The 107,396-nt window shown below is 39.0% G+C and overlaps 3 protein-coding genes across 3 annotated transcripts; 2 read left to right on the forward strand and 1 right to left on the reverse strand.

Moving 5' to 3' along the window:
* The first annotated feature begins 5,357 nt into the window (after positions 1 to 5,357).
* On the forward strand, positions 5,358 to 13,902 carry naa20 (N-alpha-acetyltransferase 20, NatB catalytic subunit). The gene is made up of 6 exons (XM_041805770.1): positions 5,358 to 5,481; positions 9,546 to 9,570; positions 9,778 to 9,868; positions 11,491 to 11,626; positions 11,925 to 12,070; positions 13,542 to 13,902. The coding sequence occupies exons 1-6, from the start codon at positions 5,429 to 5,431 to the stop codon at positions 13,625 to 13,627; spliced, it is 537 nt and encodes a 178-aa protein (XP_041661704.1). The 5' UTR covers positions 5,358 to 5,428; the 3' UTR covers positions 13,628 to 13,902.
* crnkl1 (crooked neck pre-mRNA splicing factor 1) lies at positions 13,824 to 34,605 on the reverse strand. Its single transcript, XM_041805769.1, has 14 exons — positions 34,425 to 34,605; positions 30,863 to 31,015; positions 29,412 to 29,503; positions 29,167 to 29,325; positions 27,485 to 27,651; positions 25,844 to 26,022; positions 24,209 to 24,379; positions 23,927 to 24,118; positions 20,792 to 20,851; positions 20,575 to 20,655; positions 17,691 to 17,930; positions 17,204 to 17,305; positions 15,897 to 16,145; positions 13,824 to 14,351 (listed from the first exon to the last, which is right to left on the reverse strand). The coding sequence occupies exons 1-14, from the start codon at positions 34,470 to 34,472 to the stop codon at positions 13,968 to 13,970; spliced, it is 2,277 nt and encodes a 758-aa protein (XP_041661703.1). The 5' UTR covers positions 34,473 to 34,605; the 3' UTR covers positions 13,824 to 13,967.
* A 682-nt stretch (positions 34,606 to 35,287) lies between these two features.
* On the forward strand, positions 35,288 to 97,783 carry cfap61 (cilia and flagella associated protein 61). The gene is made up of 24 exons (XM_041804948.1): positions 35,288 to 35,430; positions 35,612 to 35,762; positions 37,061 to 37,137; positions 37,447 to 37,514; positions 38,868 to 38,988; positions 45,719 to 45,845; positions 49,093 to 49,221; positions 49,253 to 49,284; positions 52,483 to 52,522; positions 55,164 to 55,300; positions 55,904 to 56,030; positions 58,047 to 58,124; positions 59,626 to 59,832; positions 61,227 to 61,355; positions 64,450 to 64,577; positions 76,825 to 76,917; positions 79,517 to 79,685; positions 79,933 to 80,083; positions 85,384 to 85,676; positions 86,347 to 86,674; positions 92,161 to 92,243; positions 92,370 to 92,581; positions 97,450 to 97,537; positions 97,622 to 97,783. The coding sequence occupies exons 1-24, from the start codon at positions 35,288 to 35,290 to the stop codon at positions 97,781 to 97,783; spliced, it is 3,273 nt and encodes a 1,090-aa protein (XP_041660882.1).
* The last annotated feature ends 9,613 nt before the right edge of the window (positions 97,784 to 107,396 follow it).

Raw genomic sequence — 107,396 nt, forward strand, 5'->3', positions numbered from 1 at the left:
ATCTGGTTGTGTTCAAAGGTTTCAGTTTACACCTCAAAGAAAAGCCTCTGTCCTGCTGTGGAATCAGAAAATCAGCGTTTAATCTGGTTTCATTTAGGAGGGAAGCTCGTGTCCAGCTGCTGACGGTAACAGAGGACACACCAACATTTCTTTGGTCCTACGAAATCACAGAGATCCTCCACCAACAACAGAAACGCCACATGTGGATGAAGGTAACAGTGAATGACAGAATCAGAGCGGTATCACACTCAGCAACCAAAAAAGTCGGGACAGAGCCACCACTGTGTAGCATCCCCTCTTCTTCTAACAACAGTCTGAGGGAGGAGACCAGCTGACTGGAGAGGAATGTTGTCCCATTCTGATGTAGGATTCTAGCTGCTCAACAGTCCTGGGTCTTCTTCCTTTTCTTCTCCAAATGTTTTCTGTTGGTGAAAGGTCTGGACTGCAGGCAGACCCGTTCAGGACCCAGACTGTTCTCCTGTGAAGCCAGGCTGTTGTGATGGATGTGGTCTGTGGTTTAGCATGGTCTTCCTGACAGGGACGTTGTCTGGATGGGAGCATATGTAGCTCTAAAAGCTCTCTCTACTTTTCAGCATTGATCGTTCCTTTCCAGATGTTAGAGCTGCCCCCGCCATTTTAGTCACTCTTCACTGTTTTTTCCACACGTTTTTGACTATTTTTGACCTTTTTTTGCCACCTGAAACTCATTTTTTTGTCACTTCTCGCCCATTTTTGCTACTTCCTGACTATTTTTTCACTTTTTCACCCCTTTTCAACCAGTGTTGCCACCTTAAACTTATTTTTATTGCTACTTCAAGCCATTTTTGCCATTTTCCACCCATGTGAGCTATTTTTTGACAATTAATACCCATTTTTTTCCCTGTTTTTGCAACCCCATACCATCAGAGATGCAGGCTTTAGACCTGAGCCAGGAGAACAAGCTGGATGCTCTCTCTCCTCTTTAGTCCACAGGACACGGTGTCTGTGCTTTCCTCTGACCACAGAACAGTTTTCCATGTTTCCTCAGTCTATGTTAAATGAGCTTTGGTCCAGAGAAGATGGCGGTGTTTCTGGATCCTGTTCACATATGGCTTCTTCTCTCCATGATCCAGCTTTAACTGCCATTGGTGGATGGAACGGCCAACTGTGACAGACGATGATTTCTGGAATGTTCCTGAGCCCTTGCAGTGATTTCACTACAGACTCATGCCTGTTTTCTCCAGATTCTCTGAATCTGTTGATGATATTATGGACTGTAGATGGAGGGAGATTCAAAGTCTTCACTATTTTACATTGAGGAACATTTTTATGAAATTGTTCCACTTTTAGACTTGGTTTTTCACAGATTGGTGAACTTCTGCCCATCTTTACTCCTGAGAGACTCTGCCTCTCTAAAATGCTCCTTTTATACCCAGTCCTGTTACTAACCTGTTACTGATTAGCCTGATTAGCTGTAAAATTCTCCTCAAGCTGTTTTACATTAACCCTTGTGCCTTCCTCAAATTTACCACCCTCTGGACACCTTCGAGGCAAAAATGTACACGTACAGAAGAACTGCCATTAAATCAGCACATGTAAATATTTTTTTTCTACTTTTTTTCATAAATCTCTTTAACAACTTTAGAGTTGCTCAAAACCACCAAACATTCAATAATTTTCAGAAATGTAACCCTTTAAATGCCAGTTTGATTATTTGAAATATTAAAAAAAAAAAAAAAAAACAACTAAAAGTGGATTATTTTCCATATAATAAATATAAAAAGATGGGGCTTTGGGGGTGATTAGAGTCTTGGATGGGTCAAAGATTAGCAACAAAACTGATTTTATTGCACAGCACCAAAGCCCCATCTTTCTACTATTAATTTTATGGAAAATAATTCACGTTTTGTGTTTTTGTAGTAAAAAAAATAAAATATTTCAAATGATCAAACTGGCATTTAAAGGGTTAAAATCCTGAAAATGATTGAATGTTTGGTAGTTTTGAGCAGATCTAAAGTTGTTTAAGAGATTTATGAAAAAAAGAAAAAAAAATATTGTTGTATGCTGATTTAATAGCAGTTTTTTAAACATGTACATTTTTGCCTTGAAGGTGTCCAGAGTAAATTCACTGAGAGAGTCTGAATGACATTTAAGAGTAAGACATGTTGGATTTCAAAAATTTAACTAGAAAGAAAAGTTCCTGTAAAAATTCATGCCACAAGCTGTAAAACTGACAAAATGATCACAAATTTAAAAAAAAAAAAAAAGTTGAGAAAAATGGCCAAAAATGCCTGAGGAGGGCACAAGGGTTAATACCACTTACTTTTCCAGCCTTTTGTTGCCCTGTCCCTACTTTTTTGAGATGTGTTGCTGCCATCAAATTCTAAATGAGCTCATATTTTCAAGAAATAGTAAAATCTCTCCATTTCACATGTGATATGTTTTGCATGTTTAGAAGATTTGACAATTGTTGAATTCTGTCTTTAGCTAAATTTTACCCAGCGCCCCGACTTTTTTGGAAAAGGGTCTGCAAACATAAACATGCAGTATAATATTCTTACTGTAAATGGCCGTGGTTCAACCTCTGCTGTGTCATTTCGGCCTGGTTATGTCACAGTTTGGCCTTTCTTGTGTTTTCAGAAACAAACACATCATTGTCCCAGCCACAGTCACTCTGTGGGAAACACTGATGGATGGAAACTTTACCGGCTTACAACCACATGGAGGCTGTTTAAGTCTGAAATTTCATGGCTATTTCTCAGAGAATTACCAACTGGGTTAAATTCACTAACATGTTCCTTCGGTTTGAGGCAGAAATCCCAGCTGCAGATACCACATCCCAGAGGAATCTGGGAAAAGACTACCACACTGACTTTTGAGTTTCAGTGAACCAGAACTCTTGAACCATTTATGCAGGAGGGGGGAGCACTGAAGCAGATTAGCTGAGTCTGTCTGAAGCAGAAGCAACGGTTCAGTCTGATATGGAGTTACATCCTCTAACATCCAGAAACATCCTCAACTTCCATAATGAACGCTTCTTGACTGTAAATCTGCTTAAAATGAGGTTTTAATGAGTTTCCACTGGGACTGGTGCTTTTGTCCAACATGAGCGCCCCCTGCTGGACGTGCACAATTTAAGAAGTGGTACACCACCACTGCACTGATGCTGATACTGCTGTGGTGTGAAAAAGTACAACATCCTTAATGATTTATCTATTTTTGTCACCTTTGTCACCTAAATGTTTCAGATCATCAAATGCAGCATTACTCAACCAAAGAGCCAAACTGTTGAAAAATGCCTTTACAAGAGCCACAAGAGGTGAAAAGTGGCAACAACTGATCAAAGTGGCAATAAAAATAAGTTAGAGGTGGCAAACAATGGTCAAACAGCGGCAAAGTAGGCATAAAATGGCAAAAAAAAAAAAAAAAAAAAAAAAAAAAAGGGTGAAAAGTGGCAAAAATAAGTTAGAGGTGGCAAATAATGGTGGCAAAAAAGTGGCAAAGTAGGCATAAAATGGCAGAAAGTGGGGAAAAAGAGAGAAAAAGTGGCAAAAATGAGTAAGAATTTACCAAAGAAAGATTTACAGGTGACAAAAAACAGCAAAAAAATGTGTGTAAGAGTGACAAAAATGGGCAAAAATATGGCAAAAAAAGGGGCAAAGAAGGCATCAAATGGCAAAAAGCGAGTGAAAAGTGGATAAAAGGGAGAAAAAGTGGCAAAATAGGGCAGAAAGTGGCAAAAATGGATGAGAAATTACCAAAAAATGAGTTACAGGTGTCAACAATGGCCAAAAACAGCAAAAAAACAAAACAAAACAAAACAAAACAAAACAAAACAAAACAAAAATAAGTGTAAGATTGACAAAAATGGGCAAAAATGTGGCAAAAAGGGGCATAAGGCAGCATGGCAAGAAGCTGAAAACAGTGGCATTTAACAGCAAAATGCGGCTTGAATGGGTAAAAAAGGCGAAAAAGGAAAAAAAATATAAATAGCAAAAAAAAAAAAAAAAAAAAAAAAAAAAACCAAATAACAGGCAAAAAAATGGTGGCAAAAAATGGGATAGAGGATGTAAAAATGGGCAAAAAGAAATGGCAAAAGTGGGCTTAAAGCAGTAATAATGGATTAAAACTGGTAAAAAATATTGAAAAAATTTCACAAAAAATTGCAATGGAAATATAAAGACAAAAAAATAAATGTTAAAAATTAAAGCCAACTGTATTTATGTGGGGATTCAAACTGATTAATGTGACTTGCAATGGATAATTTCTGAGGTCATAGTTTCCCTTTTTAAAGGATTTCTGGAGGAATACTATTTAAAATTTAGACATAAAAGAGCCACAAATCATCACTAAAGAGCCACAAATCATCACTAAAGAGCCACAAATCATCACAAAAGAGCCACAAATCATCACAAAAGAGCCACAAATCATCACAAAAGAGCCATACGCTGAGTATCATGGATCAAAAGTATTTTAATATCAGACAAAGATAACCAAAGGAAAATTCAGCTGTCACTTTTTACATGATGATTTTATTTACTTAGGGAGAAAAGCCTTCTAAACCTACCAAAAAAAAAAAAAAAAAAAAAAAAAAAAAAAAAAAAACTCATCTTGGAAAAACTACATTTGTATTTGTATATTTGTCTTTGACAAACATAATTGAAAAAAAAAAGAAATCAGTGCAAAGGACTGTTTGGAAACCTTACCTTCCTGACCTATTTATTGATATCAAATATTCATTAATATTTAAAGATTTTAACCCTTTGAATGCCAGTTTTCTGTCATGATGCTACCATGTTTTTGGTAAAAGAAAAAAAAAACTGAAAAATGAATTATTTTAAATATACTGTTCTTCATGCAGAGAACTTTTTTGTGTTGAATTATTACAGCCTGGGACATATCGATCAGCAGCAACACCGATTTTTATACTATTTATTACTAAAATGTGTTAATGCTATGAGCCCTTCCTCATTCTCATCATCCAAAGTGAAATCCGCAAATCAGAAAATCCTGCAAATAGGAGGTTTTGCGCTTTTCATGCCAAATATGGTAAAAAATGACGCCATCTGGTGGAGGGTATCTGATCAATTCCAAAGCAAGAGCTCAGACTGACACCCAGATATAGCCACATGCATGTGTTATGCTTGACACCTTTAGTGCAACTCTTGCTTGTAAACAGTTCATTTTAAAATAAATAGACGTTTGGAGGATTTAAAATAAAATAAACAGAAAAAAACATAACTTTAGAAAGCTAAATGATAAATAAATTATATTATAAAATATTTTAGACGTACTTTAGGAGCTGAACTGAAACTGGAAAGGTCAGATAAAAACACTTGGCTGAATTCATGTCTGCTTGTCTGACCTCCGCCCAGCAGAGGGCGCTGCTCTTTCACATCATACTGAAGTCGTTTCCTCTGTAGGTGAGAGGAGACAGCAGCAAGTCAAGATGACAACACTGCGACCATTTACCTGCGATGATTTGTTTAAGTTTAACAACATGTGAGTAAAATATTGTCTACTCTATTATATAACTCTTAGTAACGAGCAGTCCTGTTGAGTTTGTGTGTTAAATTTATATCCTCGTCCTGAAGTGCGCAGTAGCTTTAGCAGGCTAACCAGAGGAGCAGACGGCTCTGCCGGACGCCATGTTAAATATTTAGGAAATAGAGTAATGTCGTTGTTATCAGTGGAACGAGAAGTTATCATGCCTGTGTGATATTCATCTTGGATCACAGACGTCCACTGAACCATTCGGCATAAAGTAAACCAGTGAAAACGCTGTATAATCAGTCTTTTTGAGTTTGTTTGGTAACCACATCTGAACCCTGCTGGACCGTGCGGTAGCTTTAGCATGCTAACAGACGGAGTAGCAGCGCGGGCTGTACCAAACGTCCTGTGAAAATTTAAGAAGAGAAAGTAGAGGCATTTTTTAAAAGTAAAGAAACTATCACCATCCCTGAATGAGGCGTAAATGAATCGTTGGTGTCTTCTGAATAAATCGGCTTATGAAATAGAAATATCTGAGTTTTTTTCTTCGAAAAAGTAGACAGTTTTCAGCTGTTCCCCTTAAACCAGCCAGCCAGCGGGAATGAAATAACGCCATTGCTTTCAGTAAAGGAAAAGAAAATAATAAATAATACACCGTTTGGGTCGTTAAAATATAGATCAGGGGTCATCAAGTCCATCTGCACAAGAGCCAGATTTAGTCTCTACAGAAACTCTGGGGGTCGGACTGAAATACACAATAATTATATTATCGTTTTGGTCTAATTGAAATATTATTGCAGTAGTATTTGTGTTTTCCTTTAAACTACAGGACATTTTTAGTCATTACCAGTGAGATCTATCCCTATTATCTAGAATGCAGCTGGCCTGACAACAGGATTGGCCGGACCCCTGAAAATCCCAGAGAATGGGCCCTCCCTAATTGTCATATGGCACCAATATTAACCCATTTTGACACTATTAATCTCTTTTCGATACTTTCTGCCTCTTTAACCCAATTTTGCATGATTTAAACCCCTTTTTAAGCCACTTTTCCCACGTTTTATCCCCTTTGTGCCACTTTTCCTCTATTTTTGCCACTTTTTAACCTCTTTTATTACATTTTTTCAACAATTTTTGCAACTTTAAAAACACTTTTTCCCACTTTTAACCCATTGTTGATACTTTTTGCCCCTTTTTGCCTCATTAACCCAATTTTTGGAAGATTTTGACCCCCTTTAAACCACTTTTTCTGCATGTTTTATCCCCTTTATGTCAGTCTATCATCAATTTTTGCCACGTTTCTTCAATTTTTGCCACTTTTAACCCCTTTACTTTCTTGCACTATTTTTTGTCATTTCTAACCAATTTTTGATACCTTTTGCCCCCTTTTTCCCCCTTTACCTTTTTTGTTGACACATTTTAACCTCTTTTCACAACTTTTTTCTGCCAATTTTTGCAACACTTCTGCCAACCTTAACCATTTTTTAAATATGGACTAATTTTGACAGTAAATTTCTGTAAAAACAGATCAAATGGTTAGTCATTCTAAAACTGTTTTAATGTTAATTGTTTGTGGGATGGATTAAACAGTTTCAGACACTTAAAGCAAAAGGATACTCTTAAAATCTTCTTTACTCCTTTTCTGAATTGAATGATCTTTCGGGGGCCGGACAGGAAGATTTGGGGGGCCTGATGTGGCCCCCGGGCCGCCAGTTGATGATCAGTGATATAGTGGATAAGTAGGCATACACGTAATCAATCATTTCCTTAATTGTAGACAAAAGGATCCTGTGTTCACCAATTTTAGCTAAAACAGAGGCTAACAGTTGTGCCACTATCAAATTAGCTGATAAAACACTGGCTTACCCTGAGGGGTGCCCATTTAAAATGCTTTTTTATGTATAATCTTGGCTGTGTTCATGTATACGGTATCCATTGAGTGATTTTTTTATTTGATCTCACTCCCATTACAGCATAATACATGCATTTTATATATATGGTTGTCACTCTGAGCTTTTGCCTTGACATTAATCATTTTCACTACTTTTCACCAGGTGGCGTCATTTCTCAATATTTGGCATATGGAGAAAAAAAACATGCTCAACATGCAAATAATTGGCATTTAAAAGGTTAAGATCTTGAAAAATTAATGAATATTTGGTATCAGTAATTAGGCCAGTTATATGTGGGAAACATTAGTTCAGTGTAAGTAGAATAAGATGTTAAAGTAACTTGTAATTTTTATAGCTACCATATGGAAAGTGCATTTTTTTGTGTGACTCATATTTAAACAATCCCTAAGGCAGTGGTTCCCAACTTTTTCCAACTCAGGGCCCACTTTTAAGTCTCAAAAATTTTTGCGGCCCACCTCCAACCCCATAAATACGGAGGCCTGTGGCACCACATTATGTAAAAACACCGCATTATGTAACTTATGTAATACATTTTCAATTCATCATGTAACAACGCCACATTTTGAAGGCCCCAAGCAGTTAGGTTAGGCCAGGGTAGTAGGGTATACCCTGGTGCCCACCTTAAGTCCCAGTCCTTAGCCTCCTCCTTTATAGCATAAAGCTTCCCCTCCTCCACCCCAGCCTCCTCCTTTATAGCTTAAAGCTTCCCCTCCTCCACACCAGCCTCCTCATTTATAGCTTAAAGCTTCCCCTCCTCCACCCCAGCCTCCTCCATTATATAGCATAAAGCTTCACCTCCTCCACCCCAGCCTCCTCCTTTATAGCTTAAAGCTTCCCCTCCTCCACCCCAGCCTCCTCCTTTATAGACTAAAGCTTCACCTCCTCCACCCCAGCCTCCTCCTTTATAGACTAAAGCTTTCCCTCCTCCACCCCAGCCTTCTCCTTTAAAGCTTAAAGCTTTCCCTTCTCCACCCCAGCCTCCTCCTTTATAGACTAAAGCTTCCCCTCCTCCACCCCAGCCTCCTCCTTTATAGACTAAAGCTTCCCCTCCTCCACCCCAGCCTGCTCCTTTATAGACTAAAGCTTCACCTCCTCCACCCCAGCCTCCTCCTTTATAGACTAAAGCTTCCCCTCCTCCACCCCAGCCTCCTCCTTTATAGCATAAAGCTTCCCCTCCTCCACCTCAGCCTTCTCCTTTATAGCATAAAGCTTTACCTCCTCCACCCCAGCCTGCTCCTTTATAGACTAAAGCTTCACCTCCTCCACCCCAGCCTGCTCCTTTATAGACTAAAGCTTCACCTCCTCCACCCCAGCCTGCTCCTTTATAGACTAAAGCTTCACCTCCTCCACCCCAGCCTTCTCCTTTATAGACTAAAGCTTCACCTCCTCCACCCCAGCCTTCTCCTTTATAGCATAAAGCTTCACCTCCTCCACCCCAGCCTTCTCCTTTATAGACTAAAGCTTCACCTCCTTCACCCCGGCCTCCTCCTTTATAGACTAAAGCTTCACCTCCTCCACCCCAGCCTTCTCCTTTATAGCTTTAAGCTTGTTGCAGAGCCTTCTCCACAGAGTAAAACTGTAGCCTCTATCCATGTAGCAATGAATTGGTAAAATGTATGATGAATGTTCCTGACTGAATGTTGATTTAGAGCTTGAATTTGTGGAAAAATGTGAAAGTTGAGTAATCTAATAGTAATTGCATATTAGTCTACATCGCAATCGTAATATTGGGGGAAAAAATTGTAATTATATTAGTTTTGCAAATCGTTCAGCCCTATACCCTGCTGCTATTTTCAAATCAAAGAAGCTGCTAAATTTATTTATCCTGTGTCAGAAATCCCAGCCTAGTTCCTTTTTTATTTTCATTTTAACATCCTCCGTTTTAGATCAAGCTAGCAAGTGGAGCGCAAAGGATGATGGGTATGCAAGGGCTGATGATAACAGTAGTTCCCACTTCCCTTGGCTCTGCTTTACTAAAAAAAATGAAACTTTTTGTCCTGAAGCGCTATCGTTTCAAACCGTCACATGTCCACGATGGTATTGAGACGCTTCTGTCACCATGATACTGCAACGTTAACGTTACTGCTACATCTCTAACACTGTTAGACTGCAGGAGACACAACAGTTTAAGGCTGACCTTTGTTTTCTTTGATTTTCCAACAGCAACCTGGACCCACTGACAGAGACTGTATCCTTCATTTTTCAGTACATGTAGTTGAGTAGGGAGGCACCATGGTGGATTTTGTTCCCTGTCCAGTGGGGATTCAAACCTCGCTGTGAGGCACCAGGGCTAACCGCTGCACCACTGTGCAGCTCTGATTGTTCTGGGGTAAAATGATTTGTGTCTGTTTTTATTGTAACACAAGTCTGTAGTCTCTTTGACATTAACCTCCAGTATGGGATCCCGTTTTACCTGCAGTACCTGGCTCACTGGCCGGAGTATTTCATCGTTGCCGAGGCTCCTGGAGGTGAACTGATGGGCTACAGTGAGTTCCTTTTGATGATTCCACATTTGAGTTTTTCTTTTGAGTCTTTCTTGCCACTTGATGTGTGTGTGTGTGTGTAGACATACTTTTTATATACAGACTTTAATTTATTTATTTTTTACAGTTCAAACATTTATTTTAACAGAATTGTCCAGGGCTCAAAACAAAGCACTGAGGCAGTGAGCCTGCTGTTTTTAAGATTTTCCTCAGTTTTGTATTAAATGTAGAACTGCTTATTTCACGAGTGTCACACTCAAGGCCCGGGGGCCAAATCCGGCCCGTGGAACAATTATATCCGGCCCAAAAGATCATATCATACTTGTAGTCTAACTGGCCCACCAGTATGAGGTCTGCAGATTTCCTCCAGTATAATAATGAAAACTTCAACTTGAGAAGCTTTATGTTGGCTTTTTAATCCCATATTTTTAACTCTCAGAATCACAATTTAAAATTTTATGTCATATTTTGACTTTTAAACTTGTGATTTAAAATTTTCATCATATTTTTACAATTTAAAATAAGATGTTTAACTTTTTCTATCATATTTTGACCTTTTAAACTCCAATTTTAAATCTAAGTAATGTTTTTTAACTTTTAAAGTCATCATTTTGAATTCTAAACTCATGATTTCCAATTTTTTTCTCATATTTTGACATTGTAGATTTTTTTTTTCCCTTTTTTAATCATATTTTGACCTTTTAAACTCCCAATTTTAAATTTAAGTCATATTTTGACATTTTCAACTCCTTACTTTGGCTTTTTAATCCCATATTTTGACTTTTAAAACATGATTTTAATTTCTTTCTCATATTTTGACATTTTAAATGATTAATTTTTACTTTTTAAATCATATTTTGACATTTACATTTCCAATTTTGAATTTAAGTCATATTTTTAACTTTTTAAGTCATCATTTTGAATTTTAGCTCATATTTTGACATTTTCAGCTCCTAATTTTTGGCTTTTTAATTCCATATGTGAACTATTAGACTCACAATTTAAAGTATTACTTCATGTTTGACTTTTTAACTCATGATTTCAAATCTGATCTCATATTTTCACCTTTTAAACTTATGATTTCAACTTTCTCCTCATATATTTGCTCTTAAAAACATTATTTTTCTATTTTTAATACTGTGTTCTGATCTTTTGAACTAATAAATTGGATTTTTTATCTCAGATTTGAGCCTCTAAACTTATCATTTTAACTTCTGATTTATCATCAGTGCTGTTGTTTCTTTTTTATATTTTATTACTTGTGAAAATGAGGTTGACAGTTATGGTTAAACGTTGACCCTGTTAGGCCTTCAGGTTAGACCTGAATCCAGAATCTGGCCCCTGCTGTGACTGAGTTTGACACCCCTGACTTGTTTAAACAGTTGTCTGTAAAATATTTTTCAACTTTATGCTTCATTAGTGCCAAGAGAAATAATTTCTCTGCATTGTGGGACATGGTACATACATATTAAGGTCCAAAAGCAGAAGTACACACGTGCACTAGTGGAGATGTCAGGGTGAATGCTCAAAGACTCCTAGAGGTGCACTAGCCCCTCCTCCATCAATCACCCCCAATCCCAAACCCATACCAGGGCCCTCACCTGTGTCTTCTTCCTTTCTCGCAGTCATGGGGAAGGCGGAGGGATCTGTGGCACGGGAGGAGTGGCACGGTCACGTCACCGCTCTTTCTGTCGCCCCGGAGTTCAGACGACTCGGACTCGCTGCCAAACTGATGGAGATGCTGGAGGAGATCTCAGAGAGGTTTGTGTTCTGTGAAACACTGGAGGGAAAATCCTCCTGCTTTCAAAGTCTGAATGTAGTCAGAAGATAGTAACAAAAACATGAATGTTCATCCTTTGTAGGTGTTTAAATGTGGAAGAGAATTAAAGATGTTTAAAAAAACCATGAATGCGATAAAATGACATTTTTTTAAAGTTCTCTGCCCAGGTTTCAAAGACCCCGTTTATACGATGCAGTGATTTAGATCTGAGCATTTAGCTACAAAGAGGTGGTCTGTAATGCTTTGTCATGTTTGTGAGGGTGTTTTCTTGTGTTACAGGAAGGGCGGGTTCTTTGTGGATCTCTTCGTGCGAGTCTCAAACCAGGTGGCGGTGAACATGTACAAACGTTTGGGCTACAGCGTCTACAGGACGGTCATCGAGTATTACTCGGCAAGCAACGGGGAGCCTGATGAAGACGCTTATGGTGAGGGTTTAAACCCTGCAGTTTCTATAAGATCTATCATAAGATCATTTCCCTTCAAAATGGAAGAGTTAAACTGTGTTTGATGGATGTTTTAGCCATTTAATGGTTAAGGATATTTTCCAAGCATGACTGTCTTACAATTGTGAAAGTTTTTCAGCTCACTTTTTAGAACATTGAGCTTAGTTTTAGTAAATTAGCTCAGAGCTGTGATGCAGCTTAAAGTACAGATGGTTTAAATTTAGACAGACAACCATAAAGCACTTGAATGCAACACAATTATAAAAACAACCAAATCTGAGTTGCATTCAAAAACAAATTTGTACTTTGTAAAATTCAAGCATTGAAAATAAATAACAGTTATTTTGAGTTTGGTTGGTGTTGCAGGGGGTAGCTTCTCAGCAGAAGGTTCCTGGTTTGAATCCTGGTCAGACAGGGTCTTTCTGTCAGGGACAGCACAACTACACACCCCAACAACCAACCACTGCCAGAACACATGATTAGGTCAGGCATTTCGACAGGTAAAGGGCTCCCTGGTGGCGCTTGGGTTAGCGCTGCTGCCTTACAGCAAGAAGGTTCCTGGTTCACTTCAGGGATAGGGTCTTTCTGTGCAGAGTTTGCATGTTCTCCCTGGCTTCCTTTCACCTCGAAAGAAGACATGCATTAGGTGACTCTAAACTGGCCGTAGATGTGTGTGACAGTGCCTGATTGACTGGTGACCAGTGCACCTCTCACCCAATGACAGTTGGAATAGACTCCAGCCCCGTGCAACCACTGTTAATTTCGTCGACTAAAACTGCGACGAAAAATGTTTGTCGACAGCCTTTTTTTCCATGACAGAAACTAGACGAACAAAATTAGATCTGTGATGACTAAAACTGACTAAAACTAAGTTTAGATTCCATCAGGATGACTAAAACTAGACTAAAATGTAATGTAGTTTTCGTTAAACATTCCAAATCCATTATATTTCTCCACTGTGGGTAAATCTGTCAAAAACAATCCATCTGTATCTATTGTATCTTGCGGGCCGGATATAATGGTTCCACAGGCCGGATTTGGCCCTCGGGCCTTGAGTTTGACACCCGTGGTTTAATACCTTTTAATGAAGTAAACTTCGGAAGACCGTAAAAAAAGAGGTTGAGATAAGCTAGGGCTGTTAAAACATGCTCATACATGACACAAAGCACTTTGAGATTTGTTTCTAAATTTAAAGTGCGTTATAACTAAAATTTATTATTATTATTATTATAAAGCATGTAATTAATCCTGATTCAGCTAAACAGTGCACTAATAGTGGATTTTAGTTAATCAGGATTAATGCAATTAATCTCAGCAGCCCCAAGATAAACATTTTCTTCAGGATCCAGCACAGAAAGCTGCTGTGTTGCTTTATATTTACACCAGCAGAGGGTGCTGTTCCTGCAGAAATCTCTGTAAAAGTGGTCATTTATGTTTCTCTCTTTCTCTGTAGATATGAGGAAAGCTTTGTCCAGAGACACGGAGAAGAAGTCGATTGTACCGCTGCCTCATCCTGTCAGGCCTGAGGACATCGAATAACAGTAGACGGTGGCTCTCTGCATCCTGATAATCACATGTGAATCCTGTAATTCCTGCTCCTGTACATATTTAATGACCTCTACTCTTTGTGAATTAGTTAGAGAGCCACTGATTGTGCACACTTTAATTTCCTAAACCTTTAAAACCCTTTCAGTTTTATTTAGATTTAAAGAGAACATTTGCAGTAGAAACAAGACAACATTCAGCTTTTAATTGATGTTTGTACGATGTCACAGCCAAAGAAACATGGTCCTACAATAAAGACTCTCCATGGATGCTTTTGTGATTTTTGTTAAAAAAGAATCAGACGAGTAGAAAATTCAGTCCTGCTTTAAAGTCTTTAATCCGGTGTCCCATCGCCCTCATCCTTCTCCTCATCTTCGCTGCTCTTTTCTGTCTCTTTTGGCTCTTTTTGTCCGTCATCCTCACTGTCACTCTCGCTGCTGCTGCTGTTGTCGTCATCGTCTCGGTCGTCGTATGTCTTCTCCTGCTCCTCCGTGTTGTCGTCAGAGTCGCTGTCTGACTGATTTTGAGGAGCATCAGCGGGTTTGTCAAAGGACTGTGGTGTCATCTCTTCAGCTGCTGGAGATTTTTCTGGAGACCCCTCCTCCACCACCTGCTGCCTCTTCCACATCTTCGCCATGGCCAGCAGTTTGAGGTTGGGCTGGTTGGCGGCATCCTCGGGGAAGATGTAGTCGTAGTACTCCTCCCAGCCGGCGTCGGACTGAAGAGAAGCAGAAGGATGGATTGAGGTTAATAGTTCAAACACATATTATGTGTTTTTATATGTTTTATATATTATATGTGAAGCTGCAGGCAAGAAGAATGAATAAGGGCCAATTAGCCACAAGCTAAGAAGCTAGCGGTAATCTTTAACAGCTTTTCTCCCTCATGCTGTCATAAACGCGCTTCTGAAGGAAACAGAAGTAGACTATTTAGGGCAGGGGTCAAACTCAAGGCCTGGGGCCCATATCTGGCCCAAAAGAAAATATATTCTTATTATAACTGGCCCTAAAATATGAGGCCTGCAGATTACTTCCAGTATAAAAATGTAAATGTAGCCATGGTGATATCAAATATCCTTAAGTCATAAAAATGTGAAAAATATAAAAAGTAAAAATTATTAGATAAAGAGAAATGTGGGAAAAGAAATTAATTTGTGTTTTCCTTTCATATTTTCAATTTTTATAGCACAATTATGACTTTTATCTATTATTTAGATTTTGATCTTATGTTTTTACCCTTAACATTTATTATGTGGGCTTTTAGCTAATATTAAGGCTCTTTCAATGTATTATTTTTTTTTCTCATATTTTGACCTTTTACATTTATTATTTAGACTTTTAGCTAATACTAAGGCTTTTTAAATTTATTATTGATTTTTTATCATATTTTGACTTTTTTCATTTATTATTTAGACTTAACTAATATTTATGCTTTTTCACTTTATTATTTTGATTTTTTATCTCATATTTTGACCTTTTACATTTATTATTTAGACTTTAGCTAATACTAAGGCTTTATAAATTTATTATTGATTTTTTATCTCATATTTTGACCTTTTACATTTATTATTGGACTTTTATCTAATACTTAGGCGCTTTCAATTTATTATTATTATTTATCTCATAATTTGACTTTTGTCTAATATTTTGGCTTTTAATATTCATAATTTTGACTTTTCATCTCGTATTTTGACCTTTTAGTTCACAATTTTAACTTTCAAGTCATTTTGGCCTTTAAACATGATTGTGCTGTTTAAAAGCATTATCTTAACATCTAATTTTGTTTTTTGTCCTTTTGCACTAATAAGTTTGACTTTTTATCTCAGATTTTGAGCCTTTTAACTAATCACCTTGACTTTTTAAATCTCTAAATCTTTTATCGTCAGTGTTTATTTTCTGCCCATAATGTATTACCAGCGAACATGAGGTTGACAGTTTGGTTTAATGTGGACCCTGTTAGGCCCTCAGGTTAGACCTAAATCCAGAATTTGGCCTCCTCTGTGGAGGGGTGGGTGGGTTTGACACCTCTGATTTAGGGGATTCTGGTTGAAATAAAAGGACATCTCAATTCAGGCTGGTTTTGCTTGAAGCAAACCACTTACTCTAACGTTTCTTTTCTCCCAAGTGAGATCTAAGAGCCACATGCTGCCCAGGACAGCCGAGTGTCACAGCCATGCATGAACCAAGAATTGTTCCATTTAGAGGACTATATAAAGAACAAGTGCTGCGTTTCTAACTGTGGGGCAGAGATATCCGGTTCTTACCCCGTCCTCAGCCGTCAGCTTCCTCCTCTTCTTCACCTTCTCCGGCAGCAGCTTCCTCACCCTCTCCATGGTGCTGTCGCTGCCAAACTCCCTCTCAAAGTCCCTCCAGGACTCCAGCAGCATCAGGCGCTCCTCCTTCTCCTCACAGTTCCTCATGCTCTTGTTTGCCTCCTCATAGATCTGCCGGCACTTCTGTAGCCTGTCGGGGCTTTCAATCGACAGCTCGAACTTGGCGTAGCTGATCCAAACCTGAATTAAAGGGAGAGAGGAGTGGAAGTAGGAAAGGCTCAGTTATATCTCTGACAGTGAGGGTTTAGTTCAGTGTTACTCAACCCTGCTTAACCAAAGAGCCAAACTGTTAAAAAATAATATTGCAAGAGCCACAATCTAAGTGGTGAAAAGTGGCAAAAAAAGTTACAGGTGCCAAAAAAAGGTCAAAATGTAGCAAAAATGGGTGAAAATGGGGGGAAAAGGTGGAAAAATGATCAGAAAGTAACAAAAATGGGTGAGAAGTGACAAAAAACTGAGTTACAGGTGGCAAAATGGTCTAAAAGTGGTTAAAACATGGCAAAAAAAGGGTGAAAAGTGACTAAAATGGGCAAAAATCAGTCAAGATTGGCAAAAATGCGCAAAAAAATAGGAAACAAGTGGTATGTAATGCAAAAGGTAGTTAAATGGGCAAAATGTGGCAATAAAGGGCTAAAGTTGGCAAAAAAAGTAGCAAAAAGAAGAGGTACAAATTTGGGAAAAAAGGAAACAAGTGGAATTTAATGTTAAATATTTAATATTTGGACGAAAGTGGCAAAAGATGGTCAAAAAAGGGGCAAAAATGGGATAAAAGTGGCAAAAAATGGGGAAAAAAGTGTCAAAAAGAAGTTGCAAAAATTGAGAAAAAATAAGACAAAAGGGGTATTTAATGGAAAAAGGCAGCTTCTTTGAACAAGAAGTGGCAAAAAAAAGAAAAAAGTGGTAAAAATGGGGAAAATGTGCCAAAAAGAAGTTGCAAAATGGGAAAAAAAAGGTTTAATGGCTTAAATGGGTGGGGAGTGGCAGAAAGGCTGAAAATGGCAAAAGGTTTCCCCTTTTTAAGCTTTTCTGGGGAATAATATTTAAAATGAAGACATAAAAGAGCCACAGACAATCACAAAAGAGCCACATGTGGCTTCACATGTTGAGTATCACTGCTTTAGTTGATGGGGAAAAACTGGAGCTGATTTCTGTAATACCCAGGGTTTCCACTGGTTTAAATCTTTGCTGGTTTAAAGAATAAAATCAGATTTATTTACTGAGCTGTGTAAGAATCTCACCTTGACATGCTGGGTGCGCTGCAGCAGTCTTTTGTAAAGATTTCTGGTGTTGTCAAACTCCTCCTGCTCAATCTCAAAATCAATGTAGGACTTCCACAGAACCTGAAAACACAAAGACAAAGATATTTATCTGCTGTTTAAAGACTGCTGACTTCAGCCTTTAGTGAAACATGAATGAACATCAGTGAAGATAAAATAGGCAGATTATAATCTTGTTTTTTAAGAAAAACTCCTTTAGAGCACAAGAATTTAAAGGAGAAACCTTCACCTTCCAGATTTACTAATGCTGCAAGTATTGTTGAGTTTTAATGTCTGTTACCATGAACAGCACAATACTCTACCACTGGTTAAAAAAACTGCACCGCACAAAACTTTTTTATTATCACCAATCTTTTCAACAAACAAAGAACAGGTGGAGCTGAAACAAACAAAAATGACGCAAATGTCCTAGACGTCTTTGGTTGTGAATATAAAAAGTACTGCCTACCTCTGGCATGTCGAGTCGTGGTTGTCCGATGGCGAGCTCAAAGATGCCCCGAGCTCGTTCAATGTCTCCCAGGATCGTCTCCAGCTCTGCAAACTTGATCCAGGTGGTGCAGTTCTCCGGAGTGAACTCCAGGTATTTCTCGTAGAGCTTCCTGCAGCGGTCGAACTCTCTCAGCTGGAGCTCCAGCTCGATGTAGCCCTTAAAAAGTTTGTTTTTGGGGCATTTACCGATCGCTGTGCCCTGAGGAAGGAGCAGGAGAGAGGTGGAAATGAAAAACGACGGACTGAGTTCATCTACAGAGAGTGACATCTTTATACCCTCTGGTATTCAAGGTAACTTCTAATAGTTTGAATGTTTTGGAAGCTGATCTTTTATTGTTAATAAGGGTGGGACAAAAAAATCGATACACTGAAATATCGCGATACTTCCTGGCGTGATATTGTATCGATATTTTAAAATGCAGTATCGATATTTAATTTATTAGCTAATTATTCACTTTGTTGGTGCGGTAGTTTGTGGTGTAATTTCACCCCCTGACCGCTAGTTGGCGGCAGACATCGCTAGCTGTCAGTTGACTCTTGCCTCTTCTTTCTTGCGACATCGAGATCACACGAGACTTCCGGTCTGCGTGAGCCGGTTGCTTGTACCTACCCAGCAGAGCGATTTCTGCTGCATTCATAGTGGATGTGTGGGATTATTTTGGCTTCCAAAACATTAAAGACAGCACAAACTTAGACAGGAGTTAGACAGTCGTTTGCAAGATATGCCACGCCAGAGTAAAATACTGAGACAACACGACGAATCTACTAGTTAGGCGTCATCGCGTTAGCGCTACAGCTAACGGCTAATGTCAACAAACACGCCCGTTGAAGCTCCCGCTGGTCTCTACTCATGCAGCCATAATCACAGTCGTTTTATTTGTAAGGGCCTGTCCCGTGTAGCGTCGTTAAGAATGACGGCTTCGGTAACACAAGAAAGAAATACTGGCCTGTCACGTCATGCCCTCCGCAAGACACAGTCCATCAGCCTTAAAGCTGGACGTGACGATCAGCTCGTCTCCCATAATCTCCCTCCGCAAAAACATTATGTGATGACATAAAAAACTGATAAAATATGAAATATAAAGGATTGGAGTACATTCGCTCTTAAATAATTTATTCCCCTTTTCTTAAAAAAAATCATGGCAGCATTTTAATTCAGTGCAACAAATGGGGAAAATCCTCATCTTCAGATTGAACAAAGATAGGTAAAATGCGAGATGATGCAGGACTATATATTTTTTAAATAGCTTAATTCTACATTGTTAAATTCGATATTAACTTAAAATTACATAATAAGTTATACATATATTTACTACACACATATGTATAGACTTTATGCACCTCATATTCAGTATTTAGCTCAGTCTGTGTCAAATTCTGTGAAATTGATACTAAATTGTTGTGAATAAACAGAAATCCCGCACTTGACCATTTTATAACTATTTTGTATTCTCTAGATGTATGGTTATACACATGTGATGTGTATTTTTCCTGATATAGTCTGTGGGCATCATTACCATTCATCTTTTTCACTGGTGTTTAAAAAGCTGACTAAAGATTGCAAAAATCGGCAATATCGTAGAATCGCAATTTAAATCGAATCGGCACCTAAATAATCGTAAAAAATCGAATCAGGAGAAAAGTGAATCGTCCCAGCCCTAATTCTTAACTGGATTTTTTTCTGTGCATATTTTGAAACTGTCTTAAGATTTATTTGTTTAGAGCACGGGTGTCAAACTCAAGGCCCGGGGGCCAAATCAGGCGCATGGAACAATTATATCCGGCCCACAAGATCATATCATATTTGTATTCTAACTGACCCACCAGCATGAGGTCTGCAGATTTCCTCCAGTATAAAAATGTAAACTTTACCTCGTTTATTTAAAATATCCTTGTTAAGACATAAAAATCTGAATGAGTAAAGGGTAAGAAAGATTTTATAAAAAGTCAAGAATGTGGGAAAGAAATTTGTTTGTGTTTTATTTTGTGTTATATTTTCAATTTTGCGTCTCAAGATTACGACTCAAACTTATGATTTTGACTTTTCATTTCATACTTTGACCTTTTCACCTCATAATTTGGACTTTATGTCACGTTTTTATCTTTTAGATTCCCAATTTTAAATTTTAAGTCATATTTTGACCTTTTTAACTACTTACTTTGGCTTTTTAATCCCATATTTTGACTTTTAAAAACATGATTTCAATTTTTTTCTCATATTTTGACATTTTAAAATACAATTTCTACTTTGTATATCATACTTTGACCTTTTCCACTCCCAATTTTAAATTTAAGTCATTTTTTTTTACATTTTGAGTCATCATTTTGCATTCTAGCTCATATTTTGACATTTTCAGCTCCTAATTTTTGGCTTCTTAATCCCATATTTTCAACTATCAGACTCACAATTCAAAATTCTTAGTCATATTTTGACTTTTCAAACTCATGATTTCAACTTTCTCCTCATATATTTGCTCTTTAACAACATTTTTTTTCTATTTTTAATATTGTGTTCTGATCTTTTGTACTAATAAATTGGAATTTTTATCTCAGATTTGAGCCTTAAACTTATAATTTTAATTTTATTGAATTGCCAAATGATTTATCAGCAATGCTGTTTTTTTTTCATATCTTATCACTGGTGAAAATGAGGTTGACAGTTTATGGTTAAATGTTGACCCTGTTTGGTCAGGTTAGACCTGAATCCAGAATCTGGCCCCAGCTGTGATTGGGTTTGACACCCCTGGTTTAGAGCGTTCTGAGAATATTGACATAAATGCGACAGGCTCATCTCTGACTGTACTTCCTGTGGAGAACTTTTAATCTGTTGTCAGAACTCTCACCATGACTTTCCTGGCTCCCTGCAGGTTCTTCTGCCGGATCTCAAACTGAGCACAAAGCAGCCAAATCTTTGCAAATGTGAACTGAAATGGAAGCATCAGATTATTGCATTTAATAAAAAGACAATTTTTCAGTCTGATCAAGAATTCTCTTTAGGAAAAGCAACAATATTGTTGTCTTTATTATTACTGATGGGGCAAAATTTAAAAGTAGAATTACCTTTTTGTGTGGGATGAGCTCCAGACAGGCCTGGTACACCTGCCGTGTTCTTTCTGGATCCTGACAAAAACAAAAGTATTAAAGACCATTATTAGCAGATTTTACTATTTATTTCTTACTCATTTGTAACTAAGATGAAAACTTCAGTTTGTTGGAATTAAGTTGTTTGTTGGGAGGATATGACGCCCCAGACCACATGCAGGAAAATCTGTTTATCCCTAAAGGTTTATGCTGATGTTCTGTTTACACTGTGGTTTCTTTAAAGGAACAATATGTAGAATTTTGGCATTCCCAAAATTCCCAAAATGAATAAAAATAACTCCACCCATGTTATATCAGGGTATATAAAGAAAAGGCTTTTAGCTTTTAACCCATTTTGATTCTCTTTTTTTTTTGTACAAAATAGATTTACATTTTTAAGAAGGCTATATATTACACAAATGATTTTAAAAAGAGATTTGTTTCATTAATAGGACTCGTTACTTTTTCAGGATAAATATAAATAAGGATATCACAGCTTAACTTTACAATGGACCATGATTTTGCTGGGCCCAAGAAAGCTCTCCCATTTATCCCCCCTTATGGACAGCCTTGTCTGCACATGCCCATTCTCGAATGTTCCTGGCTGTTCAACCACCCGGCCTCTAGCACCTTTATTTTAGTGGGCTGAAAAGGTTGAGAACCCCTGGGTTAAAGTAAGAGCAAACGTCATATCTAGGGACAATATTTTGGTTAGTTTTGACGTAAATCTCTACTAGTTAAGGTCAACCTTTCGTCTCTGTGGTGCAACCGAACAATGGCACAGCTTAAGTTAGAACTGAACTAGATTCAACGTAGAGTTTAGCGTGGACTTTACACCATAACTCAAGATAGTGGTTCTCAACCTTTTCAGCCCACAAACCCCAAAATAAAGGTGTCAAAGACCAGGGACCTCCACTGTATCTGAAGGTGGCTGAACACAGGCATGAACATTAAAGAGCAGTCATGTGGAGACAAGGCCGTCCATAAGGAGGGATAAATGGAAGAGCTTTCTGGGGCCCAGTCAAACTGGGGGCCAGCAAAACCATGATCCATTGCAAAGCTAAGCTGTGGTATCCTATATTTTACCTGAATAATAACCACTGTTATCAGAGAAACAAATTTTAATTCATTTGTGTAGTAAGTAGCCCTCTTAAAAAAATGTAATTCCTGTTGTTAAGAAGCAAATTAAAACACTTCAAAAATAGCCAAAACTGGTTAATAATGGCAAAAAATGGTGGGAATGGTGGTGAAATTGGATTTAAAAGCAGCAGAAATTGGTTAGAAATGCTGAAAATTAGATAAAAGTGGCAAAAAATAACAAAAAAAAAATGGCAAAATGGGTTAAAGTGGCAAAAATAGGCAAATTATGGGTTAAAAATTGACATTTACTGGCAAAAAAGGGTTAAGTGATGCAGAAATAGTCAGAAACTAGAAAAAATTGGCTTTTCAAATTGTGAAGGGTAGTGGCAATAGTGGCAATAATGTGTCAACAGAGCCAACAATGGGCAGAGCTGCAAGATTTGGTTTATAAGTGGCAAGAACAGGCAGAAAAGCAGTGGTTGAAAGGGCTTAAAATTGACAGAAATGGGTCTTCAGTTGCAAAAATTGTTAAAATGAGCAAAATTGGTGGGGAAAGTGATAAAAATGGCTTATAATTAGGCAAAATTGGTGTTGTGGCAACAGGGTCATTCAAAAATGTTCTTAGTTTTTTTTTTTAAGGCACCTGGAAACCTCTCTCAGTGTCTCCCGACCCCCAGTGGGGTCCCGAGCCTAGCGTTGAGAACCTCTGACTTAAGACAGAGCTTACGTATTGCTGGTGCAACAGGCTACTGATCTTGGCCCGCTAGAGAACACTTTTCAGTTACTGGGGACAAAACTGGAGGCAGAAAGATCCAGAAATAAGCAGCAACTGAAGCAGCTGCAGTAACGGCCTTAAAAGCAACTCCAGGGCTTCAGACCTCAGGCTGTCATTCACTGTTGAGGACTTTAATCCAAGTATTCAAAACTATGGTTAAACTGTTAACTAGGCACTTTTGAGCTCCTGATAATGGAGCTACTCTGCATGAAATGCCTCTAATTCCTGAATGAAAGATGCCAAATTTTGTGGAACCTCTGCAATTAAAGCTGAAAATCTTCACTTTAGTCACATCTTGATTGTTTTCTGTCAGATCCGCTGTGGTGGTCAACATCTGTTGTTGTTATTTTGATCGAGAGCCCTCTGGTGGTGGAATTAACAGACACTGTGTTGACATTTCAGATTTGTTTTTTTAAACATCCCTGCTTTCTGCTCTACTAAAACCCTTTTTCCCCCTAATAATGACACATAATTGCTTTCTCCTTAGAGCAGTATTACTCAACCAAAGAGCCAAACTGCTGAAAAATACCTTTGAAAGAGCCACAATCTAAGTAGTGAAAAGTGGCAATAAAAATAAGTTAAAGCGGGAAAAATGTTCAAAAAACAGCAAAGAAGTGGCAAAACATTGATGAATAGGGACAAACTAGGCATAAAATTGAATAAAACTGGGTAAAAATGGGAGAAAAAATAGTTACAGGTGGAAAAAATGCTCAAAAAGCAGAAAAAATACTGCAAAAAATGAGTGAAAAGTGACTAAAATGGGCAAAAAAGTAGCAAGAGTGGAAAAAATGGGGTAATAAGTGGCATTCAATGGCATAAGGCAGCTTAAATAGGCAAGAAGTGGCCAAAAAGGGGGACAAAATTTGCATAGAAAAGAGGCAAAAAATGGTTAAAAAAAGGGCTAAAATAGGAAATTAGTGGCAAAAAAGAAGTGGCAAAATAGGCTTTCAAAGCAGAAAAGTGGAACAAAAGTAGCAAATAAAAGGAAAAACAAAGGGTGGGGATTTGCAAACAATTGCAATGGAAATACACAGACAAAAAAAATAAAGGTAAACAATTAAAGCTTTAACTTCACAAGACTGGAGCAGGACAGTTTCTGAGGTCAAAGTTTTCCCTTTTTTAATGTTTTCTGGGTGAAAAATATTTCAAATGAAGACATGGAAAGAGCCACAAATCATCACAAAAGAGCCGCGTGTTGAGTACCACTGCCTTAGATCCTTTCTCCTGAGATTCTTAAATAATAAAAGTAAGTGACCCACCTTGACCTCCAGCTCCTCATACAGGGCGTAGTTAATCCACAGGTAGATGTATCTCCTCCAGTGTCTCTTCTCTTGGATCGGGGGGATGTTGGCGATGGCTCGCTCATAAACCTCCCTCACCGTGTCAGCGTCAGCGTCATTCTCCACCAGGCGGAGGTAATCAAACCAAGCGTCGTAGTTGTGTGGGTTTGCCTGATGAAAAATCAAGAGAAACCTCAGTGGTGGGGGCATGGATGCATTTAAACGTCAAAGTTAGAAGAACGTTGGAAAAATAGTCCATACTTTGACTTCCTCCTCGTACTGGAACCTTCTTTTGCTGACGATGACGTCCTCGATTCCCCTCCGGTCTCCAAACTTCTTCTCAAACATGGTGTAGTACTTAAAGAGCTCCTGGGCTTGGTGTTTAGGGATTCTGTCCAATGCGTATTTATAGATCACCCGAACACGTTCAAACTGAGAAGAAAGGCACATTTCATTCAATCACAGTGAGTTCTAGTGAGCAGAAACCATTGCCTAAATCAGTGATTTTCAGACTTTTTTCACCCAAGGCACACCCACGGTTAAGCCAACATCTCAAGGCACACCACATTTAAATCAATACAAAATAGACTTTTTAAATAATGTTACAGTCAAGGTGGCCTATTAGGGGAGAGAGAGGGGGAGGCTTTCTGGGGCCCAGCAAACTGGGGGATCATGGAGATGGCAAAAGGTGGCAAAAATGGGTTAGACAAGATGAAAAAACATGGCAAAATTGGGCAAAAAGTGGCAAAACAAAGTCAGCAATGGGCGAAAAATGGCAAAAGTGGCCAAAAAATAGGTTAAAGTGGCAAAAACATGTTGAAAGTGTCAAAAAGGTGGCAAAAATTGGTTACAAGTGGGCAAAAAAGGTAACATGTTGTAAAGAAGTGGTAAAAATGGTTTAAAGTGATCAAAGGCTGAACAAGTGGCAACTGGACTGATTGCAAGCTCTTGAAAAGTGATAAAACTGGGCAAAAAAGTGGTCAAATAAAGGCAAAAGTGGGCAAAAATAGCAAAAAAAGGTGGCAAAGTGGGTTGTAAGTGTCAAACAGGTGGCAAAGTAGATCAGAAGTGGCAGAAAAGTGATAAAAACGGGTTAAATGTGCTTAAAGGTGGTAAAAAAAAAGGGATTAAATGTGATGGAAATAACAGGAAAAAATGACCAAACAATTGCAAAAATGGGTAAAAAAATGGCAAAACAAAGTCAGCAATGGGTAAAAATTGGCAAAAAAGTGGCCAAAAACATGAGAAAGTGGCAAAAACATGTTGAAAGTGTCAAAAAGGTGACAAAGTAGATCAGAAGTGGCAGAAAAGAGATAAAAACAGGTTAAAGATCCTAAAAAGTGGTAAAAGGGATTCAATATGATGGAAATAATAGCAAAAATGGCCAAACAATAGCAAAAGTGGGTGAGAAGTGGCAAAAAGTTCCAAAAAAGTAGCAAAAATGGGTCAAGAGTAGTAACAAGCGGCAAAAAAGCTAAAAAGCAGTAAAAGGGTTTACGTTAACGATTTGCAAAAATAGGTAGATAAAAACTGTCATCTTTGTTAGAAGTTGCATGAATTCATAATTTTTACACTAACTTCAACCCAATAATACCTTGCCATGCTTTTCAGCTCTAAATGAGGTAACTGTTAGCAAGGATGCTAGCATCAATGCTACCAATCCAACACTTATGTCCTGACATCATCAATAAACCAGGATGTGCATTCTCTGTTGTTTTTTTTTTTTTTTTTTTTTTTTTTTTTTTTTACTGCGATAAAGTTGTAGTAATAATGAATGGTTGTAAATTCCCACAGCATACCCAGACTTGCCTCAAGGGCCACACCATTTGAGAACCACTGTCCTGAACAACACAGAGTTCATTCGGGATTAAGACTCAGATGAAAGTCTGCACAAACCTCCTTTTGTGTCTCCTCGAACTTTGCAAAGGCCACAAAGAGATTTTCCTCCAGGTGATCCTCCCCAAAAAACTCCACGGCCCTCTCATAAACCTTCCTGCCATGAGCGATGTAGCCGTGCTTCTCTTCGAAACGAGCGTACTTGATCCAGTTCTTCACTTCGGGGTGAACCATGACGAGTACAGAGTAGTTAAGAAGTTTTACACGCATTAATAACAAGATTCAAAAAGGTCACATAAAAGGAGATAGATCAGCACAGGGGCAAAGAGATGGGCTTCTTCACTGGCATACTTTGGCTCACATTAACAACAAACAACAGTATATTATTTAGGACTAGAAATAATCTTTTACTGCAGTCTGAATAATCGGAGCCTGAATTTAACATCTACTCGTGCAACTCATTGGGTTAGGTGACCTCACAAAAACATTCCTCTAGACCAGTGTTACTCAACCCTGCTCAACCAAAGAGCCAAAATGTAAAAAAAAAAAAAAAAACTTTTGCAAGAGCCACAATCTAAGTGGTGAAAATGGGTAAAAGTAGTGAAATGGTCAAAAAGCAGGAAAGGAGTGGCAAAAAATGGGTGAAAGTTTGCAAAATGGGGAGAAAAAGTAGCAAAAATTTATTTTAAAAAAGTTACAGCTGGCAAAAATGGTCAAAAAACAGTAAAATGTGGCAAAAAATGAGTAACAAACATGGGCAAAAGTGGAAAAAATGGGGAAAAGTGGCATTCAACAGCAAAAGGCAGCTTAAATTTGCAAGAAGGGGCAAAAAGTTGAAAATATCAAAAAGAAGATCAGGGAAAAACTGGTGAAAAATGGCAAAAAATTAAAAACAAAAAAAGGAGTTACAGGTGGCAAAATCAGTCAAAAATGTGGCAAAAAATGAGTGAAGAGACTTAAATGGAAAAAAATGTGACAAATGGTCAAAAACTGGCAAAGAAGTTGCAAAAATGGGAGAAAATGGCAAAAATGGGTAGAAAAAATGGCAAAATTGATTAAAAAATTAGTTCCAGGTGGCAAAAATGGTCAAAATCGGTAAAAATGTGGCAAAAAAAGAGTGAAGAGGCAAAAAAAGGCAAAAATGAAAAAAAAAGTGGCATTCTCAGTAGATGGAAAAAAGTGGGAAAAAATTGCAAATAGCAAAAAGCAGGACAAAAAAGAAAAAAAACTGGTGAAAAGGGGCAAAAGAAGTGGTAAACTTGGGCTCCAAAGCTGTAAAAAAGATTGAAAGTAGCAGAAATTGCAAATAATCAAAAAAATACAGCTTGACAATTTAAGCCAACTGTATAAGCGTTGGAAACAAACTGATTAATGTGACCTGCATGTATAATTTCTGAAGTTAAAGTTTCCCTTTTTTAAGGTTTTCTGGGGGAAAAATTTTTCAAATAAAAGAGCCACAAATCATCGCAAAAGAGCCACATGTTGAGTATCACTGCTCTAGAGAGAGCCTTCTCTGTGAAGACCTCATCGCTGCTTTTTCCCTTTATTTAGGAGTAGACAGACACGTATTTTCTAGGGTCACCATGACACTGATGTGCCTTTATTAATCCTGCTTTCAGTGGACACTCTGTCCTGGTTATATATATATTTAAATAAATAATAATCAAAACGTGGTGCATTAAAACATCGACAAAAGGATATATCTCTCATAAATGGTGCGAGCTTTGTCCACTTCCTTGTAGCGCAGCTCAAAATTGATGTAGGAGTGCCAGGCCTGTTCTTCAGGTTCCCACTCCATCCAACGCTCAAACACCTGCCTGCAGCCCGCCGAGTTCCCCAGCATTTCCTCCATGTATGTGTACTTGTACCTTTAAAAGAATAACAATAATAATCAATAAAACTGGTGTTTTCACAGCCAATCAGACCAATCACAGACCAGAGAGTCTCCAAAGGCTTCATAGACACATATACAATCAAGCTTAATAAATTAGAATATCATCAAAAAGTTCATTTTTCCCACTAATTTAATTCAGAAAGTGAAGCTTCAATATATTCTAGACCAGTGATACTCAACATGTGGCTCTTTTGTGATGATTTGTGGCTCTTTTATGCCTTAATTTGAAATATTACTCCCCCAGAAAACCTTAGAAAAGGAAACCTTTGACCTCAGAAATTATTTTAGTCACTTTTCTCTCATTTTCTTGCCACGTTTGGATCCTTGTTGCCACATTTAACTCATTTTTATTGCTACTTCAAGCCCTTTTCAACATTTTTGCCCATTAAAACTACCTTCTGCCAATAAATATCAGTTGTTTCCTCCTTTTTGCCCTATTTTGCCACTCTTGACTGCTTTTTGCCCATTTTAGACACTTTTCTCTCATTTTTTCTGCCACATTTTTGCCACTTTTGGACCCTTTTTACCCCTATTCATGATTTTTTCACCACTTTTTGCCCATTTCAGCTACCTATTGCCATTAAATACCACTTGTTTTCTCTTTTTTGCCAAATTTTGCCACTCTTGACTGCTTTTTGCCCATTTTGGACCCTTGGTGCCACAGTTAACTTTTTTTTATTGCTACTTCAAGCCCTTTTCACCATTTGTTGCCCATTTAAGCTGACTTCTGCCAATAAATATCAGTCATTTCCTCCTTTTTTGCCAAATTTTGCCACTCTCGACTGCTTTTTGCCCATTTCAGTCACTTTTCTATATTTTTTTTGCCAACTTCTTTTTAGCCACTTCTATCCCATTTTGCTCTTTTTCACCATTTGTTGCCCATTTAAGCTACCTTTTGCTATGAAATACCACTGGTTTCCTCTTTTTTGTCCTTTTTTGCCACTCTTGACTGCTTTTGCCCATTTTAGTCATTTTTCTCTAATTTTTTTGCCACGTTTTTGCCACTTTTAGACCCTTTTTGCCCCTTCTCACAATTTTTTCGCCACTTTTTGCTCATTTAAACTACCTGTTGCTACTGAATACCACTTGTTTCCTATTTTTTGCCCTATTTTGCCACTCTTGACTGCTTTTTGCCTATTTAAGTTACTTTTCTTTTTTTCTTTGCCCCTTTTGGACTATTTTTGTCACCTTTAACTTATTTTTATTGCTACTTCAAGCCGTTTTCACCACTTAGATCGTGGCTCTTGCAAAGGTATTTTTCAACAATTTGGCTCTTTGGTTAAGCAGGGTTGAGTAACACTGTTCTAAATTCATCTCATACAAAGTGAAACATTACAGTTTTTTTGTTAATCTTGATGATTATAGCTCACAAAAATCTCTATGTTGAAACATAAGAATTTAAAAAACACCATAAAAAAGGATTCATAAATCAGAAAAGTTAAATCTTCCAAGCTGAGGAAACAATGCGGTATAGAACTACCCCTCGTACCAGAACTGGTTGACTCGTGGGAGGATGGTGATGGCTCTGTCCCAGATGTTGCGGGCGTGGTTGACCTGGCGGTTCTTCATCTCCATCTCGGCGTACTTCAGCCACAGCGTGACGTTCCTGTGCTCCACGTCTAACGCTCGCTCGTAAATGGAACGAGCTCTGCAATCAAAACGGGCAGTGATGAGTTAAAGACTAGAAATAGTGGTAGAAGATGCTGAAGATGCCACTTTGACTTCACGCATTACCTCTGGATCTCCTTTAAGCTTTCCTCCCATTGTGCGTACTTTATCCAGTTACTGATGACAGTGCGATTCTTTCTGATGTTGTCCTCAAACCCCTGAAACACAGGCAGAGAGCAGAGGGTTTTCTGTGAATTAACATTTACCCATGTTTAATAAAATCCACAACATGTCTATCCTGCAGTACAAGTTTGATGATAACCAAATCATTAGACCCCAGGTGCTCAGAGACCTTGTGGTCCCACTCAGAGTACCAGGCTCTGAAACACATGGAACGTCTCATGGAGACTGTAATGTCCCCTTTTGTAGGTCTTGTAGTCATGTATGATCTCATGCTTCCTTTCTTACTTTGGTATAGTGTGAGACGATGTATTTCATGTATTCTGAGTTTTTCCCTTTAATGTTGAGATTGTTGTGTGTGTATTCATTTCCCATCATAGTTCACACTTGGGACTCACTCACTTGCTCAACCGAAGAGCCAAATTGTTGAAAAATACCTTTGCAAGAGCCATGATCTAAGTGGTGAAAAGTTGCAAAAACATCTTGAAGAAGCAATAAAAATGAGTTAGAGGTGGTTAAAATGGTCAGAAAGCAGCAAAAATGGTTGAGGAGTGACAAAAAATGAGTTATAGGAGGCAAAAAAGGTCTAAAAGTGGCAAAAAGAAAGAACAAACATAAGTGAAAAGTGACTAAAATGGGCAAAAAGCAGTCAAGAGTGGCAAAAATTGGCAACAAAATTGGAAACTAGTGGTATGTGGGCAAAAAATGGGGAACAGAGGCAAAAATGGGGATAAATGTGACAAAAAGAAGTTGCAGAAATGGGGGGAAAGTAAACAAGTGGTGTGTAATGGTAAAAGTTAGATTAACTGGGCAAAAAGTGGCAAATAATTGTGAAAAAGGGCAAAAATGGGATAAAGGTGGCAAAACAAAGTGGCAAAAATTGGTAAAAAATTAGGAAAAAGTGGTATTTAATGGCAAAAAGCAGCTTAAATAGATGAAAAATAACAAAAATGGTGAGAAAAGGCAAAAATGGGATTAAAGTGGCAAAAAGAAGCCCAAACATGAGTGAAAAGTGACTAAAATGGGCAAAAGCAGTCAAAGGTGACAAAAAATGGCATAAAAATTGGAAACAAGTGGTATTTAATGTCACAAGGAAGCTTGAGTAGATGAAAAGTGATAAAAAATGGCAAAAAAAATGGTCCAAAAGTGGCAAAAAGAAGTTGCAAAAATGAGGAAAAAAGGAACCAAGTGGTATTTAATGGCAAAAGGTGGATTAAATGGGTGAAAAGTGGCGAAGAATGGTGAAAAAGGGCAAAAAAATTCCCTTTTCCTAAGGTTATCTGGGGGAATAATATTCAAAATTAAGACATAAAAGAGCCACACGTCGAGTATCACTGCTCTATACAATCAAACACTGAATGATGAAACAGTGTCACAAGTGGAGAGGGTGTACTTACCTTCCTCTTCCTGAGTTTGTAATCATTCAGCTCCTCCTCATCTGTGATTTTCTGTTTCGGTGGTGGTGGCAGGAGTTCAAGCTCCCTCTCCTTAGCCTCCCTCAGCAGCTGTTCAGCAGTGATCTGAACCTCTGCAGGAGCTTTATTCTTCACCTGGAATATCACAAGATGTTTCATAAGTACAGAGAAAACTGATGTACCTTTAGCATTAGGGGGGGGCAGCTTTATTGTCACTCCAGAGGAGGACAGAGTTTTTCTGTTTTAACAGAAAAAAATGACTTAAGATTTTTTTTAGTAAAATGTCTCAGATTAATGACAGATGTAAAATCCAAACAAAGGTCAAGTTTAGTGTGAAAGTGAACCAGAACCATACTCATCTCTAGACTGCTGTGCTTTTAAACTTTGCATTAACCCTCTGAGCTTTAAGCTATTTTAAGCATTGTGTCTGCGGTGCATAGTCAAGCTCTGAACATCCTTTTTTCTGGGACAATCTGGGCTTCAAGAATACATGTACTCCAGTAATTTCCCTGGAATTTTTGAAAAGCTATGAGACTAAAGAAACAAATGAAAAAAAGATATTAGACTCTACAGTTTCTATGTATTACACAGAGTAAACATGAATGACTAGGATTATTTTCAAAAACTTTTTCTCCCATTTCTTTGGGACCAAATAATTAAGAAATAATCATTCTGTGACAAAAAGTCTCCTTGTGCTTTTAGGATGTGAGCCATTATTCAAAGCAGTTCCTGTCTGCAGTGACAAAGAGGGACGAATCACAGTTTCTCTGTGTCTCTTTCTCTCCATTACAAGTCATTCAGGCTCTCTCCTCCAGTTTCTGGAGTTTGTGTTTTCACGTGCACTGTTCGCCAAGCATAACTTGACAACAGGGCAGGTTGTCACAGCCCAGGAGCAATGCATTGTGGGAAACAAACAGACAATATAGCCGATGGCATGAGGAACAAAACTATGATTTATGGTTCAAAAGTTATGTCACTTTGAATAGCACCTGTCTCTTCTTGTCAGATACAGCAATACTTGTCTCTTAAAAGAGTTTGTACTTATTCCTGTTATGGTCATAAATTTATGAAGTCTCTTTATTGTAAAGCTCTGGGCTGTTTTATGTTGCTGAATGTTGTACATTTATGAACTGTGTTTACTAAAAGACCTAAGAAGAGTCAATGGATGGAAATTAGAAATTGCTCTGCACTCGGTGCAGCACGATAGCTTCATGCTCTGTTATGAAACTATGCTAAACTGCATTGTCCCTATATAAACATAAAATAAACATAAATTCAATCGAAAATTAGAGTTAAATTAGTTGTCAGAAAATGTGGCTAAGTAGGAGTAAGAGATATGTTTTCAATATTTCATTAAATACGTGTTTCTCAGAAGGCAAAGGTCATCCTGGTAGACCCTCAGCACCCTTTGCATGCAGAGTTCAGACTTTTGCCATACAGTGCTATAAACTATGACTAAAAATGGTCGTTGAGTCTTTTTTCCATGACTAAACTAGACTAAGACTAGCCAGAGACAGATCTGCCCTGACTAAAACTGACAAAAAAGTATGTTTAGTTTTCATGAAGATGGCCAAAACTAGACTCAAATGTAATTGGGGGACATTAAAAATCCATGACATTTCTCCACTGTGGACAAATCTGTCAAAAAATGAGGCATCTGTATCTTTCCTGCCTCTTAGCAGTAGAAAGCAGGGACCCCAGGTTTGGCAGAGAGCACACGACTCGGTACCAGATTTAGGCAAGAAAATAGATTCTTCAACTAAAAATAAAGACTAAAATGTGAGAATTTTTTATGGACTAAAACATGATTAAAATGCTTTGGAGTTTTTCTCGACTAAAACTAGGCTATTGCTAGACTACTGCTAAGAGGAGTAGACACACAGGAGTAGAGAATAAACAATGAAAAATGCAACTGTTAATTCCCATGTCAACCATTATCTAATGAGAGACTATTGTACAGCTTTTTAAAGTCGTCTAAGTTGCATCTTTGAGAAATAAACCGAGATAAAATAAATATTAGGGATGCACTATATTGATTTTTTTGTCGATATCCTTTATGCCGATATTTATAGATTCATTTTAGCCGATACTTTTTTTATTTTTTATTTAACCTTTATTTAACCAGGCTAGCCCCATTGAGATCAAAGATCTCTTTTTCAAGGGGGACCTGACCAAAAATGGCAGCAATGCAGTTTCAAAATCAAACACACCCAAGCTCACACAGTTCATAACAAACAACAGGTACATTGATAATAAGACGTCAGCTAAAACAGCGGCACACAGACAGTTTGATTTCAAGGATTTTTACTAAAGATTTAAAAACATTCAGAGACACCAGGTTCTGCAGTTTCAATTCAGTCTGCAGATTGTTCCATGTAAAAGGAGCAGAAAACCTAAAAACTTTCTTTCCCAGACTCTGAGCAGAAGCATTCATGTACAATACATCACCATAGTCAAGAAGTGGTAAAAAAGTAGACTCAACAAGTCTCTTTTTGACCATAAAAGAGAAACAGGACTTGTTTCTGTGGTAAAAACCAAAACTTTCAGCTTTTTAGCAACATACTGAAAGTGCTCCTTAAAAGACAAGTTTTCATCAAGTAAAAACCCTTGATATTTAAAGGAAGAAACCAACTCAATTTCTTGACTGTCCTTTGTAACATACTGATACCAAAATTTAAATATGTTTGACATAACTAAAAATTTAGTTCTTAGAACATAATTTTGGGTTTGAGGATAAAAAAGAAACAAACTGTTTTTCTTAAAACACACTTTTAAGTTTGAAGAATGAGGATAAATACAGAGAAAGATCTCGACTTACATAGGTCTGTTGGTCCAGCCTAAAACTCCACTCATTTATTAGCAGATATGGCCAGATTTTATAGCTAATACATGTTGATATCTATGGCCAAGATATCGGATGCAAATATCAGCAGAAATGTTGATATCTGCCGATACAGATATTAGAGCTGAGCAATTAATAGCAAATTAGATTAAATCGCAATTTGACCTTCCAGCAATTTTCAAATCGCACACAGTGCAATACTTTTTAATCCTGAAATGTGTCAAAATACCAGTTTGATACCATTTTTTTTTTTTTTGCTGCAAAGACTTCACATTGTTCTACACATTGTGCATAAATACAAGTGTCTTTTTCGGAATCGTTTACTAAAATCCAACTTTTTCTGATCATGTATACGATTTTCTTCATCAAAATGAGAACAGCATTGAAAAAGTCATTACCCCTCCAGTATAGCAATTCAGCTCAAATTTGCTATTTGAGCCAAAATCCCAGTTAGATATCTTTTCAAATCTTTTATCCCTAGTTTAATTTATCTAATATTGTATTGGTAATAATGTATGATGATTTACTGCTTATGTTTGTTGAATAATACATAGGATAAGGAACCTAAAACAACTGACATCTGACCGTGCTTAGACTCAAATAAAGTCTGTCTGCAGAGGGACTCCCTGAGGAACTTTTAGCGCTATTTATTAGCATTAGCTAGCATGGTTAGCTCATAGCGCTTCTCTTCCTTCTTCTTACCTTCGCCACCTTCGGTATCCGCTGTTTGCCTGCCGCGGTGGACGCCATTTTGCCGACCGTTTCCTTTGACCCAACTTCTGATTCCCAAACTTATCCAAAACGTTCAGACAGAAACGGAACAACGAGAGTTACCGGAACGTTTCAGCGACAACCAGCACGAGCCACCATGACAGTACCCATAATGCACTGCGGGTTCGCATCAAACATGCATTCGCGTGACGTCGGTGTAATCAGAATAAATACAATCTCACCGGGAATATTCGCCGTCGGGATAACCAAAGTTGGATGATACTCGTATCCTGATAGATTTATTGTCATATTAAACACAGAAGCGAACGATCTGCCTGCAGGACGACCGAAACACACAAAAGAACGATGGCCGAGACCTTTCCTAAATATACAGTTTTACTTAAAATACGTTTTCAGAAATAACTTTTAGGTTTTTTTGACAATGGTGATGCGTTTACTGCATTTCTATTATGTGTAGAATCTATCTCCTAAATATCTATGTGAACTGTTACCACCATGCATGTAAACCCCCTGAAAGTATGGGAATTCCGAGTGTCTGATCAGCAAGTGAATGCAGCATAATGTACAGCACAGCGTTCTGTTGCCATGGTTACCATGTTAAACGGAAGACGGCCACGGTAACGCAGAAAACGAGTTTTTTTCGCAGTTTTAAGCTAAATTTGTGGAGTGAAAATAAGATTTTAATATTTAGTGGAGAGGAATCTTTGACAGGTGAGCTGCGATAGACGCTTTCTGTCAGATTTGTAACAAACAGACTCTAGCTTCAGACGTCGTTTTTGTCACTTATGTTCTTAAAAAGATGCCATGTCTCTGTTTGACTAAGTCGAGTAAATATGAGGACATTAACTTCAGCCAGTGGCCTTGAGGAAGCTGTGATTGTGAGGAGAACTGAATCAGCTGATGCTCAGGGGATCGACAGCCTCATCAGCCCCCAAACAGTGGAGATTTTTGGAAAAGTCAATATAATTCATCTCCTGTAAGTCAGAACATCTGTTTCCAACACCCTCCTTATAAAGAGCTAGTTTGAATGAGCGCTTGGATTCTTTGGTTCGTGATTGGCTGATTAGATATTTGCATTTATGACGGTCTAGTGAAGTGATCTGTGAGTGTGCATAATTTCATCCTAATATCATTCTCTGTGTTCTGCCTCCTTCCAGAGAGAAAGCCAATCTGGCTGTGACCCTGGCCAATGAGAATGAAGACATCGTGGCTCACGCTTCCTTCTTTGATCACCCTGTGGGGGGTCTGGTGGATCAGACTCTCTGGGAACAGTTCCTGCAGAAACACTTTAAGGCTGAAAAATGCTCGGTGAGTGGGATGAAGTCAGCTAAAATGGGACCGTTTTTGGAATACGGTATATTTCTACATCGAATGTGTTCTGCACAACATCTGATGATGCTTTCATACATGGGCACAGGCCTCTGGAATATTTATGTGCTGAAAAATAGAATTACCTTTTAACTATTAGAGCTAAACTGTCAGGATACCCACCCCCAAAGATCATGCTGAAAGGCCAAATAAAGTTCAGAGGAGATAGGGTTAAGGCAGGGGTGTCAAACTCAAGGCCTAAGGGCCAAATCTGGCCCATGGTATACTTACACCTGGCCCGCCAGGTCATATCATATTTTTATTATAACTGCCCACTGGTTTGAGGTCTACGGAAGAGTGTTGGGGCCACTGAAAAAAAAAATTGAGAAGAAATTTTTTTTTTTCACTTGTGAGAAAAAAGTCAGAATTCTGAGATTAAAGTCAGAATTCTGACTTTAATCTCAGAATTCTGACTTTTTTCTCACAAGTGAAAAAAAAAAAAATTCGTCTCAAATTTTTTTTTCAGTGGCCCTAATACTCTTCCGTAGAGGTCTGCAGATTTCCTCCAGTTTAAAAATGTAAACCCAACCCTGATGATTTAAAAAACACTATTTTCCAATTTCATATTTTGACTTTTTGAACTAATAAATTTACTTTTCTTTGATTGGCAAACTTTAAACTTATCTTTTTAACTTTTTAAATGTCATTTAAACATCATTTATCATCACTGCTAAGTTTTTTTTTCTTTTTCGTATTTTATTACCGGTGAAACAGGGTTGACAGTTTATGGCTCAAAAGGTGACCCTGTTAGGCCCTCAGGTTAGACCTGAATCCAGAATCCAGAATCCTGCTGGGATTGAGTTTGACACCCCTGGGTTCAGGGATTTCCTATCCATCCAGCCACACTGCCCCCTGCTGTCAGAATGATGCAACAACAGGGCTTTCCTCATCACAGCAGAAGAAGAAGTGAATGTTCCTGATTAAATGCGTCCCATCCTTGGCCCCTCTAGGACTCATGTATTCTCTCTGAGGTCTGTGACTCTGCCTCCACATGCCTGCTGTTCAGCCATACTTCCTGTTTTTAAATCAAACCTTTAAAACACTTCAGAGATGCTTTAATCCCCTCCTTTTCAATCAGTCTTTATGCTTTTCACCTTTTAGTTTTCCTGTTGTCTTTTTGTTTTCTAGCATTTCTGTTATTTTTATTTTGACTCTACACCACATTAGTGCACTTTTCATGTTTTAACGTCTGCTTTATGATTACATTTGGTTTGAAGTGGGTGAATTTTCCTCTGCAGCCTTGGAACACACTCTTCCTGCACCTTTTTGTGGCACGGACGGACTTTGAGACAGCAAGCTTAAAGGAAATAATGAGGTATGAAATATGTGTCCAGTTTTGGGGTTCAGTGGTTTTCACATGGTCGTAGATCTTTCAGCTGTTGGTCCATCATAAATCCCCTGAAAAAGAGAGAAAATCAGCGATTAAGAGTTAAAGCGGACAGGTTAGCTTTGTCCTGTTGTCTAAGTGTGATCACCTCTGTCTCCAAAAGTGAGAAAAACCTAAATGTTAAATTTACTTTTACTGACAAAAGCTTCGTCCTGGTTTTATAATTCTAACCGACCTCAGAGTGTGAGATTAATGCAGATTAATATCTGTGAAACGCTGTCCTGTTTCTCCTTACAGGGCCATCTTTGACGTGGTCTCAGAGCTGGATTTCGTCTGCCTGGTCAGCCCACACGTTGGTGATTTAGGTCCATGACTTCAGTCTTTACTAAGGTGGTGGTTCTCGACCTTGGGGTCAGGAGACACCGAGAGGTCTCCAGATTCACTAAAAAAAAACAAAGAATGGTTTTTAAATTACACTGTTGCCACTTTACACAGATTTTGTCAAATTTGAACCCATTTTCATCTTTTTTCCCTCCAATTTTAACACATTTTTACCTGTTAATCCCTATTTTTGCCATTTTTAACCCTTTCCACCACTTTCTTCTGCCTGTTTTGTCCACTTCTAAACTGTTTCTTGCCATTAAAGCCTAATGTCGCCCCATTATTGGCACTTTTTACCCCATTTTATCACTTTTTTACACCCATTTTACCACATTTCACTAATATGCCCATTTTTGCCAGTTTAACCAGTTTCTGCCTATTTTTTCTTTCCCAGGTAACACTTGTTTTCCAGTTTATATCAATTTTTCATCCCATTTTACCAAATTTCCACCCATTTTTGCCCATTTGAAGCACTTTCAGCCACGACTCCCTTTGAACACTTTATGTGCGTTTTTTTTTTTTTGTAATTTTAATATAATTTTTTCCACTTCTAACCCATTTCTTCTACTTTTAAAATCAAATTTCACCTCCTTTTTCACATTTTTTGCCATTATTAACCCATTTCAGCAAATTTTAACTCATTTTAATTATATATTTTTTAACAAAAACATATAAATATTTAACCCCTTAAAGCCTGAAACACAAATTATAGCCAGAAAATTATTTTTTTTTTAACTGAAATGTTCATTTAACTTTCTACTGAGATTTAAAAAATCAAAATTTCCATAAAATTTAACAAATATATTTTTAGTATCTCATTTCACTCATTAGGTGTTTTTGGTAACTGATAATCCACTTGAGGGCATTTTTGTCATTTACCAGATTGTATTCAGAAGTTTTTTTCGAGTAATTTACTGAGCATATTGATTAGATAGAGGTATCATAAAAGTCTGTATCAAATTTGTGACAACAGGCGTTAAGGGGTTAACAAAAAGATATGTGTTTCTTTGATAAAATGGGTTATTTTTCAGGTTAATTATAAAGTATAGATACCACAGCTTAACTTTACAATGGACCATGATTTAGCTGGCTCCCAGTCTGGCTGGGCCCCAGAAAGCTCTCCCATTTCCCCCCTTATGAGCGGCCTTGTCTGCACACGACTATTCTTGAATGTTCCTGGCTGTGTCAGACCACCTCCAGGTACTGGGGGGGTCCTGGTTTCTGGCACCTTTATTTTGGGGGTCCCGGGCTGAAAAGGTTGAGAACCACAGTATTAAGTTCTGATCCGTATAGAAAACATCACTAAAGACGCTGAATCCTGTGTTTGCTGTGTGCAGATCCAGCTCTGGATGAGGTGTTTGAGCCTCTGCAGCGTCTGACCAACCCCGGCCCTTGGTGCTCCGCCTTAATCTGTCGCAGGAAGGATCACTGCCCCAGAATGCAGATCCGCCCAACCAGGTAGATTCACATTATACTGCAGCAGCAGTTAGGTCCTCTTCATTCTCTGATAACAAGAATCTAAATTATTTAGCTGTTTCCTGATCAACGACCAGCTGGTTACTCATTGATAACTCCTAATAAATCACCTTATTCACCTGTTTTTATGCCTGTTTCTATGCCTGTTTTTATGCCTGTTTCTATGTCTGTTTCTATGTCTGTTTCTATGCCTGTTTCTATGTCTGTTTTATGCCTGTTTCTATGCCTGTTTTATACCTGTTTCTATGTCTGTTTCTATGCCTGTTTCTATGCCTGTTTTTATGCCTGTTTCTATGCCTGTTTCTATGCCTGTTTCTATGTCTGTTTCTATGTCTGTTTCTATGCCTGTTTCTATGCCTGTTTCTATGTCTGTTTCTATGTCTGTTTCTATGCCTGTTTTATGCCTGTTTCTATGTCTGTTTCTATGTCTGTTTCTATGCCTGTTTCTATGCCTGTTTCTATGCCTGTTTCTATGCCTGTTTTATGCTTGTTTCTATGCCTGTTTCTATGTCTGTTTCTATGTCTGTTTCTATGTCTGTTTCTATGCCTGTTTTATGCTTGTTTCTATGTCTGTTTCTATGCCTGTTTTTATGCCTGTTTCTATGCCTGTTTCTATGCCTGTTTCTATGTCTGTTTCTATGCCTGTTTTATGCTTGTTTCTATGTCTGTTTCTATGCCTGTTTTTATGCCTGTTTCTATGCCTGTTTTTATGCCTGTTTCTATGCCTGTTTCTATGTCTGTTTCTATGCCTGTTTCTATGCCTGTTTCTATGTCTGTTTCTATGCCTGTTTCTATGCCTGTTTCTATGTCTGTTCATATGCCTGTTTTTATGCCTGTTTCTATGCCTGTTTCTATGTCTGTTTCTATGCCTGTTTCTATGTCTGTTTCTATGCCTGTTTCTATGCCTGTTTCTATGTCTGTTTCTATGTCTGTTTCTATGCCTGTTTTATGCTTGTTTCTATGTCTGTTTCTATGCCTGTTTTTATGCCTGTTTCTATGCCTGTTTCTATGTCTGTTTCTATGCCTGTTTCTATGTCTGTTTCTATGTCTGTTTCTATGCCTGTTTTTATGCCTGTTTCTATGCCTGTTTCTATGTCTGTTTCTATGCCTGTTTCTATGCCTGTTTCTATGTCTGTTTCTATGTCTGTTTCTATGCCTGTTTTATGCTTGTTTCTATGTCTGTTTCTATGCCTGTTTTATGCCTGTTTCTATGCCTGTGTTTAAGCCTGTTTCAATGCCTCTATCTAAGGCTGATTCTATGCCTGTTTCTATGCCTGTTTCTATGTCTGTTAATATGCCTGTTTCTATGCCTGTTTCTATGTCTGTTCATATGCCTGTTTTTATGCCTGTTTCTATGCCTGTTTCTATGTCTGTTTCTATGCCTGTTTCTATGTCTGTTTCTATGCCTGTTTCTATGCCTGTTTCTATGTCTGTTTCTATGTCTGTTTCTATGCCTGTTTTATGCTTGTTTCTATGTCTGTTTCTATGCCTGTTTTTATGCCTGTTTCTATGCCTGTTTCTATGTCTGTTTCTATGCCTGTTTCTATGTCTGTTTCTATGCCTGTTTCTATGCCTGTTTCTATGTCTGTTTCTATGTCTGTTTCTATGCCTGTTTTATGCTTGTTTCTATGTCTGTTTCTATGTCTGTTTCTATGCCTGTTTCTATGTCTGTTTCTATGCCTGTTTTTATGCCTGTTTCTATGCCTGTTTCTATGTCTGTTTCTATGCCTGTTTCTATGTCTGTTTCTATGCCTGTTTTTATGCCTGTTTCTATGCCTGTTTCTATGCCTGTTTCTATGCCTGTTTCTATGTCTGTTTTTATGCCTGTTTCTATGCCTGTTTCTATGTCTGTTCATATGCCTGTTTTTATGCCTGTTTCTATGCCTGTTTCTATGTCTGTTCATATGCCTGTTTTTATGCCTGTTTCTATGCCTGTTTTTATGCCTGTTTCTATGCCTGTTTCTATGTCTGTTTCTATGCCTGTTTTTATGCCTGTTTCTATGCCTGTTTCTATGCCTGTTTCTATGTCTGTTACTATGCCTGTTTTTATGCCTGTTTTATGCCTGTTTCTATGTCTGTTTCTATGCCTGTTTTTATGCCTGTTTCTATGCCTGTTTCTATGTCTGTTTCTATGCCTGTTTCTATGCCTGTTTCTATGTCTGTTTCTATGTCTGTTTCTATGCCTGTTTTATGCTTGTTTCTATGTCTGTTTCTATGCCTGTTTTTATGCCTGTTTCTATGCCTGTTTTTATGCCTGTTTCTATGCCTGTTTCTATGTCTGTTTCTATGCCTGTTTCTATGCCTGTTTCTATGTCTGTTTCTATGCCTGTTTCTATGCCTGTTTCTATGTCTGTTCATATGCCTGTTTTTATGCCTGTTTCTATGCCTGTTTCTATGTCTGTTTCTATGCCTGTTTCTATGTCTGTTTCTATGCCTGTTTCTATGCCTGTTTCTATGTCTGTTTCTATGTCTGTTTCTATGCCTGTTTTATGCTTGTTTCTATGTCTGTTTCTATGCCTGTTTTTATGCCTGTTTCTATGCCTGTTTCTATGTCTGTTTCTATGCCTGTTTCTATGTCTGTTTCTATGTCTGTTTCTATGCCTGTTTTTATGCCTGTTTCTATGCCTGTTTCTATGTCTGTTTCTATGCCTGTTTCTATGCCTGTTTCTATGTCTGTTTCTATGTCTGTTTCTATGCCTGTTTTATGCTTGTTTCTATGTCTGTTTCTATGCCTGTTTTTATGCCTGTTTCTATGCCTGTTTTTATGCCTGTTTCTATGCCTGTTTCTATGTCTGTTTCTATGCCTGTTTCTATGCCTGTTTCTATGTCTGTTTCTATGCCTGTTTCTATGCCTGTTTCTATGTCTGTTCATATGCCTGTTTTTATGCCTGTTTCTATGCCTGTTTCTATGTCTGTTTCTATGCCTGTTTCTATGTCTGTTTCTATGCCTGTTTCTATGCCTGTTTCTATGTCTGTTTCTATGTCTGTTTCTATGCCTGTTTTATGCTTGTTTCTATGTCTGTTTCTATGCCTGTTTTTATGCCTGTTTCTATGCCTGTTTCTATGTCTGTTTCTATGCCTGTTTCTATGTCTGTTTCTATGCCTGTTTCTATGCCTGTTTCTATGTCTGTTTCTATGTCTGTTTCTATGCCTGTTTTATGCTTGTTTCTATGTCTGTTTCTATGCCTGTTTCTATGCCTGTTTCTATGCCTGTTTCTATGCCTGTTTCTATGTCTGTTTTTATGCCTGTTTCTATGCCTGTTTCTATGTCTGTTCATATGCCTGTTTTTATGCCTGTTTCTATGCCTGTTTTATGTCTGTTTTTATGCCTGTTTCTATGCCTGTTTCTATGTCTGTTCATATGCCTGTTTTTATGCCTGTTTCTATGCCTGTTTCTATGTCTGTTTCTATGCCTGTTTTTATGCCTGTTTCTATGCCTGTTTCTATGTCTGTTTCTATGCCTGTTTTTATGCCTGTTTCTATGCCTGTTTCTATGCCTGTTTCTATGCCTGTTTCTATGTCTGTTTCTATGCCTGTTTTTATGTCTGTTTCTATGCCTGTTTTTATGCCTGTTTCTATGCCTGTTTCTATGCCTGTTTCTATGTCTGTTTCTATGCCTGTTTCTATGCCTGTTTCTATGCCTGTTTCTATGTCTGTTTCTATGCCTGTTTCTATGTCTGTTTCTATGCCTGTTTTTATGTCTGTTTCTATGCCTGTTTTTATGCCTGTTTCTATGCCTGTTTCTATGTCTGTTTCTATGCCTGTTTCTATGCCTGTTTCTATGTCTGTTTCTATGCCTGTTTCTATGCCTGTTTTTATGCCTGTTTCTATGCCTGTTTCTATGTCTGTTTCTATGCCTGTTTTTATGCCTGTTTCTATGCCTGTTTCTATGCCTGTTTCTATGCCTGTTTCTAGGCCTGTTTTTATGTCTGTTTCTATGTCTGTTTCTATGCCTGTTTTATGCCTGTTTCTATGCCTGTTTCTATGCCTGTTTCTATGTCTGTTTCTATGTCTGTTTTTATGCCTGTTTCTATGCCTGTTTTTATGCCTGTTTCTATGCCTGTTTCTATGCCTGTTTTTATGCCTGTTTCTATGCCTGTTTCTATGCCTGTTTCTATGCCTGTTTCTATGTCTGTTTCTATGTCTGTTTTTATGCCTGTTTCTATGCCTGTTTTTATGCCTGTTTCTATGCCTGTTTCTATGCCTGTTTTTATGCCTGTTTCTATGCCTGTTTCTATGTCTGTTTCTATGCCTGTTTCTATGCCTGTTTCTATGCCTGTTTCTATGCCTGTTTCTATGTCTGTTTCTATGCCTGTTTCTATGCCTGTTTCTATGCCTGTTTCTATGTCTGTTTCTATGTCTGTTTTTATGCCTGTTTCTATGCCTGTTTTTATGCCTGTTTCTATGCCTGTTTCTATGCCTGTTTTTATGCCTGTTTCTATGCCTGTTTCTATGCCTGTTTCTATGCCTGTTTCTATGCCTGTTTCTATGTCTGTTTCTATGTCTGTTTTTATGCCTGTTTCTATGCCTGTTTTTATGCCTGTTTCTATGCCTGTTTCTATGCCTGTTTTTATGCCTGTTTCTATGCCTGTTTCTATGCCTGTTTCTATGTCTGTTTCTATGTCTGTTTCTATGCCTGTTTCTATGCCTGTTTCTATGCCTGTTTCTATGCCTGTTTCTATGCCTGTTTCTATGCCTGTTTCTATGCCTGTTTCTATGTCTGTTTCTATGTCTGTTTCTATGCCTGTTTTATGCCTGTTTCTATGCCTGTTTCTATGCCTGTTTCTATGTCTGTTTCTATGTCTGTTTTTATGCCTGTTTCTATGCCTGTTTTTATGCCTGTTTCTATGCCTGTTTCTATGCCTGTTTTTATGCCTGTTTCTATGCCTGTTTCTATGCCTGTTTCTATGCCTGTTTCTATGTCTGTTTCTATGTCTGTTTCTATGTCTGTTTTTATGCCTGTTTCTATGCCTGTTTCTATGTCTGTTTCTATGCCTGTTTCTATGCCTGTTTTTATGCCTGTTTCTATGCCTGTTTCTATGCCTGTTTCTATGTCTGTTTCTATGCCTGTTTCTATGCCTGTTTCTATGCCTGTTTCTATGCCTGTTTCTATGCCTGTTTCTATGCCTGTTTCTATGCCTGTTTCTATGTCTGTTTCTATGCCTGTTTCTATGCCTGTTTCTATGCCTGTTTCTATGTCTGTTTCTATGTCTGTTTTTATGCCTGTTTCTATGCCTGTTTTTATGCCTGTTTCTATGCCTGTTTCTATGCCTGTTTTTATGCCTGTTTCTATGCCTGTTTCTATGCCTGTTTCTATGCCTGTTTCTATGCCTGTTTCTATGTCTGTTTCTATGTCTGTTTTTATGCCTGTTTCTATGCCTGTTTCTATGTCTGTTTTTATGCCTGTTTCTATGTCTGTTTCTATGCCTGTTTCTATGTCTGTTTCTATGTCTGTTTCTATGCCTGTTTTATGCCTGTTTCTATGCCTGTTTCTATGCCTGTTTCTATGTCTGTTTCTATGTCTGTTTTTATGCCTGTTTCTATGCCTGTTTTTATGCCTGTTTCTATGCCTGTTTCTATGCCTGTTTCTATGCCTGTTTCTATGCCTGTTTCTATGTCTGTTTCTATGCCTGTTTCTATGCCTGTTTCTATGTCTGTTTCTATGTCTGTTTCTATGCCTGTTTCTATGTCTGTTTCTATGCCTGTTTTTGAGTTAGATATTTTATCTACAGTCCACTGACGCAGCGTAGTTCGAGTATGTTGTTTTAACGGAGCATTCGTTTCTCTTTTTGACCACTTGGGGGCAGACACAACAAGCTGACTAATGTAAAGTTGGACTTATCACCTCATTCATCCAGAAATGTTTATTCCACACCTGCAGACACTGAGAGACGCCTCTGAAACAGCTGACGGGGATGGAAAAATGCCTGTTCATGTTACTGTTAGGAAGGAACAACATAAAAGATTATCATTATTATTATTATCATTATTATTATTATTGTTATTATTATTATTATTATTATTATTATTATTATTATTATTATTATTATTATTATATATTATTATTATTATAGGTATTTAATGAGATAAATCACAGCTTTAGTCAAAATTATGGGATAAAAAATGAAATTAGGACACAAAAAGTCAAAGCTAAATCACAGTTGAAAAATGCAATCGTCATTATTTTCAGATAAAATGTTGTAATTTAAATAATCGTAATGACCTTCTACACCAGAATTAGACTTTTTATTGTGATTTTGCCTTTTTATCCCTGATCTCAACTCATTATCTACTATCTTAAAGATAAAATAATGTGGACTTCTCATTGATTTAAACTTTTTATCTCGTAATTTTTAACATTGTGTTTTATAAATTTGATAATTATGACTTTTTATTTATTTTTATCTCATATCTTTTTGACTTTTGTGTAGTTCTGATGTATAGTCACATAATTAGGACTTTTAAATCCCATAACTTTGACAGTTTATCTGATAATGTTGCCTTTTATATCTTATTTTTGATTTTTAATCTAAAAATTTCAGCTTTTTATCCCATAGTTTTTTACTTTCTGTGCCATAATTCTGACTTACTTTAGCTATGATATAATAGCTGTGCTGGAAAACCAAAACAATGCTTTTCTCTGTATCATAAATGATATATATTATCAGACTGTAAAATAGTCAACCTCTGCTCCTCTTCTGGTATTTTCCAGGGTCGAAGACCACGACGACCTCCTGCCTTTATTCTCAGAGCGGACCAAAGCTCGGTTTGAGCGTCCCTACTTCCTGTGTGAGCTGATAGAGGGACAGGATGAGGAGAATCCCACGGCTGTGTGTGAGGTTTGTTGAATCTTAAAGCTGGTTTTAAAGGATTCCTTTTAATAATAATAATGATCAATAATTAACAGAAGCACACAATCATCCTCTGGGCTGTTTCCACTAATGTCTGCTCCAGTATGGACACCATGTAAAAGCAGCTCTGCTGGTTCTCGGACTGACTGTCAGACCCCCTGCTGGGGTCCGTTCCCTCAGGACTCAGGGATGACAGACCCGCTCTCCTCCTCGCCAGTCGGCCTGACATGTGTTCATGGCAGCATATGGCAGATACGCGCTGATGCTCGGCCAAGACATGCTCTCACTGAACATATTGTGTCCAGACATCTGAAGCATTTTGGCCTTTTTGTCTGAATGTGTCGAGAACTCGGAGAACAAACCGTGGAACATCGCCCCAGAGGGCCGAGCTTTAGCCTCGTGAACCTTTAGCTGGTCGTGAATATTTTAGAGCAGAAGCAGCCTTTATATACCGTTATTTAGGCCTCTGGGAACCCAAATCAACATCATCAACACTGCCCTAAGTATGATCAAATGTACATACTATCAACCGTCTCATTGAACTCTAGTCCAGGGGTCATCAAGTTCATCTGCACAAGGGCCGGATTTAGTCTCAGCAGGACCTCTGGGGGCCGGACTTTCAAATGCACAAAAATTAAAGAAATGTTTGATATTATTTTAGTCTTTACCAGTGAGATCTATCCCTGTTATCCATAACACAGCAGGCCTGACAACAGAAAACCACAGGAATGGGCCCTCCCCAGCTGTCATTCAGCAACAATAATAACCAGTTTTGACACTTTTAACCTTTTTTTTCTTTTGCACCCTTTTGCCTCTTTAACACAGTTTTTGAAAGATTTTAACCCCCTGCATGTTTTATCCCCTTTGTGACACTCTTATCAATTTTTGCCACTTTTTAACCCCTTTCATTACATTTTTTCAACAATTTTTGCAACTTTTAAACCATTTTTCCCCATTTTTAACTCATTGTTTTTTTTTTTAAACATGTTTTATTGACTTTTTTTGAACATTTAAGAGGAAAAAAAAGAAAACCAAAAAAAAAAAAAAAAAAAAAAAATACATGACAGCAAGTACTGGAGTAAGCAGGGTAAAAACCAAGAGGGATCAGACAAACAGACAAAATAAAACGAGATGGTCAAAATATCCCAATAACAAGCATGATGTACCAGTACAGGAGGTTCCACACAGACATTTCTATATCACTGTGAATCCACAATGCAGGAAAGGTAATAGAGCACAATGAAATAAACTAACATTAAAATAAGATACACATTAGAGACTCTCAAGGATTCTGAGGAGCACATGAGGGGCGCCAGTTTACATCACAACATCCCTTCTTTATTAAGTCTGTTATGCAGTCTGGAAGATAGTCAAGAAAGGGCCCCAAAGCTTCGCAAAGACTTCTCATTTCCCTTCAACCTTGAACTTAAACGCTCCATCGGCAAAACTTTAAGAATTTCTCCACACCACTGACTGATAGTTGGAGGTCTGGGTTTAATCCACTTAACTCATGGTTGATACCTTTTGCCTCTTTAACACAATTTTTGAAAGATTTAACCTCCTTTAAACCACTTTTCCTGCATGTTTTATCCCCTTTGTGTCACTCTATTATCATTTTTTGTAACTTTTTAACCCCTTTTTATTACTTTTTCTAAAATGTTTTGCAACTTTTAAACCAGTTTTGGCCACTTTTAACCCATCGTTAATACTTTTGCCCCTTGTTACCTCTTTTAAACAATTTTTGAAAGATTTTAACCCAATTTAAGACACTTTTCCTGCATGTTTTATCCCCTTTTGTGACACTCTTTTATCCAAGTTTTGCCACTTTTCTTTTGTGGCACTTTTTAACCCCTTTTATTACATTTTTTCAACAATTTTTGCAACTTTTAAACCAATTTGTCCCACTTTTAACCCATTGTTGATACTTTTTGCTCATTGTTGTCTCTTTAACACAAATTTTGAAAGATTTAAACCCCCTTTAAACCACTTTTCCTGCATGTTTTATCCCCTTTGTGCCATCGTATTTCCAATTTTTCTACTTTTTAACCCCTTTACTTTACTTTCTTGCTCTACTTTTTTGTCATTTGTAACTAATTTTTGATACCTTTTGGGCCTTTTTTCCTCTTTTACCATTTTTTGCCATATTTAACCTCTTTTCACCACTTTATCTGGTCATTTTTGCAGCACTTCTGCCAACCTTAACCCTTTTTGAAATACTAATAATGACAGTAAATCTCTGAAAAAAAAAAAGATCAAATGTTTAGTCATTCTAAAACTGTTTCAATGTTATTGTTTGTGGGATAGATTTAACAGCTGCAGACATTTAAAGCTCTTACTCTTACTCTTAAAATCTTCTTTTCTGAATTTTAATGATCTTTCGGGGGCCAGACAGGAAGCTTTGGGGGGCCTGATGTGGCCCCCGGGCCTCCAGTTGATGATCAGTGCTGTAGTCCCTCTGTTAAATATGTCTTTTTTAACTATTATACTATTGTATATAAATTGTCGGGTTCTTTTCAGAGATTTATTACGATAAATACATCTCCAACCTTCATCTGATGCTGGCTGAGTTTACTTCCTGTAGCACAGAGATTCTCTGCTGCATGATCTGGTTAAAATGTGGCATTGCATTTATTCTGGACAATATTTCAATCTGTGAATCCACAGACGGCGTCATGAGTCTGCTTTCTTGGTTATCAGTAGAATGTCAGAGAATAATGAAAGTTCAGAGGGGTGTATTCCTCAACTCAAACACACACGCATATTAAATAGCATCAAAATACTAGACCTGAAGTTTTTGCAGCGCTGCTATGAAAAATAACTTTATGTTTTCCAAAAACAAATTTTTTTCTGTTTTTGTGCAGTAGTGGCACTATTGCAAGCCTAAAGGCATTTCTATAAATCCTACAGGTAAAATACCTGCAGACTTTTGTGTGATTGTGTAATTGTAAATCTGACATTCGCAGATGCAATTAGATTAATCCTGCAGCACGAAAAAAAGCCTCAGCACCAACCGCCCACCTCTCCAGTGACTAATAGCAAGCCAACTTCCTTATTAGCACATCGTGGCCTTTTACCACACTTTTCTCCAGATACACATCTGTGACCCACTAATAAAGTCACTGCGACCCACCTTTGGGTCCAGACCCAGTGGTTGAGAGCCACGGCTGTAGCAGGTTAAATATGCTGAGCTATGGAAACACGAGTCTGACTCTGTTTGAACGTATTTCCTCCTCAGAGAGACGGAGTCTCCGCTGGCTTCATCAGCTGCTCCTCACATGTGGATTTCAAACGTCTGAACCACAACTTTGATTTAAGAGAGTTTCATGGTTTATACAAAACACAACAAATAAAAGATGAAGCTGCAGCTCGGGCCGAAGAAGGAGAGGAGAGAAAAACAACCAGGACTGAGGCATCGGATTCACAGCAGGTAATTAATGTACATTTATGTCACCAATATTACCTTTTTATATATGTATATACCAGTCAAAATCAGTCTGAGGGCCTTTACACACTGAGTCGGCATTTTTATTATTATTATTAATATTATTATCATTATTATTATTATTATTATTTTTAATGTCTTTATTATTATTGTTATTATTATTATTATTATTATTATTATTATTATTACTATTATTATTATTATTATTATTATTATTATTATTATTAACAATATTATTATTTTATAATTATTATTACTTTATTATTACTATTATTATTATTATTAATGTCTTTATTATTATTGTTATTATTATTATTATTATTACTATTATTATTATTATTATTATTATTATTATTATTATTATTATTAACGATATTATTATTTTATAATTATTATTAATTTATTTTTTGTATTATTATTTTAATACACACACACACACACACACACATATATATATATATATATATATATATATATATATATGTATGTATATATTAAAGTATCAGGTTTCAGGAGTAGATTATTAAACAGTGGAGATGTGGGGGTGTCAGCTGTAGAGGTCACGGTGGTCTTTCCTGTCCTGCATGTCTACCATCCCTCAGTTTCTGACTCTAACCCCTGCCCTGTTTCAGTAACAGGATAAACCTCTTTAAAGAGTGGAAATGTTGTATATCAGATTTTTTCTCTACCAGCAGGCAGAAGCAGAGTCAGCTGAGCACGTTTCAGGAAACGCCTTCTGTATTCAGCTCCTCACCATCCACAAAGACTCTGAAATGAGGTGAGATCAGACCGAAGACTGTGAAGGAAACAGCCAGGTTATCTGGTTTTTCTTTTTCAACCCAGGAGATTAAATGAAAGAACAGATCTGTGATCATTTTTCATCTCTCTGGTAAACTACTGAGCTCTAAATCACATCAGTAGTCAACACTGTTTAAATCTAAACCCACTTCTTTCAACATAAAAGCAGTATTTTTCCAAACAGATGGCTAAGTTCATTAACTTAAAGGTCACATATTTTGTTCCAGCACACATTTCCTGAAAGGTGGAGAAAGAGAGGGGGCAGGAGAGTGGATTCCTCTGATTCTTGGCAGGATTGTAGACAGGGGCACATATTTTTGTTAGAAAAGACTGAAAAGTGATTGTTGCATTAGATGTGACCTTTAGATTAACTTCATTAAACCTTTAAAGTAATCATGAAACCCAAACAATCATCTTCTGTAAACATATTTTACCTTTAAAATAGCTGGAGACAGTGAGTACTGGCATGGCCTACAAATGCCCTCCCATGGTGCCTAATCCGGTGAACACGTGAAATATGTGCAACGGTTGTGTGCCGCTAAAGATTTAGTCACAGCGTGAGCCACCGCTGGAATGAAGCCACTTTGAAATCTTGGCCAGGAAAGTCGGAAGGCTGCTGCTTTTCTCTCACGATTTGAAGTTCATCCATGAGTTGAAAAAGTTGAGTGAAATCCGTCACATCAACCAGAGATCACTGGACTTTAGAGAGTCATTTTGTACATGCGCTCCTGCCCCAACATGGGCTTGAAAAATTTATTTATTTTTTTAAGATTTATTTTTGGCTTTTTTGACTTTATTTAATAGGACAGTGGATAGAGTCGGAAACAGGGAAGAGAGCGGGGAGAGACATGCAGGAGATAGTACCACGGGCCAGATTCGAGCCTGGGTCGCCTGCGTACATGGCGCGCACCTTAACCACTCGACTACCGGCGCGCCCCGAAAAATTTAGTTTTTAATGTCAAAACAATTTTATTTTAACACTTTTATCTAATATTTAGGCTCTCTCAAAGTATTATTTTGATTTTTTTATCTCATATTTGAACCTTTGACATTAATTATTTGGACTTTTTAGATAATATTTTGGCTCTTTTAATGTATTATTTTGATTTTTTTATAATATTTTGACCTTTTACATTTATTATTTGTACTTTTAGATAATATTAAGGCTCTTTCAGTTTATTATTTTGATTTTTTTATCTAATATTTTGACCTTTTACATTTATTATTTGTACTTTTAGATAATATTAAGGCTCTTTAAGTTTATTATTTTGATTTTTTATCTCAGATTTTGACCTTTTACATTTATTATTTGTACTTTTAGATAATATTAAGGCTCTTTCAGTTTATTATTTTGATTTTTTTATCTCAGATTTTGACCTTTTACATTTTTTATTTGGACTTTTATCTAATCTTTAGGCTCTTTCAATAGAATCATTTTGATTTTTATCTCATATTTTGACTTTGTCAACTTATTTTTTGGACTTTTGTCTAATATTTTGGCTTTTAATATTTATGATTTTGACTTTGTATCTCGTATTTTGACCTCTTGGGTTCACAATTTTAAATTCTGTCATATTTTGGCCTTAAAACATGATTGTGACGTTCTTTTTTATATTTTTGCGTTTAAAAACATTATCCTAACATCTAATTTTGTGTTTTGACCTTATGCACTAATAAGTTTGACTTTTTATCTCAGATTTTGAGCCTTTTTGAATTTTTAAATCTCCAAATCATTTATCATCTTTCCCTTTTTCCCCATAATGCACTACTGGTGAGCATGAGGTTGACGGTTTAGTTTGATGTGGACCCTGTTTGAGTTTGACACCCCTGGTGAAGTAGATCTTCCTATAAGTGGTCTAAAGTCCTGAGATCAACTATGAGTAATGTGATTACATGTACAGGTACAGTACGATGGTTTTTACCATGAAGGAATGCAGTGTGCTGAGCAGAATGCATGCTTTATTTAGATACCTCAGAGCAAAAACATCAGAAAAGCTGGGATTTTTTCCCTTCTAGCCCCGTTCATATTTCAGACTTGGCTTGTGCAGCGTGGATGGCAGCCGTCCAGGGCTCCATCAGTCATATGCCGTGTTAGAGCAGAGAGAGTGACTGTTAGTTGGCCCCCGCTGAGCTCCTCTCTCCGCCGCCTTACCTCCCAGCTGTTGCTGAATGTGAAGTGGAGTGGCGTCCTGCAGAGAGTGAGCATGTTATTAATGAGAGGAGCGCTTAAAGTGACAGCGTGACAGAGCTGAAGGCGACAAGTCGGGCGAGGAGCGCTGGGGCAGATTGGTGGGCCAGTTGTTCCACCACGGAGATCACCAGCTCACAGTTTGGCACTGATGCATATTTTCACTTAACTTCCCATTTTTTCTGCTTCTCTTCCAGATCAGTGGACTTTATTCCATACATATTCAGCCTTTTCCCTGTGAGTATCCTAGTGCCAAAAAATAAGTCTTATATGAATAACTTTAATATCTATGATTCTGGGTGGGACCCAAAACATACATTTCTGAACCCTTAAATAAGTGTGTGTCAGATAAGGAGTTATGGCCCATTTTATGACAATAAACTAGATTCTTTTACAGACTGAAAGGCATTTTTGACCTTTTATCCTGATATCCTTGTCTAATAATCTATCATGCTAATATCTAGGTGATGCCTTCATTCTGCATTCTTTCTAACCGCCACCAGGGGGCTGCTCAGTGGAAGGCAGAAGTCTGACTGTTGGACCAAAAATGAGTTACAGGTGGCAAAAAAGGTTAATGTGGCAAAAAATGGGTGAAAGGGGACTAATATGGGCAAAAAGGTGGGAAAATGGGCAAAAACAGCAAAAAGGGAGGAAAGATGGCAAAAAGCAGCAAAAAGATGGGAAAATGGGCTTAAAACATCAAAGAGGTGGGAAAATGGGCAAAAAACATCAAAAAGGTGGGAAAAATGGGCTTAAAACATCAAAAAGGTGGGAAAAATGGGCAAAAAACAACAAAAAGGTGGGAAAAATGGGCTTAAAACATCAAAAAGGTGGGAAAAATGGGCAAAAAACAACAAAAAGGTGGGAAAAATGGGCAAATAACAACAAAAAGGTGGGAAATTGGGCTTAAAACATCAAAAGGTGGGAAAATGGGCAAAAAACAGCAAAAAAAAAAAGGGAAAAATGGGCTTAAAACATCAAAAAGGTGGGAAAATGGGCAAAAAACATCAAAAAGGTGGGAAAAATGGGCTTAAAACATCAAAAAGGTGGGAAAAATGGTCAAAAAACATCAAAAAGGTGGGAAAATGGGCAAAAAACAGCAAAAAAATGGGAAAATTGGGCTTAAAACATCAAAAAGGTGGGAAAATGGGCAAAAAACAGCAAAAAAATGGGAAAATTGGGCTTAAAACATCAAAAAGGTGGGAAAAATGGGCAAAAAACAACAAAAAGGTGGGAAATTGGGCTTAAAACATCAAAAGGTGGGAAAATGGGCAAAAAACAGCAAAAAGGTGGGAAATTGGGCTTAAAACATCAAAAAGGTGGGAAATTGGGCTTAAAACATCAAAAAGGTGGGAAAAATGGGCAAAAAACAGCAAAAAGGTGGGAAATTGGGCTTAAAACAGCAGAAGTCTGTCTGTTAAATTCTTTAAAATAACTAGACTGGACTAAACCTCCAACAGTTTTTTTCTCAGAAAAGTTAAAGAACGATATGTCCTCAAACACAATCAGCAGTCTTGCACCGTTTAAAGAAACCAAACATCTGGGATCCTAAACTGGTCGTTCTGACGAGCTCAGAAACTTCAGCGTGGTTCTGCGTTGATGACACCTTTGCAATAAGACGATTCATGCTGGATATTCCACATCCAGCATCTTTGGGATGAACTGGAACAGAGATTGAGAGCCAGGCCTTCGGGTCCAACATCAGAACCTGACCTCATAAATGATCCGCAGCAGTGGTACTCAACCAAAGAGCCAAATAGTTAAAAATACATTCACAAGAGCCACAGTCTAAGTGGTGAAAGGTGCCAATTACAATACGTTAAAGGAGGCAAAAATGGTCAAAAAGCAGCAAACACTGGGAGAAAAAAAAATGGGTGAAAGGGGACTAAAATGGGCAAAAAAGTGGGAAAATGGGTAAAAATCAGCGAAATGGTAGGAAAGATGGAAAAAAGCAGCAAAAAGGTGGAAAATGGGCAAAAAGTGGTATTTTATTGAAAAAGGCAGCTTAAATGGGGGAGAAGTGGCAAAAAAGGCAAAAAGCAGGATAAAAGTGTTAAGAATGGGCAAAAAGTGACAGAAAAAAATGGCAACAAGGGCGAAAAGCAGTAAAAATGTAAGAAAAGCAGCACAAAAAAAAGCAAATAAGGCAGTAGAAATACACAGACAACAAATAAAGGCTGACCATTAAAGCCTCCTGTGTCAGAGTGGGAAACAAACTGATTAATGTTACTTGGATCATTTCTTAGGCCAACGTTTCCTTTTCAAGGTTTTCTGTGGGATAATATTTTAAAATTAGAAATTAAAGAGCCACAAATTCTCAGAACAGAGCCACATGTTGAGTTTCACTGCTCTACAGAGTGGATGGACACATTCTTACAGAATGTTGTAGACGCCTTCAGAGAAGAGAGGAGGCTGTTAGAGCTGCAGAAGGAGGATAACTCCATATTAAAGTACGTGGCTCTGTCATTACATCATCTCTGCAAACTATCAGTGGAGTCAGGAGAAAAGCAGAAACAGCCTTTCATCCAAGGAAAGCTTTCAGTCTTCTTCACTCTGTTGGTGATAAGAAATGTTGTCCTGTTCTGATAAACTGCTGCATCAATGCTCATTCGTTCACCGCCGCCTTTGTTTACAAGATCGCAGTCGCTTCATCCAAACCATGCCTGTAGCGCCTTCTCCTGAGGTGATTGGTCAGATCATTCTCTGACTAGGAACAAGTGAATCAGCCTGAAGCTTTGTTGAACACCATAATTACACTATCCTGGCACCAGTATGACTGTCTGCAGGTGGGCTTTAGTTATGGTGCTGTGGGGAAATGTACCTAAAAACACCTTTTACCTTCTTATGTCTAGACATCGCTCTGTCATTTGTCTGTCAGGATCTGGACTTCTGCATCATCACCATACCGACGGCGTCCCCAGAGTTCCCGTTACTGCAGAGCTTCTACAAGGTTCCCCGCCGTGTAACCTGCTCTCTGCAAGATGAGCTCTACATCCTCCACCGCGACGCACTCAGGTCGTTCCCAGGGTTTTTATAGCTTCTAAAAGGGAGCATGCTGAATCAGCATAAAGTTCAAGGTTCAAGGTTGTCTTTATTATCCCTGTGCAGGGCAGTTTGCTTTGCAGACAGCAGTCAAACATCCATCCATGAGAGACATCCAGCCAAGGCCAATAATTAATAACACATTTAAAAGAAGACATTTTGAATAATTACCAGCTGACAGATTATTCATGTAAAAAGCCAGAAGCTGCAGGGATAAATGAGGTTTTAAGTCTTTTAGTTCTGAATCTACAACCAGACGGGAGCAGCGTAGACTCAGGGTGCAAAGGACTGGAGGGGCGTTCTTACTTTGTCCAGGTCTGTCAAATCCTGCAGCATTAAACCTGCAGTTTCTCCACAACCTTAGTACAGTACTGCACAGTCTGTAGGGATGTTTATGTTGAAGGACCCGTACCATGAAGCAGAATGTTTTCATGGAGGTGGTATCCACACTGAGATTCTGAAGTTTCCAGAAAAGTGCGTACTCTGATGAGCTTTTTTAACAAACAGTATCTGCTTAAAGATGTATCTCTCAGGTTTATAGCTCTGATAAACTCTACTTCCTGTTGCTCTTTGCAGGAATGTGGAGGTGAGACCGGCTGTGTCTGCAGACCGCCCGGCTGTCTCTGATCTAGTGAAGGATCTCAGACTGAGCGAGTCCCTGCTGCAGGACCTGGACTGCTTCTATAACACCAGGAGAGACCGGGTCAGTACCCATGCGTGAGTGAGTAAAGTCTAATTATAGCTTGGCAGAACCAGTTTCTTTATTTATTTATTTATTTATTTTCAATTTTTAACTTAAATTAATAATTTTATTTTTTTTTTAGTATTTTGATTTTTTTAGTTGTTTTTTATTATTATGATTATTTATTTTTTGTTTTTATTTTTTACTTTTTTATTTTTTTCTATTGTTATTTATTTTTATTCTTTTATTGTTTATTTTTTTGTTTGTTTTCTTTGTTTTTTTGGGGGGGAGGAATAAAAAGAAAGACGAGTTATTCAGGTAGTACATGAGGGACAGTGAGAGATGAAGAGGGGGATGAGAAGAAAAAGAAAGAAAGAAAATTTAAAAATATATAAAAATGTATATCTGTTAGTACATATTCAAAATATTGCAAAATGATAATAGATAATGTATATATAATAATAAAAAAGAATAACAATACAATAATAGAAATTAAATATACAAGGACCACATCGTTAAGACAGCAGTCCAGACTACTGGAGGCCTATAGCAGATGGAGAACTGTTTGGAGTGTTGTGGTCAGTAGAGTTGAACCTGTTTCTTCTTTGTGTCCCAGGTTTAAAATTCTGCATTTACCTTTTTGAATTTTACTTTTTTAAAACTGATTTCCATGAATGGCTTATCCATCTGCAATAATAGCTTTAACTTTTTTATTACTAAATGTGCCAAAAATGTGAGAATGTGACCTGAAACATGATTTCAAGGTTAGAAATAACCCGTTTCCCATCACACTGACAAATAAAATGGTGATTATTCTGGACCCTGGGTTATGAGTGGAGCTGCTGACGGTGATTGTCTTGGAATAAGGAGAATATCTCACGTATGCCAGAGAACAGATTGGTGAGAATTCAGCTGAACGGCTTCTCCTCTCTGACTGACACCCCAGCTGTCACTGCTGCTGCTCCAACACCGATAATTACTCCTCCAACCAGAATGCAGACACTTCATGTGTATTCATGGCTCTGGGCTGGGATGGGAGGATGCATTAGGAACATGATAATACCGGGCAGTCGGTGTTAATGCAGCTGATTTTTATTCCTATTAATCCTGTTACTGTTGGTAAGCTACTGTAGTGTTCGATATCTCCCTGCTCTCACAGTGATGAATCAGTCCTCCACTGCTCCTGAATGTCTCATTGACTTTAAAACTCAGACAGCTCAGAGGATGAGTCAGAAGTCTTCTACATCCATCTTCATCTTCTTATCCGGAGCCGGGTCGCGGGGGTAGCAGGCTAAGCGGGTCCACCCAGATGTCCCTTTCCCCAGCGACACTTTCCAACTCCTGCTGGGGATCCTGAGGCGTTCACAGACAGGACAGGATATGTTTACTCTCCAGCAAGTTCTGGGTCTACCCCGTTGACTCCTCCCACCCAGATGCGCCCAGAACACCTCCATGGGGAGGCGGCCAGGAGGCATCCTGATCAGACGCTGAACCATTTCAACTGGCTCCTTTTGCTGTGAAGGAGCAGCGGCTCTACTCCTAGCTCCCTCTGGACGTCTGAACTCCTCACCCTATCTCTACGGCTGAGCCCGGCCACCCTCCGGAGGGAGTTCATTTCGACTGCTTGTATCCAGTCTTTCTGTCATTACCCAGAGTTCATGACCACAGGTGAGGAGTCGGAGGTAGATCGACTGGTAACTGAGAGCTTTGCTTCTCAGCTCAGCTCCCTCTTCACCACAACGCCTGCAGATGCTGCGCCAATCCGCCTGTCAAAGCCACGCTCCCTTTTACCCTCGCTCATGAACTACACCCCGAGACACTTGAACTCCTTCACTTGGGGCAGAGACTCACTCCCCATCCGGAGGTGCTCACTCTCATCCGGACCGCTTCACACTCAGCTACAAACGCACTCATTTTAGTCTCCAACATCATCCTGGATATGGAGTTTCAGTTTTGAAGGGATCTATTGTGACTAAAAATGGATCGTCTGAAAGCCCGACATGTAAATAAACAGGATGTTGTGTTTTTCTGTGTCAGGATGGCGCGGCGCTGCAGGCCTTTGTGGCTCAGGTGGACAGAGAGGTTGTGGGGATTCTGATCATCAGAGATGAGCAGGTAAATAACTCGGTACCAAGACCCTGAAGGTCTCATCGGACTGCATCAGTCCTCCATGGATCATCAGAGCTCAACTACACTGAAAACTTTCACTGTTAAAAACACATCTGTTCAAAAGCACTGAGAGCTTTGTCACAAATTATACACACATTATAGAACGGGTGTCAGACTCAATCTCAGCAGGGACCGCGTTCTGGACTTAGGTCTAACCTGAGAGCCTAACAGGGTCAACACAACCTTAAACTATCACCCTCAGTTTCACCAGTAATAAAATATAAAAAACTGCACTGATGCTAACCAAACATTTGGAAATCCAAAAAAGTGAAAAAGTTGAGTTTAAAGGCTCAAAATCTGAGATAAAAAGTCCAACTTATGCATGATATTAAAATAGAAAAATATTATAATATATGGGATTAAAAAGCCAAGGGTAGGTGTTGAGAATTGCCAAAATATGAGCAAAAATGAAAAAAAAAAAGATTTAAAAAGTTTAGAAAATATGACACAAATTTAAAATTGTAAGGCAAAAATTTCAAAATATGATATAAAAAGTAAAAATTATGAATTAAAAATGTCAAAATATGAGAAAAAAATCAAAATAATGACTTCAAAAGTTTTTTTTTCTAAATGACTAAATTAAACTTTTGAGCCAAAAATTTCAAAATACGATGTAAAAAGTAAAAATTAAATTTTTTGAAATGTCAAAATATAAGAATAAATATTGAAATCATGAGTCTAAAAGTAAAAATATGGGATTAAAAAGCCAAAGTTAGGTATTAAAAATGCCCCCAAAAATGTGCAAAAATGTTAAAAAAGACTTAAAACGTTTTTTTTTTTAAAATATGAATTAAATTATAAATTGTGAGGCAAAAATTTCAAAACATGATAAAAAGATTAAAAATTATACATTTTTAAATGTCAAAATGTGAGAATAAAAATTGAAATAATGAGTCTTAAAGTCAAACTATGGGATTAAAAAGCCAAATTAAGGTGTTGAAAATGTCAAAATATGACCAAAATTTAAAATAATGAGTGGAAAACATAAGAATATGACTTAAACTTTAAAATTGGGAATCTTAAAGATAAAATATGAAATAAAGTCCAAATTATGAGTTGAAAAGGTCAAAGTATGAAATGAAAAGTCAAAATCATAAGTTTGAGTCGTAATCTTGAGATGCAAAATTGAAAATATGAAATAAAAACACAAATTTATTTCTTTCCCCACATTTTTATCTATCTTTCTTACTCTTTACTTTTTCAGATTTGTATTTCTTAACAAGGATATTTTAAATAATCAAGGTGAAGTTTACATTTTAATACTGAACTCTGAACTCTGCAGACCTCTGGTGGGCCAGTTAGAATTCAAATATGATATGATTTTGCGGGCCGGATATAATCGTTCCACGGGCCGGGTTTGGCCCCTGGGCCTTGAGTTTGACACCCCTGCATTATAGCATCTGTTTGTCTCTCTGATGTTCCTCTGACTTGGATCTGTCTCTGTCAGGACATCGAGTACATCCGAGCCCGCTACAACATCGAGAACTTCGTCTACTTCAGCCACCACCGCTACGAGGAGCACGCTCAGATACGACACTTTGTCCTCAAACCCTCCTTCCAGCATTTCTCCAAACACCTCTTCAAGGAGGTCCTCAGGCTGGCCCACAGATCCTGTCTCTACCTCAGAATCTACCCCTCGGACCACAGCCAGGAGGTGGGTGCTCAGGGACCCTCAGACCCCCCATCACTGGCCCTTGATCAGTCAGGTCATCTCAGATGTTTGTGCATACTAGACTTGTTTAAAGCTTTAAGGTTCTTTATTCATTCCTTTAAAGGTACATTTATTCTGCAGACAAGCGGTGGTATCAGCATGTGGTCTCAGAGTAGTATATTTAGGGTACTTAGGGGTCACACTGAGTGAGAAGCGGGGCTGCATGGTGAAGGTCCCTGGTTCACTTCCTGGTCAGGGCCTTTCTGCGCAGAGTTTGTATGTTCTCCCCATGTATGCGTGGGTTCCCTCCGTTTCTCAAATGTTCCACCGATATTTACCCTCGATTTCCCCCTGCGTCGGTCACACTCTCTTTAGCTTGACGGGCTTCAGCAGATAAAACGGTCTTAGTTTTTTTTATGTTTTTGCGGAGTTTGTGTCGGTGTCTGGGCTGAGCTAGCTGGTCGTTTACTTGCGGAAGCAGCCTTCTCCATTCAACACGCCATGTCAGGTATAAACAGAGCAAGGGGGTGCGCGCACTACGTAGTACCCAACGTCACTTCTGTTGAGATTTCGTGGAAAATTTCGGCCTGAATTCTTCACAGAGAAACGACTCCACAGGCTTACAGAGGCAAACAAGGAAGACAATAAAGAGCCTCATTCTTCACATCGGGATAAAGCGCGCACCATTATATACTCAAAAGTGGGAAGTTTTACAGCAAAAATCTTACATAGCGCCCCTTTAAAAGAAATAGTTGATTATTTAATATAAGTTACAGACACGAAATCATATCTTTTAATGTCCATGTGATCAGAGAATTTTTGTGCAGCATCCTAACGTCAGCAGCGGTCCTTCTGCTGTCCTCTGCAGCGAGCGGCGTCATTGTAGTCATCCGACCATGAGAGGTCAGTAGAAACACGGTATTGTTCTCCAGTTGGGATTCATTTTGAGAACAAATCTGCAGATAAAAGTCTTTCCAGCAGCTGTCACTCAGCTTTCTTGCAGAGTATTGGCCTCTGTAGGCCACCGTCCCCGGGGTTGGGGCAGCAGGTGCTGACCATGCTGCCAGCTCCACCTCTCCACTCTGTAATAGGACATTTCCTCAACATGTAGAGGCCTCCACTTCCTCTGCTAATTGCCTTCGACAAACAAGCCCCAGATTGGGAGATGATGATGTGCAAATAGAATAATGGGAGAAGATAACCAGAGAATTCGCTGCATGGAAAAACCAGTGTGTGATGGTTTCCAGTGTAAAGTTTGCATCATCTAACCTCCTCACCAGAGCTCATTATCACGCCGTCACCTCCCAACCCTCACATTAACGCTGTTTAACCCCTGAGGAGGGTTTTTTTTCTCTCTCTGAGTTCACTGACTTCCTGCCCTGCTCTTCTGCACCCAGAATTCCTGCGTCCACCATCTGGACTCGGTCCTCAACTGTGCCGTCCCAGTCTGCCCCCGACGCCAGATCATCTACCCGCTGGAGGAGCTTGGCATCAACGCCCCTTCCAGGCAGATCACGGAGGACCAGGTGGGCACTGCAGCAGCTGGCTGACAGGGAGACGGCTGCCAGAGAATGTAGATTAGCTGCTGACAGAGGGAGGAGAGTAGGGTGTCAAAGTGGCCACCAGGGGGGGCTGTTTCAAAAGGGACACAACGGGCTTTACTTAAGCTGCTCAGAAACGCACAAGTTCTACAGTAACAGAGTTCAGAGGAGCCAGTCTCACCCAGATGCTGCAGATGTGTTTAGTTTGGTTGGTTTAAGTTGGTTTATTTGCACATTTTAACAAAATTCTGAGCAATAAAGGATCATTTCAACAGAATATGTGCAGGAGGATAGAGGCCAACAAGGCCAGACACTTAAGACCAGGGGTGTCAATTAAAAAAAAATAATTCAAAATTGTGACTCTAAAGGTCAAAATATGAGATAAGATTCTAGAAAAGGAGTTTAAAACGTAAAAATGTGGAATAAAAAGTCAAAATTAGGAGATTAAAAGGTCACAATATGAGAAAAAAGGTCAAAATCATGAATTTAAAAGGTCAAAATGTGAAATAAGATGTCAAAATCCTAAATTTCAGTCATAATCTTGGGATGCAAAATGAAAATATGAAATGAAAACACAAATTAATTTCTTTCCCTCAGTCCTGACTGTTTCTACTCTCTACTTTTTCAGATTTTTATGATTTAACAAGGATTTTTTTTAAATCTTTAAGGTTAAATTTACATTTCTATACTGGAGGAAATCTGCAGACCTCAATCCGGGGTAAAACTGCACCGTGGGCCACATTTGGCCCCCGGGCCTTGAGTTTGACACCCGTGATTTAGATTCATAATTATAAGACACATTTGGATTTTTTAAACTCACGAAAGTGAATTTTATCAAACATTTTGACATTTTCAACTCCTAACTTTGAATTTTAATCACAAATATTAACCTTTTTATTGTTATTTAGCTATTTTTAGCTTTTTTTGTTTTTTTTTTTTTTTGCTTTTTCTGCTATTCTCAGCAGTTCTTCAACAATTCAGCTCTCAGCATTCCCACACACTTTCAGCTGAAATTGCATTTTGATCTAGTTTAAATATTTATAATATTTTATATTTTAATTTTTTTCATTTTTAAGACATCTGTAGACCTCCTCTCAGTGTCTCGCGATCCCAAAGGGGGTCCTAACCCCAATGCTGAGAACCACTGCAGATTGACTCTTAATTCCCTTCACTTTAAATATTTAGCTCACGTACAGCGGCGCCCTGAAGACCTGAGGCTTCACCAGCACGTTCATGTCGCCTCATCAAACCCAGCCGGCCCCCTTTCACCTCCATCATACAGCAGCGGTGATCTCCCGTGCAGATAAGAGTCTCGCCTTCGGGATGATTAATCAAATGTAAAGCACCTGTTCCCTCTCTCAGTACGTTCAGGATCATATTACACACAGCGGCGGTCATTGTGCTCAGCGAAGGTGAGGCGTCTCTGGTGTGATAAGAGCTGCTGCACCTGCTGCACCTGCTGCACCACACATGCAGATGAGATGGCAGCTTTGTTCTCGTGACGCCTCATCTGGTTCATTCCTGCAGTATTCAGACGGATGCATGCAGGCATTTCATCCTAACCCTAAACACAAAGAGGATATCTGCATATAAAGGAAAAGTCATTTCAATAAATGTCAGAGCGCAGCGTCTGCAGGACATGTGGATCATTACTCATACATGTTTTATACATTTCCTTTTCTTGGTGGAAGTTGGCTTCAAATATAGCCATCTGTTCATCTCTCTGCTGCAGTTTTTCTTCTTTCTGATGGGGTTGAAGCGAACTCAGAATAATTCCAGTTTCATTAAGGAGAATATTATCACTCCACATTAGTAGTCTTTACCCAAAACAGACCTAAAAATGAGTTGTTGAACTTTAACCGTCTTCACCAGTTCTAATCCTAAAGGTCACATATTATACAAAAACACTTTTTCAGGCTTGTGTCCCTGGCCTGTCCACAATCCCCCCAAAGAATCAGAGAAAACCCCCCTCATCATGTCATGTGGGGAGTTAGCTCCGCTTCAAGGTTTGGTTGGCCCTCCCCGCTTGGAACAAAGTTCCGCCCTCCTCTCCTGGAGAGGAGTGGCACATCCATTCCCTGAGAGGGGCGGAGTCAGGGGTGGAGTCAGACAGCTCAGTGACATTTAAAGCTACAGATACAGAAACAGTTCGTTCTGAGCAGGGCTGAAACAGAGGGGTTTTTAGACATGCAGAAATCCAATACTAGAATTTTTTTTTCAGCAACAAACTTCACAGACATGTTTTGGGGACCTAAAATATGTGGCCTTTAAGCTTCAGCTCACTAACCTGACACGGCAGGTCAGGTTAGTAGAGCATTTGCAAGAAAAATGCTTGGTACGGCAGATTTGTGTGGGGCAGCTCTCAGCCTAGCCTGCAGCCCGGCTCATTTTCCCTGCTTCCACATTTTTTCACAACGCCACTCTGCCTCCTCCCCACCCGGCTGTAGGTGTAGTGCTGTCTCCGCGTCCTCCACCAGTCTTCGAGCACAGTTGTCCCTATTATCCCTGTCAGGAAAGATGCAATTCTGCTTCCTTAGCAGTAGTCAAAGAAGCAGTCTCTGATACACAGACTGTCAGTTCTGGTGTGAGTGTAGAGCAGTGATTGTCAACATGCAGCTCTGGAGCCACATGTGGCTCTTTTGTGATAGTTTGTGGCTCTTTCATGTCTTGATTTCAAACATTATTCCCATTTTTGACACTTTATCCAGCTTTTTGCACTTTTTGCCCATTTAAGCTGCCTTTTGGAATTAAATGCCACCTATTTCCGTGCTATAAATGTGAAATAAATGTGGTTGATACTCAGAGCTAGTGTCAGACTTAAATCTATAAATGTGAATGTTCCTGCTAGCTGGAGCAGGCAGATTTAAATGTTTTACTGAAGTCAGTCCTGTTTTATTTTGTTTCATTGAAGAGTAGAAATGGGACAGATTATTCTCTGATGCTTTTAGTGGGTTAATATTTAAGGCTAACTTTGTTTGATGGATTATTTAATTTTCAGAAAAAAGCACCAGGTTTTCAGAGAGTCTGAAATCCCTCCAGATTTCCCTCTGACTGTCCTCTTTCTCCGTCTCTCTGTCAGACGGCGTTTGCTCTCAGACTCATCAGCAGGAAGTTAACCATGGAGCCAAAGGTCAGCGTTAATGCTCGGATGGTGGTGGTGGGGGCGTCAGACACAGGTTTATCTCTTCTGGAGGTGCTTTGTAGCTGGTGAGTATTAAACCGTTCTTAAAGCTCTATACTGTACGGTAAATGTAATGACATTCAGAGCAGACGTGATAAATAACCTCACAACCTCTGACACCGCCACAGGATTAACCTCTTAGGGGCCCTGGGACAAACAGTTTCTGTTGGGCCATTATTAACCCACCCACACACACTTCCCACCATCTGTGCAGCGTCTATGCAGCGTGTCATATCTAAGACCCCTTTAACAACAAAAGCACACATGAAGCAACATCATTTACCCTCACACTAGATCAGGGATCCTTTGGTGGTCTGCAGCTTCCGCTGTGGTTCTAGTGTATGTAAATGAGGGGTACGGGTGCTGGTTTAGCTCAGATGGTAGAGCAGGCACCCATGTAGAGGCTGGAGTGAGAGTGCTGTGAGAACCAGTGCAGGGGAGGTGCCCAATCTCTGTGAAGACAAAAGCAAAACCACCAGGCAGGAAACAGGCATCCAGAATATTTTCCAGAATAAAACTGAAGAGTGCCACAATCACCACAGTTTATCACAATAAAATGGAGGGTAAAAGGCAACAAAACCAGTTAAAAAGTCCCTAAAACCAGTGAATTTAACCATAAAACTGTTTCGGAATCCTTAAAGTGTCCACATGGGACCACTAATGATCCCCACCCCTGCAGCAGATCCTGTCCCGTGAGTTGCTATCCTTCCTTGTCCTGCTCTATAGCCTGCATGTCTCCGCCTCTGTGTGAAACCCAACACGACCACGCTGTCCCGCCGCCACCGTCCTCGCTGGTTTCACTAAGAGAGATGGTCTTTCCACTTTTCTCTTCAGTGTCCATAATAATCAGAGCTGCTCCTCACGGTTTTCCCAGGCTCTAACTTTCATTACGGCCCAAGCAGAGTATTCTTCACTCCACAGAAACTGTCAGCTGTGATTGGCTCGTGGCTCCAGGGTATGTCGCCTGATAGTCCTCTGTGTGCCAATGCTTCCTGCAGTGTACACACCTGTTACTCATCTGTTAATTAGGCTACCTGTGTGCTTCAGGGGCAGTTAGATTATTCCTGCACTATTAAAAGAAATCAAACAAATAAAACACACAATAAAACTCAAACACTCAAAATGCGTGCAATTGTGTGCAATGGTCACACATCTTAAAGGATCCAGTTGCACAGTGTGAGCTGAGTAAACAGCACCGTTTCTGAGGAAATAAGAAGAAAGGACAGCTGTTCAGGAAATCTCTTTTCTTAATGGCTTACATGAACTGTCCCACTCACAAAGACAATGACTAAACATGAACTCCTGAAGGTGTAAACACCACAGCGCTGTCTCCTGTCTCCGTGCTCTAAGGCGGTGATATTCAACCTGTGGCTCTTTTATGTCTTATACTGCGTCCACACGGAAACGAATTCAGGAGTATACGCAAACGTTTTTCGTTGGATCGGCGTTTCATCCACATGGAAACGGCATTTCGGGTGACTGTAAATGATACTTTTTGAAACCGGGTCCCAGAGTGCATAAATCCGTTAACAGCTACCATTTTGTCTCCGTATGGACGGCTATCCGCATCTTTCTTGAAACGATTACGTGACAGATAGCGTACCTACCTTAAGGCGCCTGCGCGGTCCGACCAAAACATTAATGGCGGACTACAGGGTAGCCAAATGGCAATATATCGTTTTCATCTCCGTGTGGACAATTTTTAAATATTATTCTCCCAGAAAACCTTTAAAAGGGAACATTTTTGCCCTTTTCACCTTTTTTGCCACTTTTCACCCATTTAACGTTTTGCCATGAAATACCCATTGTTCCCTATTTTTTGGCCATCTTGCAACTTCTTTTTGCAACTTTTTCTCCATTTTGTCCTTTTTCACCATTTTTTGCCTATTTAAGCTATTTTTTCCATTAATTACCACTTCTTTTTGCCAGTTTTATCTCATTTTGCCCTGCTCACATTTTTTTGCCCATTAGAGCTACCTTTTGCCAATGAAAAGCACTTGTTTCCTATTTTTTTGCTGCTTTTCGCCCATTTTAGTCACTCATTTTTAGCCTCATTTTTTTCTACTTTCGGACCATTTTTGCCACCTGTAACTCCTTTTTGTGTCACTTCTCACCCATTTTTGCCTGTTTCTGCCTGTTTTTCCTACCTTTTCTCCCCATTTGTGCTACTTTTTGCCTATTTTTGCTACTTCATGCTGCTTTTAGCCCATTTCTGCCACTGTTTGCCTATTTTTGCCACTTTTGTCCTGCTTTTGCCCTTTTTCACCATTTTTTGCCCCACTTTTTGCCCATTTAAGCTACCTTCTACCGATAAATACCCACTTTTGCCACCTCTTTTTGCTACTTTTATCTCATTTTTGCCCTTTTTCTCCACTTTTTGCCCATTTAAGCTACCCATTAAATACCACTTTTTTCCTTCTTTTATGCCCATTTTTGCCACTTCTTTGTGCAACTTTTGCCACATTTTTTTTTGCCACTTTTATCCCATTTTTGCCCTTTTTCTTCCCCATTTTAGCTGCCACTAAATACCACTTGTTTCCTCTTTTCTTGCCCATTTTTTGTCCCTCTTGACTGCTTTTTGCCCATTCTAGTCACTTTTCTTACATTTTTTTGCCATGGTTTTGCCACTTTTGGACCATTTTTATGTCACCTTGAACTTGGTTTTTTGTCACTTCTCACCCATTTTTGCTACTTTCTGACCCTTTTTCCACCTTTTCTCACCAGTTTCACACCTTTTCACCCAATTTTGCTGCTTATTGACCATTTTTGCACTTTTTAACTTATTTTTAATGTTACTTCAAGCTGTTTTTGCCACTTTTCACCACTTAGATTGTGGCTCTTGCAGAGGTGTTTTTCAACAGTTTGGCTCTTTGGTTGAGCAGGGTTGAGTAACACTGCTCTAAGTCGTGGTTTCAGCCACACTGATGCAGCAGAGCAGCACTTGTTTAAGCAATCAATCTAAAAGTCAGCATGATTAAATCCATCTCTTTTGAGCTAATCCCGTTCACAAGCATCCAAACATGTATGCTTAAAACTGACTGCAGGAACAAGTGTCTTACTCAGAGACACATTTCCCTGTGGCTGCAGGAGGTGGGGATCGAACCCCCGACCCTCCTGTTGAGATACAAGCTCAGCTTACTGACCAGTAGTTGCCCCCTTATCTTCTTTTGTCTCTCGTCTAGTTTTCAGAGGTTAATGCAGGATTCCTTTACATTACTTTCATTTTCTAAGATTTAAAGTAAATCTTAACCACATAGGCACGGAGGCAGAGTTCAGCTTTCATAACAGTCAGTACCGTTGGGAAATGCTCTGAGACTGAGACTGTGGGTGCTGCCAGCCCAACAGCGCTGTCTATGGATACTAGGGGTGGGAGAAAAAAATGATTCAACATAGTATAGCGATATTTTGTCTGGTGATATATCCAATCGTCTCATCCACCAAGAATCGATTTTTAAAAAATTAATTGCTAATATGAACTGAAGTCTACGATAATGGAAAAAATAAAATCGATTGTCCAGTGAGGTTGGCAGAGGTGATTGTCATAGAGCAGGAGAAAGTTAGTACAACAAACATGGCAGCACCAGGGGAAGAACATCATGAGTGCAAGCAGGGCACGAATGAGACGGACATGACACATGAGGCTTGCAAGAAGTGTTACATGAAAATAAAATACTGCAGAAATACAACAAACATGAGTGCAAGACTAATGCTAAATCAGCTAAACAGTTGAAAAGATGGTTTATATCACAATATATGGTAATGCAATACTCACTGTATTGGAAAATGTTTAAAATCGCAATATCAAATCGTGACCCAGGAATCGTGATGATATCGTATCGTTGGGCCTCTAGTGATTCCCACCCCTGATGGACAAAAACCTTTAAAGTCTCTGAATTCTCTCAAAAAAATCACAATTAAAATCTACCACTAAAACACAACTCCAGTGAACATAAATAAACGAAAATAGAATGAAAAATATGTCCCTGCTGTCATCACAACAACAATAAAGATCCTTTCTCTAAAGCCCATGACACACTAGCGCCACAGCGCCGTGTAACGTCATGTGATATGCCTTAATCCCGACCAATGCACACGCCTGCAGCAGCGCAAATCAGACTCCCACCAGCCATGGCTGGATACCACAAAAAAGCCCACTCAGGGTTCACCTCCCCTCGATAAGAGGGGTGGGTTTTCACCAGTGGCCGAGGCCTACCACTTATTCTACACCTGGAAGAAGAGGGCGCTGAAATTCCTCTCCTGTGCTCTCAGACAGAGCTGCTACTACGGCAGCCGAGATGAACAAGACAGCTGTTCTCTGAGGAAAACTCTGCCAGTCACAGCCAGCTGTGCTGGGATTTGTGCTGTAATAACGGGGGCGATCATTTGGACAAGTGTTGGATCATACTGTTGCTTTTTGGGCTTCAGTTTCACTTCACCTGATACACCTGATAGAAGGATTCTCATCTCCATGGCACAGGAAGCCAATCAGAGCAGTGAAGCGATGCCCCAGGAAGTAACCAACATAATACCACTGTTGGCCACTGGTGGTCACTGTTGGCCACTGTTGGTCACTGTTGGCCACTGTTGGATACTGTTGGCCACTGGTAGCCACTGTTGGCCACTGGTGGTCACTGTTGGCCACTGTTGGATACTGTTGGTCACTGTTGGATACTGTTGGTCACTGGTAGCCACTGTTGGCCACTGTTGGCCACTGGTAGCCACTGTTGGCCACTGTTGGCCACTGGTAGCCACTGTTGGCCACTGGTGGTCACTGTTGGCCACTGTTGGATACTGTTGGTCACTGTTGGCCACTGTTGGATACTGTTGGCCACTGGTAGCCACTGTTGGCCACTGGTAGTCACTGTTGGCCACTGTTGTTAGTTCAGTCCAGGATGTTTCACTATCAGTTCTGATCAAATTGCTGCAATAGCTAACCTGACACACCAGATGGATTTGTTTCACACATTTATCTGGAAAAACTTTCATACATGGCATTTGGGAGAGGGCAGAGCTTTTGAGAAAAAAACCTTGGAAGGTGATTGGATGAATGTTCTGTCTGTCACATCTTTACGGCCAATCAGAGCAACACAACAAGTGACGTAGCGGCGACTGAGGAGTAAACTCCATAGAGAACTGCATAACGTGAACCACGGCGACTGTAGACTGTAGACTGTTTTTTTGAAAAGTGTACAACTCACTGCTGTCTCATTAGATTATCTGCTTGTGTTTCTTCATATCTTTGTGGTTATCAGACAGATGCTTGTTTTCATATGAAGTTCCAGCAGTGGCAGTGTAGTAGAGATAAAGCTGTCTGCTGTTAAAATGTAATATTTAATGGTTTGATGTATGGTTGACAAAATACTTGAGATTCCTCAGAAACCCTGAACTCAAGGAGATCAGCCCAACAATGAAGGCTCTCTTTCATTTCTTTATCACCTTTTATTCCTGGAATCCAATCCCCGTAAATGTCACTTGACTCGGGGTCGGATGTCTTGCGTGTTTGTCTTCGTGGTCTCTTTGTGAGATTAACCGCTCCGTCAGATAAAAAGAAGCATCGAGCTGCTGATGCAGAACGCAGCGATAGCTGCCAGGCAACCGTGCTCATCGTTTTGTCTGAGTGAGATCTCCCCGCTCGCTGAGACGGGCAGAGACTGGCATGGCGGCGATGGCGGGGCGGGTATACGCAGCTGTGTGAGGCCTGGCATTCAGTGGGGCCAGCGCTGGCCCCCTTTAATTAGCCACTCCGCCGTTTCCCCCCGTCAGGGCTCTGCTGCAGCGATCTGTGTTTGCTGTCACTAACGAGTTGACTAATGAGGCAGTTAGTGGCCGCTGCACTAATGGCGAGGCAGCGGCGCATTGAGAGGGTGAATGATGGGTCAGTTTCGGCCTGCTGGGGCCCCCCTTATCAGCCCTGCCCAAATGTCCACACCCCCCCCCCCAACAAAACACAGCTTTCCATGTGCTCATTGATTCCAGCCCAGCAGCCGACTCCCCCCCCCCCCAAACTCCATTACTGTTTGGGACGGGGTCAGACAGATAAAGAGCTCTGCGGCGGTTCGGCCCTCTGCTCGCCGTGGTCAGGCTGCAGGGTCACCATAGCCGTCTGTCACCGCCTGATAACACAACAAATCCAGGACTTCTGATTCAGACACATCCAGACAGCAATAATAGGCCTTAATGCCTCAGCGCAGCGCCGTAAATCCACCTTCTGGCACAGATTAACAAGGAAAGTTTGACTGCACTCATTGTCTGCTGCAGGACTGTTGTTGTTCTGATGTCCATGTTTATGTCAAACCAGAGGATCAGATCGCTAATGACACCAAACGACAGCTTAGGGCTGCTGATCTGTCACAAAACTCTTGTTTGACCAGTAAATCTGGGGATTTGATCAGAAAATATCAATAAATGATGCTGCAAGTGAATGAAAAAGTACTTTAGTCCATGCAGAAAACCGATATGTGATGCTTCAACATTAATACTAAAACTGCAGAGAACTGCTCTCTTTTTTTTTATTTTTCATGATTTAAGCTTCATATCATCAGGTGGTAAAGGCTGCTGGAAAAGTAAAAGTTTGAGCTGCTCGCCTTCGGTCAGAAATTGCAGTTTACTTTGTTTTTCTTGTATTTTATCAACAATTTCATTAAAAATGTTATATTTTTTTAAAAGAAATGAGTAAGCACCTTACTAACTTGTAACTTAAAAGAGTGACATATGTACATTTTTGCTAAATTTATTTTTATTTAATTTTTACCACAAATAAATTTCCAACGATATTAAAAGCCAGAGAAAACCTTAACTTCTATCATAGTGCCATTTATGTCTTTGAAAGACATGACTTGTTTATTATTTACCAATTGTGGATGTTAAATGAAAGACCACTGCCTTATACAGTGGGACATACAACCCCAATTCCAAAAAAGATTTTAGCATTTTAGAGGCAGACTCTTTTAAAAGTAAAGATGGGCAGAGGTTCACCAATCTGTGAAAACTGAGTCTTAAAATTGTTGAGGAATCTCAAAAAAATGTTTCTCAACAACTTCAAAGAGGCACAAAACAACACCAAAAAGAGACACAGAAAAACATCAAAAAGACAAAGCAATCCAAAAGAGACACAAGACAACATCGAAGAGATACAAAATAACATCTAGGAGATGCAAAAAACATTAAAAAAGACAAAACAATATCAAAGAGACACAAGAGAACATCAAAGAGACACAAAACAACATCAAAGAGAGACAAAACAACATCAAAGAGACACAAAACAACATCAAAGAGACACAAAACAACATCAAAGAGATACAAAACAACATCAAAGACACACAAGACAAAATCAAAGAGACACAAAACGACATCAAAGAGGCACAAAACAACATCAAAGAGACACAAAACAACATCAAAGAGACACAGAACACCATCAGAGAGACACAAAACAACATCAAAGAGACAAAACAACATCAAAGAGACACAAAACAACATCAAAGAGAGACAAAACAACATCAGAGAAACAAAACAACATCAAAGACAGACAAAATGACATTGAAGAGACACAAAACTACATAAAATAGCTCAAACTTTAAATCTCCCTCATCTACAGTCCATAATGTCATCAACAGATTCAGAAAATCTGGAGAAATCTCTGTGAGCAACAGACAAGGCTAAAATGTCCCCTTAGAGGCCACCGCATCAAAAACAGGCATGAGTCTGTAGTGAAATCACTGCAAGGGCTCAGGAATATTCCAGAAATCATCATCTGTCAACACAGTTGGCCGTTCCATCCACCAATGGCAGTTAAGCTGGATCATGGAGAGAAGAAGCCATATGTGAACAGGATCCAGAAACACCGCCGTCTTCTCTGGACCAAAGCTCATTTAACGTGGACTGAGGAAACATGGAAAACTGTTCTGTGGTCAGAGGAAAGCACAGACACCGTGTCCTGTGGACTAAAGAGGAGAGGGAGCATCCAGCTTGTTCTCCTGGCTCAGGTCTAAAGCCTGCATCTCTGATGTTATGGGGTTGCATTAGTGCCTATGGCAGGGGCAGCTCTAACATCTGGAAAGGAACTATCAATGCTGAAAAATAGAGAGAGCTTTTAGAGCAACATATGCTCCCATCCAGACAACGTCTCTGTCAGGGAAGGCCTTGACTATTTCAACAGTAGAGTGCACTGCAACACTGCAGTGTGAGTGATCCCAGAATGCTTTTTGATCAGGTTGATAACATCCAGTGTTCATTATAACTTTTCAGTACATATTTTGTGTGTTTGCTAACCATCTTAAAGGCGTTAAGTCCTCTTAGCTCTGCAAGATGATGTGTTTCTAGCTCCTCACTCTCAGTGTAAATCACCACATTTTCACTGCTTCTAATAATGAGTTTAACACAGCTCTCATTGTCCCTCTATCTGGTCAGTTTACCAGGGTTTCAGTGTCTGGTCTTGTAGATCTGTGCCGCTGGGCGTTAATTTAACAGGAAGCTGAGATAAGAGCAGTGCAGGAGGCGATCACAGGCGTTGGTGTGATAAGGCCGGACTCTGAGAGGTACACACTCTTCCTATTCACCGCTCGAAGGAGCTGGAGCTGCTCTTATCAGCTGCATAATGTGTCCTGTGGGCCTGAACAAAGGAGGCTATTTGCATCACAAAAGATGCTGTATATTGTAGACAGTAAACACACAAGAGGCCCACAGGCAGGTCAGGGTCTCTCCGCTCTGAAACCTCAAATGCATCGGAAGGCTGGAGGCATGAAAACATCCGTCTGAGAAGGCTTCATCCTTCTCTAATGTTGAACATCTGCATATCCAAGCATTAACAATAAGCTTTTATCTAAGGTGAACAGGCAGTTAGAGCTTTTATATGGTGTAAGCTACTGTTCACTAGAAAACCACACTATAGACTACATATAAGACAACCCAAAGAGACAAAAAGAGACACAAAATGTCTTCAGTCACCCACATTAGCTATAGATTCAAACATCTACTACAGGCATATGAACACAAAAAGACAAGACGTAATGGACAGTACAGCTACACATTTACGAGAAAACTCAACAGAAAACATGCACAAAAGGACCATTAGAGGCAGAATTTCAAGAAAAACACAATTTCAAAAGTGAAACTTTGACGTGACACAGAAAGACCTCAGAGAGATGCCATCAAAAACACAGGTACAAAATGACAGAAGACAGACACAAAAGGCAGGAACAGAGACAATAAGAAGGGAACAGAGAGACTATACATCCATGATGTGGCACAGTTATCCAGAAAACATCTCTGTGGGAGACAATACACAAAAGGACAAAAAGAGCACAAAGCAACACAAAACAAGATCAAAGAGACACAAAGCAACAGCAAAAACACAGAACAACATCAAAGAAACACAGAACAACATCAAAGAGACACAAAACAACATCAAAGAAACAGAGAACAACATCAAAGAGACACAAAACAACAACAAAAAGACACAAAACAACACCAAAGAAACACAGAACAACATCAAAGAGACACAAAACAACATCAAAAACACAGAAAACAGCATCAAAGAAACACAGAACAACATCAAAGAGACACAAAACAACATCAAAGAGACTCAAAACAACATTAAAGTGACACAAAACAACATCAAAAACACAGAAAACAACATCAAAGAGACACAAAATATCAACAAGCAACACAAAACAACATCAAAGAAACTCAAAACAACATTAAAGTGACACAAAACAACAGCAAAGAGACTCAAAACAACATTAAAGTGACACAAAACAACATCAAAAACATAGGAAACAACATCAAAGAGACACAAAACAACAACGAGCAACACAAAACAACATCAAAGAGACACAAAACAAAATTGAAGAGACACAAAACAACATCAAAGAGGCACAAAACAACATCAAAGAGACACAGAACAACAACAAAAAGACACAAAACAACACCAAAGAAACACAGAACAACATCAAAGAAACACAGAACAACATCAAAGAGACACAAAACAACATCAAAGAAACTCAAAAAAACATTAAAGTGACACAAAACAACAGCAAAGAGACTCAAAACAACATTAAAGTGACACAAAACAACATCAAAGAGACAGAAAACAACATCAACGAGACACAAAACAACATCTAAGCAACACAAAACAACACCAAAGAGACACAAAACAACACCAAAGATACACAAAATAACACCAAAGAGACACAAAACAATATAAAAGAGACACAAGACAACATCAAAGAGACACAAAACAACATCAAAGAGACACAAAACAACATCAAGCAACACAAAACAACACCAACGATACACAAAACAACACCAAAGAGACACAACACAACACCAAACAGTCACAAAACAACATCAGAGACACAGGAAACAACATCAATGAGACACAAAACAACATCAGAGACAAAACAACAGAAAAAGTAACAAAACATCAAAGCAACACAAAACAACATCAAAGAGACACAAAACAAATTCAAAGAGTCAAAATCGGAACTAAAAACACACAAAAAGCATCAAAAAGACAAAAAACCAAAACAAAAAAGACATAAAACAACATCAAAGAGACACCAAACAGCTTTAAAGAGACCAAAACATCAAAGAATAACAAAAAACATCAAAAAGACACAGAATGACATCAAAAAGAAAAAACAACATCAAAGAGACACAAAACAGGTAAAATACACAGAACAACATCAAAGAGACACTAAACCACATTAAAAAGACACAGGGCAACAACAAAATGACAAAACAACATCAAGGAATCACAAATCATATCAAAGAGACACAAAACAGCTCAGATACACATAACAACATCAAAGAATCACAAAACATCAAATAGACACAAAACAACATTAAAGAGACACAAAACAGCCCAGATACACATGACAACATCAAAGAATCACAAAACAACATCAACGATACACAAAACAACAACAAAGAGATTCAAAACAGCTAAGACACACAAAACAACATCAAAGAATCACGAAACAACATCAAAAAGACACAAAACAACATTAAAGAGACACAAAACAACATCAAAGAGACACAAAAATGACATCAAAAAGAAAAAACAACATCAAAGAGACACAAAACAACATCAAAGAGACACAAAAATGACATCAAAAAGAAAAAACAACATTAAAGAGACACAAAACAACATCAAAGAGACACAAAAATGACATCAAAAAGAAAAAACAACATCAAAGAGACACAAAACAACACCGAAGAGACACGAAACAACATCAAACAGACACAAAACAGGTAAAATACACAGAACAACATCAAAGAGACACTAAACCACATTAAAAAGACACAGGGCAACAACAAAATGACAAAACAACATCAAGGAATCACAAATCATATCAAAGCGACACAAAACAGCTCAGATACACATAACATCATCAAAGAATCACACAACATCAAATAGACACAAAACAACATCAAAGAGACACAAAACAACAACAAAGAGATTCAAAACAGCTAAGATACACAAAACAACATCAAAGAATCACAAAACAACATCAAAAAGACACAAAACAACATTAAAGAGACACAAAACAACATCAAAGAGACACAAAACAGCTCAGATCCACAAAACAACATCAAAGAATCACAAAACAACATCAAAAAGACACAAAACAACATCAAAAAGACACAAAACAACATCAAAGAGACACAAGACAACATCATACACTGTCACTTCTATCAATTCAAAATAATAAACAAAGGATTCCTCGAAATATGCATCTGGACTTTCTTGTTGTTTTTTCCTCTTTTACCAAACCATTAGAGACCCATGACCTTTGAAGTGTTACCTCAGAATCATGTGGACATCTCCACACTATCCTCCTATCTGAGTTGTATTCCCATGACAGTTTGATAAAGTGTTAGAGAAAAACACTCGAGCTGGAAACATCCGAGACTCAAGGATAGTTACCTTCTCATCCTGATCTGTGTTTAATCCTCTTTAGATACTTTTACATGAGCTAATTTCTTCTATAATCAACATAAAAACTTTAATTAGAGAGTTCAAAGGTCTCTGCATAAGTGTCAAAGTGTTTGTGTTTACCACAGACCTTCTAAGGCAATATTCAGAGTCTGTTTTTCATCTTCATCATTTTCCTCTTGACACCTCTGACACGAGCCGGGCTCTGAATGAAGGATGGAGGAGAGAAGATTAAAGTTGTCCTTCCCTAGAAAACTGCCCTGCTCCTCTGTGCTCTCTTATTCACTGATACTGTGGATTTAAAAAACTCATCCGCTTCATTGTCCATTCTCTCTCAGCCCTCACCTCAAGTTCAACAACCTGACCCTCGTCTCCACACATGGTTTCCTGAGAGACTGTGACCACGACCACATTGGATTTCTGTCTACAAGGTGAGTGAATAAAACAGCATCAAGCAAAGAAAAAAAGGACAGATACACCTGAAGTGACTGCATAACCCCAAAGTGACTGACCTTTCAACAGAGGTCCAGACAGTTGGTGCTAGCAGTCTCACGGAGGAGAGAGATTAAAGTTGTCCTTCCCAAAACTGCCCTGCTCCTCTGTGCTCTCTTATTCACTGATACTGTGGATTTAAAAAACTCATCCGCTTCATTGTCCATTCTCTCTCAGCCCTCACCTCAAGTTCAACAACCTGACCCTCGTCTCCACACATGGTTTCCTGAGAGACTGTGACCACGACCACATTGGATTTCTGTCTACAAGGTGAGTGAATAAAACAGCATCAAGCAAAGAAAAAAAGGACAGATACACCTGAAGTGACTGCATAACCCCCCCCCCCCAAAGTGACTGACCTTTCAACAGAGGTCCAGACAGTTGGTGCTAGCAGTCTCACAGTCAGTGAAATGGGGATCAGCTGAGGTCAGTTAATGTGTGAATGTGAGTGAAGTGACCATGGTATAAAGACACCTGAGTCTGGAAGCTCCAGTCACTGGTTCATCAGTATTGCTGGCTACCATTACACCATGAAGCATCATGCTGTGGGGATGCTTCTGAACAGCATTGTGCTGTGGGGATGCGCCTCAGCAGCATAATGCTGTGGGGATGCTCCTCAGCAGCATCGTGCTGTGGGGAGTCTTCTCAGCAGCATCATGCTGTGGGGATGCTACTCAGCAGCATCATGCTGTAGGGATGCTACTCAGCAGCATCATGCTGTGGGGATGCTTCTCAGCAGCATCATGCTGTGGGGATGCTTCTCAGCAGCATCATGCTGTGGGGATGCTTCTCAGCAGCATCATGCTGTGGGGATGCTTCTCAGCAGCATCATGCTGTGGGGATGCTACTCAGCAGCATCATGCTCAGAATCAGAATCAGAATCAGAATCTTTATTAATGACCACACAAACAATTTGGTGGAATTTGCTTTCGGTACAGCACTTGAAAAGGATGCTCACATCAACTGTGTCATCACAGAACAGACAAAAACATCAGACATACACAGTACAGCAAAAGGCATATTTAGTCCATGGCTTGATTGAGTGTTCTTATGGCAGAGGGGATGAGACTGTTTTTGAATCTTACTGATTTGGTTGACAGGGATCTGTAGCGCCTCCCTGAGGGCATGAGAGTGAACAGGTGATGGAGAGGATGGGAGGGGTCCGAGGTGATTTTGAAGGCTCTTTGTGTGATGCGTCGGGGATATAGTGTGTCTATGGATGGGAGGGGTTGACCAATGATTTTGGATGATTTATTGACAATGTGCTGTTGTTTTTTGCGTGAGTGTGAGGGATGCTTCTCAGCAGCATTGTGTTGTAGGGAGTCTTCTCAGCAACATCAAACAGTGGGGAGTCTTCTCAGCAACGTCATGCTGTGGAGATGCTCCTCAGCAGCATAATGCTGTGGGGATGCTTTTCAGTAGCATCATACTGTGGGGAGTCTTCTCAGCAACATCAAACAGTGGGGAGTCTTCTCAGCAGCATCATGTTGTAGGGATGTTACTTTGCAGCATCATGCTGTAGGGATGCTCCTCAGCAGCATCATGTTGTAGGGATGTTACTTTGCAGCATCATGCTGTGGGGATGCTTCTCAGCAGCATCATGTTGTAGGGATTGTAGGCTTGTAAAAAAAAGAGGGTAAGATAAATGCAGAAAAATGTAGAAAAATCCTGGAGGACAATCAGATTTTTATTTCATTGACATTACTTTGTAGAAACCTGTTTTAACTTTGAGTGAAAACAGGTGATTTATAATTTTTGATTGATTTATAAAATCAATAAATGGGTTAAACATCCAGGGTTGTGAATACTCTTTAAAAGCTCTATAGGCTCTATATATACAGTGTTTAACAAATTTATTAGACCACCTGTCATATTTGTCTCAGAGACCATCCAGCATCATGAAGTGCTTTAATGCGGACTCTTTCATTTTCAGTCAGTTCTCCATGTTTTACCATTTTGAACAGGAATGAGGAATTTCAAACTGAATTCACCCAAATTTGAGCCGACTCACTGGGCTTCTCTGAGAAGTCAGAAATGAATTAAGCATAACATTCAACCACTAAAACGAATTTTTCTGTTCAGGAATGCAAGTAAATAACTATAATTTGACATATTAATCAAGAAATATTAATGTGCTTTACTATTTTTTTGGTGTTTTTTTGTAAATCGGTAAATTTGTAAAATTCATGGATAACAATAATAATGATATTTTAGCATTAAAAATATCATTTTGGTTAAAGAGCTTCCACATGTTGGTGTATTAACCATTACAGAAAGATAAAAAATGATTTTGGTAATTACCAGTGCTGTTAATTGAGGGCAGCTGTGGCATAAATCTTACTTTGGTCAGGGTTAGGGTGGTCTGATAAATTTGTTAAGCACTGTATATATAAAATTACATTTTTCAGTTTGGACCAAACCAGGGGCCGACTCTAACGGTCAATGCAGCACAACAGTTAATTTGTGCAAGTTGCAATAAAATTCAGAGAGATTTGGCATCAAAGAGGAGTAAATCTGCCTTTTTTCCTCTCTCCTCAGTTATGCATACAGCACCAGAGACCTGGCCCAGCTGCCTTTTCAGTCCTGTATCACTGTGGTGACTGGGAAGATGGTGGGCATCAACAGGAAGTCCAAATACATCCGTGTTTCTGATGGTAGGAAGGTGGCCTACGATTACCTCATCCTCTGTACAGGTCTGCAGTACCAGGTGAGAAAAGCTCCACTCTCTTGTGTGACTGTGAGAGTCATTGCTATGGAAATAATGAATCGTTTCCTTGGGTCAAAGCAGCATGAACTGGTCAGCTTTTAGAACATCAGAGCGGCCAGCTCACAACCAGTTGCAAGATGTGGCTCGCTTAAAGAGTCTTAAAGAGTTATAAGTCTCTACAGTTGACCTGGTACTGACAGATGCTTTTTATTCATTCTTTCCATATGTGTGTCGTGTGACGGTGTAGGTGCCTTGTCCTACCTGTGTAGATCCGAGTCAGCAGAACCAGACCTCTTCCTGCAGATGCCCCGTCCCCTCTAACCTCTTCACCCTCAATGACCTGTATGACTGCAGGGCTGCTCGCCGCTGGCTCTGTGCCAGCTTTGTGGAGCTGGAGGGTAAGTGATTATTGCACACACACTCACAGAACCTCAAATTAATCTGCAGCAGCGTGTCATTACTCAGCCAGTCAGCGCTGAAGTGCTCCAGTATAATTAGCAGCTAATTAGCTGCAGAGAAATCTTTCATCTGGGTGAATGAGGTCGGCCTCTTCCATCCATTTTCCATTATCATATCAGTCTCTGAGAGCCGCGCTGTTCAGAGCAGAAGAGCATACACAGTGTCATTAAGCAGAATTAATCTGCCCTCTGAAGGAATTGTGAAGGGATGCAGAGGGAGGCTTTTATACATACTAATTAGTTGATCTCAGTCATAAAGGAAAACCATTAATAAATGCTAATTCACTCCAGCAGACACCCTGTTTATTTCCATATTTTAATAATGAAAGCTAAAGAGAACAAAGTGAATGTAAATTTAAACATTAGACCAAGGAGACTCTATCAGTGTTCTGTCTCATTACCAGCTTTACAGACTATGTTATGAACAAGAAATCCCATCAAAATACAAAATCTAACGTCTCAGTCGATCATGTTGAATAGAAAAGATCTTTACTGTCATAAAAGCAAAAATAGGAAAAAAAAACAGCCAATTTAGCAGCTCTTTGTCAGCAGCAGCATGATGTTAAATGAAAATGTAAAAAACATCAAAATGTTGGCCTAATGGACGTGCCTTTTGACCTCTGAGCCCCAAAATCTAATCAGTTCCAGGGACCCTGGTAGTTCTAAAGGAGGGATAAACAAGACGCCAAGTCTAAAATTGAATCAGTGCATCCTTTAGTCGTCTGTGCAAATCTTGAAAAAATCCCTGAATGAATCCTTCAAATAGAGAATATCCTGGATGCACTGAGGGATGGAAACCTTGTAAAGCAGATAGATTGTCCAGATTCCATGTCTGTCAGCAGACGGTCATATAATCTTAAGAACTACCAGGGTCTAAATGATGACCCCCTTTAGAACTACCAGGGTCTAGATGATGACTCCCTTTAGACCTACCAGGGTCTAAATGATGACCCCTTTAGAACTACCAGGGTCTAAATGATGACCCCCTTTAGACCTACCAGGGTCTAAATGATGACCCCTTTAGAACTACCAGGGTCTAAATGACGACCCACTTTAGACCTACCAAGGTCTAAATGATGACCCCTTTAGAACTACCAGGGTCTAAATGATGACCCCTTTAGAACTACCAGGGTCTAAATGATGACCCCTTTAGAACTACCAGGGTCTAAATGATGACCCCCTGTAGAACTACCAGGGTCTACATAATAACCCCCTTCAGACCTACCAGGGTCTAAATGATGACCCCCTTTAGAACTACCAGGGTCAAAATGATGACCCCCTTTAGACCTACCAGGGTCTAAATGATGACCCCTTTAGAACTACCAGGGTCAAAATGATGACCCCCTTTAGACCTACCAGGGTCTAAATGATGACCCCTTTAGAACTACCAGGGTCTACATGACCCCTTTAGAACTACCAGGGTCTAAATGATGACTCCTTTAGAACTACCAGGGTCTACATGACCCCTTTAGACCTACCAGGGTCTAAATGGTGACCACTTTAGAACTACCAGGGTCTACATGATGACCCCCTTTAGACCTACCAAGGTCAAAATGATGACCCCCTTTAGACCTACCAGGGTCTAAATGATGACCCCTTTAGACCTACCAGGGTCTAAATGGTGACCACTTTAGAACTACCAGGGTCTACATGATGACCCCCTTTAGAACTACCAGGGTCTAAATGGTGACCACTTTAGAACTACCAGGGTCTAGATGATGACCCCCTTTAGACCTACCAGGGTAATTATTACAACTAATTGTGTTGATTTATCAAAATTAAACCACTAAAATGATTGGAAGTCAGTCATGTGACTGTCCTATAAAACAATCCACAATTAATCAAACACAGAAAATTTTTTTAAATCAGCACTAATTTAAATCCAATACTGTTAACACAGAGGATTAAATAATGTCACTAAAACAGTGTTGAATCCTTACAATAAAGAACAACTAAAGCCAACATCGTCTACCTTCAGATCCTCATAATCGTACGGTAGGAATCACACACTCTCATTTTTCCTCGTGTGTTCAGTGGAAGATTCAGGAGTGCACGGAGGAAGTGAGCAGTGAGATATAAATAACCTGATGAGGAGTTTTATGCCGTGCTGGCCTGAATGGTGTAGTGGATGGTTTCAGCACCATGGACAGAGACACTCAGCAGCTCCTCCATCACTCCTAAAGCAGCTTCACGCTAAAATCCTCAGTCTGCACTGAGCATGATCCACCCAAAGGAAGGTTTGGAAATGGATCAAGGTAACATAGGGATACTGTTTTTTGTGGAGTCAGTAAAATGCTTAATGACAGCATGGTACTCAAGGAAATATGCATCCTTTATATCTCATGCATTATGGGCCTAATTGATGACTGATGATCCTTCTGTTTCTTTACTCTGATAGGAGTACAATCAGAGAGATGGGGTGCACACACTCTTATTATATGGGAGCTTGTATTTTCTATAAAACATCAGGAACAAGCATGAAAGGATGAATTCACTCAGAGAGAACATATTCAGGTGTTCATGTTCACATTATTTGATTCCTTTTCCCTCCATGCATCAGTGGCTCATGGTTCAGGAAGCTGAGGGTCTCTTGTCCTCTGTCATTGCAGGGAAAAAAAACATCTCTTCATTTTATCATGGCTCTTTAGTGGAGCAACCAACCCTGTCTCTTTTTTAAACCAGCACTAAAGGGTCAGCAATGAGTTCCAGTATACTATAAAGCCTGGTTTATATTTGGAATAATGCTGGGGGTTTTGTTTTTAGTTTTTATCTTTTGTTTTGAATTTCAGTTTTGTTTTTACGGCTGGTTAGTGTCATATAGTTTTTATTTTATTTTGCAAAAACACTTTGCATTAGTTCAGTTTTTATTAATGTTATTGTAAAACTGGGGAGATTTTGTCCCTCTTATTATTCTATTTTAAACACAGAGAGATGAATTCACCATGCACTTATACTGATGCACTTTTATACTCATGCACTTTACGTACCTCAACTTTTTTTAATGATGATTGAGTGTGTCTGTTTGGATTATTGAGTGTATTTCTGAGTGTGTAGTTTGAATGTTCATTGTGTTTATGCAGTGACAATAAAGGCCTCTATCTATAAAATGGTAAAAAGGATATAAGGGGTAAAAAGTATCAAAAACAAGGTAAAAGTGTAAAAAATGAAAAGGGGTTAAAAAGTGGCAAAATAGTTGAAAAGTGGCAACAATTGATTAAAAAATATGGCACATAGGGGATAAAACATGAAGGAGAAGTAATGAAAAGGATTAAAGAATTGCAGAAATTGGGTTAGAGAGGTCAAAAGGGCCAACTTTTGGCGTTATTACTAAAATATAGCAAAAATAGCCTGGCAAAGCAGTAGAAAGGGGTTAAAAAGTGGCACACATGGGCAATAATTGGCAGGCAAGTTGCCAAAAGCAGGTTAAAGAGAGGTAAAATGGGCAAAAAGTGGCAAAACTTGGTTTAAAAATGATCAGAAATGGGTTAAAAGTGGCACAAAATGTTACAGAAATGGCTGAATGATGTAGTGAAAAGAGATTCAGAAGTGTCAAAAATGGGTTACAATTGGGGAGGGCCCATTCCCCAGGATTCAAAAGAAAATATAAATACTAAAATAATACTAATGTTAATTAGGCCAATATATTCATGTAATTTTAGTTTGTTTGAAAGTCAAACTAAATCTGTCCCTTTTGCAAATTTGCTTGATGACCACTGCTCTATATATTTAGCCTTAACTGGGTCACTCACACAAAGAAAACTGAATGTGAACTCCTGAAAAGTTCAAATGCTGCCACACTGAGAAGGGATCGTTCCTCAGTGAGTCGTTTTGTACATGCACTCCTGCATATTTATTGTATAACAGTCTTAAACAGTGTATCTGACAGACTATAAAGCTGTCTCTTGGCTCTTAGACCACACTGGTGTAGCAGGGCGGCACTCATAAATATTCAGTCCAACATCATAAACTAGATCAAAATTGCAATGTCAGCTGATATTGAGTGGGGATGCTGAGAGTTGAATTGTGGAACAAAAAGCCAAAAGCACAAAATAGCATAAAAATAGCATAAAAGAGCATAAAATCGCATAAAAGTAGCTAAAAATGGCATTCAATACCTCAAAAAAGGATAAAAATAGCTGAAAGTAGACTAAAAATAGCATTAAATAGCCTAAAAATAGCTGAAAATAGCCTTAAAATAGCTGAAAATAGCCTCAAAATAGCTGATTTAAGCCTAAAAGTAGCTGAAAATGCCTTAAAATAGCTGAAAATAGCCTACAAATAGTTGAAAGTAGCCTAAACATAGCTGAAAATTGCATTTAATGGCTGAAAAAGCACAAACAATAGCTGAAAAAAGCATAAAATGGCATAGAAGTGCATGAAAATGGCATTCAATAGCTCAGAAAAGGATAAAAAAATAACTGAAAGTAGCCTTAAAAAAGCTGAAAATAGCCTAAAGATAGCTTAAAGTAGCATCTAAATAGCTGAAAATAGCATAAAATGGCTGGAAGTAGCCTAAAAATAGCTGAAAATTGTATTCAATGGCTGAAAAAGCACAAAAATAGCTGAAAATAGCATTAAAGACAGCATAAAATAGCATAAAATGGCATAGATGTAGCTGAAATATCATTCAATAGCTCAAAAAAGGTTAAAATTAGTTGAAAATATAAAAAAAACCCTGAAATTAGCCTTAAAACAACTGAAAGTAGCCTTTAAATAGCTGAAAATAACATAAAAATAGCTGCTTTTTGCCTTAAAGTAGCTGAAAATTGCATTCAAAGCCTGAAAAAGCATAGAAACAGCTGAAAATAGCATGACAATAGCTACGTTTCAAAAATTATAAAAGTTAGAAATGAGAAAAGTCATAGCAGTCGAATGACGAAGAAACTGAATTTTTTAAAGTTTAAATGGGGATGATATGACAAAGTATGAAGGAGGAGCCAGTGCGGAGGAATAATAACAAACAAAATGGCTGACATGAATATCAATAGTGTGGATGCTCAGCATCCCCACTAATAAATACATCTCTTTGATTTGATCAGCTTCTTGTCAATGTGGATTTAAAAATTGTCTCTAGAAATACCAAACTGAAATGTAAAATCACTCAACAATCTGATGATTTGAAAGTCTGGAACTGTTTTCAGTTTAAACCTTGATTCTTTTAAAGGTCTTAAACAGTGATTGACTGGTTTTTCATTGATTTATTGATGATTCTAAAAACATTTTACTGGATGTTTCTCCAGAGAACGCCATCGTCTATGGAAACAGCATCGACGTGTTCACCGCCACAGAGACTCTGCTCAGCCTCGGCATTCAGGGTCATCGCATCCATCTTGTGCTCCAACCTCCCGACCCCGGGGTCTCCCTTTTTGGGGAACCTCAGGTTAAGAAGGCCGTGTACGCGGCCTTGGGGAGGGCCAAGGTCCAGGTCCACCATGACTGCATGCTGACTCAGATGGACGACAGAGTCCGTCCTGAGGGTCTCACATCGGTGTCGTTCTCCACAGACTCGGAGCCTCTCCATCTGCAGTGTGGAGTAAGTTTCTAAACCCTCTGGAAGGTTCCCCTGCTTCAGCAGTCACTTATTAGTTTTCACAAAGGAGCATTTTCTCCAAACAATGCTGGTTTCCTGGCCAGGCTGTGTGGTTGAGCTGAAACAAACAACAGGATGAATTCACCAGCTCACAGCTGCTGCTGGAGTCTTCATTTCCCTCCTGGACTCAGACGCTGTTTGTCAAACGCATTAGTTTGTTTTTCTGATTGTCATTGTTTCAGACAGTGGAGGATTCTGGCTTCATTTGTTTTGGTATTTACTGGAGGAGGATCTCTATTGTCCTTTCCTGCTGCATTTCAGCGCTCTATGTCTGCATGCGCTCTGCTGTGGAGGAGTTTTAATCAGGTTTCATTAATGTAAAAAACACAGAGGATGCAGTAAATATACTAAATCTAAACCAGGGGTTCTCAAACTTATCAGCCTGCGACTCCTAAAATAAAGGTGCTAGAGACCCCCATATGCATGCTGTGTTCAACCACCTTCAGGTCCAGTGGGGGTCCCTGGTCTCTGGCACCTTTATTTGGGGCTCGCTGGCTGAAAAGGTTGAGAAGCCCTGCCTTAAACAAAGTAAAAGATGATCAGACATTCTGGGGACAGAGGGGGACAAGTGAATCAGAATATCTACACTGACTTTATTATTTTCTTCTTCCAGGTGTTCATAAATCTCTCCAACAAAGGAGTCGACTACGACGCCTTCAGAAGCATCAGTGACTCCTTCCTGGTCTTTGACAGCAGACTCGTCATCAACGCCGCTTTCCAGACCAGCGATTCGGCCATTTTTGGTGCCGGACCTCTCACTAAATTCTCCCGCTGCTACTATGCAGACGAGTGGTCGCACGCCAACTTTAGCTCAAAGGAGGTGGGCCAGGAACTCGCAGCCACGCTGCTGCGTCTCTTTGACCCGACGCTGGAGTCTGCAGACCAGCCTGAGCTGGAGGAGGACCGTCTAGTACCCATTTACAACCAGGCAAAGATCCAAGGTTTGGTTCTACTGCGTCTTTAAACAAATATCCAACTCCTCCCCTTGGTCTCATGGTGGCGCTGTGAGTCAGAGTGTTCAGTCTTCTTCTCTTAGACCCGGGCTGTCAAAGGATTCTGGATTTAGGTCTAACCTGAGGGCCCAACAGGGTCAAGACTTAACCAAAAACTGTCAACTGTGTTTTCACAAGTTTATTAGAGCTCATTATAGGTGAATTATAGAATTATAATTATAGAATTATAGGGGAAATTAAACAGTGATGATAAAGGATTTTAAAATTTCTAAGAAAAAAAAAAAAAGTCAAAATGATTAAAAATCCCAGCATCAGTGTTACTGTGTGTCCATGTCAAATAAATGCTAACCAAATAAATAAATGAGTTAAAGGCTAAAAATTGAAATAAAACATCAACTTTATAAGTCCTAAAGGTCAAACTACAAAATTAAAAGTCAAAATAAGGTTTTTAAAAGGCAAATACATAAAATAGAGAGTTAAAATCATGAGTTTAAAGGTCAAGATATGAGGGAAAATACTAAATCAATAAAAGGTCAAAATGAAGATAAAACTGAAAACTGTGACTCTTAAAGGTCAAAATACAAGGTAAAATTCTAGAACAATGAAAATGAAAATATGGGATTTAAAGTCAAAGTAAGGCGTTTGAATGGTCACAATATGATTTAAAATGAAAAATTGTGAACCTAAAAGGTCACAATATGAGAGAAAAGGTCAAAATTATGAATTTAAAGGGTCAAAATATGAAATAAAAGTCAAAATCCTAAGTTTCCGTCATAATCTTGGAATGCAAAATAAAAATATGATATAAAAACACAAATTAATTTCTTTCCCTCATTCCTGACTATTTCTACACTCTACTTTTTCAGATTTTTATGACTTTACAAGGTTTTTTTTTTTTTTTTAAGATCTTCAAGGTGAAATTTACATTTTTATACTGGAGGATATCTGCACACCTCATTCCGGTGAGCCCCTTCTAATTAAGATATGAAATGATCTTGTGGGCCGGGTAAAACTGCACCGTGGGCCACATTTTGACCCCGGGCCTTGAGTTTGACACCCATGGTGGGATTAAAAAATGCTGTAAGGTACAGCAACAGAGCGGCAGATAGGTAGAAGTTCCTGGTGTGACAACAACACTGATGTGACAACAACACTGGTGTGACAACAACGCTGATGTGACAACAACACTGACGTGACAACAACACTGATGTGACAACAACGCTGATGTGACAACAACACTGATGTGACAACAACACTGGTGTGACAACAACACTGATGTGACAACAACACTGACGTGACAACAACACTGACGTGACAACAACATGGATGTTACAACAACACTGATGTGACAACAACGCTAATGTGACAACAACACTGATGTGACAACAACACTGGTGTAACAACATCACTGATCTGACAACAACACTGACATGACAACAACACTGGTGTGACAACATCACTGATGTGACAACAACACTGATGTGACAACAGCACTGGGGTGACAACATCACTAATGTGACAACAAACTTGATGTGACAACAACACTGGGTTGACAACAACGCTGATGTGACAACATCACTGACGTGACAACAACACTGGTGTAACAACGTCACTGACGTGACAACAACACTGGTGTGACAACAACACTGGTGTGACAACATCACTGACGTGACAACAACACTGGTGTAACAACATCACTGACGTGACAACAACACTGACGTGACAACAACACTGATGTGACAACAACACTGATGTGACAACAACACTGGTGTAACAACATCACTGACGTGACAACAACACTGATGTGACAACAGCACTGACGTGACAACAACACTGACGTGACAACAACACTGGTGTGACAACATCACTGACGTGACTACAACACTGGTGTAACAACATCACTGACGTGACAACAACACTGACGTGACAACAACACTGGTGTGACAACATCACTGACGTGACAACAACACTGGTGTGACTACATCACTGACATGACAACAACACTGATGTGACAACAACACTGGTGTGACAACATCACTGACGTGACAACAACACTGACGTGACAACAACACTGGTGTGACAACATCACTGACGTGACAACAACATTGATGTGACAACAACACTGATGTGACAACAACACTGGTGTGACAACATCACTGACGTGACAACAACACTGGTGTAACAACATCACTGACGTGACAACAACACTGACGTGACAACAACACTGGTGTGACAACATCACTGACGTGACAACAACACTGATGTGACAACAGCACTGATGTGACAACAGCACTGATGTGACAACACTTTCTCCCATACAGAGCCTGATCAGTGAGTAGGTCTTCTTAAACTCTGTCCCATCCTCCATCTGTTCTTCATATCCAGGCTTAGTTAACTCGTAGATCTGTGTTTGGTTTCTAGCAAAGAAAAAATTCCTTCACATTTATCTGCAGAAGCGAGAGATCGATATGTTTTCAGGGTCTGGTTTACCTTCGTACTGTCGTCGGTGTCCTTCCTGTCCCTCTGTGTTTTTGTCTGCTTTTCTCTGACTACATTTGCCGTGCCAATATTTTTCCATTATGCTTTTGTGGAACATTTTCCAATCTTTCACCCACCCACCCACAGCAGATGTTTTTGTGGTAGACACTCAAACCATAGCGAGGCGTGACAATGGCATATTGTGGTGCCGTGTATTCACAGAGGAACCAAGGCCACTGCACAGGTTACATAAACACAACAGGCACTCTGCTTCGGCCTTCTCTCACAGATGAAAACACACGTGAACTTTTCACAGCCGTTTCAGGGAGGAAGAGGAGCCATCTCACTGCCTGGTGTCTGAGTCCATCACCTCAGCTCTGTTCTCTCCTCTCAGAACAAGGCTGGTTCTCTGCTCCAAAACTTAGAGCCATGTCTGAGAGCAGCCTCTTATCATTGGTCTTTCACTAAAGCGCTGGAGTGTGGCTGAAGAGCAGCGTTACTCAACCCTGCTCCACCAAACAGCTAAACTGTTGAAAAATACCTCTGCAAGAGCCAAAATCTAAGTGGTGAAAAGCGGCAAAAAAGGGTTAAAGCAGCTGTAAAAATATGTACAAGGTGGCAAATAATGGTCAAACAGGGGCATATAGGTGGCAACAAGGGGCAAAGTAGGCATAAAATGGCAAAAAGTGGGTGAAAAGTGGATAAACAGTGAGAAAGAGTGGCAGAATAGGGCGGTAAGTGGCAATAATAGGAAGTTACCAAAAAATGAGTTATAGGCGACAAAAAATGGCCAAAAAACAGCAGAAACATGACAAAAAATGAGTGTAAAAGTGACTTAAATGGGCAAAAATGTGGGAAAAATGGTCAAAAACCAGCAATGAGTGACCAGAATGTTGAAACAGTGGCATTTAATGGCAAAATGAGGCTAGAATGGGCTAAAAGTGGCAAAAACAATGGCAAGAAGTTGAAAAACAGTGGGAAAGAGTGGCAGAGTAGGGCAGTAAGTGGCAACAATAGGTGAGAAGTTACCAAAAAATGAGTTAAAGGTGGCAAAAAAATGGCCAAAAAACCAGCAGAAACATGACAAAAAATTAGTTTAAAGGTGACTTAAATGGGCAAAAATATGGGAAAAATGGTCAAAAACCAGGATTGAGTGACCAGAATGTTGAAACAGTTGCATTTAATGGCAAAACACGGCTTAAATGGGCTAAAAGTGGCAAAAAAGGGAAAAAATTGCAAATAGTAAAAGGCTGGATAAAAGAGGCAAAAAACTGGTGGCAAAAATTGGAAAGAAGTAGTAAAAATGGGCAAAAAATGGAAAAAGAAATGGCAAAGTGGTCTTAAAGCAGTGAAAATGGATTACAAGAGGTGAAAAATAAAAATCAGAAATTGCAAATAAGGGCAACAGAAATGTACAGACAACAAAAGAAAGATTGACATTTAGAGCCAACTGTATCAGTGTGGGGATTCAAACTGATTAATGTGACTTGTAATGGATGATTTCTGAGGTCAAAGTTGACCTTTATAAAGGTTTTCTGGGGGAATAATGTTTCAGATTAAGACATAAAAGAGCCACATGTGGCTCCAGAGCCACGTATTGAGGATCTCTGATCTACCCTGAATGAAATGAAATAAAATGTCTGTAGAAAATCACAGAGAGGGCGGGGAGAGGGACAGATAAGACACACCCACTCATTCCTTTGTGCTGTTACGATTGGCTGGAACGTCATTCAGTCTTCTCTGCTTTTTGGGTTAGATCGAGCCTTTATAGATCTTTTGCAGACGTCACTACGATGACGTCTCTCGCTCCAGCGGACCGCAGAAGTAAAAATGTAAACCAGGTCGAGGCGACAACACTTTCTGGTTTATAATGACATTAGAGCAGGGGCGTCACACTCAAGATCAAATCCAGATCTTATTATAACTGGCTCCAAAATATGAGGCCTGCAGATTTCCTCCAGTATTAAAATGTAAACTTAACCATGATAAGTCATAAAAATGTAAAATATAGAGTAAAAATAATTAGATAAAAAGAAATGTGGGAAAAGTTCATTTCATCTTTTCAGTTTTGCATTGCACAATTATGACTTCAGTCTATTATTTGGACTTTCAATTCATATTTTCACCATTTTCAATTTATTATTTGGACTTTATCTAATAATTTCAGCTTTCTCTTATCTTTTGAATTTGAAAATAATTATTTTCACTTTTTATCTCACATTTTGAGCTTTTCAATTCATAATTTTGACTTTTTTTCTAATCGTTTGACATTTTCAATTTATTATTTCAACCTTTATCTCATATTTTGACCTTTTAGGTGCACCATTTTATATTTTCAGTCATATTTTGCCTAAAAACATGACTATGACTTTCTTCTTAAAAGCATTATTTTAACATCTAATTTTGTGTTTTGACCTTTTGAACTAATCAGTTTGACTTTTTATCTCAGAGCGTTTTAACTAATCATTTTGACTTTTTAAATCTCAAAATCATTTATCACCAGTGCTGGTGTTTCCCACGTATTTTATTATTACATTAAACGTACATTATTTTACTGGAGGAAATCTGCAGATACTGGTGGGCCAGTTAGAATACAAATATGATATGATCTTGCGGGCCGGATGTAAATGATCCTCAGGCGGGGTTTGGCCCCCAGGCCTTGAGTTTGACACCCGTTTACTAGATCCAAAATTCTTTCACAAATGTTTGTAGAAACAGTCTGCATGCCTAGGTGCTTGATTTTATACACCTGTAGCCATGGAAATGATTGGAACACCTGATTTACATTATTTGGCTGGGTGATCAAATACTTTTGGCAATATAGTGTATCTGGAGTGTTAAGACACAAAGCTGGGATTTACAGGGTCTTTAACCAGTGGATAAACCCTGACAGAGTGTTGATTTAAACTCTGAGGTGTTAAATTTGCAGTGTTGGAGGTTCAGATTCCAGGCACTGGCCTTCCTTTCAAATCTGTGTGTTTTGTCTCTGTTCTCAGGTGGGAGGCTACCTGGAGGTTATAACTACCTGAATTTCACCAAACCGTCTCCTACGATCCAGCCGAGTTCTTCTGTTAAACAGGTAAGGTGTTCTACTGCCCTGCACACCTGTCAGAGGACAGCAGCAGTTCCATCCTGGCTCTGTTTACCACACATTTAGAAAAATCAGCTTAAATCTCATGACTTCTCTCTGTTTATCTGGGTGAAGTTACAGGACAAAGGCATCGCCACCGGGCGAGCAGAGACAGGAAACTTCTTCTGTTTACGCCTGGACTGCTACGAGCTGGTGGAGACGCTCACCTGTTTGTCCCTGAAGCCCCTCCCGGTCTCAAATTACCTGTGTCTGTACGGGAAACACCAGCAGCTGCTGGGCCAGCTGTCCACCGTCTACTACAGAGGTCTGATCCCTGACCTGTACAGGTGAGAGAACGCTGGGAACTTAGTCCAGCACATTTTTAACAGCAAGTTAAAAAAACGATGTGGTGATGATTATAACCAAAACCTGACAGCTATTTTCATCTGCTGTTAAATTCATATAACTTTATTTAATGTTGACATTGTTCACTTAAAGAAATATGTGCCACAGTACATAGTCACCTTAGTAATGTAAATCCCCTTTTTAAATCAGAAATAAAATGGGTTAAAAAGGAAAAAAAAGGTGGAAAAGGTGGGGAATTGGATTTTAAAAGTAGCAGAAATTGGTTAAAAGTTGCAAAAATTAGATTACAGTGTGAAAAAATATGGAAAACGTGACAACAAAAAAGGTTGGAGTGGCAAAAATCAGCATGACAAATAGTGAAATGGGGGTAAATTGGCAAAAATAGGTGTAAAATGTGGTGAAAAGGGGTCAAAGTGGCAATAATGGGTCGACAGAAGCAAAATTAGGGGAAATTGTGCAGAAAAGGCGTTAAAACTTGATTAAGAAGAGGCAGAAATGGGAGTAATGTAGCAAAAATGTATTAAAAGGGGCAAAAATTGGCGAGAAAAAGTGATGAAATCAGGTTCCATTTGGCAAAAAAAAAGGAAAAAATGGGCTCAAATTGTGCAAAATAATGTTCTTAGTTTCTTAAAGACATCTGGCGACCCCTTCCAAGTGTCTCACGACCCCCAAGGGGGTCCCGACCCCAGTGTTGAGAACCACTGAGCTAGATAGCTGATGCAAACGCTAACTAGTGGATGCTAACATTAGCTAGCGGGCTAGTGTGTTAACAACGCTGAAGATGCAAAACCTCTGCAAAACTACCAAGCAGCAACCTCCAGTCCTGAAAAGTGAAGCCAGTGTGGAATTGACAAAAATGCAATACCACGAGTGTCCACTAGAGGCTGGCTGCAGAAAACACCAGAGGTCCTGTACACCAGTGGTTCTCAACGTTGGGGTTGGGACCCCATTGGGGGTCGTGAGACACTGAGAGGGGGTCACCAGACGCCTTGAAAAAACTTCAAATATTTTTCAAATTACACTGTTGTCACTTTACACCAATTCTACCAAATTTTAACCCGTTTTTTTCACTTTTTCGTGCCAATTTTAGCACATTTTGCCACCCAAAACCCATTTTTGTCTATTTTAAACCTTTTCCACCACTGCCTGTTTTTGCCACTACTAAACCGAATCTTGCCACTTTCCACCTATTGTTGGCCCATTATTGCTTTCATTAACCCCTCATTACCACTCCTTATGCCCATTTTAACTACATTTCACTCTATGATATGCTCTTTTTGGCCAGTTTAACCCATTTTAGCCAATTTCTGCCTTGGCTAACCCTTTTTTGCCCGTTTATATCAATTTTTCATCCTATTTCACCAAATTTCCACCTATTTTTTTGGCACTTTTCAGCCACTTTTCATCCCCTTTTACCACCTCATGTGCCCGTTTTTGCCACTTTATTTTATTTTTAATTTTTTACACTTCTAACCCATTACTGCAACTTTTTAAATCCAATTTCACCACCTTATTCACCTATTTTGCCACAATTAAAACATTCTAATTCTGTTTTTGAGAAAAGAAATGTATATTTTTAAGAGGACTCCTTACTACATAAATGAACGAAAACACATTTGTATGTTTGATGAGAGTGGTTGTTATTCGGGTTGAATATAAAACATGGATATTACAGACTAACTTTACAATGGACCATGATTTTGTTAGCCCCCATTCTGGCTGTGCCCCAGAAAGCTCTCCCATTTATCCCCCTGTGCATGGCGATGTTCAGCCACCTTCAGGTCCAGTAGGGGTCCCCGCTCTCTGGGGTTGCGGACTGAAAAGGTTGAGAACCATTGCCGTACACAACACATGCTAAAAAGATGATTTCACACTAGAAATAAACAGGTTTACAGCCTGGTTCAAAAAACAAACGTGTCTCATTAGCTAGTGTCTTCATGTGCTCTCACTGGGGTGAAGTTGTCTGTTCTTCTAAGGTGACCTTAGATCAGGGGGGTCAAACTCAGTCACAGCAGGGGCTGAAATCTGAATTCAGGTCTAACCTGAGGGCCTAACAGGGTCAAGATTTAACCAACAACTGTCAACCGTGTTTTCACAGGTACTGAATTATAGGGGAATGATTCAAAATCACGACATCAGTGTTACTGTGTGTCCATGTCAAATTAATGCTAGATGAATGAATAAACGAGTTAAAGGCTCAAAATCTTAGATAAAAGTCAACTTTATAGATAACATTTTTAAAAGGCAAATATATGAGATGGAGAGTTAAGATCATGAGTTTAAAGGTCAAGATATGAGATAAAATACAAAATCAAGAGTTTAAAAGGTCAAAACAGAAGAAAAACATTTAAAATTGTGACTATTAAAGGTCAAAATATAAAATAAAATTCTCAATCTGAGTTTAAAAAGTGAAAATATGGGATTAAAAATCAAAGTTAGGAGTTTAAAAGGTCACAATATGATTTATAATGAAAAATTGTGAACCTAAATGGTAAAAATATGAAAGAAAAGGTTGAAATTTTGAATTTAAAATGTCAAAATATGAAATAAAAAGTCAAAATCTAAAGTTTAGGTCATAATCTTAGGATGCAAAATGAAAATGTGAAATAAAAACACAGAGTAATTTCTTTCCCTCATTCCTGACTATGTCTACTCTCTACTTTTTTAGATTTTTATGACTTAACAAGGTTTTCTTTTAATCTTCAAGGTTAAATTTACATTCGGGTGAGCCACTTCTAATTAAGATATGAAATGATCTTGCGGGTCTGGTAAAACTGCACCATGAGCATTTGGCCCCCGGGCCTTGAGTTTGACACCTGTGCCTTAGAAGAAGTGTCTCCAGTCTCTGTTCTGATGCTTTCAATGATCATAGACCACTGAGGCTGATAGGTTTGGTAAATTTACCTCACAATGAAGAAAAAACAGCATTTAACTGACTGTTAACTCTAATAAAGGCAGAGACATCAGCTAACAACAGACTGGACTGAGATGAACTGCTCTGGGATTTTAGATTGGAGTGTTAGAGGGGCGGGGCCATTCCCCACTGTGGGCTGGTGACATCACCAGTCCACATATTGGCCCCGCCCACATGAAACCCAGCCAGGAAAGAGGTGCAAAACTGTCTAAGTCTAAATCCAGAATTCAGTCACATGTGGATCTCAGAGTTTTCATGTTTACAGAAACCAGATTCACACATTTCTAGAGTGTTAGGACAAAGTTTGGTTTTTACCCTACAGGCTCTTTAAGATGACTATAATAATCATTAAAAATGACAAAAATAACCTGTAATGTCTCCGTCTTTGTGAGGTGAGTGTTGAACATGAAAACTTTTACAGAAACTGCAGGGAACGTGTTTTCGTGTGCCTTTTTTGGCTCATGTGTTCTCAGTGAAGCCTTTTATTTAACTTGCACAACATGCCACCTCAGTGATGAAGAGCCAATTTCAGCTGTGGTAAATGTGGAGGGAAACCAACCAATCAGCTTCCTTGTGGTGTAACGGGCCTTCAGGAATGATCGGCTTTGTGAGCTACGTGATTTCTTCATTTGTTCCAACAAAAGGTTTTACCAAATTACATTTTTCCTCACTCTTTTGCTCGTGCACTTTCAGTTGTTGCTCAGGGAAACGCGGTGCTTTTGGGACATTTTTGATTTTTTGTGAAAATCTAAAACCACAGGTGGTTGTGTTTAAAGAATGTATGTTTTTAACCAACCTGTGCACAAAGAAGAATCCACTTTGAGTGTGAAAGAGGAAGCATTTTCAGAAATCTGCAGGTAGTAAAAACTCCCATCATGCATCTGCTGACTGATGACCCGGCACATGAAAATGACACAGAAGTGTTGTGAGCAGGTGGGGGATATTTAGGCCTTGGTGCCTTTTGTCCCGGCTGTGTGTGTGACTTTGCAGCATGTGTGTGGGTGTGTGTGTGTGTGTGTGTGTGACTTTGCAGCATGTGTGTGTGTGGGTGTTTGTCAAACAGCGGGTGACCTGCTTCTGAGGTTTCAACACAAATGACCCCCAGATATGGACGTCTATTGTCCCCACCTCCTAATCTGTTTATGCAGCTCCCCAATCTGTCTCTGCGCCGGTCCCGGACCAGACAAAGCCGGAGCCTCCCTGCCGCAGAGACGGATGCCTCATCACGCCGTTCGCTCAGCTGACTCGTAAAGTCATTGTGGAGGCTGACGGAGCGTCAGAGCCGTTAAGATAATTGATCGACTGATTCAGTCAGTGCAGCTAGTGCTGTGTGCAGTTTAGTTTGATTTAAAGGGTCAGTCCACCCAAACGACTTTCCTCTTGACCTGAGATACTGCAGAGGAAAGGAGCTCAGATATGTTTCAGTCAACATCAGACGAGGACGGAAGCAACATAACGGTACAAAAGCATTTAATGCATGGATATTTCCGTTGCCCTTATTTGCAAGTATTATAAGTATTCCTAGCTACCATTACACCATGAAGACAAAAGAACACTACAAACAACTCAGAAACAAGAGCATACTGCTGTCAGACACTCCTGATGCCTGCTCATCTCCCTGTTTCCTCCCTTTTCATCCACCTCAATGCAGGAAATGAAACAGGAAAGCAGGAACAGGACGCTGGGGTAAAAACATCAGCTGACACATGTGCTGCATGCTGTCAGGATACTTCTTAAGGAATCAGGCTGATTTTGTCACTGATGCATGCTTTTGTGTGTGCGTCCACTTAGGACTTAATGTTGAATAAGCTAGCACCACACTAGCATGCTAGCAGGAATGGATTTAAATACATGGTTTTCATATACAGCTACAGTCTGTCAGACAGCAGGGGCCGCTCGCTCTAACTCCATGACTCTGAATATTTGTGTCTGCAGTTTCTTCAGACAGAGCTGGTGTCTGGCCGTTTATCACGACAGATTCTCCGACTTCGAGCGGGAGCTTCAGCAGATCACCTCAGCTAAAGTTTGTGTTTGTCTCTTTTTCATCATAGCGAAGAGCATGAGGAGGATCTAGATCTCTAGAATCTCCGTGTTTGTGTCTCTGCAGGACGAGGACCAGCTGACGGACGAAGACGACGACGTAAACGTCTCACCTGAGGACAGAATCAAAGACCCTGAGACTCGAGCAGCTCTGAGGAGCAGCGCTGTGAAATATCTGACGTACAACCGGAACCTGCTGCCCATGTTCGCCTACCCAGGGCAGCTGTGACGCCGTGGAGTTTATTTAGAGTTTATCTGGTGATTTTTCAGTACTTTTGCTGTTAATCTGTTAACTGTTGCTGTCGACGTCAGCCGTGTCACTCCTATGAAAATAAAAAATCTAATGAATGTTGGAGAAACTCTGCAGCTGAGAGAACCGGACCATTTTTAGGTCTTAGAGTTTAGTAGGTCAGAGTTTGTTCTTTAGAGGCGTCCGTGCATCAAACATGTTGGGGATATTTCATGCCTTCTGAAACTAAACTCCTTTATCTTAATATTATTGACTGAGGTTTGAGTCAGACCGCATTAAACTAGACAGGAATCTTCCTGGGTTCCTTGTCTTTATGAAAAAATGCAGATTTACATCCAAACAGGAAGTAAAACACCAGCTTAAAACTGCTGATTCTACAGTAAATATGCAGCCTACTTACCCACTACTAATGGGTACTTTCAACCCATTTTTTGCCACTTTTTTGAACTATTTGCCACATTTAACCCAATTTTTGCTACCTTTTGGCACTTTTTTGCCCAATTTTGCTGTTGTTTGGCCATTTTCTCCCATCACTTTTAACCCCTTTTTACCACCTTTAGCAACTTTAACCCTTTTTTGTCACTTTTCTGCCATTTGTGATCTATTTTGCCACCTTTTTGCCCAATCTTAACCTTTTTTAACTTTTAACCCATTTTTACCACCTTTTAACAACATGTACACCTTTTAGACCACTTGTAACCCATTTTTGCCACTATTTTGACAAGTTCAACCATTTTGCTTCCTTTTTTTTGGCATTTTTTGCCACTTATTACAACTTTCAATCCAGTTTTGCCAATTTTAACCCATTGTCTGGCCACTTTTTTTTTTTTTTTTTTTTTTTTTTACCAATTTTCACCAATTTCTACCTTTGCTTAACCATTTTTTTGCCCAATTTTGCCAAGTTTTTCATCACTTTGAAACCATTTTTACCACCTGTTGCTCATTTTGCCATCTCCATGATCCCCCAGTTGTCTGGGCCCCAGGAAGCTCTCCCCTTGATCTCCATCTTGACAGTAACATTATTTAAAAAGTCTATTTCGTATTGATTTAAAGCTCCCGTCTGAACCGTTTGGCCCCGGTTAGAAAGTGACAGGAATGATCAGCGACAGGGGGCAGTACTTTCAGGCACAGCGGAGTCGTGACGTAAACAAGCAGCAACAAGAGGCCGGTGCGATTATGGAGGAAGAGATTAGCGTGGATGCTGCTTAAGCGCCAGTTTTATCAGAACTTGACGACATTTCTTTGTCAAAAGAAGAACAAAGAACAGCAGTGAGCTGCTTTCTTTTCAAAAACCACAAAAGTCGAGTACTGGTGGAACTTTTTGAGGAAAAGTTGTGCGAGTTGGTTAGAAACACTGCCTCTGTTTTATGCAGAGGTACATTATCAATACCTCCTCCACAGTCGCCATGTTTGTTTGTGAGTTCGTTGTTGTCATAAACATTGACTCTGGGCTGCCCCCCCCCCCCCCCCCAGTGGATGTATCAGTTAACATCTTTGCCGACATAAAGGACGCATGGAAGTATGTGAGCAGTGACGGTAACATTGTTTGAAAAGGACGTATACATTTTCGTACATAAAGGGAGTATAAATGGGCTTAACACTGACCTGAAGTGTTATTTTGGATTCTTAGACCACAAATTAGGAGGCTTTAGAAACATTATTTTACTCTATCAGAGTTTGAATTTACATTTAAATGAACTTTGATCTGAAATTTAACTCCAGACCAACCTGAACATAAAAAATGTAAATAATCAAATAAAAGCACAAACATTTTTAGTTTTTTTTTTTTGTTGTTTTTCTTTGCACAGACGTCTCATCCATAACGTGCCAACTGTAACAGAGAATGAACTCTCCCCTCAGTGACTCTGCAGCAGCGTGACCAATCACAGCGCTCCGTATAGCGGCTGCAGATGAAAGCTCAGAGGAGGAGGGGGAGGAGGAGGGTGTCACTCTACAGCTGTATGCTAATGAGGCTGAGCCGAGGCCTGTCGGGGAAATAACCGCACACACAATAACAACAACATATGTCTGCTCTGACAATCACACACAGGCTGGTGTCAGCCTAAAGTCACATATTAGACCCTTCCTGCATGATCCGTTTGCTTTCACCCAGATTAAACATTAAAGATCTGCAGATTATCCAACCACTGAGGGATCTTTGAACATTTAACCTTAGACATGAGATCAAACATCATTTCCCTTTAACTCATTAAACCCTGCTCTCAGTTCTGGCTCTACGTTCACCCTGCAGGCCTCGGTTCTGATCTTTACTCAGATCTGATTTTTTTCGTTTGCCTGTTCACACTGCAGTCAACTTCCAGAAGATCAGATACACATCTGATTCAGAACCACGTATGAAAGAGTCCTGAATCTGGTTCGAAAAGGTCAGATTTAGTGTGACTTGTGCAGAAAACGTAGCCTAAAGGCCCGAACATACTCCAGCGTACCGTGAGCGCAGCGAATGTCCGCAGTCATCAGAGCTTCCAGAGTCGAGCACACTGCGCCGTAGTAGTTTCCTGTGAAACTTCCTACATTTCCCACAATCCTTGCACATTGTTTACATTTTTTTTGTCATGGCGTCCTACACTGACGACGAGGAAGAGGAGCGGCTCTGCCTGCTGGCTTTGCAAAGCAAAAAGTAGGATATAAGAGGCAAAATGGTGAGATAGGGTAGAAACTGGATTAAATAGGAAAAAAGGGGCAAAAAATGAGTGAAAAGTGACTGAAATGGGCAAAAAGCAACAAGAAGGTTTTAAAAGTGGAGGGAAAGTGGCTTTTAATGGCAAATAACAGCATAAAAGAGGCAAAAACTGATGAAGAATGGTAAAAAGTGGAAAAAAAGGATCTCTGCTGAAAAGACTCAAATAGTGTAACGCCTTGGACAAGGAATGACAACGAGATTTTTCAGGAAAACTTCAGCGTGATCATCGTACTGTGAAGAAATTAGTGTCTGATTCAGAGCACAGATGGGTTCCTGCAGATAAAGGCATGATGAGGAAGGTTCCTGCAGATAAAGGCATGATGAGGAAGGTTCCTGCAGATAAAGGCATGATGAGGAAGGTTTCTGACGGACAAATACATCAGATTAAGAGAGCAGATGCTAAAATGCCATTACAAAGCAGCAAACAGGTATTTGAAGCTGCTGGTGCCTCTGGAGTCCCACCAACCTCAAGGTGTAGGATCCTCCAGAGGCTTGCAGTCGTGTATAAACCTACTATTCAGCCCCCCCTAACCAATGCTCACAAGCAGAAACGGTTGCAGTGGGCCCAGAAATACATGAAGACTCATTTTTAAACAGTCTTGTTGACTGATGAGTGCTGTGCAACCCTGGATGGTCCAGATGGAGGAGTAGTGGATGGTTGGTGGATGGCCACCATGTCCCAGCAAGGCTGTGATGTCAGCAAGGAGGGGGCGGAGTCATGTTCTGGGCCGGATTCATGGAGAGAGAGCTGGTAGGCCCCTTTAGGGTCCCTGAAGGTGTGAAAATGACCTCGGCAAAGTATCTAGAGTTTCTGACTGACCACTTTCTTCCATGGTACAAAAAGAAGAACCGTGCCTTCTGCAGCAAAATGATCTTCATGCATGACAATGCTCCATCTCATGCTGCAGAGAGTCCCTCTGTGTCACAGATTCTACATTTTTATGTAGATTTGATGAGTAGCTGCTTGTCAGTGGGGATGCTGAGCATCCACACTATTGATATACGCGTCGGCCATTTTGTTTATTATTATTCTTCCACGCCAGCTATCTCCTCCTTCATACTTTGTCATATCGACACCATATAAACTTTAAAAAAATTCAATTTCTTCGTCATTCAACTGCTATGACTTTTCTTATTTCTAACTTTTATCATTTTTTAAATAAGCTATTCTATTCTTCTTAGCTATTTATATGCTTTTTCAGCCAGTGAATGCAATTTTCAGCTACTTTCAGGTGGAAATCAGCTATCTTTATGCTTTTTTCAGCTATTTCAATGCTACTTTCAGCTTTTTTAAGGCTATTTGAGCTATTGAATGCCATTTTCAGCTACTTTTATGCCATTTTTAATGCTATTTTATGCTATTTTCAGCTATTTTTGTGCTTTTGGCTATTTTCCACAATTCAGCTCTCAGCATCTCCACACAATTTCAGCTGAAGTTGCAATTTTGATCTAGTTAACATGGTAAAATTCTACTTAACAGAAGAATTTTTTAAAACAGCAAGTTGATTTATTTCAGAAAAAGGTTAAAATCTCACAAAGTAAGAAAAAGTGACTTTGACAGCTAAGATGCGGATCTAAGAGAGATTTTAAGAGCAAAACTCTCCAGTTAATCCTCATTTAAATCATAAGAATGAATTTAAAATAAGAGTTTAGTCCTACAGAGATCCATAACTTCATACTGGGATGAAATGACTCAACAGCTGACACCTGCTGATTTCCAGACACCTCAATTTGGCACAATTCATCCCAGCACCGGTCTGATCCACATCCCCTCACCCCAGCCTCATATCCGACTGACCCGGGTCGCATGAGCTGCAGGAATTGGGTTTACTGTGTTTTTAACTCGCTGATAATCTCGCTTTGCCCCATTTGGAGACAGAAAAAAAGGCGCACTGATTACGCACAGCACGCGCCGACAGTCGGCTAACTGGGGGCCAGATTGCTTTTTTTTTTAGGGGGGGGCACTTCTTCTTCTTCTCCTCCTTTTTTCCTCAACTGTGCAATTTCCTTTTCAATCACTGCGGGTCTACAGCTTGCACAAGCGCAGCCATTGTGATGCAAAGCAGGAGAGCCTCCCCTCAGTGTTAATTATGTATGCGTAAAATGACGGATTCATGTCCGGAGTTAACTGTCACGCCAGAGCACATGCTGCAGGGACTCTCTGGTCTCACATGTTTGGCTGTTTGTGCTTTTTTTATGTACATGGAGGATTTAACTTCCACCTTCCAGTGAGTAAAAGCACTCTCAGTCCTGGTTTACTGTTGCCTGAGAGTCTTTAATTCTTAAAGCTGACTCAGATTTGGAGCTCCTTCATGTGTTCCAAGCAAATTTCCAGCTTAATAAAATTCCAGAGAGTCTAATTCGCTTGGGTTTCACTTTCCTGCTTGAATTTCTTCGTCTTCCACTTTTGGAAAACTGTCCCCCCTGTTGTCTCCTCTACGTGGACGAGTGTCTCCCTTTTGGACCAATCTCTGCCCCCTCCACCCAGAGGAGACACATAAAGCCAAGGCACGTGTAGATTTCTATACAAACTCATCAGACCGTAAAAGCAGGAGGCTCCTGGCGTGTGCCCGGGGTCGAGACAAGGAGGAGGAGGAGGAGGAGGAGGGGAGAGAGTGGAGGGAGGAATACAATAAAACCCTCAGGTACATCTGCTTTGCAATCTGCACCCCCCCCCCCATCAGCCTCTCCATCCTCCTGCTGGGGCTGGGCAAACGCTCCAGTTTGGATGATTTCTCCTCCTATTTTCTTACGATTAAAGACTAAAATAATGAAGATAATGTGGTTCTATTAAAGATTGTTGCAGCAGGAATAACGAACAGTCAAAATCTGACTGATTCCCGTACAATCAGCTGGAAATCTCAAGTCGTAAACTTGGATTCTCACATTTTTTATGTTGGAAGATTTCTATGATCATCTGTGAAAAAACATTTCAAGTCCACTATTTTTCATTTAGAAGTGTTTTTGTATCATTTTAGTTTTTCTGCTGTCTTAGACTAAGAGAACCGACTTCCTGTTTGAATGCAGACTTTTAAAAGGTGGATCAGTGTCGCTCAACTCTGTTCAAATAAAATATCTTCACAAGAGCCACAGTCTGAGTAGTGAAAGTGGCAAGAAGGGGTTAAAGTGGCAATAAAAATAAGTTGAATGTGGCAAATAATGGTCAAACAGTGGCAAAACTGTGGCAAAAAGGGGCAAAGTAGGCATAAAATGGTAAAAAGTGAGTGAAAAGTGGAAAAACAGCGAGAAAGAGTGGCAGAAAAGGGCAGTTAGTGGCAAAAATAGGTGAGATATACTTAAAAATGAGTTACAGGTGGCAAAAAAATGGCCAAAAATGGCCAAAAACAACAGAAATATGACAAAAAAAGAGTGTAAAAGTGACTTAAATGAGCGAAAATGTGGGAAAAATGGTTAAAAAAAAAACAGCAATGAGTGGCCAGAATGTTGAAACAGTTGCATTTAACAGCACAACACAAACAAACACAACTTACATGGCTAAAAATGGCAAAAAAAAATTGGCAAAAAAGGGGATGAAATTTCAAATAGTAAAAGGCAGGATAAAAGAGGCAAAAAACTGGTGCCAACGATGGTATAGAAGTAATAAGAAACTGGCAAGCGGCAAAAAGTGGCAGAAATGGGTGACAGGGAGCAAAGTAGGCATAAAAATGGAAAAAGAGTGGCAGAAAATGAGTGACAAGGAACTAAAACAGGTACAAAACAGCAAAAAGGTGTAAAAAAATGATCAAAAAGCAGCAAAAACAGGGAAGAAAATGAGTGAAAAGGAACCAAAACAGGTAAAAAACAGCAAAAAGGTGTAAAAAATGATCAAAAAGCAGCAAAAGATGTGAAAAAACTGGGGGAGGTGTCCTTTAATGGTAAACGATATCTTAAACGGGTAAAAAGTGGCAAAATGTGGAATAAAATAGGCAAAATGGTGAAATAAGGTATTAACGGGATTAAATGGGCGAAAAAAGGCTTGAAGCATTAAAAATGAATTTAAAGCGGCATAAAGAATCTACTTTTAAAAAGATGCAAAGAGGCCGGCTCCCTCAGACGAGGCTCTCCTGGACCAGAAAATTCAAAATCATGAATTCAAAAGCTCAAATTATTACTTAAAATTTTAAAATTGAGGATCTTCAAGGTAAAAAAAAATTAAGATAAAAAGTCAAAATTGTGAGTTAAAAATGTCAACATATGAAATAAACAAGTCAAAACCAAAACTCTGGCTCATAACTGCGAGATGAAAAATTTAAGCTGACTTTTTATTTACTTGTTTTAACTTTTTTTTCTCTAATTATTATATTATAAATCATTAAGGTGAAGTTTACATTATTATACTGGAGTAAATCTGCAGACCTCATACTGGTGGGCCAGTTAGAATACAACTATATGACCTGGTGGGTATAACTGTACCACGGGTTGGATCTGGAGTTTGACACCCTGATACATCTCATCTGGCCTAGGAACACCGTGGAATCTCCCTGGAAGAGCTGGAAAATGTTGCTGAGCAGAGGGATGTCTGGACCTGCTGCCATGGCGACCCGGCCCTGGATACGAGGAAGATGATGGATGGATGGTTTTTAATTCTGAGCGCGTTTGGAAAGATTCTGGTGTCTTCTAAACCCACGAGGGATGAGTGTACTGCACAGAGATAAATCACAGTCAGTCAGTCTGAAAGTTTATTTTCTCTTTGAAGGATGCTTCAACATTTTGGCAAATCCGCCCATCGCCATAATCCCTCTAGTCTTACTCATAGGTTTGTTTGCTTTAGTTGTTGGTCCAAGCTGTTTCTAGATCTGGGGGCTGACATTCCAGCTGCTCAGCTAACGCTACGGAGACAGACGGTATTTCTGGCTTTCCCTCATCAAACTCATCAAATACACAATCCAACAAAACGCTCTCTGGACAAGTTGTGACCTGCACATTCACCACGCTATGAAATAATAACGTATAAATATGTAACATTACCACACATGAAGCAAATACTCAGAACAACTTACAGAGTTAACCACTGGGTGGAGTGACACAGTAATGTTACGAGAATAAAAAAATAATATTAAGAGAATAAAAGTCGTTATATTACGAGAAAAAAGTTGTAATATAATGAGAAAAAAGTCATAATATTAAGAGAAGTAAAGTCGTAATATTACGAGAAAAAAGTCATAATGTTACGAGAATAAAAGTTGTAATATTATGAGAAAAAAATCATAATATTAAAAGAATTAAAGTTGTAATATTACGGGAATAAAATATTACAAGAAAGAAAGTCTGCCAGGGTATACTTTAGTATCGGTTTCACACATAAAGAAATACTTCTGAGACTTGGATCCTTATACTTAGATCTGCAGCAGATTTGATTGATTGATGATTTATTCTGGAAATATAATGATTTATTCCGGTAATATTCCGACTTTTTTCTGGTAATATTACGACTTTATTCTGGTAATATTACGACTTTTTTTTCTGGTAATATTACAACTTTATTCTAGTAATATTACAACTTTATTCTGGTAACTTTACGACATTATTCTCATAATATAATGACTTTATTCTGGTAATATTACGACTTTTTTTGGTAATATTACGACTCTATTCTGGTAATATAATGATTTATTCTGGTAATATTAAGACTTTATTCCGGTAATATTAAGACTTTATTCTGGTAATATAATGATTTATTCTGGTAATATTACGACTTTATTCTGGTAATATTACCACTTTATTCTGGTAATATTACGCTTTAATTCTGGTAATATTATGACTTTATTCCAGTAATATTATGACTTTTTTCTGGTAATATAATGATTTATTCTGGTAATATTACGCTTTAATTCTGGTAATATTACGACTTTATTCTGGTAATATTACGACTTTATTCTGGTAATATAATGATTTATTCTGGTAATATTACGACTTTATTCTGGTAATATAATGATTTATTCTGGTAATATTACGACTTTATTCTGGTAATATTATGACTTTATTCCAGTAATATTATGACTTTATTCTGGTAATATTATGACTTTTTTCTGGTAGTATTACGACTTTATTCCGGTAATATTAAGACTTTATTCTGGTAATATTACAACTTTTTTTGGTAATGTTATGACTTTATTCCAGTAATATTAAGACTTTATTCTGGTAATATTACAACTTTTTTTGGCAATGTTATGACTTTATTCCAGTAATATAATGACTTTATTCTGGTAATATTATGACTTTTTTCTGGTAGTATTACGACTTTATTCCGGTAATATTAAGACTTTATTCTGGTAATATTACAACTTTTTTTGGTAATGTTATGACTTTATTCCAGTAATATTAAGACTTTATTCTGGTAATATTACAACTTTTTTTGGCAATGTTATGACTTTATTCCAGTAATATAATGACTTTATTCCGGTAATATTATGACTTTATTCCGGTAATATTAAGACTTTATTCTGGTAATATTAAGACTTTATTCTGGTAATATTACAACTTTTTTGGCAATGTTATGACTTTATTCCAGTAATATAATGACTTTATTCCGGTAATATTAAGACTTTATTCTGGTAATATTACAACTTTTTTTGGCAATGTTATGACTTTATTCCAGTAATATAATGACTTTATTCCGGTAATATTATGACTTTATTCCGGTAATATTAAGACTTTATTCTGGTAATATTAAGACTTTATTCTGGTAATATTAAGACTTTATTCTGGTAATATTACAACTTTTTTGGCAATGTTATGACTTTATTCCAGTAATATAATGACTTTATTCTGGTAATATTAAGACTTTATTCTGGTAATATTACAACTTTTTTTGGCAATGTTATGACTTTATTCCAGTAATATAATGACTTTATTCCGGTAATATTATGACTTTATTCCGGTAATATTAAG

This window comes from Cheilinus undulatus, linkage group 14 (genome assembly GCF_018320785.1).
Source record: "Cheilinus undulatus linkage group 14, ASM1832078v1, whole genome shotgun sequence".
Taxonomy (NCBI): domain Eukaryota; kingdom Metazoa; phylum Chordata; class Actinopteri; order Labriformes; family Labridae; genus Cheilinus; species Cheilinus undulatus.

Excerpts from the sequence above, each read along its gene's own strand:
- naa20 (XM_041805770.1), top strand. The coding sequence starts at position 5,429 with ATGACAACACTGCGACCATTTACCTGCGATGATTTGTTTAAGTTTAAC. Across the intron at positions 9,571-9,777 it reads TGGACCCACTGACAGAGACT|TATGGGATCCCGTTTTACCT; the intron begins GTATCCTTCATT and ends ATTAACCTCCAG. Across the intron at positions 11,627-11,924 it reads CTGGAGGAGATCTCAGAGAG|GAAGGGCGGGTTCTTTGTGG; the intron begins GTTTGTGTTCTG and ends CTTGTGTTACAG.
- crnkl1 (XM_041805769.1), bottom strand. The coding sequence starts at position 34,472 with ATGGCGTCCACCGCGGCAGGCAAACAGCGGATACCGAAGGTGGCGAAG. Across the intron at positions 26,023-27,484 it reads TCGCACCATTTATGAGAGAT|TCGTCATGGTTCACCCCGAA; the intron begins ATATCCTTTTGT and ends ACTACTCTGTAC. Across the intron at positions 24,119-24,208 it reads AGTACGAGGAGGAAGTCAAA|GCAAACCCACACAACTACGA; the intron begins GTATGGACTATT and ends ATTTTTCATCAG.
- cfap61 (XM_041804948.1), top strand. The coding sequence starts at position 35,288 with ATGAGGACATTAACTTCAGCCAGTGGCCTTGAGGAAGCTGTGATTGTG. Across the intron at positions 58,125-59,625 it reads TGATCATCAGAGATGAGCAG|GACATCGAGTACATCCGAGC; the intron begins GTAAATAACTCG and ends TGTCTCTGTCAG. Across the intron at positions 61,356-64,449 it reads GGCAGATCACGGAGGACCAG|ACGGCGTTTGCTCTCAGACT; the intron begins GTGGGCACTGCA and ends TCTCTCTGTCAG.